We start from the raw sequence: 141,987 nt of genomic DNA, 5'->3' as shown, positions 1-141,987 counted from the left end.
CTTCTTAATGGTAGGTACATGCCAGCAGCCTGGTTCCATTTTGGTGTAGCCGATCCTTCCTGCAGAGGTTTCCCCTTCTCAGATGATTCCCCAGCTCTTAACAAAGCTAAACCCCTCCTGCCCAACACCATCATCTCATCCACGCACTGAGACCCTGCAGTTCTGCCTGTCTACCTGGCCTTGTATGTGAAACTGGAAGCATTTCAGTGCACAATGCCACTGAGGTGCTGGACTTCAATTTCTTTCCAGGCAGGATAAATTTGGCCTCTAGGACTTCTCTCTGTCCTTCCCTATGTCATTGGTACCTTCCTATACCACAACCACAACTAGACTCTGGACCACTGTGACCTTGGATAAGTCACTTAACTTTGAGGCAGTTCAGATTTCCCAGGGATTATTCCTCTCATTCTCAGACTGAATTAATTAATACGGCTGGAGGAGCTTTGAGATCCTCAGGAGGAAAGGACTTTATGAAGTTCCCTGAGTACAGTGACAAAGTAATGTGACTGGACATACATGGGTCCAGATTCTGATCTCACTATTAGGTGTGTAGCTCCATCAGGGTAAAACCATCATATGGGAGAGGAGAACCAGCCCACAAGCCCCTACGTCTTCGCTCACAGCTGTTTTACATGAGATATCATTTCACAGCCATTACTGGAGTGACTCTCAAATGATACCAGAGGACAATCAGGCCCTGTGGAGTGACACGTAGCTCTGATTCAGAGACATGCGGTCTGTTAGTTCAGTTCTATGCTGCTATAATGCCACTGAAATCAGAAGAGTCACACCGTTATAAAACTGGAGCAATCTCTCCCCACCCACACCATCAGGCTGTCTTGTAAGACAGTCAAGGAGACATGCTGAGTTGGTGATCTGGCCCAAAGTCATGGAGGACGAGAGGGAGAGACTGTTTTTTCGAGGAGCTGCTCCCATGTATAAACTCATACACCCCACTCTGATGCCAAGCCCCACCTTAGCATGCATTTTGCATACATGGGCATCCTTAGCATGTTTCCTGGCAGACACAACAGCCGCAGAGATGTAAAAGTTTACCCACTGGGGACACCAATGGAATCAGAAGAGTCCCTTCTCTTTAAGACCAATCAGCTCCCCTCCTGGACGAGGCTGAGGATATATTGAGGTGCTGTGCGCTGAACCCGGGGCTGTCCACAGGAGGTTTGAGTCAGGGAGCAGACTGTTCATACAAGTGAAGTCCGAGATCATCTGGCCCCTGGCGCCAGAATGAAGGACTCAAGTGGCCCAGCACAGTGTGACAGTGCAGGGCTGTGCTGTCATCCTGGCATGCCAAGAAAAAAAAATAACCCATTCACTAAGAGTCTAAATTTAACCTGCAGCTGCACCTGCTGTATCTTTCAGCCGGAGCTAATCTTAGACACGGGCTGGGGGAGCAATTTGCTGGAGAGGCGCTTAATAAAAGAGCTTGTGCTTTACCCCAACCACGAAGTGAACCCCACTCCTATCTTGCACGCAAGAAGCCGGCCTGGTCTAAGGGAAAGAACCAGGCGACTCCTGTGTTCTAATCTGTGCTCAGTGCCTAGACAGTGTTCCACAAGGGCTCGCACTAGATGGTCACAGTGGTCTTAGAATTGATGTAGCAAAGCCACGTTTGGTCCAAGCTGCCTCCCCTCACCAATGGGAATTCCAGCCCTTGCTGGAAGTTTGGACACAGGGCTGGGCTATTGCGAAGCTTGTCATGTTTCACGTCTACCCGGAGCAGGTTCTCTAGAGGCATGGCGGATGTGTCTCCTCCAGCAGATGGTGTTACAAACCATCGCTGCTTTCATCACATGTGGCTCGGCGCCAAAAATGAGCCCAGCTAAGTCCACCACTGCCCCAGCATCAGAGGCCCAAGACTGTTCACAGCAGCTAGGTTATACCATAAACACCACTGTTCTGCACTGATGGGTCAGGATCAGTCTGAGGCCCATGGAGGTCACTGGAAAGACTCCCATTGACCTTAGTGGGTTTGGGTTCAGTTCTTACACCCTGTACAAACCCACCGAAATCAACGAAGAGATCGGTTCAGATTTGGGTCTGGTATGGCTCTGTGATCCCACTTGGGATGCCAACGTGAAAGCAACTACCACCTATGTATAATTCAGGGGCATTTTAGTTCTTATGTAGTTTAGTCCATCTCATAACACAAGAACTAAGTGCGGAGAGAGAGAGAGAGAGAGAGAGAGAGTGTGTGTGTGTGTGTGTGTGTGAGAGAGAGACCAAACGAGATTAATAAGCAGCGGGTCTAAAACTAACAAAAGGACGTATTTCTTCACACAATGGAAGGCGAAAATGATAGAACGGTTCGAAAAAGAATGGGCTAATGTCGTGGAAGACAGGCGCATCGACGGCTATTAGCTAGGACGGGTAAGAATGGTGTCCCAAGCGCAGGGGCATCATCTGAGGCCAGACAGGCAGCAGCTTCCATCCCCGCCCCGTCCAGGAATCCTGCTGATAACACACCACTCCTTCTCCCAGCCTTGGGGTCAGCACGCCCCTGCCATGTGCTGATGTACCTCACCAATAAAAACACATGGTGCCCCCTGCAGGGAGTTGCTTGTACTACTTTAGCTACACCCATCAGCACGTCTGATACCTTTGTACCGAGCCAATGCCATTGATTTAATTAAATTGATGTAATTTGTGTGTGCGTGTAGACCAACCCTTAGGCTATATACTAAGAGCAAAAAAGAAAAGCTTATACACCAATTTTAAAATAGCTACAAATTGTTACACAGTCATTACTTGGCTCACTCTTAGCTGTCAAAACTAATTTGCCTCTTCACAATCTCTGAGTGCAGAGCAATTTGCCTTCCATCTAGTTTTGTCTTGTTTACTGGTGGTTATTCCGTGAGACGAGCTGCTGGGAGGAGCCGGCAGGTATCTGTGTGGGTGTTCATCAAGCGTTTTCTGTTCCCTGAGGTGACAACGTGATGACTGAAGGAAGCTTTGTTCCTGTGGAGACGACTAAGTACATGGGGAGAATGAGGGCTCTGCTCCAGGCCTGTCTGCGTGGGGGATATTTGTACTGATTCATAAATGCAAAGTAAGGCTATGGCACTGAAACAACAGAAACGTCCTAAAAAAAAGGGGTGGAGCCAGAGGCCCAGATTATGGCCCTGTCCCCTACAACACTCTCCCCCGACTACGAGGTCCTGCCTCTACACTGCTCTTCTAACAGGGCCCCTGCCCTCAGGTTGTCCCTTCCCCCGAGGCCCAGCTTCTGTGCTGCCGCTGCTTCCCAGAATTCCTCTCCCATCCCACTCACTCATGCTTACAGCCAGTAAAAGAGATGGGGGCGGGCATAGCTCTCTGGCCTTCCAGCCCCACTGTGACAAAGGTCCACTCGGATTGTTTACTCTGACTTCCTGCATGCCACAGGCCAGAGAATTGCACCCGGTGAGTCTTGCAACAAGGCCAGTCGGCTGTTGCTGAACAGAAGACTGACTTGTGGGGTGACCCATGAGGTACCTTATGCGTGAGTCCCATTTCCAATCAGGGCAGTAGACTATGCCACTGCAAAATCCATCTTGCACCAATGCTGCATATCTGCCCTTGCCGGGGGCGGGGGGGGTTACATACATTGCTACAGATGGCCCTAGCCAGTCAGGGGGTTTGTGTCTTTTAAGCTATGTCTCCCCTGCAGTTATACAGGTGATTAGCACCTACTTCTGAGCAATGAGGTTAGCTTGGCAGAAGGGTGAGCAAAGCAGAGTCTCTTCTCAGCCCAGCCCAAACTACTGCAGCCTCACTATTTCTGCATATACCGGTGTGTGTCTGGAGGCCTCTCTCAGGGATAATTATATTCTAAGATTCTTGTGTTAATTTCGTGTGAACTTGGCTGTTCTTTGGGGGAATCATGGGACAGCACAGGAGAACCGTCAGTGCGCTGGACACTTGCCTGCATCCTTCCTATAAAGTGGGCACGTCCCAGCCCAAGTTAAAGCAGAGCCAGGTTCAAATCCACTCATTGCTGGGTAAGTGAGCTCTGGCATAAAGCACCGGCAAACCCGAATCAAAGGATTTTCTGTGTGGACAGGAGAGGGGGTTAAGCCGGGGTTAACTCTACAGTGTAGACCAGGGATTCCCACCCTATGGGTCAGGACCCAAACATGGATTGCTATTAGATTTTCTAAGGGTCGACGGCTGGGCGGCTCTGACTCTTTAGGGAGCCATTTGCAGCTCCCACTGCTGCCGCCACTCGCTCCTCTGGCTCCCAGGCCCTGCTCTGAGGAAATGGAACTCAGTTTAATTGTTTCAATGCTGGCAGGAGGGATCTGCCTGTTAACCCAGTTAAACTGAGTCCCTTTGCAGTGTGGCAGGGCAGGGAACTGCCCATGCTGCAGGTGGGGGAAGGGGGTAGGAGGGCTGAGGGGGAGGCACGTGGTGGAGCTGGGGGTGGTGGCCCAGCAAAGGAGCAGCAGGGGGCAGGAGTGGCACTCATGTGAGGTAGGTGGGCAGGGGAATTTTGGGGCTGCAAGGGGTTTAAGCCTCGGGGCTGGTGGGGGCAGGCTGGGGCTGTGAGGGGTTTAAGCCTGGGGGGTTGGTGGGGTTGGGGCTGTGAGGGACTTAAGCCTGGGGGAGCTGGGGGGTTTGGGCTGTGAGGGGTTTAAGCCTGGGGGGGCTGGGGAGGGTTGGAGCTGTGAGGGGTTTAAGCCTGGGGGGCTGGGGGGTTTGAGCTGTGAGGGGTTTAAGCCTGGGGGGGCTAGGGGGGTGGGGAAGTGAGGGGTTTAAGCCTTGGGGCCTGGGGGGGTTGGGGCTGTGAGGAGTTTGGGGCTGGGGCTGTGAGGGGTTTAAGCCTGAGGGTGGGGGCAAATTAAGGTTTATAATTTTTTTCCCAGGGAAGAACCTCCCCCGCCCCTGGTTTTGAATTGCCTCAGGTCACAAGTGTTACCGAATTGTCAAACTGGGCCTCTGTCTCGAAAAGGCTGGGACCCGCTGGTGTAGCCACAGCATTAATAATCATTGGGCTGGGGAGGGGAAGGAATTGACCTTTGTTACTGAAACGCTGCACGGCCTATTGCTGTCGTGGTGTGAGCGCTAAGTACACGGTGCTAACAAAATGGCTCCTCCGCCTGGCTTGGCCCTTGTGGAAGGCTCCAAGTAGCTCTTTGAGCCAAACCGATTGTGCTTTATTACTGTAATAATTGGCAGCCTCCATACCTTGCCCTTTGCGATGCAGCAGACAGAGCGGCAGAGTTGTGCCCGCTCCCCCACCCCACCTTCCCGCCAAACTGGCTCCTCTGTCTCAGAGGTTACTATGAGATGGGCATATTCCTCCCCCCCGCCACTGAAAACTGGTAAAATTGTTTTCAGCCAGGTCTAGAGCGGGGAACGGTGGGCAACAGATAGGGAAGTTGGCTCAGTGGGTAGGATGCCTCCCTGGTGTTCCTGCTCCACCGTACTCCTTTTGTGACCGTGGCCAAGCCACTTAACCTCTCTGTGCCTCAGTTCCCCAACTATACAATGGAGATAGTAACCCTGCCCTGCCTCATATTGAAACTGCAAATGGGCTCAGATACAACAGTGATGGGGTTCCACACAGACAGAAGCGATCCCAGATCCTCATGCTGTAAAATCACAGGCCCCCACCACGTGTGTGTTCAGCGAATCTCCTTTACCTGCTTCCCATAGAGAGCCCATGGCATGTAGCTGAGCACGTAAAACACTTCTCCCCCACAACAGTTACCCAGGAACAGATCATAGGATTGTTTCCCTTCCTTTCCCCTCTGCCTCCCAGAAAATCAACTGTCCAAATGACCGGGACAGCTTTAGCTACATCACAATGACACTACGATATGAGCCCTCATTGCATAGCTAAAGATTTAGCTTCATAGTGTATTTTTAGCTGGATGTGTCTAGCCCTTGATGTTGAAGGAAGGGGCTGGAAGAGCTATAACAAACCCTACAGCTCACCAGCAGGGGGGTAGTTTTTGCCTCCCTTTCTGACTCATCTGAAGGAAAAGTTGCTTCACCTGCACAATTCCGAAGGCAGCTGGTCACACGCTGGCCTTCCAGAAAAGCCGGGACCCTTGCGACACTGATTCATGCACTGACACATCTTGCCCGATGGGTTCAGGCTGTAAGTACAGCTGTTCCCTCAACCCCCTCCTTCCTGCTTGTCCCATGTGTCATATTAGAGGGCGATCCACTTACACATGCTCCAATATGGGTTCTGTGAGCTTTGCGAGCCTGTGGTTATATATAAAGCCCCCCTGCTAAGGCTGAAGCACACAGCCAGTCGTATCAGCAGCCAGTGCTTCCCATTCTTAGGGCTCCAGCCATCAGGAAGCCGGGGAGAGCTGCATGCCCAGGTCCGGGTAAGTCTCTCTTCTGGGGGATCAGAAAACCAAAGAGCAAATTAGCTGTTATTTCCAGCATGGCACTGCCTATAGATCAAGCTGAGGAGCTGCGTCTCTACCAGCAGACGCTCCTCCAGGATGGACTCAAAGACATGCTGGACCACAACAAGTTCCTGGACTGCGTCTTGAAAGTCAAGGGGAAAGAGTTCCCCTGTCACCGGCTGGTGTTGGCAGCCTGCAGCCCCTATTTCCGGGCCATGTTCCTGTCAGACATGGAGGAGAGTAAGAAGAGGGAGATTGATCTAGAGGACGTAGACCCTGAAGTCATGCGCAAGATCCTCCATTACATCTACACCTCCGAGCTGGAGATCACTGAGCAGAACGTGCAGGACATTTTCTCTGTGGCCAACATGTTCCAGATCCCCTCCATCTTCACCGTCTGCATCTCTTACCTGCAGAAGCGCCTCTGTCTCAGCAACTGCCTGGCTATCTTCAGGTTGGGCTTGATGTTGGACTGTGCCCGCCTAGCGGTGGCCGCCCGGGACTTCATCTGTGACCGCTTTGCTCTGGTCTCCCGGGATGAAGAGTTCCACCAGATCTCCCCAGATGAGCTCATCGCTGTGATATCTGCTGACTCCCTCAACGTCGAGAAGGAGGAGGCCGTCTTTGAGGTGGTGATGAAGTGGGCGGCAGCCAAGGACCGCGAGAGCCGACTCCAGGCCTTGCCGGTGGTCTTCGAGAGCATCCGCTTCCGCCTCATGCCCAAGGATTACCTCAGGGACCATGTGGAAAAGCACCCTATCGTGAAGTCCAGCCCAGAGCTGCTCAAGAAGATCCAGATGGTGAAGGACGCCAATGAAGGCAAATTCACGGTGGTGAAAAAGAAGGTAGTGAAGAAAAGTAATGAGAAGACAGCTGGGGACAGCGTGGTCAATGGCGGCTTGGACGAAGGAGACGATAATGAGGAGGACATCCTCCCGGGGATTTTAAATGACACAATGCGCTTTGGGATGTTCCTCCAGGACCTCATTTTCATGGTCAGCAGTGCCGGGGCAGTGGCCTATGACCCTAATGCTAATGAGTGCTACTTAGCCTCTATATCAGCTCAGATCCCAAAGAATCATGTCAGCCTAGTTACCAAGGAGAACCAGATCTTCATAGCAGGGGGACTGTACTTCAATGAGGAGAACAAAGAGGACCCTATGAGCTCCTACTTCTTACAGGTACTGGCTTGGTTACACTTTTGTTTTTATGGCCCACTAGAAAGATCCCCAATTTGCAGTTTCTGTAGAGTGCAAAGCCAAGGAAACGCATGGTCATGTACTTTTTGTGTTTGGCCTGTATGTCCCTTGTAAAAATGCACGCCGTGATAATTGTTTTGCTCTGTCAGAGGCTGACTGAGCACTGCCCACAGGTACACATTACGTCAAAGGCTCGTTACATAATAATATGTAGGCTGTGAAAATATTTACATACTAGTGTGATGGGCACTTTAGAAGCCTCTGGGAAAAACAGATAGATAGGTAGATGAGGTGTGTGGGGAGAGATAGAATGAACATGTGTATAGGGATTGATGGATCGATAGATGTAGTGATAGCTGTGCTGGAATTTCGAAATAGGCTGATGCCCAGAAGTGCAGAGATCACTGGGTGAGGATCTTTGGCCTTCGTTAGGAGGTGGCCGGATTAGACCATTATAATGGCCTCTGCTGGCCTTGAAATAGATCAGATAGGTTTATATTTCATGGCTGGTTTGGTTCTGTCTAGCGGCAGCGTGTCTCATGCCAGCTCCAGGCTAAGTGCTGTTCAGTTTTGCAGCCTTCTGTTCTCTTCTGCCACTGAAAGCACTGCTAGCAGTGCCATTCACTTCTGTTACAGGGCACTTGTGTCCCTCAATACGTGTGCTCTGGCTGCACGCAGAACTCCAGACCTCTCTGATCAGCTGGGGCTGGGCCAGGCATCTGAACTTAGCCCTGTGCTGTAACTCAAGAACCTATTTCTCCTCAGTAAAATATGTGGATAAGACAAGGAGCCTGTCCAGCTCCCCATTGCCTATCCTACAGGCTTATGCTCAGCAAACCCCACATCCTGGATCCAGCACTGACCGATCCCAGGAAGGGCAGTCAGCAATAATTCACAGCCAAATGGGCCAAAGGAAAGTGAACCAAGCTCATAATGCAAGAAGTAACTGTGCATAATTTGTGCACATAGCAGAAGGGGGGGTGAAACAACAGCCACACACCCTCGGTGGGAAAACCCAGAGGCCTACTGGGCCTGATTCTCTGCTTGCCTTGGCCTAGATACTTGCAAAGGGGGAGAGTGAAATGGTCGTACTCTGAACCAATGAGGTTTTATCCCCGTTGGGCTCAGATGTAAGTGCCACATACAGAGAAGAAGGCAATGACATAGAACAGAGAACACTAGAATTGGAAGGGACCGCAAGAGGTCGTCGAGTCCAGTCCCCTGCCCTCATTGCAGGACCAAACGCCATCCCTAGACCATCCGTGATAGATGTTTATCTAACCTGCTCTTAAATATCTCCTGTGATGGAGATTCCACAACCTCCCTAGGCAATTTATTCCAGTGTTTAACCACCCTGACAGTTAGAAAGGTTTTCCTAATGTCTAATCTAAAACTCCCTTGCTGCAATTTAAGCCCATTGCTCCTTGTCCTAACCTCAGAGGCCAAACAGAACAATTTTTCTCCCTCCTCCTTGTAACCCTCTTTGAGGTATTTGAAAACCGCTATCACATCCCCTCTAAGTCTTCTCTTTTCTAAACTAAACAAGCCCAGTTCTTTCCATTGTCCCTCATTGCTCATGTTCTCTAGACCTTTAATCATTCTTGTTGCTCTTCTCTGGACCTTTTTTAATTTTGCCACATCGTTCTTGAAATGTGGTGCTCAGAACTGGACACAATACTCCAACTGAGGCCTAATGAGTAGAACGAAAGAATGACTTCTCATGTCTTGCCCACGACACTCCTGTTAATGCATCCCAGAATCATGTTTGCTTTTTTTGTAACAGTGTCACACTGTTGACTCACATTTAGCTTGTGGTCCACTAGGACCCCTAAATCCTTTTCTGCAGCATCATGATGAATCAGCCTCACCCTAGTTGAATTCTCGGCGGCTCCTCTGGCCTCTGCCTACCAGGGCAAGGGCTAAGAGTGAAACGAAAGGAGGAGTCACAATGGGGGAATAAAACCAGCTGCGCTCATTACAACAGCCACTGCTGTTTTCCTCTTTGCACTGCACCTCATGCTGATTGGCAGCATTGCTAAGTGGAGACGATAGATAGTATTCATGCTCAGCCTGGGAGAACGAATGAACAAACCTTGAAGGGAGCACATTTCTTCTGAGCATTGCTGACCTGTACAGTCCCTAATGGAGCAATTCCCAGAGCACCCTTCCCTGCAATTAGCAGCTATGCCAATTAGCAACCTAGAACGTCTTCCTCCCTTTGCTGCTTCAGTACCAGCGAGTGTGAGCTGTTGGAGTTTGGCCATGCATAGCAAGTAAGGGCTTGTTAAATCTTCGTGTCTAAAGCCAAACAATAGCAGAACTAAAATTTCTTCATGGCCCTGCTGGCTAGGAGACAGACAGTCTAGCGTGTTAGAAGCGCCTTCCCATTCTGCCACTGCTTGTCTGTGAAGCCTCTGGCAAATCACTTAGCTGCTCAGTTGCCTTGTCCATGAAATGGGAACACGACAGCACTGCTACATTCACGTTTGTGAACTACTTTGAAACCTCTGAATGCTGTAAAATTGCCAAAGTAGTCAGCATTCCTTCAGAATGGCTCCCTTAGCTAATGAATACAAAGCTGTTTGCAAATCTTTTTCAGTCAGAGCTAGAGAGCAGGATAGACCTAAAAATCATCGTAATCATATACATATTACATAGCCGTATCCGGGCCCATCAATGTAGTGTAATGAGTCTGCTGATACTGTCTTCTAGAGACCCAGTTCTTCTCACTGAAGCCAACAGAATTCGACGTGGGATAGGTTTAGTCCTACAAGTTGGACAGACGATGAAAAATAAAAGTTTAGACACTGATTACAAAAATCATCATAAATCCGGAAGTCTTGTGAATTTTAATATGTATTCAGCTAAAAATCCCTTGCTGGAAATGCATTGTTTTTTTTCCTTGCCATTTCTTTTTCTCAAGTTAAAGAAATGTCAGGCACCCATTCAGAAAGAAGACACAGTAGAAGGTGGTTAGTCGCACTCCACAAATAACAAATAAGGAGGTTGAAAATTTATACATAGGAAGCACAAAAAAAACCCGAGCAGGTGTTCAGATGCTTTGGTGCTAAGGGCTGTATTTTATTCGGCTAGATAGGTGGGCCAGGAATGTCATAATTACAGCAGGGTTCCCATGGAACAGTCAGAACATATTGATCTGACTATATCCAAATGGGATTTCCATTCTGTGGGAAATTGTTGATTAAAATTTTTGATGGGAGATTATCAAAATATTTTATTTTGAGAACTTTGAAATGTTTTATTTTGCTTTTATCATTTTGACTTCTATGCGCTGTTCGTAGTAGTCTATGTCAGAGTGAAATGATAAAGTCAAAATTAAACATACCAAAAATAATTCTTTTGCAAATATTTCCAAGATTCTTGCCTTTTTCTCATGTTTCATGACTAAACCAGCTTTCAAAATCTCAGGTTCCTACATGAACATCTCAGGGTACACAGACTTTCGGGGTCAGGGTGGGCATAACAACATAGCTAGATATTTGCCCAGGTTTACAAGAGGCTACATAAAAAGCACTAGCGAAGTAAATACAAATTCATACTATGACTTGTCTGTACTGTTCTATGTACTAGAGACTGAACCTTGAGTACCTTGTTTACATTCCAGGTGATTTATTTTGTAATGATATGGTAGAAAAGGGGAAAGTAGAAACTGTGCAGCTGTAGTGTGCTGGGACAGGTCTGTGTTTTTATGGCTGATTTTTGTAAATCAGATCATTTTTAAGTGAGGCAAAACTAGGGGGCTCACAAGGCAAATCCCACTCCTCAAAGTGGTACAGTTGTCTGGAAAGGCAGAGGGCCACTGCCCTCGATTGTACTGTCTGCTCACAGGTACCATGTTCTACTTTTGTACATTAATTCCCATTGCTCAACTCTAACACGTGGGAGCCATAGTTCAGTGGCTTGAGTATTGATCTCCTAAACCCAGGGTTGTGTGAGTCCAGTCCTGGAGGGGGCCATTTAGGGGTCTGGTGCAAATAGATTTATACATCTGAAACAAACAAACAAACAAACAAAAAAAAAGCCTCTCAGGGATGCGGATTGGTCCTGCTGTGAATGCAAAGGACAGGACTCAATGACCTCTTGAGGTCCCTTCCAGCTCTATGAGATATGCATAGCTCTAGATATCTTACCTTCACCTCCCCTCTCACATCCAACTCTTTGGGGAAAACAGCAACCATGGAACAGGGAAAACTAAACTTAGCAAGTGGCATTTAGTTTAGAGGCCTCCTATGCTACTGGGAGAATTTAGGTAAATAAAGGTCTCACCAAAAGGTCTTGGTAAGCTTGGAAAAAATGTATACTGGGCTGCCAAGGCAGGTCATTCCTGTAGAGGGCCCTCTGAGCCTTTAGCACTGAATATATGGGGAAAAACAATGCCTTTCCAGGAACACCATCCTCCTGCCCTACTTGCTGCGCTGTCCTGCAATCACCTTTCACTGGTTTTATTCTCCCACATACATTAGGTGGTAAGGCCCTGGGACTGGGTGCTGTGCCGCACACTGCTCAGCAGCACCTCCTTGTGGCTCATCTGGGGAATTAACTCTGCCACCTTCCTGCAGTTCTCTCTCCGCAGTCACTCGCTCGCTCGCCGGACGTTTTCCTATCATCCTCCTATTTGGGAGGCCATTGTTTGACCAGCCTGATTCTAAACCCCAGGTCTTATCACAGAACGGGCAGGTGGTGGTCATGCTGCCATTCCCCACAGCTTCTCCAGGGCCTCTCACCTGCACCACTTCACCCTCCAGCCAAGTCATAGTAAAGTCCTCCCTGCTTCTTGGGGGGGGTGGTCCCCTTGAGGCAAATTGTCCCAGGTGTTTGTTCCCTCCTGCCTGGTCTGTGCCACTCCCGAGTGGCTGGTAGCAGAAACCAAGACTTCTGTCTTCCCTGGATTGCAGGCCACAAAGGGGTGGCTGACAGACTCGCTGGGTCCCTTTCAAGGTGATGGGAGAGGGGAGGAGGTGGCTCCAAGCTTCTAGAGGGGGGTGGGGCCTCAGACAGAAAGGTCAGGGCTGGGGAGCAACCCTCCAGGCTGCCCAGAGTATGCCGCGATGCACCCTGCTCGCCTGAGGTGGCCTCAGAGCTGCCTGGACTGTGCCACAGTGATTATTTAAAGGGCCTGGGGCTTTGTCTACTTCTGCTGAAACCCTGGGCCTTTTGTATCACCAGGGACAGTTTTATGCTCCCTCCCACTTGCTCGGCAGCTACAAGTAATTACCAAGCATTATTCCTTGTGTGGTGCTGCTATTCACACGGCACAAACAGGGCCCCAAACAAAGAGTCAAGCTAGTTTCTGATTACGATAGAAGCAAAGGGGGCGAACAAATTCATCATGGTCCATGGGAAAATCAAGGGACCAATGTTCCCACTTAGCTTTTCCGTCCATGTGCAGATTTTGCCCTTGTTGTGCAGAGTAAATTTTGTTATTTGCACCAAGGCACCAGAAGAAACCCAAACCTAGCAGTGGGCATCCTGCTAATCGGGTGGACAGCAGCGTAACCTCTCCTGAGCAGTTGCACAAGTGCAGAGCTCTGGGCCCAGCTAATTTTTTTCAGCAGTGGAAAAAGTACCCCAAAAGTTACTTGAGTAAAAGGCCAGCTGCTGTGTGGTGGGTGTACTTAAGCACAAGGTACTGGTGTCACACTGGAAAACTACTTGAGTAAAAGTACACACACACACACACATGCACAGAGGCACACATGCACAAACACACACACACAGCTCACCTCTAAATTGTACTCAGGTATCCAGAAGTGAAAGTAGCTGCACTTTTCCACAAGTAACTTTTTGGGTACTTCCCCCACCTCTGATTTTTTTTTTTGCCTGGGGGGGGTGTAATAAATTTTGTTACATGCACCAAGGCATGTGCAGTGTGCGCCACCAACAGAAACGCATTCTGCCCACAGTGTGCACTCTGCCAATCAGCTGGGCGGCACCTGATTTTTTTTTCTCTTAGGAGGCTGCCCAAACATTCATCTTATAGGGAACTCTACACAGGAGGAATAATTTTATTCGTACCTTACTCAGGTGGGTGGGCTGCCCATGGACAAGTGTGTCCTGTCTCCAAAAAAGGACTATGAGGGATTAGCTTTTAAAAGCTGGGAGATGGTGCTGAAGCGGAGGGGGAGGGGGTTATGGCATTGGCACGCCATCTTGCACACTGACAGCTCAGTTACCGGAACGTTTGGAAGCAGCTCATCCCAAGGTGTTTGAGCTGTACATAAACAAACCCCACCCTCCAGCGGTCCCTGGAAGCTGAGAGCTTGTGCAGCTGCTCAGGAGAGATTCAGATGCTGCCCAGCTCGTTAGCAGGGCACCCACAGCTCGGGGTTTTACTTCTGCTTATGGTGCACATTCACACCTGCCTTGGTGCATGTAAAATCAGCCCACACAGGGATGGAAAAAAGCCACATATGGCTGGAAAAAGATTAGAGGGACCATTACGGTCATCGTAGATTGGCCTTCTGTGAAAGGAGCACAGGCCATTCCTGTAGGTCACTGGAATACCATTGTTATCATTTGGTCATTGTACTGCTATAGGGGAAGGAACCATCAGCAAGGAGTTGGACCCCACTAGGTGCTAGGTGCTGTACAAACCCAGAACAAAAAGCCAGTCCTTGCCCAAAGACCTTGAGAGATAAGGATAAGGGGCACAAGAAACAGCCCCACAAGGAATCTCTGCCCTGGCTGCAAAGCTGGGTATGGCCTTTGGTACCAGTAGGAATGGGCTCAGCCCTTTGCCACTGCACAGTTGGCCTCTGATATTGAATTTTAATTATGCAAATTAGAGAGTACGCCAACCCCCTCTTTGTGTGCGGGAGAAGGACCAGCGCAGCGCAGGCTGTGCCCTCACGGCTGTTTGTTCCCTTGCAGTATGATCACCTGGACTCGGACTGGCTGGGAATGCCCCCCCTGCCTTCCCCCCGCTGCCTCTTCAGCATGGGCGAGGCCGAAAACTCCATCCTGGTGGTAGGAGGGAAGGAGCTGAAAGAAGGAGAACAGACCCTGGACTCCGTGATGTGTTACGACCGCTTGTAAGTGCCCGGGAGGTGAAGCAGCTGGGCCGGGTGCGAGAGTGAGTTAACCTGTGCAGGGACATAAACATTTATGTAAAGGACAGTCTCTGAAGGCTAGATCCGGTCACTGCGGCAACATGGCCCAAATCCCTCCCTTGGGGCTCTGCTCCACCTCTGGCACCCTCTGTTGGGGTCATTGTAATTGAACCCTCCAAGGCAAAGGGGGATTGAGGCTGTGAAGGGGCAGCCAATCGATACTAAATTTGTCAAGGGCCAGACGGTGTTTTGGATATGTTCAGGCAGGAACCATCCGGAGAGCTCAGAAGGCAGGAAGTGGTCAGGACCGGTTTGTAGGCTGGGACAGTCCCGTGGGACACAGCGGCTGGGTGACAGCTGTAAGAGGGAAGCCCTCAGCAAACGTACCTCTGCTAGAGGTTCACAGGCTGTAAAACTGGGCTGTGGTCATGACAGTTCAGGATGTTGCAGATGAAGGGGTTCAGACCCTTTCAAACTGAGACAAATCCAGGGGCCAGATCCTCCAAACTTTTGTGGAAAAGGCTCAGGTGCATTGAGAAGTTGTTGGCCTCATTTTACTCCCAAATTTGAAAAGAAACTTTCTTCTGCAGGATGGGCACCCCCACCCCCGATACCCTCCTAAGCGCACCAGCCTGTGCCAGCCAGCTGTTGAGCATCATATGCTCAGAAGCAGGAACATCAATTGCTCTTGCACACAACCCGAGCAAGCATAGCGGTGGACCAGAATAAGTGATGCAAGTGGCTGCTTAGGGCTTCATGCTTAATGGTGCTGATCTCCCTGCCCTCAGGGAACGTGCCCAGAAAGAGAGGGCACCCTACCAAGTTCTCCTTCACCAATGGGAGCAGAGAAGGTAGCATCAGACCAGTCATTTCCCTGTAAAGCTAGTTGTCTCCTTAATACCATGCAGCAGTGAATCCCAGGGTTAACTGTATGTTGCATTTTCTGTTTCAAAGTATTTGCATTCCAAGTTGGTTGAGAACCATGCTGCAAAGTTTGGAAATTAAAGTGTGCCCCTACCCCCCGGCTCTTGCATTGTCCATCTGCGGCAACCTATTATGGACTCAGATGTTAATGAGCAAAAAGCCTCGAGTAGTCTGGGAACATGGTGGTTCACCCACTTCCATCTGAGACTAGAGCCGTATCTACATGTGCATGCTACTTCGAAGTAGTGGCACTAACTTCGAAATAGCACCCGTCACGGCTACACGTGTTGGGCGCTATTTCGACGTTAACATCGACGTTAGGCGGCGAGACGTCGAAGCCGCTAACCCCATGAGGGGATGGGAATAGCGCCCTACTTCGAAGTTGAACGTTGAAGTAGGGCATGTGTAGACGATCTGTGTCCCGCAACATTGAAATAGCGGGGTCTGCCATGGCGGCCATCAGCTGAGGGGTTGAGAGACGCTCTCTCTCCAGCCCCTGTGGGGCTCTATGGTCACCGTGTGCAGCAGCCCTTAGCCCAGGGCTTCTGGCTGCTGCTGCGGCAGCTGGGGATCCATGCTGCATGCACAGGGTCTGCAACCAGTTGTCGGCTCTGCGGATCTTGTGTTGTTTAGTGCAACTGTGTCTGGGAGGGGCCCTTTAAGGGAGCGGCTTGCTGTTGAGTCCGCCCTGTGACCCTGTCTGCAGCTGTTCCTGGCACCCTTATTTCGATGTGTGCTACTTTGGCGTGTAGACGTTCCCTCGCAGCGCCTATTTCGATGTGGTGCTGCGCAACGTCGATGTTGAACGTCGACGTTGCCAGCCCTGGAGGACGTGTAGACGTTATTCATCGAAATAGCCTATTTCGATATCTCCACATCAAAACAGGCTACTTCGAAGTAGGCTTCACATGGAGACGTAGCTTTGGAGAGCACACAGAAGATATAGTCTAGGCCAAACAGGAAATAGTTGGGGGGAAGTTCTATGGCCTTTACTATCCAAGAGAACCGACCAGATATTTACAACAGTCCCTTTGAGTTTTACCAACTATGAATCTGTGAATCTTGATATCTCCATTCTTGATGCCTCACTGCAATCTGTGGTGCAGAATGCCACATGCCCCATGTGCTGGGGGTTCTTCTCATTGGGCAAAAGTACAGAATCGTATTTTCCCACTAATCTAAAGGACACTCCTGCAAAGACAAGAGCTGCCCAACTTCCACATGGTCATTAAGCCTAACTGTAGCATATGCTTTGTATTGCATATGACAAACTGCCCGAAGTATTAAATATCACTGGGACGCAAACAGAAATGCCCAACAGTCCTTCCCTGTCTGCTTGCAATAAGCTGAAATGAGCTGGAGATGTTTGCTCAGTTTATATTTAGACACGTCTGCACTGTTTTATTTAGGCGTGTCTGTTTCATGGTTTGAAATTGCTACCTAATTCCCATTCCTACCAACCACGGTATTTATCTGTACCCTAAAATTCTTGTGGGGTGGGGTCTGTCCTTCCTAAGTGGCCTGAAATGCACATGGTGGAAAAATACGATCACCAGGAACAGCTTTCAGAGCCTCTTCTTTGCAACGGGGTTTCAAAGAGACCCGCACAATGATCTCTCACCCTCCCACTTTACTGACAGCTGAGATTGCCGCAAACAATCTTGTTGGTTGATAGGTGGATGATCCCTGCTTGAATGAGGGGTTAGACTTAGCAGATTTAAGACCAATTCAAACCAGAACTTTGAGGTCCCTAGGGAAGTGCCTTCCACTGGTCTTCTGTCTGTCCAAAGAGAAATGTGTCAGTCCGTGACAGGCCATACAGCATGGCCAACTGGCTCCAGAATAGGACAGAGTCCAGAGAGCTCCATTCTAATGAGGGCTCTGACTGTGACCTGCTCTGGAAATGCTGGCAAGGCCTGTGGGGCCAACAGCCACCGCAGGTCCCGGGGCCAGGCTCTGTGCCTTCAGTCGAGAGCACTCAGCCCTTAGTGCCACTCGGACGGCGGTGCACTCCCTTCCCCCTGCTCACAGCCATGTGGAGTGGTGCAGCAGCATGCCATGGCACTTCAAAGAGGCCAGGAGCTCCTGGAGTTGCCTGAGTACCAGTGGTGGCAGCTGTAGCTGTGGGTCCCTTTGGCCCTTTGAAGCGGTAGGCCCTCCCTGTTGGCAGGCCTGGGCAAGACATTTAGATCTGGATTTTCAGAAATGTCCTCAAATTCTAGAGGCCTCCATTTTTGGGGGCCCAGTGGTAGAAAACAAGGGCCTGATTTTATGTGGTACCCAATGCTCAAAACCCCAACTGAGCATCACTTGAAAACTGAGTTACCCCAGATTGGTGGCAACAGCTGATATGTGGCCTTTAACATCTCTGTCCACCAGCGTGTCCCCTCTTTAAATCAAAGGTAATGTAGGAATCGTTACCTTACGGAGGCAGCCATCAGGGATTGCTTATCATGAGCAGGTGAGACCCTGGGGTAGAAGGTGCCATATGAACCTGAAGCTAAAGACAAGCTAGCCAGCTGAGAGGATGCTACAGAAAAGAACGAGGAGTATATCCAGCATCCTGCACGTAGCTTCATTTCTTTAGTGGCTGAATATGATATTTGTTAACGAGTTATTAGACTCCCTGCATGTGGGACAGGAACAGCATCTGCCTGTGGGTTTGGAAAGCATCTAGTCCATTCTGGATGCTACGCTCCTCCGAACAATAGACTGACACTCTCACTTTCCATGATCTCTCTACAGATCTTTTAAATGGGGCGAGTTGGACCCACTCCCCTATGCGGTCTACGGCCATGCTGTGGTGTCAGACAAGGATCTAGTCTACGTCATAGGAGGCAAAGGAAGTGACAAGTAAGTGAAAGAGTGGGTGATGTACCAGGAGTGGGAAAGGAAAAGAACACATCGTAGGTCCTGTCTAGAGAAAGGAAGTTAGGGAAGGGGCTCTGTCGGTACATAAACAGCAGGTTAAGGAGTAGAGAGGATCAAATGAGGATGGCGGGGGGCTAAGATGGGGAACCCTTCACTTCCAGGCTCTGGTCTCAATCCAGTCTGGCATCTGTTGCTTGAGTTTCTCTCAGGGCCTTCAGCCCTTCTGCATAACTTTTCTGAGCGAACGGAAGAACTGCACGTAGATCGAGGGCAATATAAGGCTACAATGGAGAAAGAATAGACTCCTTCTTCCCCAAAAAGGCAGCACAACAAATGACAGGAGAGGACAGAAGAGACACAAGAATCCCCTGCAACAAGAAAGCCACCTGTCTCCAAACCAGAGCCCTGCCTGGGTAGGCCCCAGCTGCCCCAGCCACAGCATCAAGTGTTACCTCTGACCTCACAAAACGTTACCTCTGGCCCTACTTCCATTTATTATCCACAGGGATCAGCTCCTTGGCATAAAATGCCACTTGAAATGAACATTCCCACCATCGTAGACCAGCACAGATAACGAGTGATAAAATAAGCCTTGCATATGCCAGCAGTGGTAGACTCTTTGCCAAAGAAATTGCAGGTTTGGCAGTAGGGTGCATACACAGCTGTGTACCTCCTAGATTGTAAGCACCTTGGGGCAGAGACTCTCTTGATTAGTTTCTGGTACCACATCAAATTTCATCATTGGCACTTAACAAATAAGGCCTCCCACCAGGTGCATGATGTAGGCAGGTCCCTGGTTTGCATATAGCTAGACAAACGTGTAGCTAGCAATGTGTGTACACCACACCAAGGAGCTCAGGGTCAATAGTGTGCATAAAAGAAAGGTGTCATGTTGTATGCAAGAAAGACATCTATTGACCTGGGCTCAGCAGGAAAATGCACCAGTCCCAAGTGTAGCATCAGAGGCTCTAAGTTACAGTCAGCTGCCGACTTAGATCAGCTCTCCAGAATTCCCTCCCACGGCACAGCAGAGCAAGGCCACAGAATAATTCAGCACGGTTGCTGTGCCCCTTTTTGCCCTGTTGCAGGAAGTGTCTGAAGAAGCTTTGCGTCTACAACCCGAAGAAGTTTGAGTGGAAGGAGCTGGCTCCCATGAAAACTGCCCGCTCACTGTTTGGTGCCACCGTACACAATGGCAAGATCTACGTGGCAGCTGGCGTGACCGACACTGGCTTGACCGACTTGGCAGAAGTCTATGACATTGCAGCTAACAAGTACGTACCACCTCTCAGCCTTGGGATGAAAATGTTGTAGGGGGCCACTATGGGAGTGTAAAAAACAATCCCCCACGCCCCAGCAACTAATGACTTGGAGCTGTCTTGGCTCCATCCACCCAGCTCACTGTGAAACTGATACAGCTCTTCACCTGGTCTTAGGTTATGGCCAATGGCCAAAGTGGGGTATGTCTTGTGCCAGAGGCTTGCTGCAATATCAGTAGCATGAATGCACAGAGTGCATCGAGAGTGGGGTCGTGCATGGAAAGGCCTGAAGTGCTGCATCCCCAAGCATGGGGACAGGCTAATTTCCCCATCCAGGTGCCAGGCTCCATTGCTACTCCCGGGTCGACTCGCTTCTCAGCCCGGTGTGGGTCCCGATGGAACCCAGCTGGGAGGGTAGATTCTGATGGCTTCCTGCTCACTAACAGCCTGATCCCCCTTGACTGAAGGGGGCTTGGGATGAGCCTGAGAACATCGCTTGACCAGGTCATGTAGCCCAGGGAACTGGGAAGGGAAGGAACCTTCCCAAGCCCTGTGGTGGCACTCACACTAATCGTGCTGCCCCTCCAGGGGTCTGTGTAACCCTAGATTTGCTCTGTTGCCCTGCCCCAAAAGCCCCAGGTGAGTCTGGGCTGTGTGCAAAGCCCACCTAGAGTCCTTTAGTTCTGCCTAACCACACTGGTCACATGGTGCCATGTCCAACTGGCAGGCATTCAGTCATGCCGTGCGGAGTGCAGCATAAGGACCTACAGGGAACAGAACAGGATTGTTGCTGGTGAATCTGGGGGTTTTTGGTGTCTACTGTGGGGAGTTGTGGGTGCTCAGCACCGCTGAAAAGCAGGTCCTGGATGTCTGGGGTCGGGCACCCACAACTGAAGGTTGCTTTTGACAAAACTGGGCTTAAGCAGCTTGCCTGAGAGCCACACAAGATGCTATGTGGCACTGCTGCTCCAAAGTCACCAGATTCCAGGCCCACATGCCCGCTTAGATAGCTGCCGTGACAGAGCACACCCAGAACACCTCCTCAGCTCATCTAACCTTTCCGCCCGGCAGGTGGGAGCCCTTCACAGAATTCCCCCAGCAGCGCAGCTCTGTCAGCCTGGTGAGCCTGGCTGGCAGCCTGTATTTACTTGGCGGATTTGCCACAGTGGAGACTGAGTCAGGGGAACTGGTGCCAACCGAGCTCAATGACGTCTGGAGGTAAGAGACATCACTACTGCGAGCAAGGGGCATGCCTGGGGACTGAGTAGTTCTGTAGTTGTGCCCCCTCTTTAGGCCCAGTTTGGAATTTTAAGCAGAGGTGGTATAGAGGCCATTCTCCTGCCTTGTTTGTATTGCTGCCTGGCGATTGCTCACTTCTCTCCAGTGATTTTAAAAACAGAAGATGAAAATATGGAGAGGGTGCAGAAAAAAGATGATTTGGGGGCTGGCGCGAATGCCCGACAGTGAGAGGTTGAAGGAGCTCGGTCAGGTTAGCTTACTGAAAAGAAGACTGAAAGAGGACAATCCCAGAATGTCAACTTCATTGGCAGACAACACGAGGTACTAAAGGGCTCTTTGAACTGAGCAGAGAAAGGCAGAATAAGAGCCAGTGGGCGGAAGTTAAAGCCAGACAAGTTAAAATTGTAAATAATAAGTCACTTTTTTGCTAATGGGGAGGGTGACTAGCCACTGGAATAAACTAGCAAGGGAAATGTGGGGTTCTCCAACTCTTGATGTCTTGCTATGATGACTAGGTGGGTTTCTGCAAGGTATGCTTTAGCCAAAGATTATAGTGCTCACAGCTGGTCTAACTGGGTGAAAGTATGTGGTGTGTGCTACACAGGAGTCAACTTAGATGATCAGAAAGTTCCTTTCTGGCCTTAAAGTCTATAAAACTGGAAATTAAATGTCCCGTTAGCCAACACCTTGTCTGCTCTGGAGAAATTTTGCATGAAGTGTCCTGTTATTGATAACTCTGGGGTTTAGCCCCACTGATATTGGCTTAGCCTTGGCATGAAAAGGCAGATCACTGCCCTCCGTGTTCTAAGCACAATGCTGACCAACTCTGCTTCGAACCAAGACAGCAGGAGATCACTTCCAAAGCAGGTTGACTGTCAAGACCGGCCAAGTATAGGCGGAGAAGGTTCTGTGGGTAGAGCCCTGTGTGAATACAAAATATGCGTCTGCGTCTGCTTCCACGTCTGCAGGCAGGTGGATACCTGTGGATTTGCAGGGCTTTATCTATGGGTGTGATCATTAGTTGTGTAAATTCCCAGAACTCCACTGACTTCATCTGAGCTATGGCATTTTACACCAGCTGAGGATCTGCTCTATCACTTCTCTGGCCTGAGATCATTTTCAAACCTAGGTGGGTATTTTAGAGAATACTAAAACTGGAAGGAACCTCAGAGGTCAGAGAGTTCAATCCCCTGCATGGGGACAGGACCAAGCACCATCTACACTGTTCCTGACAGATGTTTGTCTAACCTGCTCTTAAAAAGCTCCATGATGGAGATTCCACCAAGTGATGGTGAGTGTCTGAGTCTTGGTGGCCTTAGTCTATCTTCAGTGGAAAAATGCCTACTACCCCAAGACTTCTAGAACTGGTACCGATATTAGCAATTTCAGCAGAGAGACCGCTCCCATTCAGTCCTTGGGAGCTGACATATCCCTCCCCATGACATGTGTCCCATCAGGGGCAGGTATATTGTCAGGGCAGCACAAGGATACGTGCTAGCTGATTGCTGTACTGTAGCAGTTCTGTGCAGTGAGGACTCCAGCTTCTTGTACTGTCAGTCTGGCATTTTTCATCAGCTCTAAGGGCCCAATCCAATCCAAAGCCTGTTCAGGTCAATGGATTTTAGATATGGTCTAAGTCCATACTCAAAAGACAGAAACTGACCAAAAAAGTCCTACCTGCCCATCTTGGTAGCTGTCGTGATAGTTGGAAGCAGTCCTTAAAAGAGGCATGAATAGCTGCTGACCTAATCTAACAAGTTTCCACACTGCTTGAGTTCCACTTCTAACTCTTGTTTACCACACACTACACCCTGCCTGGAACTCAACAACGGAGACGTCTAGTGGCTGAATAACATACTACAAGCAAGCACATCACTGGAGCTTCACTGAATTTATGGGTCATAGCCAGGGCTGAGATGGGGAACACAGCTGATGGGAATAGAGTTCTTTGCTGATCATCATTTTTTGTCCCCATCCATTCAGGTATGATGAAGAAGGGAAGAAGTGGGAAGGAGTCCTCAGAGAGATCCAGTATGCCTCAGGCGCCACCTTCCTTCCTGTGCGCATGAATGTTTTACGGCTGACAAAGATGTAAAAAACACACTGATTTACATTGTTCCTGGGTTTTTCTAAGTTCACATGAAGGGATTGGGAAGTGAGTTTGTTAGATAAGCAAGAGATTTGTCTGCGATTTGTTGCCACTTTACTTCATCCTGCAGGGAAGGGGGAAGAAAATGAATTGGAATGAACTCTTATGGGAGCTTAAAGGTTAAAGCACTAGAATCCAGACCTGGGGACCACAAGGAGCTGTGGTGGGTGGATGGCCTGGGAGCCTAGGACTATCTCTAGGAACAGAGGCCTTTCCCTCTTCCTGTCTGGACAGGAACCACAATTTTATTTCCGAGCAGAATCTGGATTTCCAGGAATTCATATCTTTCCCATCCCCATTTTCTCCCTCCATCCAACAAGATCATCTTTGTCTCCACCACCTTTTTGACCAGGGAAATCTGGAGGCAGATCCCAAAAGAATGAAGCAAGTCAGAATAGCACAAGGGTCACCTATGCACAGGAATCTCAAACTCAACTCTTCTCCACACGTGGTAGTTCCAAGAGAGCCTTCCCACTTTTGTCAGCAGCAAGAGAAGCCAGAGATGTGGGCTGCAGGCATTCAGAGCTGGTCTGAAATGTGTGAGAAGCCTTGGCCATTCTTCTGAGTATAACTCACAAGCGGAAAGAAAAGAGGATGTATGTGAGGGGTAGGGAGAAAACTCATATTGCAACAGCCAACAGGGCACTACAACAGCCAGTCTCAAACTTTATGGTCTGTGGCCCAGCCCACTGAAAGTGGACCTTTCCACGGACTACCAGCCTACCACCCATGATGACAAAATGCATTCGTTTCCTTCTGAGTATCGTAAATACTAAATTATTCCTATTAGGCTGCCAGAGAATAAAAACATAAGCGGGGCGCAGGACTGGAAAATCAGGGCAGGCTCCCTCCTGCGTGGCGGCTGGGGTGTGGGAGAGGAGTCCCAAACTCACAGCCCAGCTGCAAGATGGTGGCAGACCCCATGTTGAGACCCACTGCTCTAAAAAGATAGGGCTAAAATGAGAGCGCACTGAAGAACAGGTGCAATCATACCCGTGTGTGGCAATAGGTGCCTCAGCCAGATACACACTCAGACTTACACTCACACTTGCCTTTTTCCTTTGGCCTCATTTCATCGTTGCATTCAGGTTTGCAGCTTCCACTGTCTTTGAGCAACTGTCACAGAGGCAGAAGGGAGAAAATGCCTTCTTCATGTGATCAGTTATCAGCTCTCCCTCTGCACTAAGTAGAGGACCACACTCACCTTTCTCTCCATCCTAATGTTATTAAAGAACCCCTTCTTGCCTTTTATGTTTCTTCCTGGGTGTAACTCATGACACCATAACTTTTCTGATTTGGGCCTTGCCCACTTGTGGGTTTTTTTGTACTTCTCCTTAACCTTTCATCCGTGCTTCCACTTTTTGAAGGGTTCCTTTTTGATTTTTCAGGTCACTAAAGAGCTCCTGATGGAGTCACATTGGTCTTTCACTCTTCTCCCTAGTTTTCGTTTGCATGGATGGATAATACATAAAGATCTATAACAAGATCTATAAAGCTCTATTTACTTAGCAGCAGAACTTTGATGCCTACTCCAAGGTGATAAAGGCTGAAGTGAGGGAGAAATCCTTTGTATTTGTGGTAGCAGCTGCACAAACAATTGACTTGTCTGAATGGTTCCTGTAGTTTTATAGGTGTTCTGTTTAATTACCTGGAGTCTGCTTGCCCTCCACACACACATTCTTCACAGTAACAACCAACAAGTCACAGACTGCAATGATCTCACACACACAGTTGCAAGGCTCGGTTGCATCAAATTTCACTTTTCAAGAGGTGGTTTTACTACTACTACAACTACTATTTAAACCCTTGTGCTCTGAGTGGCACATAGGTCACCCACAAGTCCCCTCTACTTCATTCTGTCTTGGGACAAAACCTCCAGCTGATTCCAGGAGCAGCCCAGTTACTGTCCTTCAGTTTCAGTAGCTCTTCCCCATATTAACTGAGGTCGTTTTCTGTTGCATTTTCCTTGAGGGGTCCATGTAAGAGCTTGATGAACTATGTCAGATGATGGTTTTCTGAGAGCTGGGCCTAGCCATCCCCACGTTCTTCTCTTGATTGGAACGTCCAGTGGTTCTTGTCCTGCTCTGTTCCAAAGCTCCTCGTTTGTGACAAAGTCTTGCCATCTGATGGGAAGGATATACATGGAAATTTGTAATGCCCTTTCCTTATTTTTTCTTAAATCACAGCTGGCCAAATAGATCAATAAAACTAAAGAATTCAGAAGCTTTTGATTTAATGGAAGCAGCCTACCAATGGAAGGTGCATTTTGAGGCTCCAATAGCAATTTTTGATAGCTAGAAAGGTAACAGCATTTCTAATAGACACAAATCTCTGTTGAAATGTAAGTGTAAGGACGCCTGTTATTTGAACAGTGGTTTATTTTACAATAAAAAACCATGAAAGACATAAGAGTGTGTGTGTGTGTGTCTGCATGTGTGAGGGACAGAGATGACCGACTGCAGCACAACAATTAAACATAAACGGTTACTCACTTTTTTGTAACAGTTGTTCTGCACAAAGTGTTGCTCAGCTTCATTCGAATTAGGCATGCGCGTGACCTGTGCACAGTCCTTGGAAAATTTTTCCTCCCAGCAGCTGGGCTGCGGAGACCTCTACAGTGGCACCAAGATAACAGTGCATATATAGCACAGCTGACCCTCGTGTGCTCAATTCCTTCTCGCCAGAACTACTCTGCCAGAGGGGAGGCAGGTGGGTCTTGGAACAGACATGAGCAACACAGCTCAAAGACCAACAGTTACAAAAAGTATCGGAGGGGTAGCCATGTTAGTCTGGATCTCTAACAACAACGAAGGGTCCTGTGGCACCTTATGGACTAACAGAAAAGTTTTGAGCGTGAGCTTTCGTGAGCACAGACTCACTTCACCAGATGCTGGCCAGCATCTGATGAAGTGAGTATTTGCTCACGAAAGCTCACGCTCAAAACTTTTCTGTTAGTCTATAAGGTGCCACAGGACCCTTCGTTGCAGTTACAAAAAGGTGAGCAACCATTTCTTCTTCTTCTTCTCCTTTGAGTACTTGCTCATCTTGATTCCAATTAGGTGACTCCCAAGCAGCTGTCGGGTGGAGCGGTTGAAGTTTGTCCATCAGCTGTCTGTAACACGAGCCTTCCCCAAATGGCCGTGCTTCCTGATTGGTCATAGGAGCCAGCACCCCGTACTTGAGGCTGGAAACTTCAGCAGCACAGTGCAGCTCAGTGTGTACTGAGTCCACAGCTGTGCTTGCCCTGCTTTGGATTCTGCATCCTGTGCCTGCCTTGCCCTCCTGCTCTGATTCTGGGGCTACATTTACCCTTACCGGGAATGCTGATGGCCGCTATGCAATTTTAGATACGTCAATTGCATACCTAAAATCGGTTTTGCTGCCGTTGACTTTGGCCCCTGGTCTCACTGCAGACTGTCGATGGGAAAACTCCTCCTGTCCACAGTCCTTAATCCTTGAGGCTTGCAAGGATTCCCAGGGTCGACATTGAACTGGTGCCCCAGAAGTTTGGCCTTAAGCTTTCCCTCTTCTGCAGGCAGTCTAGACCTGGCCTGCGTCAGGCTCCAACCTCCGGCAGAGCTCCATCCCAAACTCAGACTTCATCCTCAGGCTGGTGCTTGACTGCTGGGTCTACACTCACCATTATTTCAAATTGCTGCCACGTCTACAAGACAGGTCCTGCTCTACCAACAGGACAGGCTGCCTACACCTGTTATATTACACCAGGTATAATATTAGGTCATTAGTACTATGTGTAGAACCCTTCTAGTCCAGCACCCTCAGGACCTGACCAGTGCTGATCAAGAGAATTTGCCAGACCATAGGAGGTCAATATTGTCTAGCAACATTACCAACACTTCCACTGCTTCCTGGGCTCGTATAAGACATTTGGAGTAAATCACAGCTAAATAACAGTACAGAACACTGAGAGTCAGGTGGTTGTAAACAAACTTTATGGGATCATGGAAAACTTGGCCACACCCAAGGTAAGAGGTCATACTGCTAACAAAAACCGTACCGGATTACGGAGGTTGCCAGAGAAGTGAGTGCTGGATTAGAGAGGTTCAACCTGTGGTATTACAAGTCAGTTCAGTGCATTGGTTTATTGTGCCAACAATGTTGACCTTGCTTATTATATGAGGGTCACCCTTCACTCACATGTTAAGGATAACACAATGATGCGTCTTGTCCCCAGACTCACAGTGACTTTGTGGTTGAGTTGGGAACAGTGTTAAGCATTGCCTCCGACAATAAAGTCTAGTGGTTGCAGCATGGGTCACAGCTGCAGTAGGGGTGGGCCTGACCCAAGGAAGGAGCAGAACCATAATAAGCCCAGGTATGGACCAAGTGTCCTGAGTCCTAGTCCTATGTCCTGACCACTGAATGACATGTACAGCACAGCCAGCAGCCAAGTGTCATTGAGGGTCTATAAAACAGGGCTGTTCCTCTCCACAACTTTTTTTCTTCCTGAAAAACAAAATCTTTGAAAGCCACTGATGGTGATTTGCTATACTGGTTCTACGATACGGTAGACAGAGGAGTAGATATTTGTCGCTACCTTTTAGATCTATGATAGATAACCAGGGCTAGTGAGTGGGTTGCATGAGAGGCCCCACGTCATTTCAGTGGGCTGCAAGATTACTATAACCAAGATGCTTTCCTGGGAAAGGGCCATTTTGTTAACTGCGCTTGCATACCTGGAATTTGCAGGTGCGCCGACTGAACTGTAGCAGTGGCTTGATTGGATGCAGAGGAAGTTCATGGCTCTTGTGGTCAATGTTGTGTGCAAATCAGCATGTGCCTCACTTCACCTGCCCTTGGGAAAAAAACTAGGCAAATGGAAACCAGAAGAATCTGGCAACCCTGAACATGGGTACAGTAAACAAAATGCCTCATGGGTCACGGGTTACCCAACGCTGCACTAGGGCCTATAGAAACCATGCTTGAAAACTTGTACATTTCAGTGCTCAGTGAGGTCCTTCCAGAAGGGCATGTTTACACAGTCCCATATCACAGACAGACTTCTCCATTCAGGGCTACAGGGCTTTTCCAGAAAGGCCAGGGAGACTGTTTATGCACATAAGTTCAAAGGAACAAACCACTGAAGCACCTGCAAATTTCAGAATCGTGCCTTACTCTGCCAGCTGTGCAAAAGGCACAAATTCAAAGTGGTACCAAAAAATTTCTTCTCATTCTCCCAAACCACTTCATCTCCTACAGACTGGCTTGAGCCTTGCGCTGGTGATCTTCACGTACCTCCTTCAAGAAACCCTGTAACGTGAGCCCATATGCAAATCTATTCAAGAGAGGGCTAGAAGTGTATATTGAACCCAGAATCCCAAGTTTCTTGCTGGGATCACTCCACCAACATTTGGCCACTGTCTGCAATGTGGGCCCCAGGCCTTTGGCTGTGGTGGTTTGTTGAGGCTTCTCAAGATGGCACATGATCTCACCATCAAAACCACATGAGAACACAGACGCCGAAGACAGTTCACCAAGATATAGCCCACACCCTCTTCACAACCCTAGTGCCAAGTCAAGGTTGTGCCTGCAGAATATCTCCACCTACCATAAACCCTTTCCAATGGTCAACCTGCTTGGACTCTGGCACAGCTGCATTTCGGTACATCATCGCTGACCTTCTTTCCACCATTCGCAGCCCAAATGCACGTCTGCATTGAGAAAACAGACTTTAACCCCCTCTGTAGCCCAGGCACCTTGGTGAATCAAAACACATGTTGAAATATACAATAATGCAAGCCCTGGGTTGCTCCTCCATCACCAGGAAAGCGCTTGATAGAGGGTACTTAAACTGTAAATGTCAAAGAGGAAAAGCAAAAGGCAATGGCTATAAATACGAGGTATTTGAAGGTCATCTGCTGCCCATGCTTTTAGCTTATGGTAAGCATGACACTAAGTGGACCTCCGTGCATACATTTTTCCTCAGAAGAAGGTTAATTCCCATCAGCAGTTCTCCGGCATTGGGATACCAAAGGCCATTAAATAAGAACACGGTGTTTTGAGGTGACGTCCCCAGCCAATCGATTCCACGCCACTTGGCTCCCAAAACATTTCACCCCTGGCCCCTGGATCGCAGTTCGAGAATCACTACAGCTTTGGCGTCTTCAGCTCCTCACCCTGTAATTCTGTCCTGCAGTGGAAATGGCTGATGAGTGCCAAGCACACTTCCAGGCTGTTTAAATGCAATGTGTTGGTGCAGCAACCAGGGCCATAAAGGAGACCAGAGCTTTTTTATGCTAAGGAATCAATGCAGCTACAAAAAAAAACAACCCCAAAATTGTCTTACAGAAAAGAGGACCAGATCCTCAGCTGGTGAGAGACAATGGAACTCCCCTGGAGTTATGAAATTACGTAGACCAATAAATATTCACAACATGTGCAGTCACCCCAGAAGTGCAAGTTTCCTGGAGCCTATAGGCTGGGCAAGGCTAAACTGCTATTCAAATAGGGCTTGTCCATCTTGCTGCTGGCTGGACAGACAAAAACAACCTGCTTGGTATCGCTTTCCAGCTGCACATGGAGATGGAAAAATTAAGCCACTAAGCAGCGAGACCCTGCGCCAGCCCCATGAAAACAACTCCCCCTACCGCCCCCTGAAACATCCACTCCTAATCATGCCCCACAAAAGGGGGGCCACCTCTGGCTCCTTCTCTCAAGCCATCAGCAAGCATTACGTGCTGTTCGCACAGAGCTTGACCTGGGAGTTCGGATTCAGGTCCAGTGGATTGGACCACAAAGTTCCAATCGGGCGAGTCCTCCACAGCCCCTCTGCCCTGCAGGGTATCTGGAAAGTGGGTAAGAGACAGAAAGTGACGGCCTCTCATGACAGCTAGTGTTTTCTTTTATAAAAGGCGGACTGTGTTTCGGTTCCGGCCCCCTTCTTGCAACCTCTTTGGTTACAGCCAGATATTACGGTGCTGTTAGGATGCACACCCAGTGTTCTGATTCTGCTCTCACACCAGTTCGATCTCCCGGACATCCACGGGCTCACCCCGGCGAGAGACCAGAACCAGGTGTCAAACAGGGACCAAAAATTCCACCCAGGGAGCCGTACAATCTGGTGCACATTCCTCATAAGCAGCTGCGCAGCCGGCAGCTACCAGAATGCAACGGTGCAGCTCGAGCTGAACGAAAAACCACCTTGACAGAAATGCACTGGAATCCTCTTGGCAGGCTCCCACCAGTGTGTCATGCAGTGGCGATCTCCTCCATTTAGTGCAACTCTTGGAGGTGCCCCACAACTCACCCTCGTGGCCCTCAGCAGAGCTGTAGTGGCACTTGCCTGCCGTAAACAGGTGTTCTTCTGACGAGCACCGTGAGCTCCAACGTGCGAGAGAATAACCTTCGCTCTCCACCCTCCCCGTCCATCAGCCCACCCCAAAGAGAGTGCTGCCGTACTTGGAGTTAAAGATAAACATGTATTGATTACACATGGCCATTAAAAAAAAAAGTAGTAATAATACATTTACTAGAACATTACTTAAGATGCTTTTGCAAAGCACCTGAACATCCCATGACCCCTTCCCCATATCTACACAGAATAAAGTGCTTCATTTATTTCATTCACAACTTGTTGAGCCACCGACACACTCTTTACTTGGCATGTTTGGGCAACAGATACTGAATGCCATAAAATAATACACAGCCAAACGCCAGGCATTAGAAACTAGTCTGAGGCAAGTGAAGTGCTTGTGTTTTTTTTTTTTTTCTGTTTGTTTCCTTCAAGTTCCATGCTACTGAGTTGTCCTCTTGTGAGTTTCTACCCACCCCTTCCTTTCATGGATGATGTATCGCTGGGCAGGCTAAGCTGCGTCTGTCCACGTGGACCAAAGGTGTCTGTCTGCAAAGAGTTAAAAAATCATGGTTGTCCAGTAGCTGCCACCAATTTGCTATTGCACTGTGTCACAGCCATCTCCCTCCATCGCCCCTCTAGCTGTGTTCTCGTTATGGCTGTTGGCCAGGGGGCCAGCCCTGCTCTTCTGAACATTGTGAGGCAAACTGGTTTGGGCTGCCAGGCTCCTTGGAAATGTAAAACAAAGGCAACCCCTGCCCACGCCCCCTCCCTGCAGGTTCAACACATGAAAGTCAGGTTGGGGGTGAGGTGAGGTGTGTGTGCAGAGCTGCTTGCTGAATGTTCATTAAATGCTAGTGTTACTATAGCCCCTCCTCACACTCGTGACCCACTGAAGGAGGGATGTGAGAGGTTAAGGTGCAAGAATTAAAATAATAAAAAGCTTGAAAACAACAGGCCAGATTTCTCCCCTGGGGCTAACTCAATAGGCTTTGTAGGAGTGCGACCAGGGACGAACATGGGCTGATACACGCCTCGAACCATTTGTGTCAGCTCTTGGTGTGTTCACAACAATACCCACATGGACATATTTTGACTCAAGAAGGGTGTAGACAAAAGGGGTCAGAGATTGTGCGGGATTCCCAGAGGCATCTCTTAGTCCTGGCTCTGGGGTTCCGAGGACCTGGCTCCCCAAGTGTTCCTGCGCCTGCCGCGCTCTGCTGCCTCACAGCAGCTCTCTCAGCAATATTTTAAAATGTATCTGAACCAGCAAACAGGTGTGGAGAGGTTCCCTCTGCACTGGTGTCTAAGTCAGCAGCTGTGCTCCCAAGTGGTTGCATTCTCCAGTTTACACCTGCTGAACGCTAGCGAGCCTCTGCTGGCTACAATGGGGTTGCTCCTAGGTCTGCCGGCTTGACCAAGACTTGCACGTCTGCCATCACCCAAAACAGTGCACTCCACGCGCAACGACTTCACATGTACGAGGTGTGTAAAGGCACATTGGACAGAGGATGCCACTTTGTTCTACTGAATAGCATCCTCTGGGGAGCAGCCCATGGTGGCCAGCTGGCCAATGCAAAGCCAGCTGTCCATGCCGTGTATACCTTGCGTACAGACTGCACGCCACTGGGTTCACCCAGCGTGGGAGCAGGAAGAGGCTGCCGAGACAGGCACTGGGAGAATGCGCAGCAGACGAGGGAGAAGTGAGTGATTCCAACTGGATTCTAGGTAACCAATGACCCTCCTGTTTGGGTAGTGCGCGTCTGTGTGAACAGGTTCCTCACCCCAGGGGGCAGATGCCTTCTGGTCACAGATCAGCCCCATTACGGGCAGTGCAACCTTCCCTCCTGACGCCCTGCTCACCTGCCTCAACCCCGACGCAGACACGCAGGAGCGGCCAGGGAAATCAGAGCCCTTTCTTCCCATGAGCTCTGCTGAGACCACCCGCAAGGGCTAGGCAAGAGGGAGAGCAGCGGGGGTGGCTCTTGATGATGTGAACACTGCACCAGTGGGATGAGACCGTCAGACTTGTGTACTGCACTCCATGGTCCTAGATCCTGCTACGCCACCCACGGGGATCAGAACACAAGGGGCAAGGACTGCAGCCAGCACTGCGCTGAGCTACTCTGCAAGGTGCTGAGCGGCAATTCAAGGGGAGCAAAACACTCCCCCACACCAAGGGGAGTTGAAGGTGCCTCCCAGGAAGTGCTGAGAGGCTTGCAGGATCTGGCCCGGAGGACAAGTCTAGACTAGGGAAAGCCACTAGACCAGGGTAATTACAGCAACATGGTTGCACAGTCGCAACTTTCTAAAGTACAGACACCGTGCTGCTGGAAACCAGGGCTTATCCTGGAGTAGGTCACAAGCCCCCTGCTAGGCCACAGGAGGTAACACAAGCCTCTGGGGATGGAGATTCCACCACCTCTCTAGGTAACACATTCCAGTGCCTCACCACTCTCCTGGTGAAATAGTTTTTCCTAATATCCAACCTACACCTCTCCCTCCATAACTTGAAACCACTGCTCCTTGCTCTGCTACCTTCCTCCACTCTACACACTCTCTGCACAAAGGCTCACTGTGCCAGGACTGAAGGCAGAACTAGACTCCCAACGAGAGGTCAGTACTGGAGCAGAGGGCTGCCAGATGCGAGATAAAAGGAGGAAAGGGAGACTGAAGGAGCAGACCCCAGGCCCTTCCTCAGTACCATTGGCAGGTTATCAGACCAGATTTGCAAACTTCAGGCTAACTCCTGAGCACACTAGGAGTTTCCCCTCAATAATTGTTAAGGCACTACTCTGAAGAGCAACTTCTAGGAAAGTTCAGCCTAGGATTAGATCCTGCTGCTCCACTTACGTTGGAGTGGAGCAACTTTCCAACCTGCCTTTTGGTCTAAAGAGCAATGGAGCACTCACCAGGGGACACGGCAGCTACACAGATAGGGTCCCCATGCAGCTTCGTAGAACGATGGCCCTCACTCCTCGTGTTGCAGCTGGGCTTATCCTTGCAAGGGAAGTTGGAGTAACTCCTTTGGGGAAAAAAAAATCATATCCAGCTAGTGAATCTTTTCACTAATCCCTGGCCTTGGGCTTTAGTCTAATGACCTGCAATGGAGGTGTTTGTGGGGGAATGGTGCAGAATCCCAGCTGGGAGGAAGACATAACAAGGGTTGCCAACCAGAGCAGGTGATGGAGGTGGTGGCTTTGAGACGCAGGCCACTCCCCACGAGCATCCAGCCCCACTTGTGCCACGTGTCCTCTGGAGAGGCCGGACAGTGGTAACGTCTCACCCTCCCTAATCTGGCTAGGACTTCAGCCAACATTCCCCCTCATCTCTCCCGTCCATGTGTGGATGTTTTTCCATCCATGAGTAGAATACATTTTTAAGTGCTTTGAGGCACGTGTGAATGTGTACCACCGGCAGAAACAAAAGATCTGCCCATCAGCTGGACAGTATCTGAATGTCTCCTGCCTGGATGCACAAGAGCACAGCTACAGAGAACACTGATCTCAGGCATGACGGGGGCATTCCTGTAATGGACCGATAACCTCCTAGAAAGATCTCTGCTGCAGCGCCAACCTTTCAGTACAGGGGACAGCCTCTAGCACAACATACGCCAGATCACATGCTATGTCTGATCAGTGCAGTTATGTTACCATCCTTTGTTCTCACAGCCTGTGTCACTTAGGAAAAAAACCTCTTGTGCAGGAAACTGGAGCATCTCTTCCTCTCTTTGTGACGATTTGCAAATAACCCCCTGTCCAGTCTCAAAGGGATTCTAGTTCTTGTGCCTCTTTGCACCTCTGCGTGCTCACATCTGGTGCACTTTGCCCAGAAACAGATGATCTGGGGTGCAACATTCACTGCGGTGGCTAGAGCAGGGTTACCAAAAGGATTCGTCTGCGATCAGAGGTGTGTGACTGCAGCCCGTGCAGACATGCCAAAGGCTAGCTTTGATCTAGCCGCCGCAGTGAAGCTACAGCATCATGGGCTAGCTGTTCAAACACAGAGCCAGGACCCTGGATGGGCCTGCACAGCTCATGCTGCTGCAGTTGCACCTGTGGTTGTTATTTGAGCCAGCCAGACCGAAGCTAGCTCAGGTATGTCGACAGGTGACATGTCTTATCGCAGCACAAACATACCCAAAGCGGGCAATGCAGCAAACCTCATCTTTGCCACAGAGACACAGCCTGCAGAGACTACAGTTCCCAGCATGCTACGGTCCTTCCTTCTAGCAGGAAGCTGTTTGGAACAGCACTGCATGCTGGGATCTGTAGTCTTTTCAGGTTTTAGTGGTTTCAGGAGTGGACCACAGTTGAAAATTTCACACAGGATGTGTCGTGGGTAAGTGTCTAATAGCCACAGGTAAAGCTAAAAAGTCTGCCTAACAAGACAAAACCACTTAAAACACCTCACTGCTGCTGTGAGGCCTGTGTGCAAATGGCTCGACGGGGCTGAGCGTGAGGGGTGCACTTTGTTAGTCTAACAGAAGAGTGCAGAACATGGCTGTGCACGTGAAAGCAGGAAGAAATGGTGGCAATTGTGTGCTGGGCTGCAGAGGCTGAGCAACGCTGCCCAGTGAGACAGGAGGAGGAGGCTGACCAGGGCTTGGGAAAGGCTACAGCCACTGAACGAGAAGGGAAGGAAGAACCGTTTTGTCTACACCTTGATTGAAAGCCGGCACGTTTCCCCTGGCTTATACGCCCTCAAAGCTGCCTGGGAGCTTTCTGGGTTAGCTGCAGCCTGGAGCCCTTGTCCCTTCGACAGAAGGCTCACGGGCTCATCATAAAACCAAAGGTCGGGTGGGGGGGGGACCAAAAGAGAGAGAATTAACCGCCTCCCTCCTTTCTTCTCCCCTCCTCCCGTGAAGGAGCCACCAACGGGGCACTTCCTGCGTGGCAGAGCAGTCTGTGCACGCGCTGGCCTAGTTGTTCGAATTGACCCGCCCCGCTGGGAAGAGGGGCGGGGGCGGTGGTAGGTGCGGAGGAGGGGGTAGAGGGTGCAGCAGCGGCAGAGGGAGGGTGTGGGGGTGCTGGGCCGAGGGAGCGCCCTGGGGAGCGGAGAGGCTGCCGCCGTTGTTGGCGGGGTTGGCGGTGTCCGAAGCCAGCGCGTTGCTGACGCGGAAGCATTTCTCCTTGTGGGCCTTGAGCATGTTGGAGAAGCGGAAGCGCTGGCCACACACGTCGCAGGGATAGGGCTTCTCTCCTGTGTGGGTCCGGCGGTGGCGCTTCATGTTGGGGCGGCTGGTGAAGCTCTTGCCGCAGATCTCGCAGATGTAGGGCTTCTCGCCTGGGGGATGAGGGGACAGCTGGTTTAGGGACTGCTCCCGCCCCTGGGTGGAGGTGGCCATCTCCCCCTCAGCGGAGGGCACAGCCCTCCCCACCCACAGCCTCCCCCACTTGGCTGAGGAGAAATGGAGTCTCTCCCGAGCCCTTCAGTGCCACTCCCACCTCACCCATACAGCCCAGCGTGGGCAGCTCCCTCCCCGGCTAGGAGGCAATCTTCTCACCTCCACATGGTGGACCCCAACCCGGAGTTCCAACGCCCACCTAACGCCAGGTGTGCAGTGGGCCGGATCATGGTCTCCATCCCTTTGATGGAGCAGCAGGGCTACCCAGGGATCCCATTGGCTATAGCTCCTACGTATAGCTAATGCTCCCCTCACACTATTATGCAGGCGCCAGTCAACAGCCTGTATTGCAGAACCTGCCCCACCAGGCTGGAAAGGGGGTGAAGGGGAGCAGAGGATGGCAGCAGCAGAGATGTTCTGTGCTCCTCATCCCCGGAGGTTCTTGGGGGAGGCAGAGGCTGCTCCCCACAGGACTCTGTAGCCGAGGGAGGGGGTTGCTGGATGTCGGGGGAATTCTCACCCGTGTGCGTTTTCATGTGCTCATCGAAATACTGTTTCATGTTGAAGTCCTTCCCGCACCACTGGCACATGAACTGTTTGTGACCGATGTGGATGCTCATGTGTGAGCGCAGCTGGTACTTGTACTGGAACCGCTCGTTGCAATTCTGAAACAAGAGAGGGTGAAGTGAGGGACAAAGGCAGGGCGGCCTGATGGCAAGAGCCCAGAGCAGGAATGGAACTGTTTTCAGCTGCAGCAGCCTCCTGCTCATTCAAGCTCAGTCATGGGTAGTAATCGCTGCTTTAGAGGGGAAACTGAGGCACTGAGGGCTTGAGGGACTTGCCCAAGGTCCACAAGGAGTCAGTGGCAGAACAGTAGCACTTAGATATGAAGAAAATGTCATCACAAGACATTTCAAATAACTAGGCTTATTATTAGGGGTCAAATTGTGATGTCTTTACTCAACTTTTATTAAGTAAGCTCTGTTTTTAATAAGAGCTCTCCTAAAGACCTGAGGATGAACAGGTCAAATAATAATTCTGCCAAGCATATTACACTACATCCTGGAAGGGCGCCAGCTTCCCAGAAAGGATCTCTCTTTAGCTGAGATTTCATCTGCAGTGCCCTGCAAGGTGCCTCACAGAACAAAGCTATTATTTGAAGTGCTCAACAAACCCTTCCTTACATGGACAGGAAGAGGAGCTGGATATGCAAACAGTAGATGGCTGAGAGAACAAGTAGACCAGGGTGGTGATAGAGCAAGAGATAACCTAACACTTCACATCCTGTTCATTAAAACTACTACTTACCAGTGTATCACCAGTTCAAGTAGTATTTTAATCAGTAGGACTCATTAAAAACATTTATTGGGCTCTAATCAACAAAAAATCATAAGAAAAGCAAAGAATTAAATTGATGCACTTTACCTCAGGAAATTGCTGAAAACCTATCAAGCCATTTTTTCATACTAGAGACACACAGTAAAGTTGCTGATTACGTGCATTAATAGTAGGTCAGGACTAGAGCAGGTCAGAAAATAGAATTTCTGTCCCAGGAGAAAGTCTGACATTTCAACATCTCACCTCAGATCAGGACAAAATGCTGACTATTTTACAGAACAGAACTTCCAAAGGGGCTTTAGTTGGAAACCTCAAAAGAAAAGTTTCAATGCTGTCAAAATAATATAAGATAAACTTTGTACAGAAATCAACAGTAACATTAACATAATATAAAGTTACTGAAATAAGAAAGTCTAAAAAAATTGTTTGGTAACTTTTGAATTGAAAGTTTCATCAGAATCCCATGAAACTTTCCAATGAAATTTCCATTTTGACAAAACAGCATTTTCTCCTTGAAAAATGTTGACCTACCCCCTATGCTAATATTGTTCACTGCATCCCAAAAGGCATGGGAACATTTTACATGTCATGGGCCAACTCCTCAGCTGCTGTAAGTCGACCTAGCTCCACTGACTGTGGATTTGGACCTGTAATGCAGAAAGCATACCAAGCTACTCCACAGCAGTCACTCTAGGGTGAAGGGCAAGAACCAGCACACACACGTGTGATGCAAGAACGCAAATGGGACACATATTGCCCAAAGACAACAGGTTTTTTCCTAAGTGACACAGGCTATGAGAACAAAGGATGGTAACATAACTGCACTGATTTTTTCATGGCGTTTTTGCATGTATCCTTGAATCTTAGCTTTCGTCTTCCTCTTGTTCTCGCCCACATGACAGTTCACTGAAGAGGATTTCTTGGGCCTGGTACCAATGTGAGTTATACCAAAATTCCTATACCAAATAGAGGAGAGTTACTCTAACCTCCGTGGAGGGTGCCCCGGAGGGGATTGTAGTTCAGCACCAAAGCTGAGATCAGAGTGGTAACAGGGAAACATAAGCAACTGTTAGCACAGCTACTCTGGTCCAGAGCCACGAGAAAGCCTTGCACTAGGAACTGCACATTTTTAATCCAAACAAACGTTACACATTTGTTACCATTTTATAAAAACAAAGATGGGGAGGAAGAAGAGGTCTCCAGTGCAAGGCTCTCTCTGCATCCACAGAGGAGCAACTGCAGAGGCAGGGCAAGCTGTCTTCCCAATGTGCTTCAACACAGAGCTGGGAGGACCCTTCCTCCTGGGAAAGTTTCTTCCTGATTTTGTAAGAAAGCAGGTTTTAAGTGAGCTGAAACTTGGGGGTTCACAAGAGAAATCAGATGGGCTTAAGCCCTTAACTTGGTTCACAGGACACTGAGCGTAAGCTGGCAGTGAACAGAAGTCATGGGGTTGTGGTAAGATGTCATGCTGAGAGCTCGGATTCTTGGGTTCCTGCCCAGCCTGGATATTCACTTGTGAGAGGCTGGGCAAATCAGAACCTTTCAGACATCAGTTCCCCTACCTGTAAAATGGGCACAGGACTAAGGTAACTAGTCCACTGCACACTGTGGCTACTGGTATCAAGAGAAGCCATCCCCAGAGATCATGGGGGAAAGCACTCTGCCCCAGAAGCACAGTTTACCTGGTCCAGAAGAAGATTCTTGGCTATTCAAATTACATCCAAAAGAGGGCAATGAAGAGCACTCACTCTAGTGATGAGCCAGAATCCCCCAAAAATCCAGTTATGGCAGAAAACCAGGGGATTTGCATTTTTACAGAGAATTTGGTGGGGTAAGAGATATCTGCCCCGGGCTGCAAGGCTCAGGTTGCCAGCCCCACGGGGTGGGGTTCCTGCTGTCAGATTTCATTTTAATCATGAAAAAAACCAGGATTTTTTTTTAATTAGGGAATTTGACAGGGGGAGGGAAGAAGGTTATTACTGTAAATTAGGATCCCTGGTGCTGACGAGCTCATTTGTTCATTATTATTTCCTTCCTGGGGCCTTGTGAAAGGCTAAATTAGGGTTTGTAAAGCACGGGATGAGGCCTGGAGGACAGAAAGATATGCCCGGGTTACCAGGCATGGCAGAAATTAGCACAAAAGAGTTCTGATGTGCACAGGCTGTGGTGCAACCCGGAGGCGAGTGAGTGCTAAGTTCAGACTGGAAGTCCCTGGCAGAAAGCAGATGATTCACCATGAGGAGGGTACAGGTGGAGGGTTTTTTCAGAGGGGCAGGGGCGTCTGCAGAATTTCTTCTCTTACCTCACATTTAAAGGGCTTTTCGCCCGAGTGCTGAAGAGAATGGACTTTCAGGGACATGCTGCGTTTGAATGACTTCCCGCACGTCTCACAAGTGAATGGCATATCCTTGGTGTGAGCTGCAAAGGAAGACAAAAAGGCAGTAAGATTTGAAGGGGGGAAGTGAAGGAATGTGACCAGCACAGCGAGAACCTCAGGTGGGGAGGAGTGATTTTAAACGACAGCGATAACTTATGAAATAACACAAAACACATTCTGTAATTCGTTGGCTGTGCTGCTTAGCTGCCGTTGTATTCTCTGACCTTTTGTATCAGTCTCCCTCTCTTTTAATACCAATGAAACAAAAAAAATGTGCTGTCTTCTAGTTACTACCCTTTATTAAAGAGAAGCAAAAGAACAGCTCTCAGAGGGGTAGCTGAGTTAGTCTGTACCTGCAAAAAACAACAAGAAATCTGGTGGCACTTCAAAGACTAACAAATTTATTGCAGCGTAAGCTTTCATGGGCAAAGTCCCACTTCGTCAGATGCATATGGACACATATCTGCATGTAGACATGCAAAGAACACCTGGCGTTCCAAGGGGCTTCCAATGAATCCAGGACAAACTTGCTCAGTAAAGAGAGTTTTTTCCCTAATCGCCAGCCCTGTAAACTCAGTCTGGGTTCTGAGAGTCCAGCTGAGGTCTTCCCTTCTCATTCCTATAACCAGCAGGCCAATTTTTAAGCGCTCTCATTCTTTTCAAGCCCCACTGTCCTCAACAACTGACAATCAGCCTTTGACCAGGTAACTGAATTAATGATCCTGACGAAGATTGTTAGGAGAACTGGAAGGAGGAAGAGACTCTAGCTCAGTGGTTTTCAATCAGGGTGACATGGCACACTGGTGTGCTGGGAAAACTTTCCAAGTGTGTGAAATTTTGTCAATTTCCCCTCCTGGTGGTTCTTTGCAGAGCCACTGAGGGGGAGAAATTGATGACCCCACACCAGCTGGGGCTCAAGCAGCAAGGTGAACAAGCTGGCAGCAAGCCCACCTCATTCCCTGCAGCCACAAGGAGGGAGGAAAGGAGCCCGTTGGAGATGGGATGTGGTTTAAATGTGGCATCCAAGGGGCTGGCAGGGAGGGGAGCCTGCCTTCAGCGGGTACTTGTTTACTCATTCCTAGCATGGCAATGAGCAGATTTTGAAAATGTGCCTGTTCTCGCTGTCAAAGACAGTGTGTTCTTTGCTGGATTTGAAACAATAATGACTTTGATCCTTGTTTAGTTTGTTGTCTGCACTGCTGTGTTGCAAGCCTGTCTAGGAAGACTGTAACCATAATAGTAAACGTAAGTAAACGTGATGTTTATAGGCAATCGACTCTGCTGAAAAAGGTGGGTGTGCCGTGGAACTGTTGTTGGAAGGTGCTGTGTTACTGAAAAGGTTGGGAACTACTCCTCTTCCTCATCCTCCCACAACTGTGTTGACTCTGCGGGACTAACAAGCAGTGAAAACTCACCCTGCCTCAGTTTACTGACTCTGATTTAGACCCATTGAGACAAAAGGGTCATTTTTACACAGCCACTTTTCTGAGCAGACCCACACTCCAACTCCGTCATAAGTGCCTGAGCTGGGACAGATACACATGCAGCATGGGGAGGGGGGCAGATTATGTTTAAACCATGAAACACCCCCTAGAAAGCTTCTGAGATGGGCTCAACAGTATGACCTGCAGACTGGTTGTAGCCCTCTGCATCAATACAGGCAATGCACACTTGTGTGTCCTTGGCTTATTGAGTTGGTTTCTGGAGGAATATGAAATCACCAGAGTTGGATTTATGCAGACTCACAAGGCTGGCTTTGTAGATTCCCAGGCTCTGAAGCCTGACCTCCTGAGGCCCTGCGGGCGTTCGACCCATTTTCAGAAGGGTGGGAGACAAAGAAAAACTTGCAATATAAAAGACTGCGGCTATGTCCACACTAGGCAAAATAAAGTCAGCCGCAGATACACGATTCCAGCTATGACAGTTGTGTAGCTCGAACTGACCTATCTGTGCTCGGCTTACTTGGCTGTCCATAATAAGCAAGGTTAACCTGAGTTTGTCCCATCAACCTCAAAGGTCAACAGAGACCCCAGAGTAGTCGATTTCATGTGTCCCCACTAGATGTGTGAAATTGAACCCTGGAGGATTGACCCTGAGTGAGTTGATTTTCCAGGCTAGTGTAGGCATAGCTTGAGTTTAAATAGGCTCACGACTTCCTTTGACTCAGCAGAGACAGGACCTTTGGTCCTAGGACAGCTGGAAACCCAGTGAAAGAATCGGTAAGATGCTGGCCAACCTCCCCCTCCCTGTGGAAAAAGGGTGATTCCTGGTGTGCGTGGCGAGTGGTTAAATCCTTTTGTTTTCTGTGTATTTTTTCTTGGTCATGCTTTTGCCCTAAGAATCAATGTACTTTGCTTTGGAAGAGCTGTGTGGTCACTGGTTTTAAAAAAAAAAAAACAACAACAAATACTGCCATTGCTGGGGAGGAATAGCTCAGTGGTTTGAGCCCTGGCCTGCTAAACCCAGGTCCAGGGTTATGAGCTCAGTCTTTGAGGGGGTCATTTAGGGGTCTGGGGTAAATACATTTAACAAAAAAATATCTGCCAGGAAGGGTGATAGGTCCTGCTATGAATGCAGGGGACTGGACTTGATGACCTCTGGAGGTCCCTTCCAGCTCTATGAGATAGGTATATCTCCATATATTTAACATCGGCTGCATCTACACTAGCCCTCTCCTTTCGGAAGGGGCACAGTAATGAGTGAGTTGGGAAGATGCTAATGAGGTGCTTCCAGGAATATGCAGCACCTCATTAGCACACTGGCAGCTGCAGCAATTCATAAGTACTGCTTTCGAATTGCATGCCGCCCGTGTAGATGGGGGCCTTTCAAAGACCCCCTGGACTTCGAAAGCTCCTTCTTCCTAAAACCAAATAGGAAGAAGGGGCTTTCGGAGTTCAGTGGGTCCTTTCAAAAGGGCCCTGTCTACATGGGTGGTGTGCATGGCTACCATTATGCTAATGAGGCACTGCCTATTCATGACAGTGCCTCATTAGCATCTTCCCAACTCGCTCATTACCGTGCCCCTTCCAAAAGGAGGGGGCTAGTGTAGATGTAGCCATTGTGTTTGGAGAGAAACTAAAGAGTGCAGGGCTGGGTGTTGGTTACATTCGCTGAACATATCATAGGATATGGCAGGATCTGTGCAGCCAAGAGTGTGAGACAAAGGCCCTACCCAGTGTTCCCTGTGTGCTGAATGCTTTGGTGGCTGCCCAAGAAAGACTCAGTAGCTGACACCTGATTAGCAGAGCACCCACAGCCACCCACAGTGAGCAGCCTGTGTTTCTTTCCATGGTGCACATTACACATGCCTTGGTGCACATAACAAAATTTATTCTGCTCACGGATGGAAAAAAAATAGAGGGAACGCTGGCCCTACCCAGCGACAGGTTATGACTGGAGGCTGGACATCAGACCTGGCACTCCTGAAGTGGATCTCAGAGGGAAAACACAGATGAAGTTATCCTAAAAGTGAAACTTGCATTCAAATACTGCCTGAACTAGAGACAACTGGAGTGCCAGCTGCCCATGCCAATGGTAAGGTCACTTTCTGCTAACACTAAACAAAGAACTTTATTAGTATACAGAAAGAAGCATTGTCTCTGAGCAACCACCTTTCATCCCCTCCTTAAACCAGTTCCTAAGAACACACTCCTTTCATTTACGGCAGGGTGAACATTTTCAGCCCATCACCCATTTTTTCTTTTTCAGCAAAGTACGCAGACTTGGCAACACCGAGATGTTCCACAAATTCACGTCCCTCAATGATTCACACTAAAGCAATTGAGAAAAATTAAAATTTCATTTACACATTCCTGAAATAAAATGCTTCAAGTTTTTGGCTTGAAACAAAATGTATTTAAAAATGTCAAAAACTTTAAAAATGGGCAGAATTGAAATGGTTTGATTATTGAACAAAACATTTGGTTCAGCTGTTATTTGCCCAGCTCTAATTTCAGTGCTTTAAGAGATACATGGGCACCGATGTATTCACTAGGATGGTGGAGAAGCACTGGAATGTGTTAACTAGAGAGGTGGTGGAATCTCCATCCCCAGAGGTTTTTAAGGCCCGACTTGACAAAGTCCTGGCTGGGATGATTTAGTTAGGGTTGGTCCTGCTTTGGGCAGGGGTCTGGACTCAATGACCTCCTGAGGCCTCTTCCAGCCCTAAGATTCTATTATTCTAACCCTCCTCTAAGTAGTCTAGGAGTAAACTGCATCACCATTATGTGATTCCTCCCCCTCAACTCCAGCGCAAACACCCCCACACTCACCAACCATGTGTTTCCGCACATGTGCCATGGTGTAGAATTTCTTCTCACAGATTTCGCAGGAGAACTTCTTCTCGGCGTAGCCATGGACAATTTTATTGTGTTCATGGAGAGACCAGAGCTTCTTGAATGCTTTCCCGCACGTCACGCACTGCAAGGAGAGAGAGAAAAATACGATGGGGCTGAAACATACCGGGAGGGGAGTCAAGCTTACAAAATGAAATGTAGCCTCATGGGACAAACTATGGCCATACAGGGGGTGGGGACAGAATTTTTTCATTCTGTGCACTTCCCTGCTGCATTCCCTGCTTGGCCACTGAGTGCAATGTTACACAAGCTCAGCTGTGCTAGAGCAGGCACAGAGAACAAGTGCCCCATCCCAGCCCGTCTGTACCACCCAAGAAGGCTGCCTACCTCTGGTGGGGATCAGAGGGCTCCAGCGGAGCAGGTCAGGAAATGGTGTAACCCCACGCCTGGAAATTTTCAACCAAAATGAAAATTTAGCTTCTTGAATTTTCTCACTGAACATCGTGTCCTTCTTGCAAAAAGCCAGAAAGAGTCCATTCAGCATGAGCAGAGTATCCACACTGCTGGCAAAAAACGTTTGGATGGAAAATTTTTGGCCAGCCCTAATTTACAGGGTATAACACCAGTGGGGCTCACCCTCTGGGGCTGCTTGCTGGGGAGCCAGCTTGGCTCTGCTGCGCAAGGGTTGGAAGGCTGGCCCCAGGGAGTGGGGCACCTGCTGTTGTGCAGAACCTTCCTTTCCTCCCCTGGGCAGAGGGCACTACCACTGTCTTTAGCAAGCACAGTGGCCAACAGAGTTACAGTGATGGGAATAAGCTGCAGCATGTGGGTTTGGGGGATGGGTTTCCTAGATCCCAGCCAACACAGGGCGTCATTCTGAATGGCTTCAAACCATCAGCAGTGCAGGGGGAGGGATCACCCCCAAACCCAGTGGTGCTTATAGGGTTGATGAGGATCTCCCTGAGCTTTGCTTTGAAATCAAATGAACAAAGACCCTGAGCCTACCTCAACGTGCACCTGCGAGACTGGCCTGGCTCATCCTCTCTCCCCAGCTTAAGGCTAGTGACAGCTTCTTCCCTCGCTGCACACACAGTAGGGAAGGGGAAAGCAAAGGGCCCAGGGAGCCTGCAGACACTCTCCCAGCAGCTAGCTGCAGGGACATGTGGGCCCTGTGCCGGGACCAGCTTGTCCTTGGGCACTAGGTCCCTGGGGGCTTCCTGCTGGCGGGGATGATGGTATCCCAGAAGGCCATGTGTTCTGCCAGCGCTAACCTCCTTCTGTGCAAGCTCCATGTATGCCCCTGGGGCCACACTGGCTCCCACAGAATTCAGGGCTAGCACGAAAGCAGCAGTTACCCCCAGTGAGTCAGTACTGGAGTGGATTGGGTTAGCACATGGGCGCAGAACTGCCAAGACCATGGCTTCTTGGGGGCCTGCAAGTCTGTGTTACCTGTCTGTACCGCACCTAGCACAGTGCAGGCCCCGATCCTTGACCGGGGTGCAAGGCATGACTGTAAAGTAACTAATAATGCCCACGAGGCCTAACCACCACCAGCCTCGCAAGCAAGAGCGCAGTGCACGTCCAGATTTCCTTCGCTCTTGTGCCAGCTAACGCGGGATCACTGAGCTCCCCACGACATGCTCAATCCGCCACTCGCTGCATGCTGCCCCGCAGGCCCCAGCTCTCCCGCAGGAGCGGGCATCACAGCTTCAGATCAGTGGGAGCGGACCTGGCAGGAGCCCTGAGCAGGCTCCACCTCCACCACTCCCCAGACACTTGTGCTGAGAGCCATCACCACACCAGCAGGCGAACAGTGCAAATGAGCAGCGCCGTCACTGAGGGCAAGAGCGAGCAGAGAGAGAGCGGGTACAGCTTCACCGAGCGCTTCCATGGCAAGCTTCACTCATTGCTGCAGTACACGCCGCGATCGCTCTGTTTCCTCCCGGAATCACAGCCTTCTCGGGAGAGCAGGATGGGATGTGTAACCCTGCCCACTTGTTAGTGCAGGAGGGATTTACAGAGGCAGGGCAGAGTGATCCCCGGGAATCTGACCCTGAGACCGGGTTAAACCCCCTCCTCATGCAAAAGCTGCCATGGGGTTGTGCATCGCCAGTCAAGCACAGGTTCTGCTCTAGCTCACATGCAGCAGAGGGTCTCCCTCAGCACAGTGCCCCCGACGGCCATGCTGGGGCACTGGCTCAAAACCAACCACGGTGGGAAGAGTGCCCCTGCCGGACCAGCACACTGCGTGGAGGCAGGGGTGAAAGTAACAGTACCTGTAAGAGATTTAAATGTGGGATGGAGTGGGGGCGGTAGGGGCTGAGGGCAGGGGGTTGGGATGTGTGAGTGTGGGGGGGCTGAGGGCAGGGGGTTGGGGTGTGTGTGAGTGGAGGGGGGATGAAGGCAGGGGGTTGGGGGTGTGAGTGGAGGGGGGCTGAGGGCAGAGGGTTGGGGTGTGTGTGAGTGGAGGGGGGCTGAGGGCAGGGGATTGGGGTGTGTGTGAGTGGAGGGGGGATGAAGGCAGGGGGTTGGGGTGTGTGTGAGTGGAGGGGGGCTGAGGGCAGAGGGTTGGGGTGTGTGTGAGTGGAGGGGGGCTGAAAGCAGGGGATTGGGGTGTGTGTGAGTGGAGGGGGGCTGAGGGCAGGGGGTTGGGGGGTGTGAGTGGAGGGGGGCTGAGGGCAGGGGGTTGGGGTGTGTGTGAGTGGAGGGGGGCTGAGGGCAGGGGGTTGGGGGATGTGAGTGGAGGGGAGCTGAGGGCAGGGGGCTGGGGTGTGTATGAGTGGAGGGGAGCTGAGGGCAGAGGGTTGGGGGATGTGAGTGGAGGGGAGCTGAGGGCAGGGGGCTGGGGTGTGTATGAGTGGAGGGGAGCTGAGGGCAGGGGGTTGGGGTGTGTGTGAGCGGAGGGGGACTGAGGGCAGGGAGTTGGGGTGTGTGAGCGGAGGGGGGCTGAGGGCAGGGGGTTGGGGGGTGTGAGTGGAGGGGGGCTGAGGGCAGGGAGTTGGGATGTGTGAGCGGAGGGGGGCTGAGGACAGGGGGTTGGGTTGTGTGTGAGTGGAGGGGGCTGATGGCAGGGGGTTGGGGTGTGTGTGAGTGGAGGGGAGCTGAGGGCAGGGGGTTGGGATGTGTGAGTGGAGGGGTGCTGAGGGCAGGGGGTTGGGGTATGTGTGTGGAGGGGGGCTGAGGGCAGGGGGTTGGGGTATGTGTGAGTGGAGGGGGGCTGAGGGCAGGGGGTTGGGGTGTGTGAGTGGGGGGGGGCTGAGGGCAGGGGGTTGGGGGGTGTGAGTGGAGGGGGGGCTGAAGGCAGGGAGTTGGGGTGTATGTGTGGAGGGGGGCTGAGGGCAGGGGTGTGTGTGAGTGGAGGGGAGCTGAGGGCAGGGGGTTGGGGTGTGTGTGAGAAGAGGGGAGCTGAGGGCAGAGGGTTGGGGGGTGTGAGTGGAGGGGGGCTGAGGGCGGAGGGTCGGGGTATGTGTGAGTGGAGGGGAGCTGACGGCAAGGGGTTCTTTCTCACATGCCTTCTCCACTCCTGGTGGTTCGCACACTTGATAGGCCTGTACTGGGCCTCCCTACTTCCCCCACAAATACTGGTGCAAGAAGTCGGTTATAAGCAACTTTATATATGCTTAGAGCAATCCACCCTTATTGGAAGCCTTCCGTATTCCTGTGGTTCCTGTGTCTTTTATGCAGAGTCCTTGTCCCACACTTTCCCTCATGTGGGGGCAATGGAAGGGGCAGAGTTCAAATTGTACATCACTTTGTTGTCCTCATCGCCTACAGGTATAGTTTTAAGAATTGCACGCATAAGATCAGAGCTGGGTTAATTTGAAAAAACACATCACTCAGGCACTGGACGGATAAGTTGGGAACTGTCTAGGATTTGGTATACCGGATAAGCCTTATTATCTGGCATCCTCAGGCAGCAGGCAGCCGACCCTGGACCTGCAGCAGCTGGTTAACCAAATGAGCCAGTTATCTGAGTGCCAGATAACCGGGCTTTTCCTGTACATACACATGCATTAGTCACGACAGCATCATACAAAACAGTTCAGCACAGATTGGATTAGTTGGAGAATTTTTTTTTAAATATGTGCACAGTTACTTGGATCAAGGCATTTGGATAAGGGGCTTGTGCAGAATGTGCGTGTGTGTATTGTGGAGAGTGGTGCTGTGTTCTCTTTGTGGTGTTTGCTTATTTGTGTATGTGTCTACATGTACATAGAATCATAGGGTAGGAAGAGACCTCAGAAAGTCATCAAGTCCAATCCCCTGCTCAAAGCAGGACCAATCCCAACTAAATCATCCTGAACCTCTAGGGATGGAGATTCCACCACGTCTTTAGAGCCATGTCTACACTAGCCCCAAACTTCGAAACGGCCACGCAAATGGCCATTTTGAAGTTTACTAATGAAGCGCTGAAATGCATTTTCAGCGCTTCATTAGCATGCGGGCGGCCACGGCACTTCGAAATTGATGCGCCTCGCCGCCACGCGTCTCGTCCCGACGGGGCTCCTTTTCAAAAGGACCCTGCCTACTTCGAAGTCCCCTTATTCCCATCAGCTCATGGGAATAAGGGGACTTCGAAGTAGGCGGGGTCCTTTTGAAAAGGAGCCCCGTCGGGACGAGCCGCGTGGCGGCGAGGCATGTCAATTTCGAAGTGCCGTGGCCGCCCGCATGCTAATGAAGCGCTGAATATGCATTTCAGCGCTTCATTAGTAAAGCTCGAAATGGTCATTTGCATGGCCATTTCGAAGTTTGGGGTTAGTGTAGACGTAGCCTAGGTAACACATTCCACTGCTTTGGCACTGTCCTGGTGAAATAGTTTTTCCTAATAGCCAACCTACACCTCTCCCTCTGTAACTTAAGATCATTTCTCCTTGTTCTGCCATCCATCACTACTGAGAACAGCCTCACTCCATCCTCTTCAGAGCTCCCCTTCAGGAAGTTGAAGGCTGCTATCAAATCCCCCCTCACTCTTCTCTTTTGTAGACTAAGTAAACCTAAATCCCTCAGTCTCTCCTTATAGGTCATGTCTCCAGGCTGCTAATCGTTTTTGTTGCCCTCCGATGGGCTCTCCAATGTGCCCACATCCCTTTTTAATGAGGGGCCAAGAATTGGACACAATTTTCCTTACCACTGTCCTCCTCTAACTACGCTGCATTGATTACATCATCACCAGATGAACCCATGGTAAGGAGACCGTAACAGTAAACCAATATGGCTTCTCTACAGCCATATTGAAAGGCCTTAGGCCAAAGGAAGAGCAGCAGCCATTAACTGTGAAGCAACAGGTCACATACTCACATCCTGTCTACATTTCAGTACAACAGTGTCACACAAAGCTGTTAAGAAGACCAAATCATAATATCACCCCTTGTCTCCAGAACAAGAAACATATCTCAAGATGGGTAAAGAAAACTTAGTTAATAGCATTTCATCTGGCAAGCAATGACTTATCAATAGCCTAGGTTGTGGAATCACCATTCTATGATAACAAAACAAAAAGCAGTCAAGTAGCACTTTAAAGACTAGCAAAACAGTTTATTAGGTGAGCTTTTGTGGGACAGACCCACTTCTTCAGACCACAGCCATACCAGAACAGACTCAATATTTAAGGCACAGAGAACCAAAAACAGTAAGCAAGGAGGACAAATCAGAAAAAGATAATCAAGGTGAGCAAATCAGAGAGCGCAGGGGTCGGCGGGGGAGGTCAAGAATTAGATTAAGCCAAGTATTCTATGACAATCATTCTATGATGATTGTCTTCACTTTTCTACTGCTCTCTGTATAATCCCTTTCTGGTTTGTAATTGCTTCTATCTGCTGTATAATTAATTTTGTTACATGTAAATCAGTCAAGGTGGTGGGTTATGATTGGTTAGGTAATTCTGTTACAGTATGTTATGACTGACCAATTATTTTAGCGTAATTTTACTAACCAAAGTATAGATAAGGAGGACTCAAGTTTCATTACTTAAACTGGATCTGAAGAAATGGGCCTGTTTCACGAAAGCTCATCACCTAATAAATCAATTTGTTAGTCTTTAAAGTGATACATGACTGCTGTTTTGTTTTACTTAAACTGGGGTCCAAGAAGGAAAACAGCAGAAAAAAGAAAAAAAGGAAGGCAGGAAGGGAAGAAGGAAAGCAGGAGGAACACCACAAGGAAAAAACCTGGGTGGATTCACCCCTCAAGAACAGCACTGCCAGACCTAACCTGGGAAGTCTGCCTTCCTTATCAGGATTGATGAGCATGATACCATTTGCTTAGCATGTATTCTGCTTTCTTGGTCATTGTAAATAAATAGAGAATAAAAATATTACTGAGTAAGGCTTTTTCATTGTCACACAGATCCTGCATACCTGTGGGGAATTACCCCTGAGCCCTAGGGATTGGGTAAAGGTGTGTGTGTCCCTGAAGTGTGAAAGGGATAAAGAAATTTGTGTGGATAACAAGACCTTTGAAGAATTCCACAGGGATTTCAACACCTTCCACCCCACCATCAACTACAGCCTGGGCCATTCCACACAAGAGATCCTCTTCCTGGTCATTACAGTACAAATCAATGATGGACACATAAACGTGACTCTATATCGGAAACCTACTGACCGCTATTCTTAACCTACATGCCTCCAGCTTCCATCCAACACAGCACATGGTCCATTGTCTATAGCCAAGCCCTAAGATACAACCCTAGCTGCTCCAATCCCACCGACAGAGACAAAAAACCTGCAAGATCTTTATCAAGCATTCTTAAAAACTTAATACCCACCTGGGGGAGTAAAGAAACAAATTGACAGAGCCAAATGAGTCACCTACTTCATGACAGGCTCAACAAAAATAATAAGAGAATACTACTTGTCATCACCTATAGTCCCCATCTTAAACTCCTGGAGCACCTCATTGACAACCTACACTGGAACACAATCACTTACTCTCGTAGACCTTGGGTCACAGGACAGTCCTTTCCTACAGATAGCCACACACCATACCACCCATCGACAACTTTGTCCTCATATACAAGTGACGCCATCACAGAATCTAACCACATCAGCCACACCACCAGGAGCTCATACACCTGGACATCCAGTAATGTGATATAGGCCATCGTGTGCCAGCAATGCCCCTCTGCCATGTACATTGAACAAACTGGACAATCTCTGCACCAAAGGATGAATGGATGTAAATCTGCCATCAGGAATAGGAACACGCACAAACCTGTAAGAAAACACTTTAACCTACCTGGACATTCAATAATGGATTCAAAAGGAGCCATTCTTCTACAGAAGGATTTTACCACAAGATTACAGAGGGAGACACCTGACTTTGGAATTCATTTACAATTTGACACATTTAAACCAGGCCTTAACAGAGCTCGCAATTATCTTATACATTATAAGGGCAATTTCCCCACCTTTCATATTTGCAGAAATGCAACACATCCTACTTTGCTTCAACAACAGGTCCTACCAGTGACAGGCAACCGTTCCCACCCCCGGCTTTCCTGCCTCCCTGCTACATAAATAATGGATTCTATTTTCTTTTCTACTCCAATCATCTGAAGAAGTGGGTCTTGCTCATGACCTAATAAATGTGTGAATCTCTAAGGTGCCACAGGATTGCTTGTTGTTCGCGAAGCTACAGCCTAACATGGTTACCCGTCTGAGAATGGCAGTTAAGAGATTTCCTTGGGTCTCAGTGTAATGCACGGGCGGACGGGATTTGGTGACTGCAGAACAGGAGAGTAATGCTTGAGCAGTTTGGGGCCTGAGAGACCCAGAGGTTTCCTCGATTCCCTGTTGCTCATATTTCACACTTACACAATAAGATGAAGATGCACAACACTGTCCATTCGCCGCGGTGCTGCAATTGAGTTTTTTCTAGCGGCTGGTGCTGCAGTTCTACAACCAACATTTGTCAGCACCCTCAAAAAGTGGCTCCCGACCTTCCCAAATTGCTGTGCCCCTGGGAGGAGTCTGATTTGTCTCCTGTACCCCAACTGTCACCTCACTTAAAAACTACTTGCTTACAAAATCTGACACAAAAACACTTTGGTGTCCCAGCAGTCTACTTCAGAAAAATTGCTGACTTTTCCAATTTTTACCAGATTATTATAAAATAAATCAACTGGACTACAACTATTACTTACATGGCCACATACAGTGCACGGAGTAGGATAAATAGGCCGTTGTCTGTATGAAATTTTAGTTTGTACTGACTCGGCTAGTGCTCTTTATACTGTAAAACTAGGCAAACATCTAAATAAGTATGTGCTTCATTAACTGGTCCTATGAGTGGCAGGAAACCCGCTCCCCCCACCCCACACATATAAACCCTAGATTCTGATTTTCCTCTTCATTTGCATCTGATGAAGTGGGTTTTACCCATGAAAGCTCACAACTGAATACATTTATTAGTCTCTAAGGTGTCACAGGACTGCTTGTTATTTGTGAAGCTACAGACTAACACGGCTCCCCTGAGACTAAAATGAGTTGATGTACATCCTAGAAGTCATCTGGGTACCCCTCGTTGAGAACTGCTGCCCTAAAATTAACTCTGGTGCGTCTGATGTCAGAGTGGTGGGATGAAGCTTTCTAGTGTCAGAGTAAGGACAGGCAGTTACCAAAGGCAATAAATAACACAGGCTTCCAACACACTGGAACCAGCTATATATCACAGCCTTGTATCTCCTAGCTTTTCGTGCTGTGTTCTCTCTGTGCCTACAGCCTGCCCCTTACAAAGTACTGCACCAAAGCTCTCCAACTCTAAACAAATCCTTTAATCTGCACTGTGAGCCTCTTTACCAGCATGATGGGACATGCAGCTGCCAGATCCTTTCAATTCTCTACTCTCCACGCCCACCTCTTCATTTTATTCCTAGAGCTCTGGGTGGACACAAAATTTGTATCTGCAGAAGTGAGCTGCAGTGATCTGCTCCCACATCCATAGACATGGATGTCCACAGATATAAAGCGGATAGCCACGGCTATAAAGCAGATAGTCAGGGATTTGCAGAGCTCTATTTATTCCCTGACTCTCAAAGGCCTCACTGTTAAGGGAGACACACACCACCACCACCCCCAGCTCAACCCTACATCCCCAGTCTTTCCATTCGGAAAGGCTGGAGAGAAAACACCTCTGCCTGCCTTTGTTTAAAATTCAAGGCTCTATGGCAGTAGTTCAGCAAGCTAGAGTAACACCACAGTATTCTGGGCCAGGCCTCTACTGTACAGTAAGGTCTCAGAGTACATGAACTCAGAGTACGCAACCCGGCTCTTATGTGTCTGACCCCGATTCCTATTGTCAACCCCGTAGTGCAATTTCCAGTTGTGCTTAACTCGCTCCCCCAGCCCTGGCTCAGTGCCACTGGCTCTGCACAGCCTGGGCTCAGCCCTCCCCCTGCCCCCCTACCAGCTCCGCTCACCATCCGCACATAGCTCCTGCTCACCCCCACCCCTGCCTCTGGCTCTAGCTCACCACCCCTCAGGTGCGACTCCAATTCAACCTCCCTGGTCCCCGTTCAACACCCCTGCTGGCTCACCACCCCTCACGCATGGCTCCGGTTCACTCTCCACTCCAGTTTCAACTCCCACACGCGGCTCCAATTCAAACCTCCCGCCACCCCCCAGTTCACCCCCCCACCCGACGTCTCACCACCCACGCCTGGCTTTGGCTCCGGTTCAACCTCCGGCCGCGTACTGGTTCACCACCTCAGAAGGGCTCTGACTCACCACCCCGCACACAGATCCAGCTTAACACCAGCCCTCTCCCCACTGCAGCCCTAACCCACCCCAGCCTTATCCGCCCCCTGACCTCCCATTGCCCTAACCCACCGCCAGGCTTAACCCTCCCCAACAGCCCCCCAACCCCAGGACCTACCTTTCCGCTGCTTCCCCGGCTGCAGAACATGTGTTCTGCCGGGGAAAACGCCAGACCCCAACTTGTGCAAAATCCGGGTTACGCGAGGGTGCACGGAACGGAACCCTCACGTACTCTGACACCGTACTGTACATCAGTGGTTCTGTTACAAGTTGGGTAGAGTCATGCAGTGTAGATCATGTATTGCCTTTCCTCCCCACCTACTGGGGTCGGGCTGTGCGGGGTAACTAGGAGCCAGAGTAAGGCTGGACACAGCTGCTAGAACCCAGAGCTGGGAAAAGTACCCCAAAAAGCAACTTGAGTAATCGTACAGCTGCTTTGGGGGAATTGTAATTACGTAAAAGTCGTGGTGCTCTTCTGGAAGCTACTTGAGTAAAAGTAGAAAAGTGTCACATCTTGATTGTATTCAAGTATCCACAAATATCCACAGGACGGCTACTTTTTACTTCTGGCTACTTGAGTGTAACTAAGATGCAATATGTTTGTGCTTTTACTAAGTAGTTTTCCAGGAGGACACTCTGGCTTTTACTCAATTACATTTTCCGCAAAGTAGCTGTACTTTCACTCAAGTAACTTTTAGGGTACTTTCCTCACCTCTGCTATAACCCCAGGACAATACACAAACCCCTCTGCCATAAGGACCACCAGCTGCCACCTCAGAGTACCTGGAGCATGACCTATGGCTCAGTGGGGAGAGTACCACGCCCAGTCCCCCAGTGGCAGAGAGCACCCGGTGCCCAGACCGGGCCAGCCAGCGGCTCACCTGGATGTTCTTCTCGCAGTCCGTCTGGTGGTGCAGCAGGAGTTCGCTCTCCAGCAAGAAGCGCTTGCCACACTTGTCGCAGATCTGCATGCGGCTGTGGGTGACGTTCATGTGCTTCTCCAGGTACCAGCGGTTGTTGAAGACGCGGGGGCATTTCTTGCAGGGATAGTGCTGCTTCTCCTCTAGCTTGACTTTCGGGCCCAGCCCGTCCTGCTCCTTTTTCCTTTTCCTGCCACGCTGGCCCTCCTCCTCCTCCACCCCCTTGGCCAGATCCTGGGACCTGGTGGACATAGTGGACTTGGTGGCCTTGGACGACTTGCTCCCCTTGCGGGGCTGCCCAGATTTTTCCCTTTTCCCTTCGGACGCCTCCTCGTCATCCTCCTCTTCCTCCTCCTCCTCCTCCTCGGTGGTCTCCTCCAGGTCTTCCTCATCACTGTGCTCCTCCTCTTCCTCCTCCCCCACCTCAGCATCTTCCTCCTCCTCCTCTCCTGCTTCCTCGTTCTCCTCTTCTCCTTCTTCCTCAGTGTCATGCTCATCCCCGTCAGGCTGGCTAATCACAGCAGCAGCTTCGCTGGCCGTAGGCTTCCCTTCCGTCCCCTTGGAGACATTGAGGGTTTGGTTGTTGAGATTCACCTCCACAATGATCTGCTCCCGGTTGTAAGAGCCCTGGCTATCCAGATCCTCCTCAGACTCTCCACCCTCCATCTTACACATTGTGGCCAGGCCACTGTCTTTCTCCTCCTTGTAATACTGCTTGGCAGCCACAGCTGGGAGGTGCTGGTTGCCACCGCCCCCTACCCTGTCCTCTACTCGCACCGAGTAAGGATCGTTTCCTTCCCGGGCGTAGATCTTGGGGTGTGGAGAATCAGCCTCTTGCTTAATCTCACAGTAGTACTGCGGAGGGACAGTGTTGCCGCAGGCCTCCTGGGGCAAGGCCATGTTGCTGGCCAGGGCCAGGCTGAGGGACCTGGTGTTGATGAGCTCCTGGCAGGAGGAGGCTATGTTGTTCATCTGCAGCACAGCAGCGGCGTTCAGGACGTCCTGCACATTGCCAGCATTCACCAGCAGCTTGGAGGTGTAGATGAAGTTGAGGATCTGCTGGAGGCCTTGGGATGTCAGGGCCTCCAGGGAGAGCTCCACCCGCTGCAGCTGCTTGTTCTGGGTGAAGAGCGAGTGGAAAAACTGGCTGTATGCAGCAAGGACCCCCTTGTGGGCGGGGAAGATGCTCTTCTGCTGAACCAGGACGATGTCCACGTCACACAGGTCCGGCTGAAACAGGCGCTGCTCGTTCAGTCTGTCCATCAAACACGTGAAGTGGAGGGCTACATCCTCCAGCAGAGAGTATTCAGCGGAAGGGAAGTCAGTTGTCTTTTCAACTATCAGCTGTGGGGAGAAAGGAGAAAGGAGATGAAAGAATTCAGGACCGAAAAAGCTTTTCCTTTTCCTTCCTGTCCCCCCTCCCCTCCATCCTCTGCAAAAACAGATGCTAGATGACAAGGGAGACAGCTTGACCTCATCGTCAGGCCACCACACTGATAACTAATATGGCTGGCTCTACTCCAGAGCTGATAACTTCGCCGCCTCACGGCCCTGGACTCAGGGGTTGTCTGCATTTATTGGTAGTTTGACACTCCACAGATCAATCTCCCAGGGGTCGATTTCGCAGGTCTAGGCAGGACCCACTAAATTGACAGCTGCTCATGCTCCCCTCAAGCCTGGTACTTCACGGGGTTGCAAGGAGTAAGGGAAGTCAATAGGAGAATTTCTCCCATTGATTCTCCCTGCAGTGGAGATGCTGAAGTAAGTTGAACTAAGTTACGTTTACTCCAGCAGTAGTATAGCTTAGTGGCATGGCTTAGTTTGACTTTGGCCTCTAGCGTGGACCTGCCCTCAACCATCTCAAGCATCTGTCCTCTCACAACTGTGAAGAGGGAACAATAAGATCAGTCCACTCCCATAAAGTGCTTTGAGATCCCTGGATGAGAAGCACATTGCTGGCATCAGGCTTTATTATTACCCATGGTTGGAGTCTTTGACCTGAGAGAGAATGGGATGTCCCACCTGCTCATCCACCCACCCTGCTCTGATTAGTTGTGCAGTTTGAACTTGGGGGTTCCAGATTCAAAGGTACAATGTCCTACTGTCTGAGCTGACAGCCCAGGTCTATGTATGCAATAGCTGACTCAAGTTTCCTTACAAGATCCAGCCACGAGAGGGAGATAAGACCTCATGTTGATGTAACATACACATCTCATAGAACTGGAAGGGACCTTGGAGGTCATTGAGTCCAGTCCCCTCAGCAGGACCAAGTACCACCACCATTTATTTACATCTATTTGCCCCAGACCCTAAACGGCCTCCTCAGGGACTGAACTCACAACTCTTGGTTTACAGGGCCAATGGGCTATTTAATACAAGTTTCTGGAGAATTTGGGTATGTCTGCACAGCAAAGTTATTTCACAATAACAGCGATTATTTCTAAATAACTATATTCCTAAATTACTATCCCAGCACCTACACAACACAACTGCTATTTCAAAATAATAATATGTATAATAATGTGTAGACAGTGAATAAAGCCTCTCTTGAAATAAGCCATAGTTTGTCCGATGGCTCTGTTTTGAAATAGGCCCTATTGTTTGTAGATGCTGTATTTAGAAATAGCGAAGTGCTATTTCGAAACGCATTTTGCACGTAGCAATGTTATTTCAAAATAAGCTCTTCAGGAATAGCTTATTTCAAAATAAGGCTGCCATGTAGACATACTCTTTGGCTCCACCAATGATTCTTGGTGAACCCCTTTCACAGAGAAAACCACTGAGGGCAACTCCCCACTATAAATTAAAAACACTTTTTAACTGCATATGTTTAACACCGTTATAAATGCTGGAGGCAAAGTGGGGTTTGGGGTGGAGGGTGATAGCTCATGACCACCCCGTATTATAATCTCATGATCCCCTCAGGGGCCCGACCCTTCGTTTGAGAACCACTTGGCTACATAGTCCCATCTGCAGAGTGAAGGGGGAGTTCAGGCCAGCTGAACACTCGGTCTGCGAAAACTGCCAACCGTTTGCGGCTCAACAGATCACCTGTTCCCTGGAAACTGGATCGAGATCACAAGCCTACACCACTATGGATGGCAGAATGCCCTCCCCACCCTCAGCTCATCAACTCTGAGTCATTAGTGTTCCAATGAACTGACATGACCCCTCAAAACAGAGACCAACCAGTATTTGAGCCGCTAAGCAAAGGGGCAGTTGTTTGGACTATGACTGCAGAGACATGACCAGAGGTGCCTTCTCTGGACACAGAATGCCCCCATCCTGAGGGCAGATTATGGGTTCTGACTGAGGTCCATCCCCACGACAGCATGTTACACTCTAGTATCTTCGTCCCTGCTGTGCCATAGCCATGGGCCACGAACGACCAGAAGGAATGGGCAGAGCACACAGGTGAGGGATAAAGAGGACTTTTAGCTCCCTTTGCACTCCCCATTATAAAAATGGCTTTGTTGTCAAAACCGAAACCTCCTTGGGACGTATGGGTGACCAATAACATTCTTCAGGTTCTCAATGTCAAAACAAAACCTGAATGATTCCAGACTCAAAATCAAAATATTTCTGTTTCTTTTCTTTTCTTTCGGGGGAGGGGGGAATGGTTGGCAATGTAAAACAAACATTTTAGAAGAAAAAAAAATCCAATTTTGGCCAAAAAGATGAGTATTTTTTCAAGAAAACTGGGGAAAAATACTTTTGAAGAACAATTTCAACAACAAAAGAAACAAGAGTTTTCATTTTCATTACTGTGTCCCCTGGACTATCATCATTCCATCCAAAACAAAAAGCAGTCAAGTAGCACTTTAAAGACTAGCAAAATCGTTTATTAGGTGAGCTTTTGTGGGACAGACCCACTTCTTCAGACCACAGCCAGACCAGAACAGACTCAATATTTAAGACACAGAGAACCAAAAACAGTAGGCAAGGAGGACAAATCAGAAAAAGATAATCAAGGTGAGCAAATCAGAAAGTGGAGGGGTGGGGAGGAAGATCAAGAATTAGATTGAGTCAAGTATGCAGACGAGCCCCTATAGTGACTCAGAAAGTTCCCATCACAATTTAAACCATGTGTTAATGTTCCGAATTTGAATATAAATGTCAGTTCGTCCACTTCTCTTTCTAAAACGGAGCGATAATTTCTCTTCAGTAACACACATACCTTGAGGTCATTGACAGAATGCCTCATTCCATTAAAATGTTGACTCACTGGTTTGTGGATCTGGAGTGTTTTGATGTCTGTTTTGTGCCCGTTGACCCTTTGTCTAAGGGAATTAGAAGTCTGTCCAATATACAAAGCATCTGGGCATTGTTGGCACATGATGGCATATATGATGTTAGTAGAGGAGCATGAGAAAGTGCCCGTGATTCTGTGAGTAACCTGGTTAGGTCCAGTGATGGTATTTCCAGAGAAGATATGTGGACAAAGCTGGCAGCGGGCTTTGTTGCAGGGAAAGGTTCCAGGACTGGTGTTCCTGGGGTAGAGACTGTGGCTGTTAGTAAGGATCCTCATGAGGTTGGGAGGTTGTCTGTAGCAGAGAACAGGCATGTCACCCAGGGCCTTCTGGAGTGTAGCATCCTGATTAAGAATAGCTTGTAGGTCTTTAATAATTCGTTTCAGTGGTCTGAGTTGGGGGCTGTAGGTGATGACCAGTGGTGTTCTGTTCTTGGCTTTTTTGGGCTGATCTTGGAGTAGTTGGTTTCTGGGTATGCGCCTGGCCCTGTTGATTTGTTTTTTTACTTATCCTGGTGGGTAATTCAGGTTTATGAATATTTGGTAAAGTTCTTGTAGTTTTTGGTCTCTGTCAGTTGGATCAGAGCAAATGCGATTATACCTAAGAGCTTGACTGTAAACAATGGATCTAGTCACATGTGCAGGATGGAAACTAGAAGGGTGTAGATAAGTATAGCGATCAGTAGGTTTTCGGTACAGTGTGGTACTGATCAGGCCATCCTTGATTAGTACTGTAGTGTCCAAGAAATGTATCTCTTGCGTGTTGTAATCGAGGCATAAGTTGATGGTGGGGTGTAGATTGTTAAAGTCTCTGTGGAATTTTTCTAGAGCCTCTGTACCATGGGTCCAAATCATAAAGATGTCATCAATGTATCTTAAGTAGAGGAGTGGTAACAGGGGATGAGAGCTGAGGAATCGTTGTTCCAGGTCAGCCATAAATATATTAGCATATTGTGGGGCCATGCGGGTGCCCATAGCAGTTCCACTAATCTGGAGGTATAAATTGTCCCCAAAACGGAAATGGTTGTGTGTGAGAACAACGTTACAGAGGTCAGACACCAGATTGGCTGTGGTGGCATGAGGGATGGTGTTCCTGATTGCTTGTAATCCATCTTTATGTGGAATATTAGTGTACAGAGCCTCTACATCCATTGTGGCAAGGATGGCGTTATCAGGAACTTTTCCGATGTTTTGTAATTTCCTCAGGAAGTCGGTGGTATCTCGGATATAGCTGGGAGCATTGGTGGCATAGGGTTTGAGGAGGGAGTCCATGTAACTGGATAGTCCGGTGGTAAGGGTGCCAATACCTGAAATGATAGGGCATCCAGGGTTTCCAGGTTTGTGGATTTTGGGAAGTAAATAGAATAATCCAGGCTGCGGCTCAGATGGTGTGTCTGAGTGAATGAGGTCCCGAGTAGCAGCAGGGAGTTCCTTCAGTAGTTGTTGTAATTTCCTTTGGAATTCCAAAGTGGGATCAGCAGAGAGAGGTCTGTAAAATGTGGTGTTGGAGAGTTGTCTGGCTGCCTCCTGTTCATAGTCTGACTTATTCAGGATGACAACAGCACCCCCTTTGTCAGCTGGTTTGATTATGATGTCTTGGTTATTTTTGAGATTCTGGACAGCATAGAGTTCAGCATAGTTGAGATTGTGTCTCATTTGGCATTGTTTGAGTATAATGTCAGACTGAGCACGGTTGCGGAAGCACTGTACGTAGAAGTCCAGACTTTCACTACGACCCTCAGGGGGAGTCCACATAGAGTTCTTCTTCTTTTGTTGTTGGTGGGGGGGGGTCGAGAGAGTCAGACTGTTGTTCATAGGTGTGCTGGAAAAATTCCTTTAGACAGAGGCAGCGAAAGAAGGCTTCAAGGTCCCCACAGAATTGTATTAAGTTCGTGGGGGAAGTACGGCAGAAGGAAAGACCCCAGGATAAGAGAGACTCCTCTGTTGGGCTGAGTTGGTAGTTTGAAAGGTTAACAATGTTGTTGGTCGAGCTACTGTTATTGTGGTTGAAGTATCCTGAGGAATGAAGTAATGAAGAAAATTTATTCTCTTTTCTTTTTTGTAGAAAGAGGAAGTGTGTTTTATAAATATCTTGTCTGGCACTGGTAAAGTTTCGTACTGTGGGGTCTTGTGTGGATGCCTGTTCATTGATGATAATTTCAAGTTCAGAAAGTTCATTTTTGATCATCTTTTGTTTATTGTAAAGGATTTTGATCAAGTGGTTCCTCAGTTTCTTAGAAAGCGTGTTGCATAGATGTTCACTGTAGTCAGTGTAGTATGTTGATAGTAATGGGTTTTTCACTGCCAGTGCCTTGGATATAATGTCCATTTTCTTGCATTTGGAGAGAAAGATGATGTCTGTCTGGATCTGGGGCTACGTCTACACGTGCAGCCAACATCGAAATAGGCTATTTCGATGAATAACGTCTACACGTCCTCCAGGGCCGGCAACGTCGATGTTCAACTTCGATGTTGCTCAGCCCAACATCGAAATAGGCGCAGCGAGGGAACGTCTACACGTCAAAGTAGCACACATCGAAATAGGGATGCCAGGCACAGCTGCAGACAGGGTCACAGGGCGGACTCAACAGCCAGCCGCTCCCTTAAAGGGCCCCTCCCAGACACAGTTGCACTAAACAACACAAGATACACAGAGCTGACAACTGGTTGCAGACCCTGTGCCTGCAGCATAGATCCCCAGCTGCCGCAGAAGCAGCCAGAAGCCCTGGGCTAAGGGCTGCTGCCCACGGTGACCATAGAGCCCCGCAGGGGCTGGAGAGAGAGCATCTCTCAACCCCCCAGCTGATGGCCGCCATGGAGGACCCAGCAATTTCGACGTTGCGGGACGCGGATCGTCTACACGGTCCCTACTTCAACGTTGAACGTCGAAGTAGGGCGCTATTCCTATCTCCTCATGAGGTTAGCGACTTCGACGTCTCGCCGCCTAACGTCGAAGTTAACTTCGAAATAGCGCCCGACGCGTGTAGACACGACGGGCGCTATTTCGAAGTTGGTGCCGCTACTTCGAAGTAGCGTGCACGTGTAGACGCAGCTTGGGTGAGTTTTTTCATGTAGTTGATGGATCTCCATTCCAAACGGCTAAATGTAGTGCGTTGCATGTTGAATAGTAACAGAGAGGGAGCCGTGCTAGTCTATACACTATCAAAACAAAAAGCAGTCAAGTAGCACTTTAAAGACTAGCAAAATAGTTTATTAGGTGAGCTTTCGTGGGACAGACCCACTTCTTCAGACCATAGCCAGACCAGAACAGACTCAATATTTAAGATACAGAGAACCAAAAACAGTAGGCAAGGAGGACAAATCAGAAAAAGATAATCAAGGTGAGCAAATCAGAGAGTGGAGGGGTGGGGAGGAAGATCAAGAATTAGATTGAGTCCAGTATGGAGACGAGCCCCTATAGTGACTCAGAAAGTTCCCATCACAATTTAAATCATGTGTTAATGTTCCGAATTTGAATATAAATGTCAGTTCGTCCACTTCTCTTTCTAAAACGGAGCGATAATTTCACCTTGATTATCTTTTTCTGATTTGTCCTCCTTGCTTACTGTTTTTTGGTTCTCTGTGTCTTAAATATTGAGTCTGTTCTGGTCTGGCTATGGTCTGAAGAAGTGGGTCTGTCCCACGAAAGCTCACCTAATAAACTGTTTTGCTAGTCTTTAAAGTGCTACTTGACTGCTTTTTGTTTTGATAGTGTATAGACTAGCACGGCTCCCTCTCTGTTACTATTCATCATTCCATCCAGTTTCTGCTGTGCCTGTTAGGAAGTGTCTTTGAACCACCACTTGCAAATTAAAAGCCCAACAGCTCTAATAACTGGGATTAGTTAATTCTGTGCATTGGGGAGGTCAGAGGAGGGCAGGAATTCACACCTCTAGCATCTAGGTCTAGATTTTTCCAGGCATGCTCTCATCTCACAACTTTATTATGGTAGATTTTTGATCAGTTGAAACAAAGAGCCAAGAGGCTAAAGCTATAAAACTATAAAGTGCTCTGAGGACAGCAGGCCTAACTGAAACTAAGAATCTTTTAAGCCACTCCTGTAACACGAAGGGATCCTTGAAGTGGGTCTGTGCTGGTGTGTAGATAACTCTCCACCAGCCCAGCTCACAGCCCCAACATAGGAAGAAAGGGCTGGTGGAACATTTTGCATCAGAACTATTTAGACAGAAAATGGGGTTTTCAGTTCAAATAGATTTTTCCCAGCTATTGTCTGTTTTCCTCACACACTTTTTTTTTTTGGGCTGTGGCGGGGGGAGACTTCAACATTCACAGGCCCCAAAATTGAAGCATTTCAAGTGAAAGCTGCAAAATGGCAACATGGTTGATATTGTGAGCCCTGGCAGCCCAGTCTAAAGAGGAGAAATGGGAGCATGTGTTACCTGAACTACAGCTCAGATGAGGCATTTGGGCAGCATATCCAAAATGGAATATTTCCATTTTTGCCTAACATTTTTTGTGGTTTTACTTTCTCCAAGGAATGGACTTTTTCTGTTGATAATTTGGGGTTTTGGAGAAAATGTGTTAAGCTTTTATGTTTTTCGTTTTTTTTCAAAATTTTCTGTAGAAGAAAGCCCATTTTCTGACCAGCTCTACCTGAGAGGCAGATTAGTCACTGGTCATTGAGCCCTGCACCAAAACTCTTCTCTTGTTTGTGTAGCCCTGAGGCTGCTCTGCTGTGTATGAGAAGCTAGGCAGGTCCCTGAGGAGCCCCACAACACAAGGAGTAGAGCGGGTTGGAGGATGATCTTTTGTGGAGGACAGGTGCAGGGCAAGAAGTCCAAGACCTCAGGGACTGGCCTAAGAGGCCCCAGAAGTGCAGCTTGCCCTGTAACCATGACATCCTCCCTTTTGTCATTGGCTCCTAGATTCCCAGGCTGCACGGTGGTCATCTGGGCTGACGTCCTACATCCCCCAGGCCAGAGGAAGCTCCCTGAAGAATTCCTAGAGTGGCTCTTTCAGAAAAAAGCATTCAATCTTGACCTACCAATTGTCAGTGACGGAGAATCACTAGAATTTCATGAAGAGGGTGGTGAAGCACTGGAATGTGTTACCTAGAGAGGTGGTGGAATCTCCATCCCTAGAGATTTTTAAGTCACAGAGTGCTAAAGTCCCTTCTGGGATGATTTAGTTGGGCTTTGGGCAGGGGGCTGGATTTCATGACCTCCTGAGGTCTCTGCCAGCCCTAAGATTCTATGAGAATCCATCTGGACCCTTGATAAGCTGTGCCAATGGCTAACCATCTTCTCTATGTAGTCAGGAGCAGAGACACTAAAGGACAAAGTGACTTACCCAAGGTCACTCAGCAAGTCTGTGTTAAAGGAGATAGATGAAGCCAGATCTCCCAAGTCCCAGTGTAGCCACTGCTCTGCATTACCTCAAACAGAAGTAATACATCCCTTGTCTACAATGAGCCCACAGGATAATGACATTTGCTCACATATTCAGTGAAATAATGGTATAAGGTATACTAGCTTCTGATTTTTACTAGGCTACATTTCCCATCTTTATCTCCCATTTCACCTGAGCGCTAAGTTACATTGCTGCTCTACTCAACATGGTCTTGCAATATTAAGGAAGTTAGCACTGCCTTCTTGACCCCCACAGCTCTAAGCACACACTTTGGACAGGGTTCCTGGCATGGGGGAGAGATCAGCACCAAAAGTTTGATCCTTTTTGCACTCATTAAGTGAAGATGCAAAAGAAAATATTGAAGCTGTAAGCAGAGCAGTTTTCCTGACTGAAATGTATGTTGTTAAGTGGCTGGGACAACTCATTCTCTCAACCCCGGCTCCTCTGCCCAACAGGGTCAGCAAACCCTCGGAACAAAGCAAGAGTGACTTTTCAAGCTAGAGGAAAAGAATGGCAAATCCAGCAGATGTTCCTGAGCCTCACAAGTTAAATCCGGTTCCTTTAGCCACCTGCCTGAGAACATTTTCCCTCAGGGCTCCTGGGTCAGCCCCAGAGTGGATTTATTGAGGTCAGGGGGAGTTTTGCAACTCACTCAAAGAGCAGCTGACTTCACTCCCTGTGTGTGATTGGACAGCACAAGGTCCCGCAGCTGTCTCTCAAAAGGTGCCGGATTCTGCCTGCCAAACCCACACACCTGTTAGAGGCAATCACACAATTACATAAACACTCCAACTCACATTATTTAACTCACTACCAGCCCTAGTTAGGATGATTAAAGTTGTCATATTTCTTGTTGCCTCAGGCAAGGCATCACCTTGGAAAAATTTGAAGTCATGCAGCAGCTGTTTAGTAGCAGCCGTGGGCAAGAGAACAGCATAATTGGTTGATACCTCTCTAGCTAGATTCTTCCTTTCTTTTGAGTTATACGGGTCCCTCAATCCCGCAATGCATCTTGCAGCTCTGGGGCAGTGCCACATGGAGAACTGATCACCTCCAGCAAGACAGAAACCCCTCCATCATGAGTGTCTGCCACCTGCAACTGCCCACAGCTAGTACAGCACAGGGTATTTAAGCAGCAACACCAGGGAAAGATTTTTAGAATCTACATCAGACAGGAACCCAGGGACCATGATAAAAAAAACAAAAAACAAGCAGTCCTGTAGCACCTTAAAGACGAACAATTTTATTTATTAGGTGATGAGCTTTCACGGGTAAGACCTACCTCATCAGATTTGGAGGAAAAATAATAATCCAGGGTTTATACAGCAGGGAGGGGCAGGGAGAATGAAGAAGAAAGAGGAGGGTGAAGAGGTCACCTGTAATTAATAGGACCTGTGGAAGAAGCATATTAAATTAAATGGCATGGGTGCCATTCTTGCCAATATCAAAGGTGGGGAAATTTTCCTTGCAATGTATTAGATAACTGAGATCTCTTAGCATATGGAAAGGGACCTTCAGAGACCTTCAGAGGTCATCCAGTCGAGCCCCCTATCCTCATGGCAGGAGCCATCAGTATCCCTGACAGATCTCTATAGTAGCATTCTCTGAAATGCTTCTAGTGAAAAGCGTGGGGCCCATGAGGCAGAAATGCAGGGTCTTGGCATGTAGAAAAGAGGATGGTGATGTGAGCAGGGATTTAGATTTGTGAGGAACTGGAGAGCATTTTAGGAAAGGGGGAGCCTATACAGGAAGGATAGGTACTCCCTAAACCAAACCAGAACAGATTCCTGGCATGTAACATTAAAAAGATGGCAGAAGAGTTTTTAACCAAGGGATGAGGGAAAGCTGGGGTTGCCAACCCTCCAAGATTGCTCCAGTGTCTCCTGGGATTAATCTTCAATGAAAAAAGATGTGTTGTGAAACCTCCAGGAATACATTCAAACAAAATGGGCAATCCTAGGAAATGATGACAGGTGCAGAGGCTTACACGGTTCAGACAGAGACACCCCTTTCGGGAGGGTTTATTAAAAGGATACTCCGTATTCTGGTAAAGAGAAGAAGATAGAAGTTGATGATGTAAAGGTGGGAATGGAAGAGAACCAGTCAAACAAAAAACAGTCCCATTCAATTACATCACATGAAGACAACTAAACAGTGATACATTTCATAAGTGCTCATTTACAAATGTCAGATATCTAAATATTAAGGCGAGAGGACTTGAGTGCCTAGTCTTACATGAGCATATAGATATAACAGGAACAGCAGAAACTGGATGGAATGATGATAATCAATGGGACACAGTAATATCGGGGTACAAAATATATAGGAATGACAGGGTAGGTCACGCTTACGGGGCGTGACACTGTGTTAAAGAATAGTCTCAGAGAGATAGCTACGTTAGTCTGTATCGTCACAAAAAGCAGTCCTGTAGCACCTTAAAAGACTAACAATATTATTTATTAGGTGATGAGCTTCCTTGGGACAGACCCACTTCTTCAGATCTGGAGAATAACTGATATCATAATAACAGATGGGGTGTTTCTGATATCAGTTGTTCTCCAGATGTGAAGAAGTGAATCTGTCCCACCAAAGCTCATCACCTAACAAATAATACTGTTAGTCTTTAAAGTGTTACAGGACTGCTTTTTTCATTTTGTGTTACAGGCAGCAGAGAGTGAAATACAGTAAAAATCTTAAATCAAACTGTACCATAGGCTTTCTATGGACAGTAATTCCATGCTTGAACAGTATAACAGCAGCAATATGCTTCCGACCGCCTGACTCGGATGATAAGGGTGACTGTTAAGTGCTCAGGGAGATTAGAGAGACAGAAAACCCATTGATAAAGAGGAATTTCAAGCATCCCTATGTCAGCTCAGGACAGGATGCAGCAATAAAGTCTCCAGACACCATTCAAGACTGCTTTTTGGAGTAGACAGTCCTGGAACCTGCAAGAGAAAGGACACTTCCTGACATAGTCCGACCTGGTGTCAAGATCTGGTCCAAGACAGCTGAATTGCTGGGTAATAGTGACCACAATGTAACTAAATTTAATGTCCTAGTTGGAGGGAAAATACAAAAGAAATCCATCACGGTAGCACTTAGCTTTACAAAGGTAGTGCATGAAAAGGCAAAAGCTCTATTAAAAGGAAGAGTCACAGGAGTGAAATGTCCACAAGCTGCATGGAAACTTTAAAAACACTGACACAGAGTATTAGCTCCAGTGTTCCCTGTAAGCAGAGCGGTTGGGCGGCCAGCCAGGAGAGATTCAGGTGCTGCCCAGCTGATCAGAAGAGAGCTCACAGCCACCCACTGCGGGCAGTGTGTGTTTCTACTGGTGGTGCACACAACAAAATTTATTCTACTCATGGATGGAAAAAATTAGAGAAAACACTGGCTGGTACTCAAAGTACTACATCTATACCTCCAGCACAGCAAGAACATGAAGCGAACCAAACATGCCACCATAGCTAAGCAGTCGAGTAAAAGAGGCCATCCAAGGCTATGCCAGGGCACTAACAGTAGCAACCTGGTTGCTGCTTTTGCTGCAGCATCAAGAAGGCTCCAGGCTCAGCTATGAGCAATTAAACACCGTCCGTTGGGGGCTGAGAGCACCTTGGTGGTAAGCGCTGGGCTTACGATAGCTAACCTGGGAGGGTACACAGGGAAGGAGCAGAAAGCCAGGGGAGGCTCAGAAAAATCGTGAATGGTGGGGAGAAAGGGCGAATGAAGATGGAAGTGCTACTTGTCCATTCACGTAACACGTGAACCAGAGGTCACCCACTGAAATCAACAGGCAGCAGGTTTAAAACAAACTGGAGGACGTATTTCTGCACATCACGCACAGTCAACCGGCAGAACTCGTTGTAAAGGCCAAACAGGATTCGCAAAAGAACTAGGTAAGTCCACAGAGGATACCTCCGTCAATGGCCATTAGTGAAGATGCTCAGGAACACAGCCTCAGCCTATGTCTACGCTAGGCAAGTGAGTTGATGGCAGATAAGCGATTCTAGCTACACCAATCGCGTAGCAAGAACTGACGTACCTGCCACTGACTTACTGGGCTATCCCCACTGAAGAAGGTCGACAGGAGAGTTTCTCCCACTGACCTCCCTTACTCCTCCGATACACGAGGAGTAGAGGGGTCGACTGCTGACCCCGATAGGTCAATTTCATGCCTCCCTACCAGGCATGCAAAATTGAACCCCGCAAGACCAACCTGCTCAGGGGTAATGTAGACATGGCTTCATGTTCCGGGTGTCCCTAACCTCTGCCTGCAAGCAGCTACCTGGATGACAGGGATGAACCACTCCATGACTGAGTGATCTGTTCATTCCCTCCAAAGCCTCTGGCATTGACCACAGTAGGAAGACTGGCTCCTGAGCTAAATGGCCCATGAATTTGACCCATGATGGCTATGCTTGTTCTCTTATTTTTACATAATCATTAATTACCATTGCTGTTAAAAATCTGAAGTTTATTTCTATTGTTGCCTCTAACTTTACCCACCCCTGAGTGGAATGAATTTTGTTTGGTGCACCAGTATGGAAGTGGTGGGTGAAACACCGCCTTTGTACGGGAGCGCGTAACAAAATTTGCATGGCAGAGGTGGGGTCAAGAGGTTCTGAGAGTGGGACAGAGCTCATGACTGGGGCAGATTTGGGGTGCTGCAGTGTGAGGGCTCTGGCTGAGGGTGCAGGCTCTGGAGTGGGAATGGGGATGAGGGGCTCAGGGCTGGGTCAGAAGGTTGGGAAGCTGGCTCTGGGGTGGAGGGCTGGGGCAGAGGTTAGGGTGGAGGGCTGTGTGGGGGAACTTCAGGGCCATGCCAGGGCATGGGGGCTTTGGGGCCAGGCTGCTGCCACCACAATGGGAGGGTGGGGGGGGTGGGCACCTGGGGCTCAGCCATCTGGGAAGAACAATAATTTCTTGATCTGCTCTAGCAAGGAGGCCAGTTCCTGTTCCCAGAAAGCAGGAGCAGGGGAGGCCCGGGGTGAAAGCAAGTACCGGGGCCTACCGGTACGCAGCTTGGGGTGGCCGGCAACCAGAAGAAGGCAAGGGGTGGCGCTGGGCCTGGAAGGGGCAGGGCCTTGGACAGAAGGGGGACCAGGCTCCCACAGCCTGCCCTTCATGGCTGCAGCTGCCATGGCAGCAAAGACCCTCAGCCTCCACTGGCAGCGGCCACAAACCACAGGGGCCCAAGTGGTGATTTGAAGGGTCCGGGGCTTCTGCCAGGGCTCTGGTCGCAGCTGCTGAAGCAGACGCAGAGCTGCAAGCACCAGGCACTTTTAAACCACCAGGAAGCTGCCCTTTTGCTCACCCTGCTGGGCAGGTAGTGTTGGACAGTCTGCTGGTGAGGAGGGGAAAAAAAGGCAGTGACATTAAAGCCCTGCTGTGGCAGTGCTTTAGCATCAGCCGTGTATGGGCCAGTACCAGGGACTGCTTCTTGCTGGCATGCTGTACTGGCCCATACTGACCCGCTTTCCCCTCTGGGCAGGCCGGATCATTCCACGGTCACGAGGCTCTGCTCTGACCCTTACAAAGGAGACCTATGGGATGTCCATGTGGCAGGCCAGTGTCCCCAGGAAGTGGAGAGGAGCAAAGCTCTTCTCCCCTGTCTTTCTTTAGTGGCCTCGGGTGTGGGACAGCCACGGAAAGAGTGTAGGAAGCGTGAAGCGGCAGGTCTGGAGTGATGGACGCCAAATACCCAAGTCTAATTAAATCCCCCAGAAACATGAGACAATCTAAGCTCAGCCACACTAAAAATCGGCTTTTGAAAATGGGGTAGATTTAAACAAAGATCCTCCTGTCACATAGTGGGGCAGGGAGAGGGCCATGGTGATATCCCTCATCCCCCTCTCTGCAGCTAGGCAGGCAGAAGCAAATGGATAGGCTCTTTAGGAGGGACTGACAGGTCTCCCTGACAGCCCTGGTTCTGCCCGCAAAGCGGCAAGTGGGATGTGGACCCATGGTGAAACCTATGGATCGTTCTCTGATGATAAATTGCAGACTTTTTTTTTAAGGGATCGTTGCTTTTCCCAGTGCTGTACACCTGCGTGATGCTGGTCATTACTAAAGGCAGAATTCACAAGAATCTAGAACAAGCATGTCAAACACGCAGCCTGACTGAATTTTTTTTGTGGCCCTAGGGCTAGGAGCCGGCCAAGGCACACAGCCCCGCCTGACAGTTCCAGCCCTGGGGCCCCAACTAGAGCCAGGGCATTCCCGGCAGCCTCGGAGCTAGGAGCTGGGAGGGGCGCAGAGTAACTTAAATGTATGTTTAAATGAAAAAAATATTATATAAAAGCAAATAATTTTACACATCAGATGTTATGAACTATTAAAAAAATTATAAACCAGTAAAATTCATATTAAGTATTACATTCTCAATTAAATGTATTGTATTATATACAGTAATGACCCCAAAATATTATAAAATATACTTAAAACATAATTCATAGTAATAAATAATTACAACTTTTCAATAGAAGTACATTTTCTTTGGTGGCCCTGAAAGCTATCAGTTTTCATTGTGTGGCCCTCGGTAGGCTCTGAGGCTGCTGCTACACTACCACAGTCCCATCAGAGGGGCCACGGTAATGAGGCAATTTGAAGCAATCTGAAGTGCTGACATGCATATTCAGTGCCTCATTAAAATAATGGCGGCTGCACGAACAGACATAAAATTTCAGATTGACAGTGAAGACAGGGGCAGCTTCGAAATAAGCGCCCCGCTTTGACATTCCCTTACTCCCACAGAACTAGATTGGAGTAAGGGAAGGCCGAAGCAGGGCGCTTATTTCCAAGCTGCCCCCATCTTCACTGTCAATCTGAAATTTGACGTTTGTTCGTGCAGCCGCCATTATGCTTATGATTCAACCCAGTTGAATCGGCATGTCAGTGCCTCATTAGCCTGCTTTGAATCGCCTCATTATCATGGCCCCTCTGATGGGACCATGGTAATGTAGCAGCAGCCTGAGTTTGACTTGCCTAATCGAGAATGCCGACTGCTTGCCAGGGAAACACTGACGGGCAGGCTGGGGGAGAAGCAGAGGGGCACACAACCTTACCGTGTATAAGCTAACCCTGCATATAAGCCAACTTGAAGGAGGATGAAACTAACAAGCAAGCGATCCCTGTATAAGCCAACCCCCAAGCTGCTGCCATTGCAATATAGCCTTGCTCCTTGAGACTTCTACAGATTTCCCAGAGATCTCCTGGTCTAAGCTCACTACACCCCTCTGTTTCTCATACTTGACTTGGGATAGCTGTAATGCACTCACATATAAGCCCCTACCACCCAGCTGAGGGCATACAAGCCAGAGGCGAGCATAGCTCTACCGCAGTCAATGGAACGACAGCTGCTGAGGCTCTCTAGCACTTACAACATGGTAAGCCATTAAACAAGCCCTCAGCTGCAAAGAGTTTGGATGTGCAGTCTCCCAGGCACATGCTCTGTACTTTGCAGTGGAGGAACGTGTCATAGGATGGTTCAGGGACTTCCTGGCTCACTATACTGTCCCGTTTTGATGAGCCCCACACTAAATACTTACTAAGTTTGCAGATGATACCAAGCTGGGAGGGGTGGCAACTTCTTTGGAGGATAGGGTCATAATTCAAAAGGATCTGGATAAACTGGAGAAATGGGCTGAGGTAAACAGGATGAAGTTTAATAAGGACAAATGCAAAGTGCTCCACTTAGGAAGGAACAATCAGTGTCACACATACAGAATGGGAAACGACTGCCTAGGAATGAGTACAGCAGAAAGGGATCTAGGGGTTATAGTGGACCACAAGCTAAATATGAGTCAACAGTGTGATGCTGTTGCAAAAAAAGCAAACATGATTCTAGGATGCATTAACAGGTGTGTTGTGAACAAGACACGAGAAGTCATTCTCCCGCTCTACTCTGCGCTGGTTAGGCCTCAGCTGGAGTATTGTGTCCAGTTCTGGGCACCGCAGTTCAGGAAGGATGTGGAGAAATTGGAGAGGGTCCAGAGGAGAGCAACGAGAATGATCAAAGTTCTAGAGAACATGACCTATGAAGAAAGGCTGAAAGAATTGGGCTTGTTTAGTTTGGAAAAGAGAAGATTGAGGGGGGACATGATAGCAGTTTTTAGGTATCTAAAAGGATGTCATAAGGCAGAGGGAGGGAACTTGTTCTTCCTTGCCTCTGAGGATAGAACAAGAGGCAATGGACTTAAATTGCAGCAGGGGAGGTTCAGGTTGGACATTAGGAAAAAGTTCCTAACTGTCAGGGTGATCAAACACTGGAACGAATTGCCAAGGGAGGTGGTAGAATCTCCATCACTGGAGATATTTAAGAAGAGGTTAGATAGATGGCTTTCAGGGATGGTCTAGAAAGTGCTTGGTCCTGCCATGAGGGCAGGGGGCTGGACTCGATGGCCTCTCGAGTTCCCTTCCAGTCCTAATCTTCTATGATTCTATGAAATCATGGAGCACCAGGGCAACTCATCAATGCCCCACCACCTGTAAGCTTCAGCCTGGATCCAGCTCTCTCCTTGGTGATGCTATACTCTGCAAAAAGAAACACAGAGAAGATACACAAAGAGCAGCTCTCTGAAGCCATGTCTACACGTGCACGCTACTTCGAAGTAGCGGCACTAACTTCGAAATAGCGCCCATCACGGCTACACGTGTTGGGCGCTATTTCGATGTTAACATCAACGTTAGGCGGTGAGACGTCGAAGCCGCTAACACCATGAGGGGATGGGAATAGCGCCCTACTTGGAAGTTGAACATCGAAGTAGGGCACGTGTAGCTGATCCGCGTCCCGCAACATCGAAATAGCGGGGTCCGCCATGGCGGCCATCAGCTGAGGGGTTGAGAGACGCTCTCTCTCCAGCCCCTGCGGGGCTCTATGGTCACCGTGTTCAGCAGCCCTTAGCCCAGGGCTTCTGGCTGCTGCTGCTGCAGCTGGGGATCCATGCTGCATGCACAGCGTCTGCAACCAGTTGTCGGCTCTGTGGATCTTGGGTTGTTTAGTGCAAGTGTGTCTGGGAGCGGCCCTTTAAGGGAGCGGCTTGCTGTTGAGTCCGCCCTGTGACCCTGTCTGCAGCTGTGCCTGGCTCCCTTATTTCGATGTGTGCTACTTTGGCGTGTAGACGTTCCCTCGCAGAGCCTATTTCGATGTGGTGCTGCGCAACATCGATGTTGAACGTCGACGTTGCCAGCCCTGGAGGACGTGTAGACGTTATTCATCGAAATAGCCTATTTCGATGTCGCTACATCGAAATAAGCTACTTCGATGTAGGCTTCACGTGTAGACGTAGCCTGAGTGTTACATTTCATGCCAGTGCCACTGGGCTTAATTTACTCAGGGGAGATGCGATGAGTCATGTGATACTCAGCAGAATAAACATTTCTCTCCCTCTTCTTGATCAATGGCCAACAAAAGATTCATTCTAATGCCCACTGGGTTGCTAACTCTTGAAATCCTATTGCAAGTTTCACCCTATCTGGCGTTTCTCTTAAAGTTCCCAGATCCTGGACTCAGGTTAACACCCAAGAGTCTCAGCTTTCTTCTGAAAACAAAGGTCGGTCTCTAGCCCCCGGGGTTGCAAAGAAAGCTGAAAAGCACAAACCCTAAAGTTGCACCCACCAGAAGAAAAATTTTAAAATCCCAAAAAATAGCATGAGTTTTAAAGACAATCTCAAAATTTTTGGAGGTCCAGCTTGTGATTTTTGAACGTGTAGGATTAGCTATGCCGCGTCTAGGAACTGCGGTCTGTCAATTGTGCTGTTGCTGCTTGTACAGTGCTGTTGGTGTATGGGGTGCTGTGGAAACAATGGGGCCCAGCACTGGAGGAAGTCACAGTCTGATTTGGGCAGGTTCAGCACAAACAATTAGTGATCAGTGTCTGGCCGGGAGCAGGCAGTGACTGAACACCGGTCGGGGTTGGACTGGTGAGCAGAAAAAGCAGCAATGATAATAATATGCTTCCGCACTGCTATCACTCTTCACCCCACAGAGCACTTTGAGGCACAAAACGCCCCTTCAGATGTTCTTTAGGGCCTTGAAAATCCCATCTGTTGTGCAGATGTCCCTGCTTTGTTGGCTTGAGTCCACTGAACAACACTGAGTCCCTGTTTAAAACAAACAGATTCCAGATACACCGGAAAGGCCCAGTACTGTATTAATGTAATTTCCTTTCAGATGAAAATGCACCCTGACTCCAAGAGGTTAGGGGATAAGCCCTAGCAAGTCAGCAGGAAAGCTATGGCGAGAACCTGGGCATCTTGATTTGCACTTATCTTAGCATGATGCTGCGGCATTATTTGCTTTCGCTCTGCGGCATGGGACAATCTTCAGTTCTCACTGGTAAAAGGCCTTTGCTTCTCAGTGAGTTCTTCTACAGTCAACGATTCAGGTCAGGACAAGCCACGTTTATTTCCGAACCGTGTCTAACTTTTGTTTGACAGAAGGGCTGCACCTAACTGCTTCCGCAGCTGGTTTCGTGCCTCTTCTGACACACCTTTCTGCTGTCAACCTCCTCTCTCTTTGTTAGGCATTCAGAGCTTTCTTTATTCACAGGGGTCATGGCTGCATTCACCAGAGAAGCACTGATGGCGGTGGGGCTAGCTGAGGGAGATAAGCCAGACCAGTGGCTCAAGCATCTCCACTCCACCACTCCCCAAAGCCAGAGGCTGCATTTTAACTTTAACAAATTCATTCTGCGTACATGAAATCAATAACCCCTCGCTCCTCCTTTAGCAGCTCTGATCAGTCCCAGAACCAGCGATGACAACACGCACCTGAGCTGCCTCCTGCCAATGACCTAAGCTTTGCTTTCCAGCGGACTTGCTCCTCACTGACAGCAGATGCCGCCCTGATACGGGTACATTCACCAGCTCTCCCCGCACCCATTTCTTAAACAGAATGAATTCCAAAGCACCTGCCAACTGAGTCCCTAACTGCATCTCCCACGCCCTCAGCTATGGTCTCTGTGTTAAGCCGTTTCCCCAGGGGCTAATCCTGCAAGGCTGGCAATTCTCACTCTCTAGCTTCCATGGGATTTCTTAGCACCAGGCAGGATCGGGCCCTTCCAGCTCACCTTGAATCCAGCCAAAGTTGGAAAGCTGCTGGCAGACAACGGCTCCTCCACACTGTCACCCTGCAGGCTCACAGATTTAAAGGAACCATTGTGATCATCTGGGCTGAGCTCCGAAGTAACCCTCCCGCTGAATGCAGGGACGAGAGCTTGTGTTTGAACACGTGTGTCTTTCAGGAAGACGCCCACGTGAGGGATACTCGGATAACCTGTTCCAACAGGTACCAGCACTCTCTGTTAAAACAAATAATGGGTCTTGTTTCTAGTTTGGAATTCACTGACTTCGTTTTCTGGCCACTGGTCTTACTAGGCTTCCGTCTTCTGCTGTTGTTTTCTCTGTCAATTTGGCAGGAACAAGGTGACCCTGGCACAAGGGAACGCCCCTTTGGTTCATAAGCCAAATATCTGATTTGAGAGAAGCGACGGCTCCAGTGAAGTGATGGAAACCAGCTGGACCACCCTCCCCTCCTGGGGCTCTTTCACAGGTGAGAAGATACTCCTCTGTTCTATGCAATGAACTCCGGCAACGGCAACACAAAAGGGTGTCTGGCACAACAGAGCAGAGACAAAAGAGCTCACTATCCACAAAGCAAGTACAGCATGGACCAGAGCCATCGCTCCGGTGACAAATCAGTTCCGTCAGTCCACAAATCTCTACCACATCGCTGCCTAGAGAGACATGAGAGATGGATTCCACCTCCAGGACCCATTTGTGGAACCAATGGGAGGGGACAGGCTAATTTTAACTTACTTATTGTTAAGAGACACAGCCGGTGCTGCACAGTTTAATTCATCCCCAAATCCCGGGGATGACTCACTCTCCCTCATCCGGGGATGTTCATAGAATCATAGAACCAGAAAATTGTAGTATGGAAAGAAATCTCAGGAGGTCATTGAGTCCAACCCCTGGCTCAAAACAGGACTAAGGCCAACTAAATCATCCCAGACAGAGCTTTGTCAAGACGGGACTTCAAACCTCTAGGTATAGAGCAGGGGTCAGCATCACCCAGTATGTTTGCCAACTATGGCACACGAGCCGATTTTCATTAGCATACAGTGGGGGAGCTCAGCCCCACCCCACCTCCTCCATGCAGCCAGGAGCTTGCTCAAAGCCATGCTGCCTGTGGGTTAACTAAAGACTAGCTAATGCTACCAACCAACAGCCAAGTGGTAGAGCTCTGCATCTTCATGCATTTATTAATGAAGCTGTTGTAAGTAGGACTTATTGGTGACTTTAAAAAGTATCACTGGCACTCCTGCGGTACATAGGGATCAAAAGGTCAAATTTCAGCACTCCACCTTGGAGTAACCCATTCCAGTGCTTCAACACCTTAGCATGGATCTCAATTACAAGGGAAATTTTCCCACCTTTGATATGTGCAGAAATGGCACCCATCCCACTTAACTTAATTTACTTCTTACACAGGTCCTATTACTTACAAGTGACTCCCCCCACCTCTTCTTCTTCTTCTTCCTTCCCTCTAATCCCCTCACTATATAAACCCTTGATTCTTATTATATGCTCCAGATCTGAAGAAGTTGGTCTTACCCATGAAAGCTCATTACCCAATAAATAAAATTGTTAGTCTGGAAGGTGCTACAGGACTGCTTGTTTTGTGAAGCTTCCCTCTGAGACTTGTGAAATAATGTTCCCAATCCAGTGACACCCATTCAAGACCAACCACTGGCAAACACATTTAAATAGGCAGGTTTTGCCTGTAGGCATGTACAGGTATCGGTGTGGGACACACAAAACTAAATCAAAGTCCGAGCTCAATGCTTGATGTTGGCCTGAACCTAGGAACACAAGGCACAGCTATGAAGAACAAGGACGAGCATTTTTGGCATCCATCACTGGCAGCCAGTGATCTCTGAGATCAGCAGACCTCCTGCATTGGAGCTAATAGCTTTGCTGGCACTGTAGTTGGAGGGAGCTGGGCCAGCTTTCTCCCCACCCACCCCTTGGCCTGACTTGACACCACCGTCAAAACTTTATGGTTTGTTAAGATTTTCAGCGACGTTCCTAGGAATCCTAATAACTCTTCCAATGGGGACCAATGTGATACTTCAAATACTTCAGGGCAGGGGTGGGGGAAAGGCATTCAACCCGGGGAGGCAGGAGGGGATTATTAAAACCACCTGCGGAAAACAAGAGCAGCTGCCAACACATCTTATGAAACAAGCCACACGAATGGGGAATTAGAAGCAGAGGCATAACTGCAGCTCACCCACACATGGAAATGAAGTCACTATGACCACAAGCCACAGACCCTCACTCCTCCTGGTGAGATCTACTGTATCACAGGCTACATGTCCCTCCAAACATCCTTGAGCCAAGGGTTGTTGGTGTTTATTACAGTCACAGAGCAGAGTTCCAAGTGCTGCAATGCAGAAGTGGTCCTGATCACGAGAAGGTTAGAGCTGTCATAGTTCTCATCAGCTTCTGGAGTAAATGGCTGATGAGAAACTCAGGCTCTGACCCAGACTTTGTTTGCACGAAGTGTCCATCTTCCCTGGTAAGGCTAGAGACACAGGAACATCTGCAGGAGATGTTCTGGCAAAGGATGAAATGCTGGGCGGCTTTCCCAGGATTCTGTGTGCTGCCCAGAAAGACACTTGAGCGCATTGGAGGTCTGGGCACAGCAATGCCTTGCTTTGCTGTTTCACCCGCCTCCAAGACTGTGTGCTGCTATTTTTAAGTTACAACTAGAGGGGGTTGCAAAAATGTTGATCCTAACCATTTTTTGATGGAAAAGTAGGTTTTTGACTAAACAAAACAGTTTTTCTACAAAGTCTCTGCTTTCCATCAGAAAAAATACATTTGAAATGAATCAGCGCCCACAACCTAAATATTGCAGCCAAAATCCAAAATATTGTATTTGGGCATATTGCTAGTGCCTCATGGCCATTGTAGTTTGTTTGTCTCATGTCCCCATTCTCCTTGATTAGACTGGCTCCCCACTGGACTACATCTCCCATGATATACCACAACCAGCGACTCCCATGATGCACTACCTCTTCTCTTCATGACAGCAGCCAGGGTGCCTCCTAGGAAATGTAATCTAATAAGGCTGCTCAGTCTAGAGAGGACAAGGAGATCACTAGGCACTGCGGAAGCATTTCCAAATTGAAATTGTTCATCTTTCAAATTTTCACTGGCAAACACGCTAAACAATTTTCCAGCTACCTGTGAAACTAAGCTCATACTGAGTTTGACCACTGTGATCTAACTACAGAAAATTTCTCAGAAAATATTTCTGCGTTATATAAAGGAACAATAATTATTTATCTGAAAAGTGATCACATGGATTCTAGAAGATCAACTGTCCAACAATAACCTCAGACCTCAAATCTATTCCTCTTCTTTTCAGATTAAGAAGAATTTCTATTTTGTTTTTCCAAACAAGAACAGCACAGCAGGTTCTATGGCTAGTTTGTCTCAGGGAGTGTCAGACGCAAATTTTTTTTGGTAGTTATCAGGTTTCACCAGAATAATATTATATAGATAATCAGATCAACCATCTATCACTGTACACAGGAGAAAACAACAAGCTCTCATTAACAAATAAGCAGCATGGTAACTGGTGCCCTATGAATATGTACCAGGGAACAGTCAATTTGATGGATTCAACCAAGAATTACCTGACAATAAATTACTTTCTTCTACAAGGTGAAATTTGATACAGAAGCAGCCTAAGTGTCTTTGTACTTGTAATGGTGTGGGGTGCCTTAAGAACCTTTGTGGTTGGAGAGGTTAATATTTTTTCATACTGTGCCTTAAGAAAAATAAAATTACTATATTATTTTTGTTAACTCTCAATCTGCAAAATTCATCCTCCTGGACTACCTCACGCTTGCTGAGCAGGCCTTTCCTGATGCCAATATTATCGAACCTTGAAAGGATCATGAAAGTCCTGGAAGCGTGATGCATTTGCACAGACATGGACATAACCTGTGCCCAATCTGGCAAGCTCTCAGTGCCTGGTCTCCCTTACTGGAAACACCTTATTTCACTAACGCAGCTGGAAACAGTTCTTCAGTTCTCAGTCTAACTTAATTATTTCTGGAGGATTGGGAAAGTAATTAAGGTGTCTCAGGTACAGGAGAAGGCCCAGATCCTCAAGGCGCCTAGCTCCCACTGAAATCAACAGGAGTTAGGCACAGCCTGGTATTCATATGTCATATGCTTAATAAAACCTCCACCCAATTTCTGTGGCTGTATCACCCACAATGGATAGAATGAGCAGCTCTTTAAACCCACCAGATTAGAGGTTTGTGTCTCTGGGGGGACACCAGGGCTATTGTGAGGTTGGCTGGTATGTCATGGTGGAGAGGGGAGTCAGGGAAAGTGAGATTTTCTTTTCTGGCCATGCCTTTTGTGCGTATCTCTGTGACTCAGGCTCGGGCTGCAGTGGTTGCTCCAGCAGCTCCTGTCCTGCAGAGCCAGGACAGGCCAGGCTGGGTCCCCACTTCAAGCACTGCAACCTAACACACAGGATCACAGAGCCACTCAGGTCTGTCCCTCTGTCATGACAGGGGCACGGTCACAGCACCCAGAGTGGGGAGCCAGGCCCATGCCGTGGGGCACGTGAGCTGCCAGTGGCCACACCTCGAGGGAGTGCAGGGCAGGCTCATGCCCCAGCCTCCTCTGCCCTGGGCTGCCTTTTCCCTCAGCCCTGGGCCAGGCTCAGTGTTGCCGGGATGGAGAGGCAGACCGTCTCCCTTCCTCTGCTTTTATCCTGACCCGCAGTGAAGCTGCAAGCCCCGTGACCCTGACAGAATTCTCCATGAGGGTGCTGTGATTTCTGCCCAATCGGCAGCCCGAGCCACTGCCCCTGCCACACCTCTGACCAGTCAGTGAGAGTAACCCGCTCACTGAGGCACCGTCACCCTCCTGCGGTGGCTGAGCCACAGGCGGGCTAACAAGCTGGGACAGCCTTGGCTAACGCATGCTCGGGGCAGCTCTGCACGGCTACACCTTGGTTTAGAGGAGTTCTCCGCTCTTCCTCCCTCCCCTCAGACAATACGATGTGATCCAAGCGCAGCAAGAGGAGATCCAGGAATTCCCTGCCCCAGCTCACATACAGATGGTCTTTGCAGACCTCCCTGGTCCTTTATCTGTAACATATCCACCATGCTGCTCCATGCCCTATCCCTGCGGGCCTTAATCCTCACACAGAACACGGAGATAAGCATTGCAAGCGCTAAGTAGCCTTACTACCGACCAGCGCTATAGCTGTGACATGAAAATCCCCTTGGGCAGTCCAAGTAACAGGCAGGGAAGCACTGAAACCAGGAGGGGTGAAGGCGGACAATGCCTTCCTCCTTGGCCGGTGAGCAGCTGGCTCTTGCTGAGTCAGGGCTCTTACTCTAAGAGCTCAGCAAAGCTGTGCTGGCCTGGAATGGAGGAAACTGTAGTTTGTAGTTTGCATCCAGGTGGACCCAGGGGAGGGTGACAGGAAAAGGAGGGAACTTTGCAAGTGAGGAGAGGTGCAAGAGGAGTCTGTTACAAAGGAACATTTCTGAAGACAGAGGGGGAGCTGAAGTTCTGTGCCAGAGGACTTTAGAAGGCCCAGTGGGGGAGGGTAGGAGGCTCTCTTGTGTTACCAGCACCCAGTTTACATTATTTAAATTATGCCCTCCCTTCTTTCAGCGGCTCTAATCCCAGAGGTCTTGGTTCTCAGACACCCACCCCCGTTCCCTGTCCGTGGGTGACCTCACTTGCTTGTACGTTTGTGTTGACCCTCAAAAACACTTTTTGCCTCCAGTCCCCTCTGTCTCCATCACTCTTCACCTCGCTCGTCATCACCTTGAGTTGAGCGTGGCTCCAACTGAGCTCATCAGCTTTCCTCCCAGGCCTTCTCCACAGCCTCCAGCCTCCATCCCCCATCCTGATTAAACATGCCAGTGTCCTACGGCCACCCAGGCTCAGGACCTCAACTGCTTTCTCTCCTCGCCCACACTCAAACCAGGTCACTGACTGCCACACGTCCAAACTCTGCCTCGTCCTCCCTGCTCCCGTGGCCAAATCACTCAACAACCTCCTTATCTTCTCCTCGCAGGTCACCGATACCCGGCCGAACGCCTCTCCAGACAACCCACAAGGCAGCTTCCAAAGCCATCTTCCTTGCACCTTACTGAGACCATGGCGCCCTTCCCAGCAACAATGAGTCACTGCATTGGCTCCCCATTGCATGGCGCTCAGCACCGCACTTCCTGTCTTTGCCTCCATGTCCTGTGGCCCAGGCCTCCGACTCCCACCTGGTCTTCCCTCCCTTCCCCAAACAAGCCAGCCTCAATAACCTTCATCTCTGCCTCAAAGAGGGGCCCTGTTACCCACCTCCCCATTGCCTTCTGACTGGAATGCTTTCAACCAAGTCCTCAGGTCACATCCCCTCCGATGGTGGCAAACTCACATCAGCAGCAAAGCCTGTGAAAAGAACAAGGAACTGAACGGCCACGGTGGGTATGTGCCTGAGACAGCAACCATGTGGCCTGGCTGCCACTGTATCCTTGGTATTATTTAATATGGGTATCACAGAGCAGTGGTGGGTAACCTGTGGCCCATCAGAATTCTACAGGCAACCGAGGAGATATCTTGTTTACTGTTGCGCATGGCCAGGGCTGTGATTCCGCTGGTTTCCATCCAGATAGGTTTTTTTCTTTTTCCTACCAGTGTTACCAAAGCGACACGCACGCAGAGCAAGGGCACGTGAAGGGAGGCAGGCACGTCTGATGGCACACAACATTGACGGTGAGAGGCAGGCACTGCCTCGGCAGCCAATCGAAGTGCTTCTACGGTTCAAACGGCACAGCTCGCGCAGTTGAGGCATGTGAGCGCAGTTCCTCCTGGGAGAAAGTTTTGGTTACAACAACCTTGCAGCCCACTCCCTAGCCTAGGTTGCCTGTCGCTGCCCTAGAGGCTGGCCCCACTATACTGGGCATGGTACATATGCTCTGTAAGAACCAGGCCCTGGGCCAAAGAGCTCTCACTCTGAACAGACAGGATAAGAGGCCATAGAAGAAATAGAGCAGGGTCTCAAACTCACAGCCCGGGGCCCATCTGTGGCCTGAGCTGTTCCATAATCCAGCCTCTGCACAGCAGCTGGCCTGTGAGTCCCTGCAGCCCTGGGTGGATGTCCATACTCTTCCCCACAAGCCCAGCCCCTGCTCTGCCCCCAACCCCCGCATGGCTCCCCTTCCCTCACGCCCCCTCCCCCACGGGATGCAGCCTCAGGAATTACTGGGAGGCATGCGGGGTGGGGAAGCGGAGCAAGGCAGCAGCCTCTGCTCAGCTCCACTGCCCTCTCCCAGGACAGCCAGGTTTGCTTCACTTCATCACAGCAGCAGGAAGTGGTGCTTCCACAGGGCTCCTGCTACCATGGTGAGTGCAGAGGGCTGACCCCAGACCACCCAGGGCCCCGCAGGCTCACCTGACCGTGGGGGACTTTACGATCTGCAGGGGACGGCTGTACACACACCTCCCCTGGGCCACAGAGATGCGCTGGTAGCAATGCAGAGCTCGCAGCCGGAAGCTGCTTTGTTCTGCCGAGCTCCTGGTGGTGCTGGGAGCTCCCAGGAGTGGGGGTGGGCTTGTAACAGTATAGCCAATATGGTTTCTCTCACCATATTGAGAGGCCTAGAGCTCGTCTGCAGCCAGACTAAAGAGTAGGCGCCCTTCACGGTGAAGCTACAAGTCACGTGCTCCCATTCCATCTACGTTTCAGTACAACAGAGTCACACAAAGCTGTCAAGAAGAAGACCAAATCCTAATGTCGCCCCTTGTCTCCAGAACAAGAAACACATCTCAAGATGGGTAAAGAAAACTTAGTTAATAGCATTTCGTCTGGCAAGCAATGACTTATCAATAGCTGAGGTTGTGCAATCACCATTCTATGCTGATGGTCTTCACTTTTCTACGGTTTTCTATATAATCTCTGTCTGGGTTGTAATTGCTCCCGTCTGCTGTATAATTAATTGTGTTAGGTGTAAATCAGTTAAAGTGGTGGGTTACGATTGGCTAGGTAATTCCATTACAGTATGTTACGATTGGTTAGTAAAATTATACTAAAATAATTGGTCAAGGTATAGCTAAGCAGGACTCAAGTTTCACTACTTAAACTGGGGTCCAAGAAGGAAAGAGGAGGAAGAACAGGACATCAAGCAGGATAGACAGAAAAAGGAACACCTTAAGAAGGACTTGAGAACTGCAAGACCCAAGACCCGCAAGACTCTGAGGTGCAGCAAACAGCATCCAGAGAGTGACTTTGTCTGTCCCAACAGTGGAAGTCTGCGTGCCTGCCTCATCAGGATTGGTGAGCATGATACCATGTGCTTAGCAAGTATTCTGCTTTCTTGGTCATTGTAAATAAATAGAGAATAAGAATATTACTGTGTAAATCTTTTTCAGTGGCACAGATCCTGCAGACTCGCAGGGAATTACTCCCTGAGCCATAGGGATTGGGTAAGGGTGGGAGTTGAAATTAACAGGGTCACACCTTGAGCTCTACAGATTGGGTAAAGGTCTGTGTGTGTCCCTGAGCGTGGAACGGATAAAGAAGTTTGTGCGGGTAACAGGTTAAATCATCTGGGGCAGCAAGCAGGCCTGGGGGATGCATAGGTGAAGGGGGGAGAGCATGGACCAGAAGGCAGGGCCAGAAGACATGTGTGTCTTGGGGGGAAACTTGTGGATACCCTCCCCTGTTGCTCCAGAGCCTCCCCAGAAGGGGGTGCCTGCTGGCCCATTAGGAGGGTCTGAGGACTGGCACCGACCCTAAGCAGGGGCGGATTAAGAACAGGTGAGGCCCTGGGAAAACCCAGTCACAAGGGGCCTCCCAATATATTAAAATACTAATGGAACATCATCTATGCTTTAAATCGATTCATGCTCATTATTAGTTATGATGCCTAATGAAATGACACAATTGTAAAATAAGAAGGACATGGCACATTTATTTTGTCCCATCAAAGCGAACTGTTTAAACAAAATGGAGTAATGGAGGGGCCCTGGGGCCTCTCACGCCTGGGGGCGCTGGGGTAACTACCCCTGTTCCCTTATGTTAATCCGCCGCTGGCCCTAAGGTACATTGAATTGGAGGCCCTGAAACCATCTTCTGCCCCCGCCCAAGCAGAAAGAATCAGCTCTCTCCGAGTCTGAGAACAGAGGTTTGTCCTCTCCCTGCTGCACTGGCCCAGCCCACAGGCAGGGGCAGCTTCCAGGGAAATCAGATTGTCAAGTCACAGGTGAAAAAGCAAAGGGCATGAATTGGGAAGGAGCTGGCAGGGGCCTGGTTTATGCTGGAATGAGCAGCAGAGGCAGAAGCATCTTGGAAAAAAACACAAACACTTTTGATTAATTAGGAAAAGCCCCAGAGGAGAGGGAGGGTCTCCAAAGCCACAGTCTGGAGAACGGTGGGGAGAGAAACCATCAGCCTGACTGAGAAGAGGTGCAGGTGAGAGGCTCTGGGGAGCCCCTGGTCCCCGTCTTGCACCACGTGAGGCAGCCAAGTCTAGTGGATGGGCAAGGAGTCACAAGACCTGTGTTGTGCACCACTCATCAAAGCCATGTCTACATGTGCCGGCTACTTCGAAGTTGACATCGACGTAAGGCGGCAAGACATCGAAGTCGCTATCCCCATCAGGGGATGGGAATAGCTCCCTACTTCGACGTTCAACGTCGAAGTAGGGCACGTGTAGCCAATCCGCGTCCCGCAACATCGAAATAGCGGGGTCTGCCATGACAGCCATCAGCTGAGGGGTTGAGAGACGCTCTCTCCAGCCCCTGAGCTCTATGGTCGCCACGTGCAGCGGCCCCTTAAAGCTCCCCGCCCCCTGCCTTCCTGTGCAGGAAGCTGAGAGCGCATGCAGGCAGCAGCACTGACAGGCGGCCTGCCTGCACGCCTCCCTGCAGCCCCAAGACACCACCCCCTGCTGCGATGGCCGCCTGCCAGTCCCCCAAGCGCCCCCGGGGCACCCCCCCCAAGGGGAGCCAGGGCTCCCAGCCTGGCAGCCAGCCCTGGAAGAGGCAGCGGGGCCCCTCCTGGATGGAGGCCGAGATCCAGGACCTGCTGGGGCTCTGGAGCGAGGAGGAGGTGCTCCACGTAATGGGGAGCAAGAGGCGGAACGCGGATGTGTTCGCTCGGCTGGCCGACGGCCTGGCCACCCGGGGTCACCCTGCCCGCACTCCTGACCATGTCAGGAGTAAGGTTAAGGAGCTGTGGGAGGGTTACGCCTGGGCCCGGGATGCGGCCAGTCGATCTGGGGCTGCCCCTTTTACAGGGAGCTCAGGGCCATCCTGGGCCCCCGCTACACATCCTCCCCGCCGGCCACTCTTGACACCTCGACTGACGAGCCCCAGCAGGCCCCGGAGGCAGACTCCACCCCGGAGGCAGACTCCACCCCGGAGGCAAGCCCCGCACCCCAGGTGCCCCCCCAGGAGCCCACCCCTGGGACACCGGAGGAGGATGAGGGGGGGATCCTCCTCCAGCGACGGGGGGCTCCAAATAATCCTGCCGTCCCGGAGCTCCAGCAGGGTGTCCACCCAGAGGGTGTCCCCTGACCGTGGGAGCGGACCGTCAGGTATCTACCCCCCCCCGGTGCACACCCCCGGGGTTAAGGGGCGGGGACAAGAGACATGACCAGGGCCCTCCACATGGCCAGATGACCATGGCCCCAAGGACAGCAGTGGCATGTCCCTCAGAAGAGTGCATCAGCCCCTGCCCCCCCAGCAGGACAGTGCCATGCCCCAACTCTGGGGATGGGGGGAGTGGAACCTAGGGTCCCCCGGGGGGGAGGCGGTGGGACACCCGTCATCAGCAGCAGCATCTCCCGGGGACGGGGATGGGGAACCAGCAGCAGAGGGGTGGAGGGACAAGGGCCACGGCTCGGGGGCCACACACTAACGGCTGTCTCCACTCTTCTTCCCCCCCGTGTTCCGCAGCTGCACCATCGGAGGGCCCGGAGAGCGCCGGCGAGGTGTCAGTGGTCCCAGACAGCCCACCGGGGCTATCGCTGCAGGCCAGCCCCTCAGCAGAGCACTAACCAGCCCCAGGGTGGGGCCGACGGCGGAGCCACCACCACCCGAGGATGGTGACGGACCCCCAGCTGCTCGCAACCCTCTGGCGGCAGCTGGAGGTGTCGGAGCGGCAGCTGCGGGTGGACGAGCGGTGCCTGCAATTGCAGGAGCGGGCGCTGGCCTGGCGCCAGGATGCATGGGGGGCCTTTATGTGCACTATTGAGTGCATAGCGGACTACCTGGCCCCCCATGCCACGCCGCCCGCCGCTCTGCCCGCTCCACCCGCCGCTCCACCCGCCATCGCACCGCCGTCCGCCACCGCGGGGCCTTCCGCCGAGGGGGACCTGGGGCCTACTGACACCCGCCGGCTGTATCTGTCGGTTTGCCCAGCCCCAGCCAGCCTTGGCCAGGGCTGAGGCCGAGGCGAGGGTCGCGCCCGCCAACCCCAGGCGCTGGACAGTAGGGGGTGCGGGGCCCAGGACGTGCCCCCCCCTTGTACATATCCCCATTATACTTGTATATAGTTTGTGTTAGACCCCGTTCTGTTATGATACCTGCCCCCCCATGTAAATAGTTCCCCCCTTTTGTTCCACTGTTATATATACATATATATATATATATATGTATAGTATTAATAACAAGAGAATGAACTGTTTTTGGTTTCAAAAACAATAGGTCTATTTTTATTTCCAAGAAAAGTCGGGGGGTGTGCACTTGGGTGCTCTGTGGTGTGGGCGTGGGGGCAGGGAGTGTTGTGGAGGATGTGGGGGTGCAGTGGGGGGCCTGCCAGCGTTTACCCCGTGGCCTGGTCAAAATGGGCCCGCAGGGCCTCCCGGACCCGGATCCCCTCAGGGTCCACGTGGCGACTGGGGGCAGCGGGTGGCTGCACGTCGGCCCTGCCAGCCTCCACAGCCCAGCCCTGAAAGAATGCCTCCCCCTTGCTCTCCACCAGGTTGTGGAGTGCGCTGCACGCACCCACAATCTGGGGGATGTTGGGGGGGCCCGCATCAAGGCGGGTGAGGAGACACCTCCAGCACCCTTTGAGGCAGCCAAAAGTGCGCTCAACCACCTGGCGTGCATGGTTCAGGAGCGTGTTAACGTGCTCCTGGCTGGCTGTGAGATGGCCCGTGTAAGGGTGCATGAGCCAGGGCCGGAGGCGGTGCGCCGTGTCTGCGATGACGCAGAGGGGCATGGTGGTGTCCCCCCCAGGGATCTCCCACTGGGGGATGTAGGTCCCCGCCTCCAGCCGGCGGCACAGGCCCGAATTCCTGAATACCTGGGCGTCGTGGGTGCTGCCAGGCCAGCCAACATAAATGTCCAGGAAGCGGCCCCGGCTGTCCACCAAGGCCTGGAGGACCACCAAATGGTAGCCCTTCCTGTTCAGGAAGTGTCCTTCGCTGTGCTCCGCAGCTCGGATGGGGATATGGGTCCCATCCAGAGCCCCGAAGCAATTTGGGAAGCCCAGGCTGGCAAACCTCGCGATGGCGGCATCTGGGTCCCCAAGCCGCACGAGCCTGTGGAGGAGCAGGGCATTGATGGCGTGGACGACCTTCAGGGGAAGGACATGGGAGAGCACCAGTGAGGGGTGTGCAGGGTGTGTCTGACCCTCCCCTCCCAGGGCTGCCCTCCCCCCCCAGGGCTCCCCTCCATCCCCAGGGCTGCTTCCCACTCCCCGTGGGTCCTCTTACCTCCATGAGGACAGCCCCGACGGTGGCCCTGCCGATGCCAAACTGCTGCCCCACGGATCGGCTGCTGTCTGGAGTGGCCAGCTTCCAGACAGCGATGCCGACCCGTTTCTCCACACTGAGGGCACGCCGCATGGCAGTGTCCTGGTGCCCCAGTGCGGGGGTGAGCCACTGGCATAGCTCCAGAAATGTCTGACGGCTCATGTGAAAGTTCTGGAGCCAGCGGTCATCGTCCCACTCACCGAGCACCAGCTGCCCCCACCAGTCGGTGCTTGTGGGGTAGCTCCACAACCGGCGGCGTGGGCGGCGGGGTGGGGGTCGGAGGACAGCAGGGTCTGGGGCTGCTTCCTCGTCACCTGGGGGCAGCTCCTCTTCCATGAATAAAAGGTGATCAGCTGCCTCCTGCATGGCATCGAGCAGGGCGAGCACTGCTCCTGCAGGGGCGGCTGGGTGGACCTCTGGCTGCTGCTGCTGCTGCTGCTGCTGCTGAGGGTCCATAACTGCTTTGCCGAGGTGTGCGTGCCTATGGCTCTGCAGACCGCGTGCTGTGCAGGCTGAGTGTGTCTGGAAGGGGCCCTTTAAGGGAGCGGCTAGCTGTTGCCCCGGAAGTGCTAGTCCGCCCTGTGACCCTGTCTGCAGCTGTTCCTGGCACCCTTATTTCGATGTGTGCCGCTTTGGCGTGTAGACGCTCCCCTGCAGCGCCTACTTCGATGTGGTGCTGCCCAACGTCGACGTTGAACATCGACGGCACCAGCCCTGGAGGACATGTAGACACTATTCATCGAAATAGCTTATTTCGATTTCGCTACATCGAAATAAGCTATTTCGATGTAGCCTTCACGTGTAGACATAGCTCAAGTGACCTAGGACAAGTCACGCCTCCGTTCTCTGCCTCAGTCTCGCACATCTACGAAACACAAGAGCTATGCACAGAAGTGCTGAGCTGAACGGGCCGCAGCAAAGACAGCTGAAGCACCAGAGAACTCAAGTGAGTGTGCCTCTCTGGAAGGAGTGGCGAAAGGAACATCTCATAGGCCAGCTCAACCAACCTCCTACAGGACCCTCCCTCAATGGCAAGCTTTGGAGACCAAGGACTGTCTCTTTATTCTGTGTGGTGGCGGACCTGCCCTTGGCATCATGGTTACCGGGCTAGCTGCACCTCCTGAGCCCACCCTTGGTCTCTCCGAGCGCACACTCTCCACCCCAATCAGTGGTCTCGTGTCTCTATCACCCTGCAGTGGAGTCTAGCATATGTCACTCTGAGACCACGTCCCAGCCTATCACACTCTGTGGATCCACCATGCTCACCCAGCTGGCCTGTGTACCTGTGGTTCCTTCCTTCAGGAGTTTGTGACCAGGGCTAAGTACCGGCACCCCAAGAGACCCTTTTCCAACCCAAATATTGTTCAATCTTGACAGCAGGAACACAGCAAGTCATCATAGCAAAGGCCTGTAAAACAATGGAAGGCCTCCAAGTACAGCTATCTCACCTAGAGACCTGCCTACCCCAGGCCCTGACCATTGGATACTGGTCTGTTACCCAACAGTTACACCCCCCATCAAATCCCTGTGGCGTCTCCAAATCCAGTCAGAGATCCTGGTTTGGCCTAGGTGCCCAAACCCATGTGGCAAGCTTCCCACCTGGTCCAGTCAGGGCTTTAAGGTAAAGGGCACAAGGCTCAGCACAGAAGAGGCTATGTTGGCTGCTGGCCTGCATTCCTGCTGAACCCACTATTCAATTCGCTCACTCGGCACACACAGTAAACCCCACAAGGACAGGACATGTCAACCTCCCCACCCCATTATCACAGAGCAGCTCCTAGCCCATCACCTGGGCACTCACCAAAAACACTCTGCAAATTCCAGCATCGTCACGTGGAGTTCAGACTCCCTGCTCTGCACCTCCAGACCCAGCGCTTCCCGCCACAGCCAGGCGGAAATGGGGAGCCAGCACTCTTTGTTTAAATCCAGATCTCCTCTCCAATTCCCACCATCGACCCTCCCCACAGCAGCAATGAATTTAAGGCCTGATCCGGCACTACTGGACTCAGTGGGAATTTAACCCCCGTTCCGCAAAACCGAAGGTCAAAGTCGCTTCTATCTCCAAAGTGTCAGCGCCATGGAAATCCCATCCAATCGTAAACAAACTACAAATGCCTTGAGCCAAAGGAGCAGAACGGCGCACACAGGGTGACCCTCAAGAGCTCTTCCTCAAGACCAGGGATTCCCATTTTCTATGGGTCACTGGCTGGGCAGCTCCAAGCTGCACGTGGCTCTTTAAGGAGCCATTTGCGGTTCATGCTGCTGCCACCACTCACCCCTCCGGCTCCCAGTCTCTGCCCTGCTGTGCTGGAATGGAACTCAATGTAACTGTGTGAACAGCCAGCAGGAGGGATCTAGCCATGAAAACAAATAAATAGAGTCCCATTGCAGCGCAGCAAGGCTGGGAACTCCCCATGCTGCCGGTGGAGGAAGGGAGTAGGAGGGCTGGAGGGAGCTGTGCAGAGGAGGCAGCGGCAGCCCGGTGAAGGAGCAGAAGTGGCAGTGCAAGGAGCTCATGTGAAGTAGGTCGGGCGGGGGGGTGGTGTGAGGCTGAGAGGGGTTTAAGCTGGGGGCTGGGGTGTGTGTGTGCATTTTTCTCAGAGGAGAACCTCCCGCCCCCGCTTTTGAATTGCCTTAGGTCACAAAGTCGTCCTGACTTGTCAAAATGGGTCCCCATCTCAAAAAGGGTTGGGAACCACTGCAAAGACCCACTTACCTCAGCTTTGCAGCTCTAGTGTTCACCTGTCAGAGCACTTCCAGGCCACCCCCACAATCTGTGCCACCATCTTTGTCTGTCCCAGACCATCTCTGACTCTTCTTCGCTTTACTGTGCGGACATTAAGACCCTGAGAACTTCCCGCAGGTCAGATCAGAGAACAGGCTGTCTCTAAGACCCAGAGGAAGCACGGACAAGGCAAATTCATGGGAAGGGAGCCTGAGGACCTTGTATCAGCTGGGAAGCTGAGTGAATTCAACTGTTTGTATTTTGCATTCCCAGCTGCCCTAAGCCTCACCGTTGCAGATCTGGGCTTATACCCCAGGCCCTGGGGAGGAGGCACCTGGATCAGAGCCAGCAATAACCATCCTCCCACACTCAGCTACCCAACTGCAAAGAAATAATCCGCAGCTCCACGCCAGCATGTGCAGTTATGTAAGTGAGGCAGGGAGAGCCAGACAGGAAACACAGAGGTGCGTGGAGGGAAAAGTACGCCAAGCCAAACATTGCTGCACGTTGGCAGTGACCTGAGAGCAGAGGCGTGCCAGCCAGGGGTTAGCTAAGGTCGTTTCCTCTCTGTGACCTTACAGCCAGGCTGCTGCACAGGCCTCAACTCACCTTGCTCTTGATTTGTCATTTTTTAATGCAAGGACAGTCCCAGATTTCCTGCCGTCTCTTGGGTGGCCCCAGGCAGCCGGTCCCTAGGAATCCTACATGGAGAAAAGCCCAGGCACGAAGGGATGAAAAGGCAAAAAGTGAAAGCTGAATGTCAGCAGATGTTTGCAAATGGAGACACCTATGTGATACTGAGAGAGGCTCTCCTGGGAAGCAGATGTCATTTCAGCACTTCCCATCATGCCAGAGCAGCAGGAGCAGGAGGCACTTGACTGTAGGGAACACAGTTACTGTGACAGTAGGGGATGCACTGGAGATCGCTCAGAAAAGCGGACAGGTGAGCTCCTAGTGATGGGAGCCTGCCCCGGGCAGGGCACTGACAGGCCTAAGCTACCTTGCATGGGGAAAGCAAAGCCCATTTACACCTGATTGACACATACTCCAGTGAACTCTTTCATATCCGGCATTCTATCATCCAGAATTCTCAAATAACCAGAGTTTTAACAATAAGTATATTTTAGTTAAGTTTTCCGTAACTACAGTAAAGTGAAAGTGAGTACACATTGATACAGCAAAAACAGTAAAGCTGTGTCTACACTCGCACAAATCTTTGAAATGGCCATTTCAAAGATTACTAATGAGCCACGGCTCTTCGAAATTGCCGCGTTTTGCTCCCATGCAGCTTGTCTTGATGGGGGTCCTTTTCGAAAGGACCCCGGGAACTTCGAAATCCCCTTATTCCTATCAGCAGATATCAGGAGATAGGAATAAGGGGATTTCGAAGTTCCCGGGGTCCTTTCGAAAAGGATGATCGTCTGGACGAACCACACGGGAGCAAAATGCAGCAATTTCGAAGAGCCGCAGCTGGCAGCATGCTAATGAGGCTCTGAATATGCATTTCAGCACCTCATTAGTAATCTTCAAAATGGCCATTTGCACGGCCATTTCGAAGATCTGCGCTAGTGTAGATGTAGCTGGTAAGTTTACAGTATACAACACTACTGTTGTTGAGAAAAAAAGTATTCTGCATATGTTTTTGTTTATTGCTTAATATCTAATCTTGTTTTTCTTTAGTGTTATGCATTGCTAGGTACACTTGTCTATTATCCAGAAAATTTGAGTATCTGGGAAACTCCTGGTCCCAGGGCTGCCGGATATGAAAGAGTTTACTGTACAAACTTTAAGAAAAGGGTTTTTTTCTGGGGGGGGCGTGTTTCTCAGGAGCCTTTTAGTCAAATGGCTCCAAATTTGGCTTGCTAGAAGACCCCCAAACCCTGTGATTCACACCAAATTTCAAGACAATCCAAGCAACCAGGCAGGTTTTAGAGCACTCAGAAAAGCTGGAATATGATTAGAAACTCAAGATGTTCTCCTTGTGGACTTTACTCTTTCACTGGAGACAGGCCTGACTTAGTAGTCTGAACACTGGACTGGGAACCAGGATCTCCTGAGTTATAGTCACAGCCAATCCTCCCTCTACTTTTCTCTATCCATGTGCAGAATAAACTCTGTTATTTGCACCGAGAATTGTGCAGATGTGCACCACCAGTAGAAACACATGCTGCTGGCTGTGGGTGCTGTGAGGTCTCTGCTACTCAGCAGAACAATATTTGAATCTCTCCTGGGCAGCTGCAAAAGTGCTTAGCCTACAAGGAGCACTGGCCCCACCTCTAATACCAGCTCTCTGCCCTGGGGTGTGCTATTCAACCGCCCCGTGCCTCAGTTTCTCCATTTGTCAAATGGATGTACTGACACACCCATTTCACAGAGGTGCCGTATCTCTGTCAAGTGGTCTGCAACTACTGAGCGCTGCTCACGCTTCAACGTTAAGAGCCGAATTTTCAAAACCGCTCAGCCCTCGCTTCAAACTTCTTCCATCATGGCGAAAAACCTGGGGAATCCAATGGGATTTGAGCGAGACAGGCAGCTGTGGGTCCTTCTGAAAAATGGCTCACATAGTTCCAGCAACTCCATTAAAGGACTCAGGATTAACTTGCAACTCCATTACTTGCACATTTATTTATTTATAGCCATGACTGCTGCCCTCATCACCACGGTAGCCAAAATCCTTAATACCTCTTGACACAGAGTTAACAAGTCCCATCAGAAGTTTTTAAACAGGCTACAAGCATCAACCCCACCTGTGAAGGGGGTGCCCAGATTACACCCCACGGGGTAAGTAACATGCTTGAATTAAATGTTAAAATGAGGGAATACAACAGTAAGGATCCCGTAGCAACATTAATTTGCCTCTCCTGGCAAAAGTATAGCTCTGGCTTCAACACGGAGCCAAAGACGGGGAAGCTGCTGCTGAATCGTCCCTTCCTGTTCTTAATAAAATCGTTAGCAGAGCTTGTCTGGAACCAGAGTTCCTGTTTCATGGGAAATTTCTGCCATGGGGTGGGGTGGGGTGGGGTGGGGTGGGGTGAAGAGCGGGGTGGATCCATGCGGAATCAGAATGAAAAGATGAAATTCAGAATTTCCAGCAGAACAGAAATCTTAAAAAAATTGATTCAGCAACACCAAAGCGCTTCACTTAGCCATTCACATTACATGAAAATGTGGCTTTAATGTATTATATTTATATGTATTATGCATATGTACAATATAAAAATTTAAACATTTTGGTTTTCTTCCCATCTAACATGCACAGAAATGAACATTTTCCTGCAAAACACCCTGATTGCAAATATTGCTGCATTTTTCAGCAGAAAACTGTTCTCTTAAATTTTTTAAGCCAGCTCTAGTTGTTAGTTCTCTAACTAGGACTTTGATTAATAGAAATACAATTTCCTTATGTAGTTTGTTTTCTCCTGTTATGATGCAGGTGCATAAAAAGTCACTCCACTAAATAGCCAGCTTCAGATAAGGAAATCCATGTACCATCTAGAATACAATCAGCCCCCAGCATTCAAAAATCATGAGTCAGGCCCTGAAAAACGACTTTAAAAATCACAATCCTTTCAAAAAACAGTAAGCGTAGGATTCTTTTTATTTTTGTTCTGCTTTCTGAGAAGTTAGGTCATGTTTTCAGGCCTTCTGCCACAACCATGCAGGCAAACAACTAACTTTCTTGTTTTAAATGAAAAATAAGATTCTGAGATTCTTATGTATTCACTTGGCTCCAGGAGCTGAGGGTTTCAAAAAAACAAAATTCAAAAGAACAAACAAAAAAAAAGAAAAGAAAAAAGAACCCTACCACGTATCACGAGAGCCTGCGAACACGGCATGTGCCACTGGCTTACATAAGAACCTGGAAAAACTGAGCCTCTACCAGACCATTTCCATTTGCAGCTTTGCCGAGAACCTAATCCCTCAGAAGAAGGTGGAAGAAGCCTTGAAGAAGTTTACTATGGAAGACGGCTGCAGCAGCAGATAGGTTTGAGGTAATCACGATCTGATCACAGGACAGTCCATGAGCAGAAGGAAGCAACTACAGTCAATCTGACCGTTCACTACCCAAAAAGCTCTGGCTCAGCGGAGTGCCAAGTTTAGTTAGAAAATAATTTTAAAGATTTGAGGCCACATTCATTGTTTGTATAATAGCTTCACTGCGTGCAGTGGGCTGTCAGGTATTAATATGACCCGTAGCACTGTCTCGCCAAGACAAAGGGAACAGTATTATTCCCACCTGACACATGTGAAACCGGGGCACAGAGAGATGAAGTGACTTTCCCCAGAATGCAAAGGAAGCCCATAGCAGATCTGAAAAGTGAACTTACTTTGGTCAACACAAGGCAGGTAAGTCGACTGCAGATAAATCGACTCTAGCTGTACAATTGTGTACCTGCAATCAGCTTACCTGGCCGTCCACACAGAGGGAGGTCAGTGGCAGAGTTTTTCCTGTTGACCTCCCTTAGCCCTCACGATAGCGACAAGTACGGGGACTGACTGCTGATCCCAGACAGTTTGATTTTGCATGTCTCTACCCGATGCATGAAATCAAACTCCGGATGATCAACCCTGATCGGGTCAATCTTCCACCAGTGTAGGCAAAGCCTTAGAGTTTCTGCGCCCCAGGCCACAACACTGCCCTCCTTGCGCAAAGAGCACAGCTGTACAAAGGACAGGGTGTTCCAGTCACAGATGATGGGTCTTCCAGCGTTCAGCAACACTTGGGGAAGCCATGCCAGGGGGAACTGATGAGATATGTGGAGGATACAGGTAACCCTGGAGTTGTGCTCAGATGCTGCAGCACAGGAGGGAAGAAGCTGATTGCTGGAGAATGGGCAAAAATCCGTGCTGGAATTCCTTGACACAAGGTCACCTTAAACCCAGATTCACTTTGGGTCCCTGCAGGGCTGCTGCTCTTTACTGCTTGCTGCACAGTAGCTACAAGGTCAGAAGTGTGACACCGTGAGCTTGCAGAAAGCTCCGTGCAGGTATTAAAAAAAGAAATGCTAAAGTATTGAACTCAGAGGGTAAAATCTCCCCACCTGCCACCGCTTCACCTCCTACCCACACGTTAGGGCGGGCACCTATCACAAAAACAAAAGCAGCACCTATTTAAACAGGCTGCATGTAAGGACCTGCCAATGTAGTCAAAAACTTTTGGCCTGAGGGTCAAAGGCTCTGAAAGCTCAGCCCAGAGTCACAGGGTCTGTTTCAGGCAGACTCTCTTCAAACCTCTGCAGCAACTTTCCCTTTTCCAAGCACCTTCCCAGCATTCAGAGGTGGGAAAAGTATCCCCAAAAGTTAATGAAGTAAAAGCACACCTGCTGGAGGTGTATGTAATTAAGTAAAAGTCAAAATTCACCTTTTGGGAAACGACTTGAGTAAAAGTACAAGAGAATTACGTCTAGATGCTCAAGTACAATGGGGCTGCGTGGTTCTTTACTTACTCGAGTAGTTTTCCAGAAGGAGACTTTGACTTAATTACACGTTTCACAAAATTAGCAGCACTTTTACTCAAAACAAAAAAGCAGTTGAGTAGCACTTCAAAGACTAACAAAATAATTTATTAGGTGAGCTTTCGTGGGACAGACAAGTGGGTCTGTCCCAGGAAAGCTCACCTAATAACATATTTTGTTAGTCTTTAAAGTGCTACTTGACTGCTTTTTTGTTTTGATAGTGTATAGACTAGCACGGCTCCCTCTCTATTACTTTTACTCGAGTAATTTTGGGGGTACTTTTCCCACCTCTGCCAGCATTACAATTCAGTGCTGTCCCTCGGCAAAGGAGGTGATCCTGAAGGAGGGAAAGCGAAACAGAGACACAGCCAAGCAAAACCACTGGGCCAAGGACAGTGCTGAGGCTGCTGCACTCAGGGTTGCAGATTTCCCTGTTCTAGTCCTGGCTCACCCTGTTCTCTCCAAGTGATAAATCACCCCCGATGATCTTCCTTCCTCTTAAGGAAATGTATATGTGGAGGCAGAGGGAGACCAGCCTCAGGGCTGCGATTGCAAGTCAGGAGCCCAGCTGGCTGAGTATCTTTGCTGGTGTCCCCCAGCATCCCAAACTTTCCAGGCCTTCACTACATGCCGAGGCTTTCAGTGCTCTCCTTGGGAAGCTTCATCTGGGAGCAGCTTGTGGGGTGGGACTCCTGTGCTAGGTGTCTGTGCCCCTGCAAAAGGGCCAGGCGTTTCATTATGGTGTGAGACGTTGACTTCCGCCAGCAGTCGGTCTCCCTACAGCTAGGGTTGTGCTCCATGGCAACCTTGTTCAAGGGCACCATGTTCGGCCCCATTCTCATGCCCGCTGCTGCTTTGCTTCAGAGCTCACTGGGGTAAACGTTTACCAACAACGCTCAGAGTAGCCGAGGGGCGGGGGAAACCCCCAAGAGAATTCATGCCGGAGCCCCTTCCATACTGTCTGAAGGGCTCCTGAGGGCAGCCCATGGCCCTGGGCCTACAGCAAAACCTAAGGGCTGCGTGGCCACAGCGGGAGGCCTGAAACCCGAAGGGAGCCATGCAGCACAACATGGAAGCAGGTTTTACCTGGGCTTTCATAGCTGGGCAGGGTTAGTCACCGGGACAAGCTGGGAGCTAGATTCTGCTGCTCTGTGATGCCACCTCTGCCTGCCCCATGTTTGATCCATCTCTGGGCTGGCAGGGAGCCTGGGGCTTAGGAAAGGAAGGGCTCTGACAAGACAGCATCCAAGGGAAGGAAGCTTCTCCAAGTTGAGTCACAGAGCTGGAGAAGGCTAAGGCCCGTGCTGCCTGAGGAAGCGAGAACAAAACAAGCTCAGCTCCCATACCAAGCTCCCCCATTGCTGTCTCAGAAGCAGACCGAGGGGTCGCCACCAGGTGCCCATGTTCCTTCAGGATGAGCGCAGGGCCAGCCGACAGCCCCAGCCTCGTCAATGTGTTCAGCCTGACCTCTGGACCCTCCTGTTCTCCATCAAGAGAGCTACCTTACCAGTGCGCCCAGAGGCTCCAACCGAGAGCAAGGCCCACTGTTCTTGGTGCTGTACAGACACAGAGCAAGAGGCAGCCCCTGCCCCAGCACAGATGATCGCACTGGCTCTTAGGTAGCACTTTTCACCAGTACATCACAAGGTGCTTCACAAAAGGAAGTTGGCACCACTGTCAGGTGGGGAAACTGAGGCCCAGGAAGCAACTTGCTCAAGATCACCCTGCGGCGTCCAATCAGAACCCAGCTCCCCTGCTCCCGAGCCAACACCTTCCCCATCCTGCCACCATCTCTACTCCCAGCACCCCCTGGCTGCTCTGCCACCTCAGCACGACCCCCCGAACGAGAAACGCGAAGCCAGGTGCGATATCCAAATGGCTGGAAGAAAGCGAATGAACTCGATCCAAGCCAGGCACCGAGTGAGGCACAGGGTCACAGAGGTTTGACCCGTCTCCCTGTGGTGGATGGAGGGTGAAATCTACTGGCTGAACCGCAACATCTGAACAGATGCTGAATGGGAAACTACTGTCAGTGGAAGCTGCAGCCAGACTCCTGGCAGACATGACTGGTGCCAGCTGGAGGGGGAGGGGCAGAACAGGCATTCCCCCCCCTTACCCTCAGTGGCCCCACTCTGCAGCCCCAGGTGTTAGCACCCTGGCCAGTGGTAGCAGCAAAGCAGAGGCCCTGCCTGCAGCTTCCAGGGATTTGCTGCTGTCCCTCCCCACAGGTTTACCAGCTCTGCCAGCTGCCACGCTGGGAGGGGGGGCCGACCGTGCTATCTGACCATCAAACCTTAGCAAAAGAACCCAGGGGGTGATGTAACCTCATGTGCTCCCAGAACCACGGCCCCTGGCTGCTAGGCTCCACGCTGGCCCAGGACTGCTGTGAGATCTCCAGCAAGGCACTGCCCCTCGCTGGGCCTCAGTTTCCCCACTCTGTCAAACAGGGATAATGAATCCTTCCCTCCTCCTCTAAGGGCCTGGTGAGGGTCGCTGCTGAGCTGGGAGGTGCCAGCCCCAGAGCAGAGGCGATAAAACTCCACAAAGAGTCTCAGTGACTCCAAGGCCTTCCTTCCATCTCCCCCAGCACTGCAGTGATGGCTGCTGAAAGCTGGCTCCAGCTGAGCTGCTGGTGGCATCCAGGGTCACTCCCTCCCCAGCGCCCTCTCCTGCCTTGCTCCGGAGGAACCACCCTTGTCATGACTGAACAGATGCCCAGTGCGGAGAGCTTTGGGAACTCTGCTCATTGCTGTGGAGTAACTCCCCAGCCCTCCCCGACTCCAGCCGCCGCTGCCGGCTTACTCTGCCCTCTGCTTCTCAGGGAACAGCGGGCACTCGCACGAGGGAAGTCCGCATAGACAAGAGGCCAAGGCTGCAGCCGGTTTAAAGGCTGCCTGAGTTGCTGTAGTGAAGGGGTGGCCAACCCACAGCTCTCGAGCTGCACGCGGCTCTTTGAGCCATTAAACGCGGCTCCTCCTCGGAGCTGTGCACCAGGAGGGCCTTCCGCTGTGCCCCACACATGCCCTCGCGCTTGGTGGGAGAAGTGTGTGGTGGCAGCGGCAGTGGCTCTGGGGAGTTGCCGGCATTTGAGTTAGAGTAGGGGGTTGGTGGTGCCTGGTTCTGGAGGAGGGGGAAGGCACTGAGCTGCGTATTGTATATTTATTTGTATCTATCGATGATATGTATTATATCGATTGAGCAAAAGAAAGAAAGACGTGGCTCTTTGCACTCTATGGCTATGTCTACTAGCCCCTTCCTTTCGAAGGTGGCATGGTCATGATCGAGGTCGGAAGATGCTGGAGCACATGACCTATGAGGAGAGGCTGAGGGGTTTGGGCCTGTTTAGCTTACAGAAAAGAAGACTGAGGGGTGATTTAATAGCAGCCTTCAACTTCCTGAAGGGGAGCTCTAAAGAGGATGGAGAGAAATTGTTCTCAGTGGTGAGAGACAGCAGAACAAGGAGCAATGGTCTGAAGTTACAGAGGGAGAGGTGTAGGTTGGATATTAGGAAAAACTACTTCACCAGGCGGGTGGTGAAGCATTGGAATGCGTTGCCTAGAGAGGTGGTGGACTCTCCACCCCTAGAGGTTTTTAAATCTCAGTTTGACAAGGTCCTGGCTGGGATGACTTAGATGGAGTTGATCCCGCTCGAAGCAGGGGTCTGGACTCGATGACCTCCTGAGGTCCCTTCCAGACCTAGGATTCTATGATTCTATGCTAACGAGATGCTGCCATGCATATGCAGCACCTCATTAGCATAACAGCAGCCACAGCGATTTGAAAGTGCTGCTTTTGAATCGCGCACCGCCCCTGTAGACGGGGGGGGCCTTTTGAAAGGACCCCCTCAATCTTCGAAAGCTCCTTATTCCTTAAACCAAATAGAGATAAGGAGCTTTCAAAGATTGGGGGGGTCCTTTCCAAAGGCCCCCGTCTACATGGGCAGTGTGCATTTTGAAAGCAGCACTTGTGGATCACTGCAGCTGCCATTATGCTAATGAGGCAATGCATATTCATGGCAGTGCCTCATTAGCATCTTCTGACCTCGCTCATTACCGGGTCCCTTTCGAAAGGAAGGAGCTAGCACAGACACAGCTTATCTGTGGCTCTTTGTCCCTATCTGGTTGGCCACCCCTGCAGCCTAGTCAGTCTTACAAACGTAGCAACAGCGTTTTCGGACCTGAACCCACTCGTGCTGCCTGACGGGATAGGAATGGCACCTGGCGCACAAGCCGTGTTCTGAGGGGGAGAGCTGTCCTGTGGTTATGTCGTGGCAATGGGACTCAGAAGTGCTGGGTTTGATATCTACTCCTGCTACACTTCATGGATCCCCTGTTCCTCTGCTATACACGGTAGCACAGGGAAAACACTCTTTGCATTCTCTGGACCCTTCTATTTAGCCTGCAAGCAGCATGGCACATGGCCTGTCTTTTACTACGTGTCCTTACAATGCTTCATACAACGGGACTAGTGTTCCCTGTAAGCTGAGCCCTTGGGCAGCTGTCCAGAAGAGATTCAGGTGCGTTCCTGCTGAATAGCAAAGCACTCACAGCCACCCACAGCCACCAGCACATTTCTATTGGTGGTGCACATCTATGTATGCATTGGCACCTATAATACAATTTATTCTGACCACAAATGGAAAAAATTGGAGGGAACATTGAATGTGACTCCGATCTCAGCTGGAGCCCCTGGGAGCTAGTGTCATATTGATAATGTCTCAGTACAAAGCCTTGTGCGTCATGCATAGCATATGTGAGACCATCGTGACACAGCACTCAGCTGGGCCACTGAGAGTGACTTAGCCAAAGATGAAACTACCGGGATGCAGCGAGAGGGGCCTCTATGTCCATGGTAGCTTGTGACATGTGATAGATTCTTAGAAGCTGCTGCCTTCAGGGGAGAAGGGATGAAGATCAGTCCAGTGAAATTTCTGACAGTTCAATATAGTAAGTGCCTACTTGGATTCTTTGTGGACAGGGGTGAGTACTGGTCTACCTACTCCCCGCCCAGGCCCAACCGTTCCCATAAGATACAAGTTCCCCCCAAGTACATACAGCTTTATCCTCACAATACCCTGGGAGACAAGGAAATGACCCCCATTCCACAGCTGGGGAAATTGAGGCATGGAGCAACAACATGACCTGCCCAAGGGCATATGGGCATTTGTGGCAGCAACCTAGTCCAGGGCCTTCATCACAAGGCTATCCTTTTTCAGTCCCGACACCCAGGTGATGGATACAATAGAGACCCTCACTCACTGAGACACCACCTGAAAGAACACTGGCTGTGCAGATTTGCCATCACAGAAGGGTTTCGCAACAAGGGAGTGAAGCATTACTTTCCTGTTGAGGTTGTGTCCAAATAACCACCAGCAGTAGAGCACTAGCGCAGACAAGGCTCTGGCGGTGCCTGCCCCATGTTAGTGAAACCTCTGGGAGAGCAACCCAATGAAGGGAGAACTCCAGCCATGTCCCCACCGCCTGCTGGGTCCACAGCCTGGAGAACATGCCACAGAGGAGACAACTCAGCCAGTCCTCGACACAGGTTGCAGGGAACAATCTTACATCAGCCTCATGTGGCTGCCTCTTCCAGCAGGCCTTTTCCACCCTGATTTCTATGCAGATTCAAGGATCAAAGAAGCCAAAGCAATGGACACTGTAGTCCCTCCGCACACCAGCTCACCCTGACATGGGCCAGACTACCCCAAGCCATGCTTAGTCATAGCAATCTCAAATGACCAGTTGAGTCTGTTCTCTGACAGGTGATCAACACCCCTCTGAACAGAGACACCCAATCCCCCTTTGGCTGCCTCAGCCATGGGTTCAAGGCCAGGAACCCTCCTTCCACCCCTTGGAGTACACAGACCCAGTGAAATGTTCAATGGAAAATGCTTTTCAACCCCGTCCGGAGGAAGCTGAAGGGAGCTGGTATGGAATGCATGTAATCGGAGCGTGTGCTGGATTCAGATCCCAGCAGGACTGAAGGTAAAAATCGAAATCAGGAAGTGTCAGGAGTCGAAGGATGGCTCCACAGGGAAATCGTACAGCCAGTGACGGAGAAAGGTGCTAAAGCCGCCAGCAGTAGAGTCTGACGGAACTCCACAGGGCTGCTCATTAAAACGGGACAGCTCCGCCCTTCTGCAGTCACTCCAAGGTCGGCCACTTCTCGGGGTAGCAGAAGAGCCAGCAGGTACTCAGTGGGGCGTGTTGCTGGCCAGCTCTGGCAGGACAGGGGTGTTTCTGCGGATGTCTTTGGACTGCATGGGGAGGCTACAAGTTGCAGGGCTGATTTTCAACAGCACGCGGCCCATGCGGACAGTGGGAGCTGGGTGCACATCAAAGAGCCTTCAGTGGCAGCTTCAAGCGCGCAGGGGGCTGGGCTTCCTCTGCAGAGGCTGTGATCGAAGGGGAGGGGCAGAAGTGATGGGAACGGGAGGAGAGAGGAGTGTGAGAGACGACAAACAAGCCTGGACTCTCACAAGGGATCTGCAGAGGGCAGCTCACCCGTAACCTTCGGAGCTGCCTGATGCCTCCGACAGGTGAAGCGTTATGGGCCTTGGCCACAGGAGTCAAGGCAGTAACGCCAACGCACCTACACGCGCGTACCAGTGACACGACCCTGCTCAACTGTGCCCCATTTGTACGAAGACGATACCTTCCCCCTCAGCCACACTAGCGGGGACCTGCTCACTTAACGAGAGCGGGGAACCGCTTAGCCACATAACACACTGCTCGTTGGCCCCCACGTGCACCCGATCCAGCTAGGTGCTGAGTGCCTTCAGGGTCCCAAGCAAATCAAAGGGAGTGGAGGCACTCACGACCTTCTGCAGGACATTCTATGCTCACAGGTCTCACCTCTGCAGCCAGAGCTGCCCACGCACGGGCCAGGCTGAGGCTGTGGCAATCAGGGGGACACAAGAGGGAACAGCACAGGTGGAAACAGGGCACTGGCAGGGGGAGATTCTGTGCTGCAAAAGGTTGACCCTTTGTGTGCTTCCCACTCCACATCCATGCAGGAGGCCACCAGCTGCTCCTGACCCGGAACAAGGGAGCCGATGGGCAGTACAGGCGGGACAACGTTAGGCGCGTGCAGAGGGTGCTTTCGGGGCTGAGCTCTGCAGAAAAGCCGAGCAGAGCTGCTGGCCCTCTGGACAGCATGGGAGACGTGCGGATAGCTTCCAGCTCAGACCTCTCTCTCTCTCAACTCCCCAGTGAGCGGGGAGGAAGGAAAATCCTGCCTGAAGCTCTGCAGTGGCCCCTGGTGGCCAAGCCCTGGGGCTCAGAAGACAGGCTTGGCCAACCTGCCCTTGGGCAGGGAAAGCTAAAGGGGTGAGATGCAAGAGAAGGGATGGCTCTCGAGGGCCTGCCATGGATAGAAAGAAGAAACAATTCTCAGCCTCTTCTCCTTGCTTCAGACAGAACCGGGTTACGCAGGCCGGACTCTGAATTCACTCTTTAGAGCCCTGGGCTCTTCTGAAGACAGGGCTCTCCAGTAAGCGAACTGGGAACAAAGCACCTGCTCTCACTGCCAGGGAGACCTCCCCCCATCGGGCAGCTTTGCTGTTGGCTTGACCCGTGTCAGTCAGCGTGTGGCTGGGACCTCCCCAGTGAGGTCCCCGATGTGGGAATACAAAGCCTCTGGCGAGCTGGGCTGGCTCTGGCATGCAGAGAGGTCCAAGTGGCCAGCTCAGCCTGCCCACCTCCGCCAAGCCCAGCAGCCAGTCCATGCCATCCCCCTCTCGTGCTGTACAAAGTCCATCTGGCTAAGTGAAGTTTGACTTGGCAGGGGCAGGGCAGTCTGACATGGCACTGGTGCGTTTCCAGTGTCTCTGTGCCCTCTGATGAACGCCTCCCAGGTGCAGACCCCAAAGCACGCCGCAAGCATTAACGAATCACGATTCCCCTGTGGGGGACAAGGTATGGCAGATGGGGAAACCGAGGCATGGGGCGTGCTGGTGGCACTGACTCTGCCAGTGCTTCCAGCTCTGCTCCTTCCGGGGAGAGAGGAAGCGGTGACATATTCCCAGGGAGAAGCCATCCAGTTCAGGGCAACCTGCTGCCTCCTCCCAGGCCAGAGCACAGAGCTAAGGTGAGCGAGCTGCGTTGCTACCAGCCTGCTCCTTGGGTTGCACCAGGAAGAAGGCAGGACGGCCTGGGTGTCACAGCAGTGCCATCCTCTAGCCAGCTGGTCCCTTCCTCTTCCTCCCCCCAAAGCTGGGTTAAGGTGAATGGCTCAACCACTCCCCTCCATCTACAGCTTGGAGGAAGAAAGGAGGAAAACAAGTACCCCCTGCAGTGTAGCTGAGACTCTGCACGGCACCAGCTCTATCCGTCTGTCCGTCCGTCCCCTGGAGGGAGCCAGCAATGGCTCCCCCAAACCTTTGCCACACGAGAGCACGAAGGTCTGGGAGATAGGGAAACTGAGGCACAGGGCAGGCAGGGGACATGCCTGGACGATGCCAGGGCCAGCCCTAGATTAGTGCTGCCAGCTCTGCTCACTCTGGTGGCAGGGGAAGCTGCAAAGTGCTCTCAGGGTGAAGTCCCCTGGTCCAGGTCAGCAGCTGCCTCCTCTCACTGAAACACACAGCACCAAGGAGAACAGATTAGGTGGGGGCCTTTAGAGCACTCACCACTGCTACCGATGTGTCCCTGGCAGCTCCCTACACTCGCGAGAACTGAGCCTGGGGAGGCTCCTTATGGACGTTCCAGGTTGGGACCATGGTGCTGCACACGGAGGTGACACCAGGAAGATTGCTCTAGGGACAGGCCGGTCGGCCAAAGGAGCTTCACTGCTTGGGGATCTGAAGACTAACTCGGAATTAGAAACAGAGAGGTGGCCATGTTAGTCTGCACTCCAACAAAACAAAGCAGCAGAAATGTAGCACTTTAAAGACTAACAAAATGATTTATTTGGTGATGAGCTTTCGTGGGACAGACCCACTTCATCAGATCACTTTCATTTCCAGTATAGACTGACATATATAAGTACAGAGGACCAAAAAGAAAAAAAAAGTTGCAATAAAAATTAACAAATCAAATAGGAGAGAAGAAAGGGTGTACGACATGGGGGGGTGTTAATTGTCCTGTCAGAGGTAATTATGAGCATCAAAGGAAGGGAAGAAGTCCTTGTAATGTGTGAGGTAGTTGATGTCTCTGTTCATACCAACTGTTAATGTGTCGAATTTGAATATGAACTCTAACTCACAAACCTCTTGCTCTAATCTGTTGTTAAATTCTTTTTGTTCCAGGACACAAATTCTCAGGTCTTTAACAGAATGGCCCACACCACTGATATGTTCACTTATCAGTTATCTCAGACAGAACAATTAACACCCGCCCCCAACCTCTCACCGCCTTCCTTCAATCCTATTTGATTTGTCAGTTTTTATTGCAATTTTTCTTTGGACCTCTATACTTATAAATGTCAGCCTGTATTGGAAATGAAATTAATCTGATGAAGTGTGTTTGTCCCATGAAAGCTCATCACCGAATAAATCATTTTGTTAGTCTTTAAAGTGCTACATTTCTGCTTTTTTTCCCAGGGAATTAGACTCAGCCTCCACAGGGCAGCATTGTTGTGGGCTGATAAGGCGCTGCTGTACTGTGCATCAGAACTAGCTGCATTTAGTCGCTACTGGGAAAGTTACAGGGCCTGTCACCTCCGCCCATCCAGGCAGTCTCAGCCTCCCAGCTCAAAGCCACATAATCAGTGCGAGCGAGTAAACAGGCTTGACACAAACCAGGCTGCTTGGCACAGCAGAGCACAAGGCCCGTGCGGAGGAATTTCAGGGGAGGAGGGTGGGCCTTTTTGTAAAGGTGGATGGCAATTTTTTCCACTCTAAAGTACTCCAAAACAGTCATGCAAGAAGTGTGCTTCAGCGAGGTTAATGAAAAGTTGGAGTGGAAACAGTGGTTGGTCAAATGATTTTGCTATAACCTATTAAACATTTCTACAGTACTAAGGGTTTTATGGAAATTGCCTTCTGGGCTTTTGCTGTAATATTGCGAGGGAAAAACAATATTCCAAAAGAGTCCAGTCTTTGTCTTCAGCGTTCTTCAGTCTAGACTATATAGAGGCTAGTAGCACCCACGTTTCTGCTCACAGCTCTACCCCCTTGCACCAGCCCTCTCTATGCACAGCAAGGGGGTCTCACAGCTACCCCTTCATACCTCTCCCTTTCCTCTTGCTAGCGGCCTAGGGCATGCTGGGAAACGTAGTCCCTTTCATCTCCAGGGCCAGTTCTCTAGGCAGGGAGCTGGCTAAGGAACTACAGCTCCCAGGGTGCCTTGGGTTCCCCCATCATACCCTGCAGGCTCTCCCCTGCACAGCACAGAAGGGAGAGAAACCCGACACAATGTGAGTGAGTTCGCACCCTTCGCACCTCCCTGCATATGCGCTTGGCATGTGGGGACAAGGCACATTTTGCAAGCCTGCCTGTGTTTTTGCACTTGTGCAATGCCAGATGCACAGATCCCATTTGCACACTGACTAGAGGCGGCAGGAGCACACACACAGCGCATTCAGTGCCAGGTATCAGCACCACCACTGGCGCAAACCACCTGGAGGACACCCCTCTCCTCACATCAGCTCTCCAGGAACCGGTAAAGTGGTGCGGTTCTGGGAATACGCCAAGCTCTTCCGCGGGTACAGATCAGGACCCCAAAGTAAGTTGTCACCCCCTGCGAACAGGGTCACCAGGGTTGGCTTAGGCTTGCTGTGGCCTGGGGCAGCAGCCTGAGCCCCAATACCCACAAAAGTAACGAAAGCCCGAGGGCCTCAGCCCTAGGTGGCAGGAATCAGGTTATAGGCCACCTGCTGGGGGGCTGAAGCACTTCAGCTCCCCTGCCCAGGGGCTCAGGATTTGCCCCACACACCCAGGGCAGGGAGCTCGGGCAGGCTTAGGCTTTTGTCCCTCCCCCCACCTGAGGTAGCGACCAATGCTTTCTGTAAGCCGAGCGCTTGTGCAGTGACCCAGGAGAGATTCAGGTGCTGCCCAGCTGATCGGCAGAGCACCAGGACTAACCACAGCCGGCAGCGTGGGCTTCTCTTGGTGGTGCACATCCACATATGCCTTGGGGCACATAACACAGCTTATTCCACCCAGGGATGGAGAATATTGCCACGAACGCTGGTTGTGAAGTAATTTAGTTGTCAGATGGGGGCCGCGGGGCAATGAATCCAAGAACCCCTGATCCAGACACTCCCCTGGTCTTACAACTGGCTCCAGAAAAAAGCGCCGGCGAAGTCAGCGCACACTAACATTGCAGACGGACGACGGCTGCTCCGCGGACGACCCATGGGGAGATCAGTGCAAGCTCTGCCTTCCGACTGATTTGGTGAGTACGGACAGGGTGAAAGCGAGAAAGCTGCGAAGGCTCAGCATGGTTGCATGGCGACACTTGGGGATTTCCCAGCTGGTTTTAGACGTCGTTCTCAGGGAGGCGCAGCGTGGGGGTTCGCCAGACAAACCAGCCCCCTGCCAGGGGGTGGGGTGAGGGTCTGGAACACCTGAGGGCCACTGCGTGGGAAGGGGGTTCACCCCTTGTGGCTGCTGAGTCCCAAGGCTGAAGGAGTCCGGGAACATCCCATCAGGGCCAAGAAAGGCACCTGGCCTCCAGTAAGCTCTTGCAGAGCAACCAGCTGCAGGGCAGGTGCTCTGGGGAAGAAGAGACCACCTGGCCGGAGGATGCAGGTTCTCACCTGCCAGACCTGGAGAGGGGAAGCGGAGGAGCTGGCTGCTGGGGTGTGGCCCTGATAAGTCTGTTCTCCAACCTCACAAGGGTTTGGGCTGAGGGACCCTCCCACCAGCCCCAGCACCTCACCATGCTCAGCAAGCGCCCAGAGGAGGGTCGCACATCATGCACCCCTCACAGCCGGTGCCCCACCTCCCGGTGTGTCCTATCTCATCCTTCTGCCCTAGGCCTCCGCCCAGCTGGCTTATTCCCCGCACAGAAGCTAGCCGGGTCCCCCTTCTCCTGCCCACTCAGCTGGGAGGTGTCTCCGGGGTTTCCAAGCCAGGAGAAGCTTCCCCACCCTCTTTGGACAGGGACCCGGGGCAGGCCCTGAGAAGAGAGTTCTTCCTGGGCCACCCACTCACCCTCCTCCCAGCCTGCGCAGAGAGCTCCCCCGCCAAGCACTCTGCACCGTGCGGCCCCGGGACACACAAGAGCTGCCAGCCAGCAGAGACGGACAGCCTGGCTGCAGTCCAAAGCAAGGGGGCCTCGCTGGGGGCTGGGAGAAGGGGAGCCAGAGCAGCTGATCCAACCAGGGAATGGTTCAAGCCCAGCTGCGGTGGGGCTGGTTTATCCAAGCCAGCGTGCTCCTCCATCGAGCTGCACCCAGCTGGGGGTGAAGGCTTTTAGAGGCAGGAACGTTATCCCTGCACTCCCCCCACGAGCACCTGCAGCAGCACCGAGATCTTGCGGCACCATGAGCTGCACAGGGTTAACCAAGGTCGGTTGCTTTTTTTTTTTAAGCCCCGTTCCCTTGCCAGCTCTTGTGTGTATCTTTCTCCTTTTATTCTGCACCGACAGCCCCAGGACTGCCAAGCCACAATGACGCTTTGTTGTGGTCGGAGCCAGAGGAACAATCTGGGGTGGCAGGGACGGCTGTTAGCGCCAACTTTTCTGCTCCAGGCAAGCCAGAGCTCAGAGACTTGATCAAGTCCCCTTCCCAACACCGGGCAGGCAAGTCTGTGGAATGCTCCGACCCCGGCTATTCCTCTCATGGGGGAGAAGACCGTTCGGCACTGGGGGCCGGTCCTGCAGGGAGCCCATTGCATAGTTCTTTGTATCCCACAGCACCAAGAGCCCTGATCTTGGCTGGGAGCCCCTTATGCTAGGCTCTGAACAGACACAGAGTGAAAAGATGTTCCCTGCCCTGAAGAGCTTACAGTACTCGAGTCCGTGCTTGGCACCGGAAGTGGCTTCATACCGTAAACAGGTGCTAGCGGATTCGTTTCTTTATATTAGGTTCTTTTCTGCCATCCCAGGAACATACGGAAAGTAACAGAGGTGGAAAAAAATACCCAGAAAGTGACTTGAGCGGAAGTGCAGCTGCTTTCGCTTCCGGGTACTTGAGCACAATAAAGATCGGGTGTGTGCATGTGTGCTTTTACTCAAGTAGTTTTCGGGCTGGGGGCGTGGGGCGCAGTGACTTGTACTTAAGTATATTCTCCCTCTCCCCCACTGCCCAAAGCAGCTGCACGTCTATTCAAGTAACGTTTTGGGTACTTCTCCCACCTCTGGCAAGTGGGTGCTCTCAGCCCTGAAACCATACCGCCGAGAGACTTTGGGTCTCAATACTTAGGCTAAGGCTGGAACTTTCTGACTCAGGCGTGTGAAAAGACACACCCCACACAGTGCAGGGAAGCGCCAATGTAAACGCGCCCCAGCGCTGTCAGCAACTCCCCTCCCGGGGAGCGTTTACGCAGAGCGCTGGGAGATCGCTCTGCCTGTGCTCCTGCCACGGCTGCACTTTCAGTTTAAAGTGCTGCAGCTGTGTCTTAAACTGAAGATGAAGCTGTAGCCGCCACCAGCAGGCCAGCCGCGCCCTACCCAAATAAACCTCCTCCCTACGCCCAGAATTTCCCAGCCTTCCCCCCCACCCCCACCCCCGTTCTGGGCGGACAGAGCACGCCCAGTTTGGCTTCCCCATGCTCCATCGGTGCAGCCTCTTGGAGAGGCCAAAGACCCACTGAGCCAGGGAGTCCGATCTGGCTCAGCCACAGACGCGCCCCATCCAGGGCAGTGCTGACACACAATGGGGCAGTGGACAGATGCCGCGTTGTCTGTGCTGTACTTGTCCTGTGGAGAGATTTCAGTCCCAGCGCCGTCAGCCCTGCCGCCTCTCCCCCTGCTAGGGCAGTGTGGTGTGAAAGGTGTTAGACGCAGTCGTGTGGGTCGCAGGGTGTAACCCTTTTGTGGCTGCAGCCAACCCAGAGAGGCGTGAGAAACCCACCACACCACACCCATTACACTAACTGCCAGACACGTTTCTGTCCTCTGGATAATTATGAGGCCTGTGCAGCTCCCCAGTGGGGAAACACTCCCAGGGATACCAGTCTCAAGAGGGTCAAGTATCGGAGGGGTAGCCGTGTTAGTCTGAATCTGTAACAGCAACGAAGGTCCTGTGGCACCTTATAGACTAACAGAAAAGTTTTGAGCATGAGCTTTCGTGAGCACAGACTCACTTCATCAGATGCTGGTCTTGGAAATCTGCAGGGCCAGGTATAAATAAGCCAGAGCAAGGGTGGGGATAACAAGGTTAGCTCAGTCAGCAAGGGTCAGGCTTACTACCAGCAGTTGATCTGGAGGCGTGAACACCAAGGGAGGGGAAGCTGCTTCTGTATTTAGCCAGCCATTCGCAGTCTTTGTTTAAGCCTGAGCTGAGGGCGTCGAATTTGCAGATGAATTGTAGCTCAGAAATTTCTCTTTGGAGTCTGGTCCTGAAATTTCTTTGCTGTAGGATAGCTACTTTGAAGTCTGCTACTGTGTGGCCTGGGAGACTGAAGTGCTCTCCTACGTGTTTTTGTATATTGCCATTTCTGATATCTGATTTGTGTGCGTTTATTCTTTTACGTAGAGACTGTCCAGTTTGTCCGATGTATATAGCAGAGGGGCATTGCTGGCACACGATGGCATAAATTATATCGGTATATGTGCAGCTGAATGAACCCACGACGGTGTGGCTGATCTGGTTAGGTCCTGTAATGGTGTTGCTGGTGTAGATATGCAGGCAGAGCTGGCAACGAGGTTTGTTGCATGGATGGGTCCCTGAGTTAGAGTGACTGTGGTGCAGTGTATAGTTGCTGGTTAGGATTTGCTTCAGGTTGGCAGGTTGTCTGTGGGCAAGGACTGGTCTGCCTCCCAAGGCCTGTGAAAGTGGGGGATCATTGTCCAGGATGGGTTGTAAGTCCCTGGCTCAACAGATGTGTGCCATGAAGCCTCTTACTGCAGGACAAGCCCAAGAGAGAAACCAGCAGAACACCACTAGCCATCACCTACAGTCCTCAGCTAAAACCTCTACAGCGCATCATTACCTCCTAAATAAAACGGTGAGTGTGTAAGGTGCCACAGGACTGCTTGGTTTTGCCAGAGATACCAGGGTGGAGTAGCATTATATGTTGAAAGTTCCACAGCTGCTGAGGCCAGCAGGCAATGCTCCCTCTAATTTTTCCCATCCATGGGGCAGAATAAATTTTGTGATGTGCACCGAGGCATGTGAGGATGTGCACCACCAATAGACACATATGCTGGCAGCTGCAGGCGCTCTGCTCACCAGGTGGGCAGCAGCCAGATCTCTCATGGACGGCTGCCTGAGCTCTCAGCTTACAGGGAACGCTGCTGGTTTGTCTGGGTCAGTAGTTCTAGGCTCCTTTTATGAGTTCCCAGCAATTCCTCCCCGCTTCAGGTCTGACTGTCCTAGCCCCTCCCAGCACAGGGCTGAGCTGCGTTCCTCCCATGGGACCTGTGGCTGCTAATCACATCGTGTCCTGTAAGGAGGGCGCAGCCGTGGTGTTAGCAACCGAGGCCCAGGCCAACATGCTGCCGAGTCCAGGTTCTGCGTGCTGCCCAGGGACGAGGAGGGGGGTGTTGTAACAGTGTGTGTGGCACACAGGATGCTGGGAGAGGTGAGGGGTGTTTAAACTCTGCCCCCAAAGGTGCTGCGGATCAGTGGGCCCCCCGTAGGAAGGGACTGGCATGCACAAGCCCAGCTCTACTCATCCCTGGCATCAGAGCTCCCAGGCCCAGAACATCCAAACCTCACCACAAACCGGATCCTGCCATTTCCATTCCCTCCCTGCCTTGGACAGTTCTAAGACACAGGAAGCTGGCAAGCCAGCCACAAGTATCCAGCTACGTATGTTATTCAGAACACGCCAACCCAGGGCTGCCAGACCAGCTGATGTTCTGCAGGCTGAATGGGATTCCCTCAACTCCCCGGAGGCAGAGACAGGTCTCTAGTCCAGCAATCTGATCCTCTGTTTCCCCATCTGTAAATGAGCTCAGGACTTCCAGCCTCCTTATCCTTCAGATCTGTCTTGAGTGGTCAGCTGCTTGGGGAGCCTTCATGTCCTGGGTTTGTACAGCACCGAGCACATTGGGGTCCAGGAATTGTTCCCTCTAATATTTTTTCACCCATGAGTGGAATAAATTTTGTTATATGCACTGAGATGTGCAGATGTGCATCCCCAATATAAACCTATTTCGCCAGCTGTGGGTGCTCGGCTAATTACTGGACAGCATTTGACTCTCCCCTGGGCGGCCGTCCAAGCGCTTAGCTCAGAGGCCCAGGTGGGGGCTCCTAAGTACCGCTAGAGTATTAAAAAACAAAGGACGGTCATTGGCCCTGTGTGTGTGCAGCACCTGGCACAATGGGGGCCTTGAGGCACTGCTGGGACACGAACATCATTCGCTCTTCCACAGACTCGTCTCGGAGCTCCTCGCGTTTTCCAGTGTAATCGGTCAAGATGACCACACAAGTCTCCCCTTGCTAGCAAGATGCCAGGGGGTGGGGGCGCTCGGCTAGGTTACCTGGAGCTAGAAGTACTAGGAGGGGGTAAGACGGGGTGAAAGTAACTGCCAGGACTCACTGGCACGCCAGGGTCCTGGAAGTGGGGGTGCTCTGCACCCTCAGAACAGGTGGGTCCAGGAGACCAGGTTCCCCCCACCAGCCCGCCGCCTCCCCCTGCTCCCATACATGGGACATTGTAAGGGAGGTGGCCAGTGCAGACAGAGCCCAAAGGATGCAGTGATCCCTCCTGTTCCACCCACTCTGCTCCCTTTCCCCACGAGAACGCCCTTCGCTTTGCTGTGTCGGTGGCCCGGATCCTGCCCTGCCCTCGCAGAGGACCATGCGTGGGTGCTTGGCCTTCCACAGCTCCTAGCAGACTGAGAAACACCAGGTTCAGCAGCGGAGGGAGACCTGTGTGGGGAAACCAGGACAAAACCCAACACTAACTTCCCGTGCCTGGGCTGTGGGCCAGCTCCCACTCACCAGCCGTCCCTGATGGAAGGCGGGCCAAGGCCGGTGGACGAGAGGCGGCTGCAGCTCAGCTCCTCCCTCCTGGCACAGGCTGTGCTGGAAAGCGATGGGGTGGGAAGGGTGGAGGGGCCAAGGCAGGGAGCCTCCAAAAGTCGCAGGGGGGTTAGAACAACCCCACTCCTCACCCCCCTCCCACTGCAGAGGCAGTCGCAGCGCACACAGAGCTGGAGGAACAGGGCAAAACAGCCACTCTGAAATTTTACAGACCCTGGGCACCCCAGCAGAGTAGGGCCCATCCCATGCTCCTGTAACAAGGGCTCAGGCAGCAGCTCGCTGAGGTGACGTCCATGCCCAGGCCTCACTGCCGCCCTCAGCCCATCCCCTGATACACAGGGTGCTGCCCAATTCACAGCCATGCAGAAGGCATCATGGACCGAGAGACCTGGGGCCCTCCCAGGAACTCTGGCCTCGCGAGGGCTGTTACCCAGCACTATGCAGATTTCATGGGGCAGGCTGGTGCTTCTCAAATGGGGGGTTCTGACCAAGCTGCGGGGGGGGGAGCGGTCACAAGGTTATTTTAGGTATTGCCACCATTTCTTTTGCACCGCCTCCAGGACTGGGCTTCGGGAGACAGGCAGTTGTAACGCTGGCCGGGCGCCCAGCTCTGAAGGCAGCGCCCTGCCAGCAGCAGTGCAGATATCCAAGTGGTAATGTCACACCCAGGTCACCCTTTCTTCTGTCCTGCTGTTTTCAGAGCTGCTGACTAAGGATCCGTCTCTGCAGGCGGCAGCACAATGGGGAGCAATAGCATACCAGGCCATCCTTATATTTGGGCAGCTGCTGGCAGTAGCTCTGCCATCAGAGCTGGGTTCCTGGCCAGCAGCCGCAGCTCTCCAGCTGCCCAGTTCTGAAGGCAGTGCTGCTGCCAGCAAAAGTTAGCAACATCCTCCCCACCCCCCCCATGCAATTATCTTGCAACCCCCACACAGCTCCTTTTTGGGCCTGGGGGTGCCTACAACTGTAACACCATGAAACGTCACATTTAAAAGTCTGCAATAATGAAACTTACCATTTTAAATATCCCACGACCGTGAAATTGACCAAAATGGCCTGTGAATGTGGAAGGGCCCCGCCTATAAACCAACCCCAAGCCGATCAGCTGCTAGTGAGCAAGCTCTGCAGGACAGGAAGGTGCCCAGCTGAGGCCCCTGGAGACTTGCTGTCTCTCTAGGGACATTAACTAGAGCTGTGCTCTCCTTGCTCCAAGAAAGCAAAGATCGCCCAGAGCAAGTCTGCTTTCATTAGACATGTGACCCACAGGCTGGCTTCAAGCAACAGGAGCCAGGGCTTGCAGCAAAGCAATGCTCCTGTCCCCAGAGCTGTATGGCATCAGCCCAGGAATCAGCTGGGAACTCGGAGCGCCAGGCTGAATTTCACTGCGAGATCTGTGACATTATCCTGAATTCACAGTCAGGGGCAGTAGACGGGGAGCTAGAGGCTGCAAACCCCTATGCAGCGAAACCCAAAGCCCAGCCTGGCAAACTCCTGTTCTACCCAGGATCTTCTTATTTGTAACAGGCATTAACAATGGAAAGACCAAAGACCAAGACAATGAGGATTAACCAGCCCAACAAACAACACCATCACACTGCGAGGAGGGGATGACCTGAAAGATATGGAGCAGTTCACCTACTTGGGGAGAATTCTGGGCAGAGACAGGGGACCAGACAAGGATATCAGTGCTAGGATAGGGAAAGCAACAGCTGCATCCAAGACTCTTTGTCCCATAGGGAGTTCACAAATAATATCTGTGAAGATGAAACTGCAGCTCTTCAACACAAATGTGAAGCGTGTGATCTTGTATGGATGTGAAACATGGTGTAATAAAAAGCCTTCAAATCACAAGCTACAGACATTCATAAACAGATGCCTGAGGTACGTGCTTCGCATCAAATGGCAAAACTTGGTCACAAATGAGGAGCTTTGCACCAGAGCAGGACAAGAACCACCTGACATTCCAATCAAGAGAAGGAAGTGGGGATGGCGAGGCCACGCTCTCAGAAAACCATCATCCAGCATAGTCTGCCAAGCTCTCCCATGGAACCCGCAAGGAAAACGCAAAATAGGAAGACCTCGGACAACGTGGAGAAGATCTACTGAGCCTGAAAGTCAACAACTGGGCTACTCCTGGAGCTAGTCAAAGTTTTGTCCCAAGACAGAGTGAAATGGAGGAGGCTCGTAGATGACCTGTGCTCCACAGTAGACCCCTGAGTTACGTGAGGGTTCCGTTCCGTGCACCCTCGCGTAACCCGGATTTTGCATAAGTGGGGGGCTGGCTTTTTTCCCGGTGGAAAACATGTTCTGCAGCTGGGGAAGCAGCAGAAAGGTAAGTCCTGGGGTGGGGGAGGCAGTTAGGGAAGGTTAAGCCTGGCAGTGGGTTGGGGCTGTGGGAAGGGCTAAGCCTAGGGTGGGTTAGGGCTGCAGGAGGGCGAGGGGGGAGTTGAGCCAGAGCTGTGCACAGGGGTGTTGAGCTGGAGCCCTGCTCGGGGGGTGAGCCGGGCTGTGGGGGGCTTGAATCGGAGCCATGCGTGGTGGATTTGAATCAGAGCAGGTGGGGGGGTTGAACTGGGGCAGAAGGTGGGTTGAGCCAGAGCCACGCATGAGGGGTGGTGAGCTGAAGCCAGAGTCAGGCATAGGAGTCGGGGGGTGAGCTGGAGCCCCACGCGGGTGGTGAGCCGGCAGGGGGGTTGAACCGGGGCCAGGAAGTTTGAGCGGGAGTTGCGCCTGAGGGGTGGTGAGCTAGAGGCAGAGGCGGAGGTGGGGGGGTGAGCAGGAGCTATGCGCGGTTGGTGAGCTGAGCTAAGGGTGGGGCTGAGCCGGGGCCATGTGGTGCAGGGGGTGTTGAGCCAGGGCAGCAGGGGGTGAGTTAAGCACAACTGGAAATGGCGCATTTCCAGGCCGTACAGTAGGAACTGGGGTCAGCCGCGTAAGAGCAAGCTCTTACTCTGGGTTCGCGCTCTCTGAGACCTTATTGTACAAGGGTTCAAGTCCCGCCCCCAGGAATCCCCGTTGAGGAGCAGGGCCCCCTTCTGGCAGGTGCTGTACAGACAAGCCATAGACACAACAGTCCCCACCCCAGCGTGCTCACCAGAGAGGGCTCAGGCAGGACGCGACAGGGGGACAAGACAGGCAAGAGGGGCTGAGGCAGACTAGCAGGGGAGCTAATGAAACAAAGTCCCAGCTCACCGCTCGCCTTCCAATCCCCAAACAGATGCAATTCGTAGGTATCACAGCCCAGGAAGGGTTTGAAAGGAGGATAAGCCAGTGGCTTTTACACACTTACGGTTGTTTCCACTGCGCCCACCGCTGAGGAATTCAATGTGTTCCTGGAAGGCACCTAAGCAGCATCAGCCCCCTTGTGTAATCCACAAGGTCCTCAGCCAACGATCCACATGGCTTTCATCTCACACTGGACGAATTCTACCTCCTTCATTTCACCATCAGGAGGTTGTGACGGACGCATCGCGTGCTCACTCTGCGGCGTTATTAAGCCCAGATGCGCCCGAGAGTGAGGCCAGAGGCAGCCTGCAAAGTCTCCGTCACCAAGGCCAAACCAAGTCAGTCCCGCTAATGGGGCACCAGCAGCAGATAAGCGCTGTCTAAGCTACTGCACCGCTGGCAGGCAGAGGAGGCTCCTGGGCCCTCTGCCCAGAGCTGGAGAGGGCTCCAGATTATTACAGGGACTTAAATGCTGCCTCCAACTCACACGGCAGCCTGCGGAGGACAAGGGAACGGCACTGATAGGCTGGGTTGGAGCCAAAGCCATGCAGGGCAGCTCAGCAGCTGGCTTCTTCCCTCCCTAGGCCACAGACGACAGTCCACCCTCAAGCTGCCCAAGCTGTGACAGTCCCCCCCGCCAGTGCCCATTAGGCCCCCAAGTAGCCTCTGAGGCAGCAGCACCCAAAAGTGGACGGCAAAGCATCAAAGCAATCGAAGGAGAAGAAGGGCCATACTGGGCCAGACCAAGGGCTGCTGGCCCCAGGGCTCCGCCTTCCGACAGGCGCCAGTGCCAGCCGCTTCCGGGCCGATGACCAGAGCAGGGCAATTCCCAAGTGATGCAGCCAGCGGAGGAACGGCCCTGAAAGCAGGGAGCACAGCTGCTGCCCAGCCCCTCCCCCGTGGCCCCCTCATACCCTCCAATTTCCCACCCTTGCACTGCTCATTCAAGGCTCGTCCCTGTACCGCCCTCCTCATCTCTCTCTCTCTCTCTCTCACACACACACACACACACACACACACAGAGCCCCACCTCTCCTCTCCCCCAAGGACCTACTCGCTCCTCATGGTCATAAAACGTGACTGGCCCATGGTGTCCGTCCCTCCCTCATGCCGGCACCCCTGGATCCATCCCCTGCCATCCAGTCCCAGCTTCTGACAGCCAAAGGCTGGAGGACACGGCGCACCGGACTGCATCCCTGCCCATCCTGGCTGGGAGCCTCTGCTGGACCTCTGTCCCCTGAATTTATCTAGTTCTTTTAAACCCCCTCATAACTGAGGCCTTCTGAACCCCCCGTGCGGAGGAGTCCCACCGGAGCCTGTGCGTACAGCTTTGGCTTTATGTTTGTTTTCAGCCCGCTGCCTGTGAATGTCGACGGACATCCCTGGCTCTTGTGCTCTGTGAAGTGGCAAATAGCACTTCACTAGCCACTTTCTCCACACCGGTAGGACGGGGATAGGCCTCCGTCAGGTCTCCCGAGTTGTCTCTTTTCTAGGCAGAGCCATCCTCGTCTTTTTACCCTCTCCTCATCAGGAGCCACAGGGCGTACTGAGCAACTCTGTTTGTTGTGTGCCGATGGTCCATAGCAACGAACGGCTCCCTTGCTTCAGTGCAGACCAAACCCTCTCGTATGCTCACAGTTACCCCAGTACGGCTCACGGTGAGCTGGCCTAAGCCATACCTGTATAACTTGTCTGCACTAGAGGGTCTGGACAGTACAGCTGAGTCAGGAAGTCCCCTGCCCCCTGAACATAGCTATGCAGATAACACTTAGCTCAGTCTACACTAGAGGGTTTTGTCAGCAAAACATGTTTTGTACGTAGATGCTCCGTGAGTTTTGTCGACAGCCCGTCGACAAAACTCGGCACTTCTGCCGACAGCGTCCTGCCTCTCGGCGATGAGGAATAACGCCTTTGTGTCGACAAAACGGCAACGTAGATGCGCCGGGGAGCTCGGTCGACAGACAGGGCTCCCGGTTCATGTACTAGGTCAGGAGTGTCCAACAGGTGGCCCATGGGCCAGAATCCAGCCTGGGGGGGCTGGCTGCCATGGTGGGCCCAGCTGCTGCGGAGTCCTGGTGCCTGGGGCATGGAGCCACCACCAGCCCCAGGGGCAAAGCCCTGGCTGGGGCGCTGGACTGGTACAGTGGTTTCAGGCTGCGAGGGGGGTTAAGCCTGGGGGTGGGCAGGGGACAATTTGGGGCTACAGGGGGTTTTAAGGCTGGGGGCTGGGGCAGTTTGGGGCTGGGGGTGGGGGAGGGCGGTTTGGGGCTGAGGGTTCAAGCTGGGGGAGAGTGTGGTTTGGGGCTATTTTGCGTTTAGCCCTTGGAACACATACGAAATTACCACCTGGCCCCCAATGAAAAGAAGTTGGACACCCCTGTCCTAGGCGAACAGCACTGCCCCCTGCTGGGTGGGGTGAGGACCATGTGTATGTAACACTGTCCCCTGCCGGGGAGAATCATCCACATGCATGTATGGGTGTGCACGTTTACACTGCAAAGAAAAGCCTGCGGGGCTGAGCCGGGTTCCCTCCGATTTTTGTTATCCATGGACAGAATACATTTTATTGCATGTACTGAGGAATGTGCGGAGGTGTACCACCGGTAGAAACACAGGCTGCTGGCCAAGCGCTCAGCTGCCAGGGAACCTGGGGCTGAGTCTCAGAGTTCATGTCATTGAACCTGTCCTCTCAGAGCTTGGGCCGTGGGGTTGACGGTAGAAGTGTAAACAACTGGACTAGGGCTGGAGCCTGAAAACTCATGGGAGAGGGACAGTCTTGAGGTCTGTGCCTCGCCAAACAGCCAGGCCTGGCCCTTCCCCTGCTCAACACCCCCTCTGCCCCCCAGCCCCCAGCCAGCCCCTCCTGCTCCTTGGCCCCGACCACACCCCCTGTCTCCACTGCAACCTGTAACCTCTGCAGCCCCAGCCGGAGTCGGCTGCTCTCGGCCCTGAGCCTTGACAGCACGACTTGTCCTTGGCATGCAGATGTACCTTGTGCATGTGTGATGCACTGGCCCTTGCAGAGGGAAACCAGAGCCATGTGCAGGGGGAGAAGAGTTCATAAGCGGATCACCTGCCAGCAGGGAAATGGCTCTTTTGCCCTGAGGCCGGGGACTAGAGAAGAACCCACACAGCTTTTCACCCTTCAGATGACGCAGCTTTCACCTGCAGAGCAGCTGTACGCAGAGAAGGCTGACGAGAGGGTAACGCCAGCACTCCTGTTCCCTGCATCCCCTGTGTTACTACAGGTCTGTCTAGGTTAGGACAAGGGGTGAGGTGAGGATCAGCTGCCACTGAACTGTTACCCACAGCCTTGAGACTCTAACCCAAGCCAAAATAGGTTTCACTCCGGTTGGCTCTGCAGAACCCTCACACAGCTGCTAGAGGGCAAAGAGCTGCAGAACAGACAGCGGCAATGCCACCAGTCACTTTCCAGCTGCAGCATGGTTCAGACTGGGGATAACAGGGCTAAACAGGCCCAGCCGGGAGACCAAAGTTCTTCCTCAGTTATCAGCTTTGGCAGGATCTAAGCTTCCACTTAAAACCAGCTGGACTATTCCAGTAGCAAACAGAGCTTGCCAAAGTTCACTGATACCTACTAGCCTACAGACTAAGATGACCAGCTAGGGGGTTTGTAGATACCTTGTCTGACACCTTCACTTCCAGAGCAGCAGGCCTTCCAGCATACAGGAATTAAGTGACTGGGTCTTGCCATGACCCCAAGTCAGCGATTGCTTTAGCAACCACAGAAGGGTGAGGTTCTCCAAGAGCACCCAACTGACTTAGGCACATAGGCCTATTGAAAGTCAATGTGGTTTGTGCATCTAACTCATTTGGGAACTTCTGAAAACTTTACCAAAGTTCTGTGCCTTAAATATTAGACACACATGAGATTTTCTATGGCATTTTTATCAAGAGGGACTTATGGCCAGAGCTGGCTAGGAAACACCTAAGAACACAAAACATTCCGCCGAAAGAAGACAGAAAAATATATTATAGATTTGATCTGAGAACCTGACGATTCCGTTTTTCTGGCCACCCCCGATCAACAAGCAGGAAAGGGGATTTGTTGAAAATATATGCTGAGCATCACTGGTATTTCGAATCATATATCGAAACCCCAAGGTTGCGTCTCCCCTGCAAGTGAAAGGGTGAGTGCAGCATGGGAAGAGTGCACACCAGTGCTAGCTTTAGTCTAACGAGCAGAGTCAGGCACATAGTGTAGACACGGAGGACGGAACTTGGTGTGGGCTGGTGCCTAGAGTACAAACTCTCCTGGGCTGCAGTTCTGCGTGCTAGCTTAATCAAAGCCTACTTGTGCTCCACTGCGATGGTCACTGGCAGTAGGGACACCAAGCTGGATAAATGCTGAGTTCTGAGGATGTGCCTAGACTAGGCTTGCTGAAAGCTACCTAAGGCAGGAAGGGGCCTCCTGGCTCAGTCCAGTCCCCAGCTATCATAAGAACAGCTACATTGGCTTCAGCCCCATAGCCCCCCATCCCCAGCATGCAATCTTCCGACAATGGCCATTCCCAGCTGCTTTGGTGGGAACAAACTCTGAGGGATCCCTGCCCTCCTGTCCTCTCCCAGCCTCTAGCAGTCAGAAGCTAGTGATGCTGGGGCAGGGAGCTACCACCCTGTTGGCTAACAGCCATTGATGGACCTATCCCCCATGTACTTACCTCATACATTATAATTTTGGCCATCACAACAGCCTGTGGCAATGAGTTCCACAGGTTGACAGGCAGCAGATCCTGTAAAATGGGTCCAGCTCTTTCTTAAAACCTGTTAGGTTTCTTATCCCCACTGCTCCCACAAGGAGGCTGTTCACAGAAGCTCACTCGTCCGATGGCAGGAAACCTTCTGGCGACCGCCAGCCACAGAGGTCTCCTCACCCATTTATTTGTTCCTGTGTTCTGTCCCTTAGCTCACTCAGCTCATCTCACTCCCTGCGAGTCCCCAACCCCACATATTTAGACAACACAATGTTATCCCCTGTAACACACTTTCATCTTGTAATTCTCTCTGGGGAACCGCATGAGGGGCTCCAGTTTTCATCTCAGGCACGGGCTAGTTGGGGTCTGAGGTCTGAAAAAAAGAAACACCAGCCCTGCTAGCTGTTAGTCCAAGTCGCTGCAGTAGCTTATGCTGGACTGGAGGCCCGGGACAGGAAGTAAAGTAGAGAACCGAGGCTGTGGTAGGACTGATGCTCACTGTCTTCTTGCTGATGGCAAGGAACCACCAGTGAACCGGAAAAAGGGGCCAGTTCTGGAAGTAGAGTAGCTCAGCTGTATGGGACGGGGGTTTCCAGCTAAGCAGGGATGAGCCTGTGTGGTACAAGAAGGAGACGTGAAGTAGGAAGAGGCAAGGGTGAGGCAATGTAGAAGGATCAAATGATCCAGGTCAAAGTGTATTGTAATAATGCCTACAAAAGCGCCAAGCAAGACTGGGGCTCCACAGTGCTAGAAGCTGTACAGACATGGAATAAGAGGAAGTCCTGACCTATGAAGAACTTACTACCAGGACAGGCAAAGAGAAGGTGTAAGATGCCTGAAGTCACAGGGCCACTGCTGGACTAGAACATGGCTCTTCTGACTTGCCACCAGCTGCCCTTTCCATGACTCAACCTTGCAGCTATTCATGGGGCTGCAGGAGCAAGGGAGAGAGAATTCCTGGCTCACCCCCACCAGAAACGAAGCTTAACAACTGCTGCAGCCAACGAGTTATACAAGACTTGTCAATCTGGGATCGGAGAACCTTCGCAAGACAAAGATGTTTCTCTAAGGCACACGCCTCTCCTTCGCGCTCACTCCCAGGGTACGGACACACAGTTGTTGGTCGGTTCTAAATTGCTGCTTCTCACCACTACCACTGAGAACGATCTGTATTACCCTGTCCTTTCACAGCAAATACATTTACGCCATGGGCTGAAAGGAAGTGCTAGATAAGTTCATGGAGGACAGGCCCATCGAGGGTTATTAGCAAAATGATGTGTGTCCCCCACACCTCTGTTTGTCAGAAGCCGGGAATAGGTGACAGGCAATGGATCACTTGATGATTCCCTGTCCTGTTCATTCCCTCTGGGGCACCTGACATTGGAAATGGTCGGCAGACAGGATGCTGGGCTTGATGGTCCGGTGCGGTTGCATGTTTTTAGTTTGTCTCCAAGGTTTGGACAAACCTCATTTGGGCTCCGATTAGGGTTCGAAGCCAGTTAATGCCAAGACCTGTTATCTGGGGCTCAAATATATTATTTTGGAGCCACAAAATTGCTCCTGTGGTGAAAGGCCAAGCTTGGAATTGCCCAGACTCACCTCAGCAGCAAAGTCTGTTAGGTAAAAGTAACTCCCCTGCCGTTTCCACAAGGCCTTTTGTCTCCTCTGGAACGTTCTGTCCCAGAACAAGAGTGTCGCAGCCTCTGATACCATTTATCATCATTTTAATCTCACCTTGGCTACTGCTTGTAAGAGGACTGACTCACCAGTTTGCTAGGAGAGGCCGCAGTATTCATTTCATATTGAATACGTCTGTATGTGGGGACTGCAGCTGCCCTTGGAGAAGAATGGAGTTAATACCTGAGATATATTTTCCACCTCTATCTTCTGGGATCCAAAAACCAGCCCCAAGTTATGTAAATCAGATTTCCCTTCACTTTGAAGAGGCATTTGGAAGATGAGCCAGGCCCTGCTCCCGCGCCCGTCAGTCAAAGGATTAGCAATTTACGAGGGCACATAAAAAAATCAAGTCGCTAATTTTTTATTGCCACTGTCCAGTGAATTCAGCAACTTTGCAAGAGAGGCTTTAATCAGCTGGGTTCTTAATCCTCACTCCCCAGAAAAGGACAGACAGTCCCATGGAGCTGGAAGAGAATCTGGCAAAGCCTCTTCCTAGCCACGTCTACAAGTGCACGCTACTTCGAAGTAGCGGCACTAACTTTGAAATAGCGCCCGTCACGGCTACACGTGTTGGGCGCTATTTCGATGTTAACATTGACATTAAGCGGCGAGATGTCGAAGCCGCTAACCCCATGAGGGGATAGGAATAGCGCCCTACATTGACGTTCAACGTCGAAGTAGGGACCGTGTAGTCGTTGCGCGTCCTGCAACATCGAAATTGCGAGGTCCTCCATGGCGGCCATCAGCTGAGGGGTTGAGAGACGCTCTGTCTCCAGCCCCTGCAGGGCTCTATGGTCACCGTGTGCAGCAGCCCTTAGCCCAGGGCTTCTGGCTGCTCCTGCGGCAGCTGGGGATCCATGCTGCATGCACAGGGTCTGCAACCAGTTGTTGGCTCTGCGGATCTTGTGTTGTTTAGTGCAACTGTGTCTGGGAGGGGCCCTTTAAGGGAGCGGCTTGCTGTTGAGTCCACCCTGTGACCCTGTCTGCAGCTGTGCCTGGCACCCTTATTTCGATGTGTGCTACTGTGGCGTGTAGACGTTCCCTCGCAGCGCCTACTTCAATGTGGTGCTGCGCAACGTCGATGAACGTTGACGTTGCCAGCCCTGGAGGACATGTAGACATTATTCATCAAAATAGCCTATTTCGACATCACTACATCGAAATAAGCTATTTCGATGCAGCGTTCACGTGTAGACGTAGCCCCTGACTGCAATTAGCTACTCTGCACACCTGGGGGAAAGGATTTGCCACAGTGCTTCATTCCCCCAACCCCGACCTCCTGTAAGCACCTGCCAAACAGCAGCACTGCCAAGCAGCCCTTTCCCCAGCTCAAGGCTCAGTAGCCTGTCTCGATTCCAGCCACTGTAGCTGTAAGCCATCTGCTGCTCACCCCTGTGGGTATCCCTCAGAGTTGGTTCTGTGCTGTGTGTCCTACAGGCCCCATGCATAATAAATGGTGCTGCTTTCTAGGTGTGATGTGCTTCCATGTTGAAACATAAAATAACCTTCTGAGCCCTTGTGTGAGGTGGCTTAGGTGGCTGTGATGGCGGGGGGGGAGGGACAGACATGGCAGGGTTCAGGGGGCCAGGCTGAGGCCACAGGTGGGCATAGAGGCCAGAGCAGAGCCAGGGCCTTGGACAACAGCAGGGGTAGGCAGCCTGAGCCAAGAGTGGATCTGGGTGACGCTCCCTCCCTCAGCCATCCCCCTCAGGCATTTCTTCAGCTTGAGGACTTCTGGCTTAGCTGGAGGTCCACGAACATGCCATTGACTTCAGCGGCATTACGCACGTGCTGAGGACTAAGCACGTGTTGAAGAGTCTTGCTGATGAAGGCACACCTCAAGGTGTTAACAGCAGGATTTGCCACAGGAGTCCCTGACTCGCCATGCCCCCTGTGCAGACCACACGCCGGTCACTTGTGCTACAAATGAGTATTACGCTTAAGTCCAGTGAGTGGTTCCCAGTTATGTTGATGAGCCCTTTTCTTTCCAAAGGGTGTGCAAAGAGAGAGAGTCTGGCCCCAGCCCTATGATCAGGACCCAACCCTGTTCCCAAGAAAACCAAGGGCAAAACTCTTTCTGCTTCCAACAGTGCAAATGCCAGGCCTCCAAGCTGCTGGCTTGGCCCATCTTTCTCTCACCACCAGCACTCACGTGCACCAGGGGTCCTGCTCACTTTTCCCTTTAGCAGGAAAAATTTTGTCTGCACCACCCTAGAAACACAGGCTGTGGGCGCATCTGAATCTCTCGAGCGGCTGCCCAAGCGTTCCGCTTATGGGAACACTGGAAGGGATCACCCTGTCCAGGGCTCACAGCTCCACAGCTGGAGCTAACTGGGTATCAGAGGAAGTTGGACCACCACTGAAGCTGTTCAGGGAGAAGAGGGGGAAAGGGACAAGACAATGCTACAGATAAAGGAAGAGATGGGAGAAATAACAGAAAATACCTGTTTACCCCGTCTCCCCGCACACACACAGTATTTCAGCTCTAAACATCAAAAAGAGTCAATATTTTGTCATAGGCAAGGACAGATGCAGATCAGGTTCTAAAAGCCACAACATCATACTCGTCCTTCGACTTCACTCGTGGCATCAGAGGGACCACTCAAAGGTGGGTTACAGCATGTGCCCAGCCATATAACTTGTAACTTGCCATATCAGTAAAAGAGATAGAAGAGGGTTTCCCCATTTACTCTTGGCGTACAAGGCAAAAAAAAAAAAGTTTATGCATAAAGAGAACAGCTAAGTGATGCACCTTCCCCCTACGCCCTTCTGAGCCGAACCCTTGAAACAGAACAACTCCAAACAGCGATTAGTTTTATTGTCTAGTGAGATGCAGTGGATCACGTACACACGTTCGGAAAGCATTTCCCGATGTTCGAAGAACGGCAGATGTTTGGACATAGTCAGTTCATAAGCAAAAAGATTTCTCCTTATTTCCCATATGTGTCTATTCTGTACATTAATTCTATATCTTAAAAATAACTGATAGTTCGTGTATTTGCAAGCAATATTCTCCCCACTTCTCCAAGGCACTGGAAATTTCAAAAGACAAGAGCACCACATTATTTCTGTCAGCCACATGGTACGGCTTTCCTCTGTGCAGGAGAATGGAAATACTGGGCTGTTTAACTTTTATTATTCCAAACATTTGCCTTACAACAATCAAATATGGGATAAATGTCTTGCAGAGAGAACAAAGATAAGGTGCATTTCTAAGGAAGCAAGTGATTGTACAAGTCTGCCAGTTTATCTCTTGACAGCACAACCAAGAAAAACTTGTTGCCACTGCGCTTACTCAAAACCAGACCCCAAAGGGCTCGATCAACCGCAATAACAGGAATGTTAGCAGTTGAACTATTTTGCTGCAGAAAGTTTTATTTCAGGCTCAGAAACATACACTAGAAGATAAAGATTTGAAAAGTATATTCCTGCTCACTAAAAAAAATATATATATATAAAATTGGAAACATGTATCTCCTAGAACTGGAAGGGGCCTCTGAAGGTCATCTAGTCCAGTTCCCTTCCCTCTAGGCAGGACCAAGCACCCTCTGTGAGCCCCAATCCCTAAGTGGCCTCCACAAGGATTGAGCTCACAACCCTGGCTTTAGCAGGCCACTACTGAAACCACTAAGCTATCCTCCCCCCCAAGAAGCATCTCTGCCATTACTCCCTCCTAAATCTAATTGCCCCAGGTCCCCCACAAGGATTGAACTCACAGTCCTAGGCTTAGTAGGCCAGTACTCAAAGCACGGAGCTGTCCCTCACCCCCAAACAGCTTTCCTATGTTACCTGACAATGTTGAGAGTAAAAACAGACTTTTTTAAAAAATAAAATCTAGTTTATTTTTCACCATTTGCTAATTTCAGGCAGTGAAACATAACCGGTCTGCTCAAAATCTGAAGAAGTGGGTCTTACCCATCCAAACTCATTACCTCATAAAGAAATGTATGAGTTTTTAAGGTGCTACAGGCCTGCTTGTTTTTGTGAAACTACAGACTAACCCGGTCCCCCCTCTGAGTCATCCGGTGAGCTTCACTTCCCAGTTCTTAATCTCTCAGCTGGATCCTTGGTGTCTGGCTGTCAAACACTCAGGGGGAATACCTGAATCCCAACCAATCCTGTGATTTGTTCCCTGTGGCGGGGCCCAACGCCCACGAAGACCCCCATTCAAGCCAAGACTGCAGCATGGAGGTCCAAACCTGTTTCTCTCCTTTCAATGCATTAAAAAATAAAACATTATTCAGATTTGTTTTGTGAAAGTTCACCAGCTCAGTCCTTTGAGACAAAAGCACCTGGGAATGTCCCTCTAAATACTGATCACTGTCTACAGTCCAGGTTGAACCTCTCTCATCCAGCACCCTTGGGCCGGATGAGAGAAGTTGCCAGACCACGGGAGGTCAATATTGTCCAGCAGCATTAGCAACACTTCGCTGCTTTGGGCCCTTAAAGACATTGAGGGGTAAATGCTGAAGGACAGCACAGAACACTGAGAGCCAGGACGGGTGGCTGTGAACAAACTTTATGGGACCACGGGAAACTTGGCCACACCCATGAGAAATAGACATCCAGCCAACTAAAATCATGCCAGATTACGGATGTTGCCGGACGAGAGTGCCAGACTAGACAGGCTCAACCTGTAGCTGACTATGCCACTCCTGCCCTCCAACACCACTGGCAATTTTTGTAAGCAAGGAATGAGGCCCTCCACTTAGGCTTGGGCATCCTGGACCTACCCCGCGTCCATTCCGCAGGGATAGGCTAAACACGGCCTGCAGGCCTGCCAAATTTCTGGATCGGGTCCACCCTGCTGGCAGGCTTTCTGCTTGGGCGGGGAGAGGATCTCACGTGCCATCTACACCCCCAACAGGCGTGGCAAGTATTGTGCTAAAGGTGGAAGCAGTGCACAAAGCCCCTCTTCTGCCCTGGCGGCCCATAACTTGGAGAGGCACAGGGCCCCAGCAGCCGGCTGCTCTGAGTCGCCTGGGGCTGCAGCAGGCAGGGAGCCTGCCTGAGGGTCCTGCTGGGCTGCTGGCTGGGAGCTGTCTATGGTAAACGCCTCCAGGCCAGAATCTGCATCTGGCTCCCCACCTCCTCCCGCACTCCAGCTCCCCGCCCCAGGTCACCACCCAACCCTCTGCATCCCTCCACCACATGTCCCAGCTCCCTCCCAGACCCTGCACCCCTTCCACACCCATCATCCAAGCCAGAATCCTCTCCCACACCCATACCCTCCTCCTCAGTCCCCTGGTGCACCCCAATCCCCTGCCCCCAGTCACCACACACCTGCACCTCTCCACTAGGTAAGACTCCTGCACCCACAGCTGCTGGACCCTGCACCCCAATCCCCTACCCAGAGCACAACCTTTCCTTTGCCCAAACTGCATTTCGGACCCCACAACCTCTCCTGGACCCCAACACCCTACCCTGAGGTCCCTTCTGCACCCAGTCTCCATGCCAGACCCGCACAGCTCTCCATAGAACAATGGGGCCCTTGACCACTCTCCCAAATCTGGGAGTGGCCCCCAACAAAAATTATTGCCCACCCCAGTCTATGCAGACTGCCACCTCTTCAGACCAGCAGCCCATTCTCAGCTGGTTGCCACGTGCTAACAACAGATGGACTCTTTAACCCACCAACTTCAAGAGGCCACCACCAGCCACACAGACCCCATGTGCACCACACATCAGGCCAGGAGCCCTTCTTTGGGCCAGGGGGCTGCAGCACACCTTCAGCAGAAGGCTTGTTAAGGGGAGAACTAGACACATGCCAATAATCCTTCACACACACCAGATCAATGCCACCCCAATATGCCCCAGTTATTATTCTCAAACCTAGCCCTTGATTGTCATTTCCTAAAAGCCACTCAAATTGCTGGCTGTGTTATTATGGGCATGGTGCCATCCCTCCGGCAATAGCAGAATAGTACACTTTTTACGAAAAGGGAGGGGAAAAACGGAGCCAGAGAGTGTTGTCTGGTTCGATCTGTGGAGGCCGGTCCTCTTTCACAGCAGATTTCCAGGAGAATACATGGCTGAGTCCTCTTTATAGAAGGGAATCTGAGGTCTGTTTACATGTCTCAGTACTTAGAGTTTAAGGCCTGCTTTCTGCAAGGATAAATACCCAGCTGAAAACATCTGCACCTCAAGTATGTTACCACTATAGGGACAGCACTTAGAGAGCTCCCAAGCCCTGACCTCCCAGGAGGTTGCAGCTCAGATTGGGACCAAATCTGCCTTGCCAGCAACCCCAAACAGAACGGCCCAGCCTCAGTGTGGGCAGCTACCAACAGGGATCCACACAGTGCCACTCGTGTGAGAAATTCCTGGGCACAGTCACATATCTCCATGACTTGATTCCAGGCCCACTGACACCCTGGGGCTCTGGCCTGCTTCCCAGGGGCTAAGCCTGTCTTGCCCCAGTGTGAAGTCAGAATGAAGCCCTTCATCAGCCATTATGGAATATCGTATTACACACGATCAGTCCCATCAACCTGCAAAATCAGACGCTAATGGAAAGTAAAATGCACGGCTCGGCGCTGGGGTGCACGTAAACCTGAGATCAACTCCCTATCTTCTATCCTGGCCAAAGTGTTCACGCACCTCTTCCCACCCTGCTCAGGACAACCAGCCTGCGGCAATCAAAGCTTTACCAATCCAAACACCTGCACCATACACTGAGAGAAAAGAACTTTCTCAGCACTTGGGACTTAGACAGAAAAATGCAAAACACCTAGGAAGGGGTAGCGGGAGGGGGGAAGTTACCTGAATGAGGGATGGGGACACAGGGAGAACTCCTGATGAATTAATTCTCTCTCAGCGTTAAGCACAAGGGCAGGGGGGAGGAGAAATCATCTTGGACATTTTCCACATTCCAGAGAACAAGCTCTGCACCCTCAGGTAAGAGTCCCCTTTGTAAAGTCACCCCTCAACCAGCCACAGTCACTCTCAGCAGCCACCTCCAGGGATGTCTAAAACACCCTGCCAGCGTTATGGTTTTACTGCTCAAATTCTTGCCCTGGAGTACCAGGGCGGAAACCTGACCCTTTCCCCACTCGCTCACCCCCAGCAACTCCCTACACACACCCCGTTTCTCCTTATCAGGGGAGGGGGAAAACCCCAGCACAAACTTGCGCCTTTTTACCAACCTGGGGAAGGCAAATTAAAATCAGAACCCGGCCCAAGTCTGGGAACCCCATACGCCTGCCTTTCTCATGCAAGAGCCTAAAGGGAGGATGTCATTATTTTTACAGCATCCACCTACAAGCAACATCCTCGCTGCTGCATGGAGTTGGGGTAGGGGGGACGAAAGCAGGACATAAAAATCAGCTTGTAATTAAAATGCTTGGATTGTGACCTAATCCTTTGCAAAGGCATCAGCCTGCTAGGAAGGAATTTAACTCTTTGCATGCAAAAAGACAGCTATTGTTGCTCCAGCCTTCCCACTTGCAAAATGCAGAGAGGCGTCTCCCCTGGCATCGGTTTTTAACCCCCCCCCACCGCCCTCGAAATGAGCACTGGCTCCCCTCGGACCCTGCCTCTTTCTAGCTGCATATACCTGTCTTGCCCCTCACACAATCTGAGGATGCAGCATGCGCATAAAACCAACCATGCACCTCCTGTTAGCTTCCCTGCCCCCCCTCCCCGCCCCAGTCCCATCCCCATCCTCCCCCTCCCCCCCCCCCAACGTGGTTGCAATTATTTAGGCAACTTTCAGGGGCTTTAGCCAACTCTGCAAAGCCCTGGGAGAAATCCGCCCGGAGGAAGACCCAGAGAAAGGAAAGGTTTGCAGCTCTACCATTTTGATGCAAGGGTCTCAGCTCAAAGGAGTCCTGATCCTCCTCTGCTGGCAGGGGATTTGTGCTCTCCATGAAAATGCTGGGTGGGATGGTTTCCTCTGTCCCCCCTGCTGCTCAGCTGCAGCACCCCCCGCCCCCCCACGGCTGTGCTGTCTGCCCCGCTGGTGTGTTCTGTGCTGCTCTCACATCCCCCTGCTCCTTCACCTCAGCCTCAGCCTCAGCCTCAGCCTGCCATCGCCATGTTAGCCCTTTAGGAAGAGGGAGGAATGCAGAGCAAAGAGGCTGCTGCTGCCGCGGCTGCTGCCAGAGCCCTGGGGCTGCTGATTGGAGCCGCCGCATCAGATGGGGCTGTGTCTGGGCCTTTAAAGGGACAGGGCACTTATTCTGTTGGCTCTCACCTCCCCCCGCCCGGCACCGCTGGCTTTCCCCGGTGCCTCTCACAGCTCCGGCAAGCGCACGTCCCCCGAGCCGCCCGCCCTGCACACGCCGACCCAACGCGCAGCCGTTCCGACGCGGCTGTCTGCGGGCAAAGCGCTACGGGCGCAGCTCACGCGCAGACACGCCTGGCTCAGGTACCCGCGAACACGGCTCACACCTGACACAGGTACCCTTAGGCACAGCTCACACACACGCACCTGACACAGGTACCCGGGAACACGGCTCCCATGTGCACAAACCTGACACAGGTACCCGCGAACATGGCTCACACGTGCACGCACCTGACACAGGTACCCGCGAACACGGCTCACACCTGACATAGGTACCCTTATAGGCACAGCTCACACACACACCTGACACTGGTACCCGTGAACATGGCTCACACGTGCACACACCTGACACAGGTACCCTTATAGGCACAGCTCACACACACACCTGACACTGGTACCTGTGAACATAGCTCACATGCACACACCTGACATAGGTACCCGTATAGGCACAGCTCACACACACACAGCTGACACAGGTACCATTATAGACACAGCTCGCATGTGCGCGCACACACACACACCCCACCCAGCCACACACACACACACACCTGACATAGGTACCCTTATAGACACAGCTCACACACATACACCTAACACTGATATCTGTGAACACAGCTCACATGTGCACACACACACAAACACACCTAACACAGGTACCCTTATGGACACAGCTCACACATACACCTGACACTGGTCTCATTGTGAACACAGCTCACACACACATCTGGCACTGATATCCCTATGAACACAGCTCACACACACATCTGGCACTGATATCCCTATGAACACAGCTCACACACACACACACACACCCCTGGCACTGATATCCCTATGAACACAGCTCACACACACACACACACACACACACACACACATCTGATACTGGTAGCCTGTGAACACAGCTCACATATGCACACACACCCTGACACAGGTACACCTATGGACACATCTCACACAAACCATTTGCATCTGACACCGGTACCCCTATGAACACAGCTCACGCACACACCTGACACACGTACCCGACGACTACAGCTTTCACACAAATCTGACACTGATATCATTGTGAACACAGCTCTCTCTCTCTCTCGCTCTCTCTCTCTCTCTCTCACACACACACACACACACACACACACACACCTGACATAGGCACCCCAGTGAACACAGCTCACATACAAGCACACACACACCTGACGTAGGTACACAGCTCACATAAACACACTCATACACCCCCCTCCCCTGACACAGGTACCCCTATGAACACACCTCATACACATACATCTGGCACTGATGCCACTGTGACCACAGTTCACACACCCCCACTCATACACACACCCCTCAGCACAGGTTCCCTTATAGACACAGCTCACACACACACATGCACACCCTCTGACACAGGTACCCCTGTGGACACAGTCCACAGGCATCGGACATGGGTAAGCCTATGGCCACAATGGGCACACATGCCAGGACCATGCTTATGAATTCTGGTGCCCTACACAGCCTGGGCGCCTGCACTTCCTTCCCCGCCAGGGAGCAGGGCAGCAGCTCGGCTGGTGTTCAGTGGGGGACTGGGGCCATGGGTGCTGGTAGGTGGAGCAGGGTGCCAGGGGCTGGGGGCCACCAGAACAGGAGTCAGTCAGATGGTGAGTGGGAGGTTCTGAGGGGTTGAGCTGCTGGTGCCAGGAGGCGGAGATGGGCCCGGGGGATCAGGCCTGTGGGGGCAACAGGCAGAGCTGCGGCCAGAGAGCTGAGGGGTTGGGCCATGAGGAAGAGCGGGGGCCAGAGGGCTGAGGAGCTGCCAGGATGGGGAGGTGGAGCAGGGGCTGGGGGTGAGGGCTGGGGACTTTATGAGCCAGCACTGCCCTCAGCTTGTGCTAAGCATGCACAGCACAGGGCCCTACATTTCATGGGGCCCTAGACAGCTGCCTAGTCTCTGCCTACGGACGGCCCTGAGACATGCACAAGCATCTGACACAAATATGACTATGGACACGGCTCACACACACCTAACACTGGGCCCCCATTTGAGCACGGCTGACACAACTCATACATATGCCCCTGAAACACACACACCCACCCGGGAGACAGACAGTTCAATCCAATGAGACATGACAAGCTACGCGACTGTTGTCAACATACAAGAGAACATCAGGCCTTATGGAAGGCAGGATGTGCCGTCTTTGGGGCTTGATCCCTGACACCTGTCAGTACTGCCCCTCCATTGCTCCGCCATCCCAACCACCTCTCACCTTCTCCTAGGGCCAGTTTCCCTCATTGCTTGTCAACCAAATGGTTTAAAAAGCCTCTTTCTCATCTGGGGGATTCCCTCATAGATTCCAAGGCCAGAAGCACCATCGTGAGAACCTTTTGTATAACACAGGCCAGGGAAATTCCACAACATAATTCCCAGAGCAGATCTTCCAGGAAAAAAAAAATCCAATCTTTATTTAACAACTGCCAGTGAGGGAGACTCCCCCACGACCCTTAGTAAGCTGCGCCATTGACTAATTACTTACCTGCACCTGTAAAAAGTCAGGATTGCTGCTTTGGGGTTGGGAATACAGCAAGTGATTTCTCTATGGTCCATAGAGCTTTCCCTTGCAATGCTCATACAGCCGATAGAAAGCTCCCTCGTGTGTTCAGAACAAGGCCCAGGTCTGTACAATTAAAGATGTGTTTAATTTCCATGTCTCAGGGCTTTTTTCCCCCTGAAACAGCATTTTTTTTTCTCCTTCATGTTACCTCATCAGGGCTATGCACTGCCGTAAGATTTCATTGGCCACGCTGTGCTTCCCTTTGTAATTATCCATCCCTCTTTTCAGTGAAGATGGCTGTGCTGGAGCCTGCAAAAAGTGGTCTATGGGTTACTTAAACTAGATATGGGGATTGTGTGTGTGTAAGTGAGAGAGAGAGAAATCCTAGACTCACTGAAATCAATCAGTCTTACATCCCTGCAAGCCTTCCAATTTCAGTGGGGCTCCACCAGTCTAAACAGGCAGGATATGGACCATGGTACTGGTTCCCCCTGCTGCAGTGGCTGGACATTCACATCAACAAACTGCGTGGTCTTTTCTCCATTGCTGTGATGGTTGTTGTTCTATTGATTGGTTAGTTCTAAGCTCCACTCCAGATCCATGGAGCTTTTGCTCACAATGAAATGCAGGGACCTCCCTCCCTCCTGAGGCTGTTCCGCTCCATGCCTGTCACCCAGGCTTGTTATTTCAGCAAATCACAAAAGACTGGGAGGATGGAGTCGGGGATTCAGCTCAGACCTTCAGAGGTTGCCACACTCAGGCTTTCATTTGGGCAATGTTAGAGAATCCACTTCTGGGAGGAGAAGTAAAGTGCAGGGTTTGACCACTTGGTGTTGATAAGAGAGTCCACAGCATCTTCTAGGAGAGGATAAGTCTCCCAGGACCTGATTCTTGACTGCCTTGTGTCGCTATTCACACCAGTGTAGAACAGATGTAAAACGCTGCCATTCGGATCTTTGTGTTCACCTGACACTGGCCAGATCAGGGCCCAGGGTGCCAGGTGCTGTACAGACACAGAGTGGGAGATGGTCCCTGGTTTGTGGAGTTTGCAATCTAAACAGAGGGTAAGAGGGGAAATGGAGACACATAGAGATGAAGTAGCTTGCTCCAGATCATACAGCAGTTCGGCTCTAGTGGTTTAGTGGCTACATCAGGGGGTCAACAACCCCCGGAACACCTGCCAAGAGTGGCACGTGAGCTGATTTTCATCCGCAAGTGAGGCAGGAGCTCAGCCCCACCCCACCTTCCCCATGCAGCCAACATCTTGCTCAAAGCCAGGCTGCCTGTGGATTAACAAAAGACCAGCTAATGCTACCAACCATCCCATAAATGGTAAAGTTCTGGCTCTTAATTTATTTATTAATGAAGCTGTTGTAAGCAGGGCTCCTAGTGACTTTAAAAAGTATCACCAGCACTTGGACTGTACATAGAGGTCAAAACCTCAAATTTCTGCAATCGGCCTCGGAAAAGTTTCTGACCCTTGTGCTAGACCAGGGGTCTGCAACCTGCAGATCCAGACCCGCAAGTGGCTCTTTAATGACTTCTCTGTGGCTGCTGGTGCTATAATTACAAAGGAAAACAAACCAACAAAAAATCCTCCTGATAATTTTCGGTAAACAGTGAACGTCTAAAAGCCTCAAGATGAACAACTCCGATCTAAACAACAAATGACATGTGATCTCAAAAAGTTGGATAGCTCTCGCTAGCGTTCTCCAGTGAGAGCGAAGGTTTGGGAGTGAAAGTCAGGAAGGCAGTGGTACAAACACATGTAATGTGTGAGGAAATAGAATATGTAAAAAGTATGGCTTGATGTTATGTATTAAGGACCGTCTCGTATTCGCATGCCTTGAAGCTCTTGAATTATTGATATTTTTACCAAATTGCAAAAAAATGGCTCTTTTTGCTATTTTGCTTGCTGACCCCCTGTGCTAGACTAATCCCTTACCTCCCTCACAAGGCTCCTGCTCTGCTTAATTAGTAAAAGTCTATGAAGGGCTTTGAGATCCTTGGAAGGGAACTACCGTAGAGACACCAAATATTGTAACAGGAAGAGACCTGGTCACCTTGCACGGCTTACCAGGCTAGCAGAAGGGAGTGCCTTGTTTACTGGCAGTCATGAGGCAGAGGCATGTGAGCTTCCAGTCACTTCTTGCTTATTATGTTGGCTGTCGTATCCCTGCAAATGCTGCTTTGATTGCACCTGCTAATTACAAAAGGCCAGCAGTGACTTTGTGTAACAAGATTTAGAGCGCGTCTCCAAGGGCTATGTGCACTTTCTTCCCCCTCATCTCATTCCCAAAGTTGGAGGTGGATTTTTTTTTAATTGTGTATCTCTTGCTCTGCTCTAATTTGCATGAGACTTGAGTGGGTGGTGGGATTTTTTTTTATTGCTGTCATCTTTCAAAAGGAGAACATGATGAAAGCAGATTTTATCCTGCTTTAGCTGGAAAGCAGGTTGTAAATATTCATATGCAGAGACCCAGCATCCAAAGCCTGAAGAAATGAATGGCACTGAAATGTCATCAAACCCAACTCTGCACTTATTGATTTCAGCACATAACCTAAGACTGAATTTGACTCTTAGCGAACTACTCGTACACTCCCCTGCATTTTGCATGAAGAAGCCTGCCTGGCCACTGGCGCACATTAGAGCAACCTCAGGGCTGCTCTAATTTATGCTGTACTTCCTAAGAGATAGTTATAATGCAATACATGCCAGCCATACTTCCATCAGATCTGGGAGCAGGGCTGGTACAATGTTGAGAGCAGCACAAAGTGTCTTTAGTGTAATGAAGAATCGGGCCCTAGATCTTTCCACCTGTTTCTTAGTTCTCAGCTCTCCTAGAAGCTTGGCTCTGCTGTCTTGCTGGCAAAATTCTCTTTTCTTCAGTGGGATCTTGGCTGGGCATGGGCTACAATATGGGGACCCTTGAGAGCAAGCACAGGGCAGAATCCAAACTAAAGTCACAGTCACCAAAGAGGAATGTAGGGGTGTGTATGTACCCAAAACAAACAGCAGGCAAATCTGCTTTATCATCCGAGCAGTCAGAAAGGAGTTCATCTTAACCCCTCCCTTCCAACTACTCACAATCACTGCCTAGGCTTTCCTTCACTAAAACATCCAGCAGCTCTAGGACTGAGAGTTAAAACAATTACTGCAACTGAATAGGAAATTGTTACGACAAACAGGAGGAGCTGGAAAAGGCTATCTGGGTTAACATGCTTGCCAGTTATTTGCTTTATCACAGTCCCACCTTCCTCTTGTTTTAACCACACCCTTCTCCTGACACAAACATGGCTACTTACATCTTGCACTTGTTTAGATTTTGCTTCCCTTGTCCTGGGCAGTAACTTACTCCAGATGTGTTAATCTTTACATAGTCATTCTAGCTATGCCCCACACATATTGGTTCCTGATTTTATGATGTCTTATTATGTCCCTTTGTGAGTTTTTATTTACATCTGCACCAGTGGGTGGAAAAATCCCTTTACGGATAGCTTTCGCCCTTCAGAAACTTTACTGAGTCTTCCAGGCAGACAAATGGTTTGCTTGGATGCAGCATCTTTCACTGTGAAAAAGATCCTAAGTGCTTTTTATACTACCTACAGACACATCACTGAAATGCAGCCAGTTCTGGGGTGGAGGGTGGCAGCCAACTATCACAAGTGTGATGGTGAGGGTAACTGGTAATGGTACGTGAGCCACAAGGGAATCCAACTCATTCTGCATCACTATATGAGCTGTGCAAGATACACAGCCATCCCCAGGGCATAGGGGAGTCTGGTGAAATAACTTTCTTTGCCTCTTTTGGGATCACTCTAGCTTGGAAAGCATGTAGCTGCAGCACATACAGAGGAAGATGCTATTCCTGCTCCACAGAGTTTTCATTCTAATGTTGAAATTATCAGGCCACTCCCCCTTTACAATGATGCAACCTATCTGCCTAGATACGCTAGTGCTCGTCGCAGTCTTAAGAATGCCAGAGTGAGGCCAGGCCTTCTAGGCAATGAGCCACCAGAACATGCATTCTGCAGGGATCCGGTGTACTGCCTGGGCCAGGGGTCGGCAACCAAAACAGCCAGAAGAGCCATTTTTTCCAATATGGTAAACAAACTCAATAATTCAAAAGCCAGAGTGCACATGAATACGAGATGGTCCTTACTGAATAACATCAAAGCAAATTTTTGTAACCCCTATGTTAAGAGCAGCGCGCACACGACGATTTGAAACAGGATACCTGATTACTGCAGGACATTCACAAACTTTTTTACATATTCTATTTCCTCACACTTGAAGTGTGTGTGTTAGTACCACTGTCTTCCTGACTTCCATGCCTGACCCTTCTGTCTCGCTGGAGGACGCTTGGAGGAGTTATCTGGAGTTTCAAGATCACATGTCTTTTGCTGTTTAGATATGAGTGGTTCCTTGTTGTGCTTTTAGGGGTTCACTGTTTACCAAAAATAATCAGGAGGTTTTTTTTTTCTTTTTTTTTTTTTAACTTTGTAATTATAGCATCTGGAGCCACAAACAAGTCCTTAAAGAGACGCTTGTGGCTCCGGAGGTGCAGGTTGCAGACCACTGGCCTGGCCCATGGGCTTATTTGGCTGCACTGAATGAGTAACTTATGATCTTCTGTGCACAGATGTGGCACGTGCAAAGCTCATAAGACAGCAGTGTGCTCATGTACCCTCCACACCTATTGGAGGTGGTTCACTGTCCCACTCACACAGGGAAAGAATAACTCTGCACTACAGCCTTAGCCAAGAGGCTTTTAGCTCAGCTTGTTGAGACTCACACATGAAACTCCAGAAGTCCCAGGTTCAAGTCCACCTGTAGGCGGTTGCACTCAGGCTAGTGAGGCATCACAGCCCAGCGTGGCAAACCAGGAGAGCTTCATTGCATCCTTGGCAGGAGCAACGCTGGCTAAGACACCAATGAGCACATGCTTCTCTCTCGGGGAAATGCTGGTGACTTAAGTCATCGGGTCTCTACGGCCCATGGGGATCCTGGGAGCTGGGAGGAAGGGACAAAGCACTGGGATAAAGGACACATCTGTGCAGGGTCAGTCAAAGTCCTTTAGATGTTGCAGAAGGAGACTCAGTAACAGCCTCTTTCTCCCTTTCACAGCTCCCTACCAGTGTTCCCTGTAACTGAGTGCTTGGGTGGCCACCCAGGAAGGATTCAGGGCCAGCCCCGCTGATTAGCAGAGTGCCCACAGTTGACAGCGTGTGTCCCTGTGGGTGGTGCGCATCTGAGGGTGCCTCGTGCGCATAACAAAATGCATTCCACCTCGATGGAAAAAATTAAAGAGGGAACATTCTTGCCTACCTAGGGGTACAGAAAGCAGCTGCCTCAGGGGCCATTCCCAAGACTGGTTCTCAGGAAGTACTGTTGCCCCAGCTGCACAGAGACCACCACACCATGCCCTGGAAAGGTCTCCAAGGACCTTGCGGTTTCTACTGAGGCAATCAAGTTACGTGGCTCCATTTGCAGAACCAGGCTCTCAACAGCCGTTCCAAGCCCCCAGGCCTACCTGTGGCTGTGCTGTCCTTGGCCCGAGGGCTGGGCTGAAGCGTGGCAGGCAGCTGAGCACGCGGGCGAGGGGGCGTTATCGCCAGTGTTCGCACAAACGGAAAGACGAGCCCACACCTGGAAAGATGTCAGTGCACTGCAGTTTGAACGGTGGCCATGAGTGTCAAGTCTGTCATCCCCCAGCTGTTAATCACGGCTCAGGCTGGCCTAGCCTCTCCTGTCTGAGCGAGCAGCAGTGACCTCCTCCCACCTCTGCAGCATTCAGAGCTCATCCTAGGCGTGTATCCTGCTTCCACAACAAAGGATTTGAGCATCTGCCGCATAAAATCGAGGGGTGCTCTGCCAGCAGACTCCAGGGGAGTCTCAGCCACGTCTCCCTTTTTGGGGTGAAACATGCTTGGGGAGAGGTTTTGTTTTAGGTTGTTGGGGGGAGGAAGAGGCAATGTTCCCTCTTTTTTCCACCCATGTAGAATAAATTTTGTTATGTGCACCAAAGCATGGGTGACTGTGCACCACCCACAGAAACACATGGTGCCAGCGGTGGATGGCTGTGGGCGCTCTGCCACTCAGCTGGGCAGCACCTGAAGCTCTCCGGGGTGACTGCCCAAGCGCTTAATTTACAAGGAACAATGGGCAGAAGTGGGTGGGGAGAGTCACCCTTGTGAGTAAAGGCCTGATTCTCAGATGCACTGCATGTGCGTGAGTGCACCCAGCGCCCGTGGGAGCTTGAGGTGCTCAGCAGTGCTGCTTGAGTTTTAAGCAGCTGTTATGCTTACGTCATTGTGCCTGACAGCTCGCAGCTGGCTGCTGGAGTGTCTCCAATAACACGTTGGATTCATTGGAGGCTTTTAGAATCACAGGTTCTCTTTTCCAGTGGCAGAGTTTTTAATGATTAAATGCCAAGTTCAGGACCCCCAGGTCTGCCTTTAGACATGTGAATCCATAGATCATAGTGAGGGGTCTGAATTCATTGAAGAATGGAAAAATTTCTTGCTAAAATTTTGGCTCTACTGTCCCTCTGCCCCCACTTCCTCAGTCTGAAAATTGGATTTCAAGACCATTATGCTTACAGTCAGGTGGGACTGGGATCTGTCTCTCTAAGCCACGAAGCTCAGTGGGGTGGTTTTTAGTCTGTGGCTGGACTTACATATTTAATGTGTGTAATACAGTAAGGTACAGATGTCCTACTCAGGCTTTGGGTCCCCTTGTGCTCACAGCTGTACAAATGCAGAGTCAGAGCTTGTATATTTTCAGGATTTTTACATGAACAAAACTACCTCAGTGTATCAAGGTAGATGGGTTGCATAATGGTAAATTGGACCTTGTACTGATGTGATTTACCCTGCTTTCAGATGTCTTCCTGCTTATCTCTGGGGTAAGTCATGCCAGAGAAGCACAGCAAGGCTGTGATTTCATCAATGTGGCTACACCAGTCTGCTGATCATACGGTAGTGACACCCTGTTTTGACGGTCCATATACTGCCCTCCCAGCGTTAAAGGACTCATGACTGTTGCTGGAGTTGGCGTAGGCTTGTATTTCCTTTGCTTTGTCTCTCCAATAGTTGTTTTAAGGACAGGACAGTGCTTGTCAAGACCATGAAAGCATCAATAGCCGGTAGCAGGAACACTTCAGCCACCTATTCAACTGTGACACAACTGTTGACGGAAGCATTTTCAATTGCTCATGAGTCTACCTGCTGATGGTTATATGGATTATGTGAGATCCAGCCAGCCATAAAAAAAGGTGAAAGACAAAAAGGCCACAGGCATTGATGGAATCCCTGCTGAGATACTCAAACAGGGAGGTCCATCCCTGCTGTCGTGCCCACGTTCCCTCATTCTGAAGATCTGGAGAGAAGAATCCATACCCAGCGAGTTCAGAGATGCCATCAGAGGTGACCATCTTTAAGAAGGGTGACAGGACAGACGGCAGATCTTCTTACTTTCAACCGCAAGTAAAATTCTTGTTCCAGCCCTTCTGAACTGTTTCCTTCCCCTGGCAGAAGACGTTCTTCCAGAATCATGGTGTGGCTTCCGACTGAGCCAAGGAACAAATGACATGATCTTTTCTGCCTGCTTAATACAAGAGAAGCGTCAGGAACAACATCAGCCTCTGTATATGACGTTCTTCAGTTTGACTAAAGCATTCAACTCTGTCAACTTTGGGGCCCTCTGGAAAGGCCTGAGATATTTTGGCTGTCTACCAAAATTCATCAACATCCTATGCCTCTTACATGACAACAGGCAGGCCGTGATATTCGACAATGGCAACACAACTGAATCAATTGATGTAAGGACTGGTGTCAAACAAGGGTGTATGATAGAACCTACACTACTGAATATCTTCCTGGCAGCCATACTCCAGGTTAGTGGAGATGACCTCCCAAGTGGGGTTGAAATAACCTACAGGATGGATGGTTGCCTCTTAAATCTGAGCAGCTTCAGAGCCGAGACCGAGACCACAACAATATCAGTGGTAGAACTCCATTGGTCAGTGCTATCCAAGGTCAGTGCTATCTCAAAGATGTTCTCCAAACAACTGTCAATGTTTTCACTGAAGTCTGCTGCAGGTTGGGACTGACTTTGAGTACATGAAAGACCAAAGTAACCTTTCAGCCAACACCCGTCATACCGCTACACAAACCAACCATCATGCCAGATGACGAGGTGTTAGAAAACATAAACAACTTCTCCTATTTGTGAAGCCAGCAACACTGACATTGATGATGAAATCTGTCACCAGATTTCCAGTGCCAGCGTGGCTTATAAATGTTTACGGAGTCAAGTCTTTGACTAAGACTAAGATCAACATCTACATTGCTGTAGTCATCCCAGTGTTGCTATACAGAGCTGAAGTCTGGACTCTCAATAGACATCATACAAAAGATCTGGAGAAGTTCTGCTAAAGGTGGCTAAAGAGAATATTTGACATCGTATGGCAGG

At 50.7% G+C, this 141,987-nt stretch overlaps 2 protein-coding genes across 4 annotated transcripts; one reads left to right on the top strand and one right to left on the bottom strand.

The window, feature by feature from the left end:
- The first annotated feature begins 6,250 nt into the window (after positions 1–6,250).
- Positions 6,251–25,485, top strand: KLHL40 (kelch like family member 40). Its single transcript, XM_074985199.1, has 6 exons — positions 6,251–7,546; positions 14,456–14,616; positions 18,304–18,411; positions 19,518–19,703; positions 20,760–20,906; positions 22,911–25,485. Exons 1-6 carry the CDS (start codon positions 6,401–6,403, stop codon positions 23,020–23,022), a joined length of 1,860 nt encoding a protein of 619 aa, XP_074841300.1. The 5' UTR covers positions 6,251–6,400; the 3' UTR covers positions 23,023–25,485.
- A 1,547-nt stretch (positions 25,486–27,032) lies between these two features.
- ZBTB47 (zinc finger and BTB domain containing 47) lies at positions 27,033–130,712 on the bottom strand. 3 transcript variants are annotated; one of them, XM_074985197.1, is made up of 8 exons: positions 130,691–130,712; positions 81,449–81,538; positions 54,382–55,764; positions 43,722–43,869; positions 39,376–39,491; positions 36,256–36,400; positions 33,301–35,674; positions 27,033–30,937 (listed from the first exon to the last, which is right to left on the bottom strand). In XM_074985197.1, the coding sequence occupies exons 3-7, from the start codon at positions 55,681–55,683 to the stop codon at positions 35,310–35,312; spliced, it is 2,076 nt and encodes a 691-aa protein (XP_074841298.1). In that variant the 5' UTR covers positions 55,684–55,764; positions 81,449–81,538; positions 130,691–130,712; the 3' UTR covers positions 27,033–30,937; positions 33,301–35,309. The 3 variants fall into 3 exon arrangements, with proteins under 3 accessions (XP_074841298.1, XP_074841297.1, XP_074841299.1); XM_074985196.1 differs by lacking the exons at positions 81,449–81,538; positions 130,691–130,712 and adding an exon at positions 130,486–130,593; XM_074985198.1 differs by lacking the exons at positions 81,449–81,538; positions 130,691–130,712 and adding an exon at positions 75,112–75,288.
- Between the last annotated feature and the right edge of the window lie 11,275 nt (positions 130,713–141,987).

The sequence above is a fragment of the Carettochelys insculpta genome, chromosome 2 (assembly GCF_033958435.1).
Source record: "Carettochelys insculpta isolate YL-2023 chromosome 2, ASM3395843v1, whole genome shotgun sequence".
Lineage (NCBI taxonomy): Eukaryota > Metazoa > Chordata > Testudines > Carettochelyidae > Carettochelys > Carettochelys insculpta.
Note: the sequence above shows the minus strand (reverse complement) of the source record. Positions and strands in the feature narration are given on the sequence as shown.

What these genes read in the sequence shown, in the direction of transcription:
- KLHL40 (XM_074985199.1), top strand. Translation starts at nt 6,401, where the DNA reads ATGGCACTGCCTATAGATCAAGCTGAGGAGCTGCGTCTCTACCAGCAG. An exon ending in GTGATGTGTTACGACCGCTT is followed by an intron (nt 14,617 to 18,303) that starts GTAAGTGCCCGG and finishes ATCTCTCTACAG; the next exon opens with ATCTTTTAAATGGGGCGAGT. An exon ending in GGAGGCAAAGGAAGTGACAA is followed by an intron (nt 18,412 to 19,517) that starts GTAAGTGAAAGA and finishes GCCCTGTTGCAG; the next exon opens with GAAGTGTCTGAAGAAGCTTT.
- ZBTB47 (XM_074985196.1), bottom strand. An exon ending in TGTGCGGAAACACATGGTTG is followed by an intron (nt 39,492 to 43,721) that starts GTGAGTGTGGGG and finishes CTTCCTTTGCAG; the next exon opens with CTCACACCAAGGATATGCCA. An exon ending in GCACATGAAAACGCACACGG is followed by an intron (nt 35,675 to 36,255) that starts GTGAGAATTCCC and finishes CTCATCCCCCAG; the next exon opens with GCGAGAAGCCCTACATCTGC.